Below are 144,179 nucleotides of genomic sequence, written 5' to 3'. Positions count from 1 at the left end.
GGCTTCCCTCAAGGGACTTTTTCCTGAACTGCTGTCACAGAACAAAAAAATGATTTGGTATCAGAGTTGCATGGTGAGGCCATCCACGTTTCTGGATGACAATGAATTATTCAGGATGTTGAAAGCAGAATATGAAGAACTCCAAAAGGATCTATCCAAACTGGGTGAATGGATAACAAGACGGCACAGGAGATTCACAGTGGGATCCTGAACATCTTGACTCAGAAGTAAGCCCCATTGAGTGCAATGATACTTACTACCAGGAATGTGTGAGTACCGGTAAGTTTAGAGTGAAGCAAATTTTAAGTACAAAGAGATGCGCTTTGGAACAAATATATCCCTCAGTTTCACATAAATACTGTTGGGATCTGAACTGGGGGTGAGTCCCAGGAAAATAGATCTTGAGGATCTATCAATGAAAGCCTCCACACAGTGTGCAAAAGTGATGGAAAAAGCAATTCTGTGCCGAGGTTTATTAGGGAAGGAACTGAAAATAAAACCTCCAGTATCATTCTCCCTTTTTATTTATAAAAAACCTGTGATGTAGCACCTGTCCGCATTGTGTGAAACACTATGTCACCCTTCTCCAAAAAGGATACTGTAGAGCTAAAAAGGTGAAGAAATGGGTAACCCAAATTATCAAGGGGATGGAACAGATTTTGCAGGAAGAAAGGCCAAAAGCATTTCAAACATTTTTCTTTAGGAAAGAAACACAAAACTCAAGTGAGGACATTAGAGGGATTTATAAAGAATACACAGTGTGGAAAAATATCACAGTTTAGTGGTAGGATATATGATTTGCATACAAAACTTTAAAGTACCACTACCAGTCAGCATAGATCAGTTTTCCATAACTGGATTTTCTCCAGAACATGTTCTTCTGTCAGGGGAAGAGTTATTTTGATAGAGGAAGACGATTTTGGAATCAAACCACCTACCATGTTAAGGTGGGTTGCTGTAGTTTCTGTGTGATGTGAAAGCACTCTACACATGCTCTGGAACATTTGCATCTGAGAGCTCAGCCCAGGCTGAGGGTCCAGAATGTAATGCTCCTAGGCTTCTGCCTTGAGATGAGCTCTAAAACATCAGTGCTCAAATGAAGCTCTGACTGCTGATGGAAAATAATGTATTCTCAGCTGAGATTTCTTTCTGCCTAAAATTAGAGAGTACAACTTTCATGCCAAAAATACCCTAGAAATAGCTATTTATATAATCAAATCTTCTTCCTCTCTATTTTTTTAAATAGAAAAACATGCTCTATTCTTCCAGTATTAGAACACTGCTGATTAAAAAAACAAATCCTTACATTAATATTATTTTGTGGTCCATAGATCATAATAACCTTCTGTTAGTTGCTTCTCAGTGCCAGGAAGGTTGTGAGGAGGAAGCAAAAACAGTGGATGATGACAGCTGTCATCCGATGACTGAATCACTTTTGAAATTGGAGAACAATCTTGTGTTTTGCCCCTTTAGCTGAGGATCCGAATGCTTTGACACTGGGCTACAGTTCTGTGTCGGCAATTTTTCTGTATCCCAGCTCCAAATCAGAGGCCAGCTGACTCATAGCATTGAAGCCCACAAAATGCTCAGATACAAACCACCTGCACAGAAACCGCTCACTTTCCGCATCTCTTTTTATTTCTCCCATAATAGCACCATAATAATTTTGCCTTATCCTTCAGAGGTATTTTGCTCACTTTATTATAGTGTTGTCTACTGCAGCTCAGCCTCAGTCATCATTTCTATGACAAACAAATAACCAGCCTTTAAAAATCCATTCAGGGATGAAACCTGGTGTACATAGCCACAGCGTGAAAACAATTTATTGTGCTCCCCCTTCTTTTTAACAGTATGCACTTTGTTTAACTCTGTTGAAGGGTTTTGTTTTGTTTTTAAAAGAAAGCTATAGCAGGATTTCTTTCTTGCTTTTTTTCCAAATAAGAGGTTTCCTGAAACAGAGGCCTATAATTTTTGTACTCCAGCAGATCCTCCGGCAAGGTATTATTCTGAATGCACACATTTGCAAAATGATAAAATTGAATGCGGGGATGAATTATATTATAGTGTCCTTTTATTCAGACCAGTCTGATGTTGAAAAATAGAGACAAATTGGAAGGACTTCAGAGAAGGGTTGGTGGTGTGGAAAACACATCCTATGATGAAAGGGTGAAAGAGCAGGAAGATTGAGAAGCCGGTAGCCTCTCAAATTCTCGAACCTTTATTGGCATATCTACAAGATTCCAGTAGGGTAAATCTTCATGTCACATGACAAACCACTTTTTAATTAAGAACACTTAAGAAGAAAAAGAGTTTGTGTTGTGGCAAAGAGGGGTGGTATTTAAAGAAAAGGAATCAAATCCCTCCTCTTGGGCATGTCTGAGGTGGCTTTTTGGCTCCAAGGCAAAGTCTGATGCCCACATTATTTCCTTGCCGGTTCTGAATGATGAAGATGTACCAAGTTCCAAAATTTACTTATTTACATAATTTACGTATCCATCATTTACATCCTTAAAAGTGTGTATTACGAAAACTGATTGCAATGATTTAGTGCAGAACTAAGTAGTACACCATGCTAGCAATTAGCTATACCTCCATTTATTTGATACATTATGATGATTTAAGGCTCTTCATGTTGCATTTAGCAATCTCATATGCATGTCGGGGTGCAAGCCCATACATGCACCTGCCATATAAAGCAACGTTTATGCAGCTACGGCAGACATAACAGTATATTCAGGGCAGGGGGTGTCTGTATCCGAAGGAATTGCTGTCGAACTGTGTGATGGCCCTCAGAAAACAAGCAATTTCTGTGTGTCTGATTAGTCGACAATCCATAGACTATGACAGATTAAAGGTACTGCCGAGATTTGTTGGCTTTGTCGGTTGTGTAGCTTGAGCTCACAAAAAAAAATCTTTAGGGCTCAAAGGAAAATCAAAGGATAATGGCTCTTAGGGGAACGTTGAATTGCATGGCTTCCCAACCCCAAATTATAAAGTTGTAGCTCTTCAGCTGCATCCCTGCCTGCCACTGAGCAAACAGACATTTCCAAGGAGAAAAGGCAATCATACCCACCCCCTTTTTTAAAGATACTGAGACATCAGGGCTCACTCAAACAAGTCAAGCCAAATTTATTACTAGCTCATTTGCATAGCCTCATCCTATTGGCTGACATATTCCACAGGTGTGTTTGTGTGGGGGAAGCTATCAGTGTTTAGCTTCTCCTAGTGACAGGGGTACATTGTTGGGGAAGCTTGTGTCTCAAAGTTGCCAGATTCCAGGTGCCAGGGCCAGCGCAGGCTGTCTCAAATACTCTGGGAAGGGACCTGAGCGAAGCCTACCTGCTCTGTCAGGCCCACCCCAAGGGAGGCCCTGCTTGCAATCCTGCCTGCCTTTGGCCAATCTTGCAGGCAGGCTTGGAACCATTTTCCCGACTGGCAAGGAGAGCAACAAGGCCCCTTGCCAGCCGGGCAGATCCTAGCAATGATGGCCCACATTGGATCCTGGTAAAAGGAGGCATCACCGGACCGCAATGTCGCTGTACCAGGTCTTCCAGTATTGGCAGGAGTACATTGTTGGGGAATCCCATGTCTCTGAGTTGCCAGGTTCTATCTTGTAGGCATCACTCTCTGCCCAACTTTTTTCAGCAGGGGGAAATATGTAGCTGTGTTCTGTTTCCCAAGGCCTGCTTGATGTGCAAACAGGTGGCTCCCCAAGGACCAACTGGTTCTGCAAGTACAAGGCACTCAGCCTGGTATTTGTATTCGATGTTACAAGAAAAGGACCGATACCCCGCCAACTCGAAGGAAGAAGCACCTCCTTATTTCCATCACAGGCAGTGAGAAATTCTCTCATTATCATGCATAACTATACCAGTTCTGCATACTTGAAATGAACGAATCGATTGTGCATCTCACAAAGTGGACCTGGATTTCGAAATAACCAGCGCATGCAGAATCCACTGCCCCCCCAAGCCTCTGAATATCATGTTATTTGTGCATTTCAGTGATTGTTAGTTATTCATCTTCGCTCACATCGTCAGCAGGCATATGGGGGAAGTCTATACAGAAGCCAGCAGAGAGGAAGAAGCAACTAAAATAAACAGATGGGTGGACAGGGAGGAAACAATATTAAGTAGTTAAATAGACAATATAATGTCTAGAGAGAAAAATAAAGGGGCTAAGAGGGAATGAAGGGCTCTGATAGTAACCTTCCCTATGTTTCCCCCCTTCTCTCCCCCCCCCCAATTCACACAGTGAAACTAGGAAGGGTAGCTTCTCAGGAAAATTACGAGGCGTCTGTAAACAAATGCAAAGATCAGAAACATGAAGATACAAGGGTGTATGGGAGCCAAGAAACTCTGTGTCTCTGGTATGAAATGCTTTACCTTTAATGGCATCCTGCCCATTTTCTATTGACATAACTGATAGCAGAATATCTGATAGCCAAGTGAGGATTGCCGAGTTTAACCAAAACAAAGTGAAGCAGTGGGACTCCGCGGAAGCTCAAATGCGAACGACTATAAAATGCCAGCTGGTTGAATAATGAAAAACAGATTAATGATCTGACTCAGAACTGATTTGTTGCTAGAAATGGACTGCGGTATTGTGGTTCCAGATTCATTCTCCCTTCCCTTTTCAACCATTCAGAAAGTGGTCAAGAATGTGCCAGCATCTGCAAATAAAGGGTAGTGAAGTTGCTGGTTCTTGTGACGATATCGTGATGCTTATGATAGCTGAGGATTTCCTTAAAGCAGGATGGCTAACCTGTTCCATTTCAATAATCCCTATCCATTGGTCAATTGGACTGGAGCTAATGGAAACAGGAATGAATGGGAGATGTACAGGGGAGCAAAGGGCTTTCTACTTTCCGAAGGGCCACTCCCCATGTGACTTTTCCTTACGCTAGTGCGCAAAACCTGTGGGGAAGCCAACAGAAAAAGTCTGAACGGCATCCTTGTTTTCAAGCACGAGAGTAGCCAAACGAGAGTTCAAGACACGCATTTGGCAACACTCTTCAGATCCATTCCGTTCGGTTTGTTCATTTTATGTATCGTGTCACACTGCCAAAAAGAGCCCTGAAGCAATTTGCAGGGACAATAACCTACAAAATATACAATTAAAAAATCCATTAAATTGAAAGAAATCTACTAAAAGTGCTCAAAACTGGTACACTCCCAGTACGTTTCCGAGCATGATTCAAAGTGTTGGTGCTGACCTTTAAAGCCCTAAACGGCCTTGGTCCAGTATACCTGAAGGAGCATCTTCACCCCCATCGTTCAGCCTGGACACTGAGGTCCAGCACCGAGGGCCTTCTGGCGGTTCCCTCATTGCGAGAAGCAAAGCTACAGGGAACCAGGCAGAGGGCCTTCTCAGTAGTGGCACCCGCCCTGTGGAACGCCCTCCCATCAGATGTCAAAGAGATAAACAATTACCTGACATTCAGAAGACATCTTAAGGCAGCCCTGTTCAGGGAAGTTTTTAATATGTAACGCTGTACTGTTTTTAAGACTTGATTGGGAGCCGCCCAGAGAGGCTGGGGAAACTCAGCCAGATGGGCGGGGTATAAATAATAATTTATTATTATTATTATTATTATTATTATTATTATTATTATTATTACACCAAATGCATCACTGGCATTGTGGGAAAGGAGGCCGAGAAGCCTTTGCTGCGGGTGCTTGAAGGTGACATCTCATGCCACTCGGGGTGAGGACCTGGGTGGGCTGGAGAGCAGGGATGAACGATGCCAAACTGCTTATAAGCCCCAGAGTTGGCACAGAGTGGAACCTCTTTGGACAAGGGACAGAAGGGCAGTGAGTGGGGTGCCCTAGGTTGGAGATGAGGCAGGAGCTGCTGCTAAAACCGCTTGGCTGTTTTAGTTGGCTGGCTGTCCTGTTTTCTTTAACTAGGTATTTGGTTAAATTGGAAAATCTAATAATTGTCTTTACTGCTGCTCAGTGTGCAGTTGTACCTCAGGTTACAGATGCTTCAGGTTGTGTTTTTTCGGGTTACGGACCCACCGAAACCCAGAAGTACTGAACGGGTTACTTCCAGGTTTCAGCGGTCATGCATGCGCAGAAGCACTAAATCTTGCTTTGCGCATGCACAGAAGCGCCGAATCGCAATCTGTGCGTGTGCAGATGCGCCGCTGCGAGCTGTGAATGCTGCAGGTTGGAACGTTTATCCTGCACGGATCACGTTCACAACCCGAGCATCCACTGTATTTGTTCTGTGGTGAGCTTGCTAATCTGCTTATGTTATTTATCTGACTTGTTTTTACAGATTCTGGAAGTTTTGGGTGGCACGCAACTAAATGAATGCACTAGCGTGATGGTTAGCACTAATGCGATGGGCCTTCCCTGCCCCCATCTCCCCCCAATGGAGTACCTTGGGCTCTCAAATTTCAGTAGTGCCCTGTGCAATGCCAGAATTCAACCCCCCTCCACCTCTTGCACTCCATTCTAAACCATAGTTGTGGCATCCCCTACGGTGCCCCCAAGATCCGGTGCCCAGTGCAACCAAACCAGTTGTGCTTCCCTCAATCTACCTCTGCTTCCACCATCCCCAAATCCAGAGATTGAGAGAATCCCCATAACAGATTTCGGATGTGCACAGGGGGAGGAAAGCGAGAGAACATTATGTGGGGCTAGGAGAAATCCTAGCGCTGATGGAGCAATTTGGTTGCAACAATAAATTATACGATTATAAAACAAATGCAACCATTAAATGAGACATTGTGTTGTATGCAACTCAAAGGAGACCCATTGGGATGAATGCACAAGCTTATCTTGTGCCCATTAATTTTAATGGGTCTACTCTGTGTAAAACTAGGCTGGATAAAACCCTCGAGTAAAAGTTCTTGCAGAATAGGAGCTTGTTTTATCATTATAGGGCAGGAATAGGGAACCTATGGCCTTCCAGTTGTTGTTGGAGTACATGTTCCACCTTCTCTAACCATTGACCATGCTTGGTGGGACTAATGAGGATTGGAGTTTATTCCACAACACGTTCTGATAGACATCAGCTACCAATCCAATACAGATTTAGATGTGGTTTTAAGCCTATTGAAATCAATATAATGGATGAAATCTGTACACAGAGATATCTGTGCATAGAGAAATCTGTACACAGCAATATCTGGAAAGTTGTGTTTCCCCATCAGCACGGAAAGGTTTAATGCACTAATCTCTGCGTGCAGATTTCATCAAATATCTTGATTCCAATAGGTTTAAAACCACACCTAAATCTGTATTGGATTGGTAGCTAATGTCTATCAGAACGTCTTGTGGAATAAATCCAGTTTTTGATGTGCACACATCACCAGTGCCTCCCTCACTGTATGTTTAGCAAAACATGAGGGTAGGGCTTGACTGATTTTCATCATTATTAGAGAAAAAGGCATTAGTGTTTTCTTACAGATGGTCACCTATGCTGGAAGCACATGAAGAGAATCCTAAATTGTGGAAAGATTATTCTAAATTTAGGGAAGCATTAACTCCCTAATGCTAAAGGTGGAGCCATGCTGCTAAACATATTAGTATTTCCTAATTCAAACACCTGTTCTGCCCAAAAGATACATAAAAAGCTCTTATTTATTGCTCGCATCTCCATTTCAGATTTAATTTCACTATAAATTCATCTCATGTTAATTTATGTACAAACAAAGGCACACACATTTTAAATATCCAAAATGCTGGAAATAAACTTATTTTTTAATTTTGTGCTTGTTTTCCATTTGTCAACCAGCACATGAAAGGACGGAATAAATCAGTCTCTAATTGCCAGCGGTGCTAAATTTAGTGTGAGATCTGGAATCCTTTTGATCAAAACCGCTGAATATGAAATCGTCCTCAGCTCTCTAGGCAACTTTATCCGCCTTTCTATTCTCCATCTGTCAGTCACCTGGGAATTTGTGAACTATTCCATATGTCAGGCTTGTCAATCACAATGGAATGTGGGAACTATCTGCCTACTGCATAGGAATTCTTGTTAAAAATTAATCGACATTAAGCTCGGAGTTCTATATTTTGTGTACCATACCATTTAGGGTTCCCATAATATTTTTCCTATAAAGAGAGGCTAAATAGATATGACATAACTATTCTAATAACTTCAGTGGCTATATATAGGCCATATAGAAGCACATCTTTCTCCCTCCCTCCCTCTATATCTTTACAGACCAAGATAGCTCTAGTTAAAGTTGGTTTCTGTATTCCATTTTCAGTTGCTAACTTCATCCATCCATTCCTCAGGGGCTAAATTTTTACATTTCTTATCTCAACCCGAAAGGTGACTTAAGAAAGAGAAGGAAAGAGTACAAGTAAACTTGACTTAGACATTTTTAATAAGTGAGAAGGAAAGAAATATCCTTCTCTCTATTACATCTAGAAACTTCTCGCTGAACTTTTATCCAATAGCTGTTGTTCTTTGGCTGGGCAGGATGCAAGCAACTGCAGGCATTTGTCTTAACCACATTAAGAAGCAGTGTGTTGTAGTGACTACGTATAAGGATGAGCTTCTCAGTTGGAGAATCACTGAGTTGTAAGACACTAATGTTGCAAAGGCAGAAGACCTTCTTGGTAGTGGTACCAGTCCTGTGGAACACCCTCCCATCAGATGTCAAGGAAATAAACAGCTATCTGACATTTAGAAGACATTTGAAGGCAGCCCTGTTTGGGGAAGTTTTTAATGTTTGATGTTTTATCGTGTTTCTAATATTCTGTTGGGAGCAGCCCAGAGTGGCTGGTCAGGCACCTTATCCAAAAATTCCTATAATCTTGTAGGTCCTAAATCACCACTTGGTGGCTTGCTGATACTTGTATTGAGTAATTTTGCTCCTAGCCCAACATATGAATATGGGTGCTCACGTCTTTGACATCCCAGGTGGCTATAGGTCAAGAAAGATCTCTTCGTGAGAACCTACTGAAAGCATATTCAAACAATGGATACATCTTCCACACAGTTCCAAATATTGTTCAACTGCATTTTCAGTTGATCATGGAATCAGTGCTTCATTAATTCCCACAATTAGCTGAACCACCTGATTACAGTAAAGAAAGTAATAGTATTGAAACTATCTACTTGATAGTTGAAGTCATCTGAAGACTGATGCTCCCCTTATCTCCTAAAGGAGGGAAAGGGGACCTGCGGCTCTTTGGATAGTGTTGGACTCCATCTCCCATTAGCCCCAGCTACCAGAGCCAATGGTCAAGGAGAATGGGAGTTATAGTCCAACCACAACTGGAAAGCCATGCCCACCCTCATTTTACAGGTTGCCTACAAGTGAAAGGTTGTCATGCTGAACACATTAGACAGCTGCTTGTGTTTCAAGAAACACATTCAAGCTCTTTCAGACCAAGAAAGTAACTTCAAGAGATGACATGGCAGATCGCATTTCTTCTTATGATGCAAGATGTGCCTACAGTGGTACCTCGGGTTACATACGCTTCAGGTTACATACGCTTCAGGTTAGAGACTCCGCCAACCCAGAAATAGTGCTTCAGGTTAAGAACTTTTCTTCAGGATGAGAACAGAAATCGTGCTCCAGCGGAGCTGCAGCAGCAGCAGGAGGCCCCATTAGCTAAAGTGGTGCTTCAGGTTAAGAACAGTTTCAGGTTAAGTACAGACCTCTGGAACGAATTAAGTATTTAACCTGAGGTACCACAGTATTGAGAAGCCACACCAAGTTCAAAGGGACATGATGCCACATAAATAGGTATAAAATTACACCCCTGAGGGGCATTTGTGGTGCCCATGAGTCAAATGTGTCTCCTCTAACACAGTTCTACCCATTCTGCATGCGGAGCCTGGAGCATATACTGCTGATGTCATTCCTTCTTTTTAATGGTGATCCATCCAACCATTCCAAAATGGTGCCATGCTTGAAAGAAATGTGAGTCATTATTTTCAAATTATACACAGCCTGGATGTTGCAAACATGTTTCAGTGAGTGTGGTTGTTCTAATATGTTGCCGAGCTCTTTGTGGTGCGCTTTGATTTACGCCCTCTATCAGCCCCCTTATTCTATTCAAACATTTATCACATCGTTGAAATTCCTTATTTGCCCAGTTGTTCTGCTGTGAGGTTTGTCTGTTTACCCTGCACAGCACAGTTCAAGAGGGATGTTGACAAGTTGGAAAGGATTCAAAGGAGAATTGCAAAGATGATAAGGGGTCTGGAAGGTAAATCTTGTAAAGGACAGGCCGAAACAATGCGACTATGCTAAGCTGAGACAAAAGAGACCAAAAGGGGGCTTTAAACAATCCTTAGAAACATGAAAGAAAGAAGATATTACTTACTGGATTAAGACTTCAATCCTATATTAATTTGGGAAGAAAACCCATTAAATTCAGTGGAACTTTCTTCTGAGCAGACATGTACAGGATTGTACTGTAAGAGGCATGTATTTTAAAGGGTCTCAGAAGATGGAGAATAATCCTTTACACCAGAGGTGGGGAACTTCAGGCCCTCCACCACTTTTTAATCTGGTCCCAGTGACCAGGGACACTGACTTGCCCCCCCACATTGAGAGGGTGCAGTCATGTGATGTGTCATGTGACATGGATGCCACTCGGCATGCGCCAGGGGGTAGCTGGGCTACAGCTGAGATGAGCAAAGCAAAATTTGCCCACACTGGTCCCAGTCATATGGAGGCTGGGATGAGTGCAGGCGATCATTGCTTCACTCGTCCCAGCCTCAGCTTGGCTCCTGGGCTGCTGGGCAGAGGTTGCGGCTGGGGCCCCCTGCCAAACAATACTGGGGAAGCTGAAGTCCCCTCTGCTCCATATACCTGGCATTGCTGCCAGTGACTCTGTTCTCACCACAGCCTTTCCTCAGCCGGATCACTTTTCACCAGCTCTGATTTTTACCCTTCTTGAGTATTTTTGCTTGGCTGGAATGTGTCCTTGAGTACTGATAAGGCCTCTTGCTTCCTTGAAGAGACAGGGATGTGTGAGTGTGTGTAGAAACTAGACTACTGTACTATATACCATATACTATGCATAATATCAATAGGTTTGGCATATGTCCAGCAGTTGGCAGCAGTGTCCGGGCAGGAATAGGGGAAGTGTTTGGGAAAATCCGACCTAGTGCTGTTTTTGCCGTTTTCCCATAAAAATACCTCAGAAATGGTTTTTGTGTGTGCGTGTTTGTTCGCTCAGAAAGCTCAACAACTTTTCCGTCCAGATTTTCACTGTTTGAAATATGGCAACGCTGATCTCCAAGTCAAGTCACTTTATCGTGCATAGTGTGAAGAATGCTGCTTGCCATCATGTCCTGACTGCAGAGAGGGTTGTCAGGTATATTGCATGACAGTAGGGATGATGGGGAAGAAAGTCGTTTGGTCCTCCTTTTGCAATGGACAGACCCAGCCTGACACTCCTGAACTTGCTTGTGGATCAGAATGCAACAGTCAGTCAGATGACACACTTCTTCGGATATTGCAGTGCAGATTAAGTGTGCAAAAAGTGCACCCATGGTAAGTGTTGTACATAAAAAACAAGTATTTTACATTTAAAAAACCCCATTATACATAAAAAGGAGTGTTTTGCATTTACAAATGTATACAATGTGCATAATTTATGGGGAAAGGCATTGAGAATTGCATGTTTTACATAAATAGTGAGTACACTTTAAATGCAGGCTTTGTGTGTGTTCTTTCAACAATTTTGCAGAATGAAACGGCTCAACATGAGCATGAGAGAAACTGCAGTGGGGTGGAATTAGCCTTCTTGCTCCATCCCTAATTTTACCTTTGGCTGGCTGTAATGGAAAACAAAACACAATCATTCAATGCAACATTAATAAGCAATAGGAAGGGGTATTTTGTCAGTCCAAGGTGACTTTTACTTGACTCAGCTCCAGGTGCCACCTATAATTGTGGCAGCATTTCATCTAGAGGGTTGGGGTGGCATCAAAGCTCGATACCTGTTTCTCTACCAGATCTGGCTTGACAGTAGAAAGCAAGAAGCCCCAAAACAAGGCTGGAAAGAAATAGCACTCTCCCATTAGTACTCTCCAGCAACAGCTATGCTGGTGATTTCTCCAGACCTTATGCATCCACAGAACAGAGCAGTTGTCCATGAAATTTATTTAAGCCATTTATATTTACAGTGGTACCTTGGGTTACAGACACTTCAGGTTACAGACTCCACTAACCCAGAAATAGTACCTTGGGTTAAGAACTTTGCTTCAGGATAAGAACAGAAATTGAGCGGGGGTGGCGGGGCAGTGGCAGTGGGAAGCCCCATTAGCTAAAGTGGTACCTCAGGTTAAGAACAGTTTCAGGTTAAGAACGGACCTCCAGAACGAATTAATTTCTTAACCTACTGTATATGCCTGGTTTTCAGCTAAACTAGGACAAAACTGGATGTAATGTAAGTCATGTCAATAGCCCTTGTAAAATTATTGAAAAACAAACAAATTGTGTGTATATGTGTGTGTGTCCAAATTGGAACTGTGGCATTAAGGAGGGACATTAGCCCTCGGCCCTCACCACGGTTCTAATCCAAATCACCCCCCAACTCTCATTTGCATTCCCTCCCAGGGTAAAATAGTAGATTAGGACCATGGCAGGGCGAAAGGTCAAAGCTCCTCCTCATATCATGGTCTCCATTTAGTCCTCCATTCCTCCTGCTACATCTATTTATTTTTCAAAATAATCACGCAAGAGGGTGATGATGTGCTTAACGCCACATCCAGTTTGGCCTTTGTTAATGGGACTTCACTTTTTAAGGCAAAATTATCCAACTTAATTGGTTTACTTATCTTGCTGATAACCTGGAACCCGATTATAATCAATTTCAAAGGAATGAAATAGATGTGTCGAACTATATCGCCAGTAGGGTGTACGTACGGCTGTTCTGCATTCTGTTGCAAATATCACTTTGTGAATGCCAATAATAATAAGAAAGCACACATACCGCAAGGCTAGTTCACGTGTTTGGGAACTCTAAGACAATACTTTGAACAATGTGACTGTATAAACAACACATCTGAGAGCATAATACAGGTTTGTGTGTGTGTGTGTGTTTTATCACACAGCAGTTCCAACAAATCTATGATAGATTCATGCTGCTACCAGATACATTGGGGGGAAAACAAGTCAACAAGAGTGTTTCTTGGGAAAACCAGCCAATTTACTTGTGTGAGACTCAATGCCAAACCATCACATCTTTGCACAAATCTTTATTCTCTAGCAAACAGCAGTTCTGGTGCAAACTATTTTCCCCCTTTGGTGTCATCACAGGCTCTTTTGTAACATAGCAGACCTTGTTCTGATGAGTCCAGGAAAAAAAGACTTGCTACCATGATTTTAACTGGAAGGAGACATGAAAAACAAATAAATCCAGATCTTGTGAGATGGCAGGGGAGCAAGGAAGAGATTTTTTTTTTCCTTTTGAGACAGCATCCAGGGAATGAATCTAGAAATAACAATTAGGGGCACCTCTCTAAAAAATGGGTTTTGAACATACAACGCATCCTTGCAATTTGATATTAGCAAGCTGTGTCCCAAGTTTTAATTAAAAAAAAAATGCTATGAGAAATCTCAACAGTGATGACATAATTTCACATCCCATCTTTGACAGTCACTTTTTAGTCTGTAACCATTATTCATTTACTTTATTCATTTACTTTAGCCACTGCTAAAACTTTGGCTTCATTATACAAGGCCAATTAAAAGAGGAAGACTGCTGAGGAAACATAATAGCACTTCCTTCAATTTATTACTCACGGTAGATGGCTTACAAAAAGAGAGAGAGGGGGGAAAAGGGGGGGAGAAGTCTCCGGGAAAAAAACACCCTTGTTCTGTTCGCAAGGCTGATGCATAGCTGCTTATGCTATAGATAATTAAGTGTTTTGGTGGGAAATTTGTTCATGAGACGGTTATATAATTAGACAAATTTGTTCACCTATCTTGGTTCATTGAAGTCTCCATGAGCTTCCTTTGCTTGGCTATGGGTCCTGATCCTAGAAGCTTTTATGCCTGATTAATTGTCAATATTAGGCAGGGGTTTGCTCATTAGCTTCGTGCAGGGCACATTGCCACTTGCAACAAGCCCCATTTGGAGAGATGATATGTTAACTGTTAATAAACTGCAGTGTGCTGGTTGTTTATAAAACCGCAGCGCGCTAAAGGCAAGGCACATTCTGATACATTTCCGAGGGAAACAGCATAAATACATTCCCCCCCCTGTCCCTTGTATAAGCAGCAGAGCCAGTCAGGAATCTTATTGCATTCTGAACTCCCCAGTGATACACACACACACACACACACACACACAGACACACAAATTTACTGTGTATTATTCAGGCAACATTTCAGGGGTTTTCCATCTGTCATGTCAACTACTTTAAATCACACATACCCTGGTTTTAAACAAGAAGGAAGGAAATTAAAGTTCATATATTTCTACCAGACGCATTATTGGGTTGGGATATTTGTTGTCAGGGACTCAGCTCTGAATCTGAAGTTTGGTAGAGAAATTTGCATCCTGTTGAATTCAGCTCTTCCAAATCTGCTTTCTGACTAATTAGGCCCAAGGCTAGGCAGTTCGTTCTTCCTAGCCTCCCCCATTAGAAAGTCTGAAGTGTGCTGTCTATCTCAAACTACTGCTCGCCTTATTGACAGGCAGTTGGGTCTCCTCCAGAATATTCCTAACTATTTCGTGTGTGTGTGTGTTAAGACTTGCAGTTAGAAGCCATCTTTCTGCAGGGCTGTGCTCAGGCCTATAGGTGTCATTAGTGCTTGTGCCAATGAGGACTCTAGAGTCTTCTACTCTTCCTTGCCCCTAACAACTTTAATATTTTCTTTTAAGCCTCGGTTCCGGAGGAAACATGTTGTATAAGACCACCACACAGTTAGATTTTTTACAAAACCAAAAAAGTCAAAGAATTGGGAAAAGGGCTATTTCCAAACCCCAAGCACTATGCAAATATGGTCATCTTCCAGGCACTGCTGCTCTCTGCAGTGGGAAAAGGCTGCCTCCATATTCTCCAGCATTGCAACTGCGTTTCGTGAAAGGTGACTGACAGAGGCTCAAAACTCAGAGGTCTTCTGTGCTCTCAGAAACTAAAGAGATGGTGCCAAAAGGCTCCCGACTCTAGAGAGGGCTTTTCAGAGGCTTATGGCTGTGTAGAAGACAGCACAATCAGCAATTCAGGCCAGCACAGAGATGAATACAGGAGAAGAAAATGCCACCAAGAAAATAGGGTGGAAGTATTTATGGGTTCGCAGCTCCCCGTGCTCCTGTTAGGACAATCAGCCTCCAGTCATGGAGAGCTGGAGCTACTTTGAGTAAATGTATGTGGGGTTTGAGGCCATGTGTACAAGCCTGGGATGCGGGATGGTAGGGCCTGACCTTCTCCGCTGTCTCAATTTCTCATTGTTTAACTCTTAAATTTGCCTCTCTCTGCATTTCTGTAGCAATTCACAACTTTTTTAAAAAAATAATGCATTCTTATGAAAATTCTTCAGAACAAATTTCTTCTAACAAGCAGTTTTGACTAATGGACATATATTTGCAAGCAATTTCTCCTAATGCTATGCATTTTTTCTGAATAATAATAATAATAATAATAATAATAATAATAATGTATTTATACCCAACCCATCCAACAGAATATTAAAATACAATAGTCAGTTAAACATTAAAAGCTTCCCTAAATAGGGCTGCCTTCAGATGTCTTCTAAAAGTCTGGTAGTTATTTTCTTCAATATCTTCATTTCTATGCAAACATTCTTTTTTCTTTTTTCTTTTGGTAAATATTGCTTGGTTGGAGAAGCTCATCCCAAAATTCAGATCCATGTGAATTTCAAAGAATGTCTGTGTTTTGGTTCTCATATTGTTTTTCGAAAGTGCAGAACTGGAAGATTCACCTTTAAATATCACCTGAATCCAGTTCCTCCCCCATCCTGAGTTGGGAGTAAGTCGCACTGAACACAGTGGGTCTTCTGAGTAAACTTGAACAGAATTGTGCTGTACATCTCAGGGTAAAATAAATATAACAGTTTCCTTCTGTTACATTTGGTAAAGAGCCCCACCTGTAAGCAAGTGTCTGCAATATTGTGAATGAAAAAAGTGTGAGTGCATATGCATCTCTACGTGGCTGTGTAAGAGAATGGAAGCGTCTGTTTTGATGGGATCGCCTGCTGTTCATTTTAAAATTGGCAGTATACATTTCAGAAGAGATCAAAAGTGGTTTTGTTTAGATATCCTCATCCCAGATTCCTGCTTTGATGATCTCTAGGTGCAGCCCAATATCGTTATCGGTGCCTCGACTTGTGCCACGCAAAGTGTAGTTTGAAAATTAAGTGCTTTTCTTCTGCTATACCTGAGACAAGTTCAAAGTTCAAAATGAGCAGGACACTCCCCATCCCCAGACTGCTCCATAATTATCCAGGAAAACTGGCTTACATACAATTTGGCTTAGGCTATTCATCTAAAACAGGAATGGAGAACCTGTAGCCCTCTAGCAGTTTTTGGACTACACCTTTCATCATCCTTTACATTGGCTATGATGGCTGCTGTCATGGCCTGGCTGGATCTTTTGTCTCTAAAGAGCCTGGGAAGATAAAAAGAGTGTTTTGCCTAGTGCCAAAAGAACATAAAAGACGTTCCTCTTGTGGGAGAACATTGGGGCAATGTAGAAACTTTCCTATTGCATTCCAGCACACAAAATGCAGTTGGAGAATGGGTGGAGAGCCCACAATTGGTCTCAGGGGTGTTAAACAAACAAAAGCAAGCAAGCAAGCAAACAAACAAATGTCAAGAGCCACCTCATTGACTGATCATCAGTGCTTTCTGGAACTCAAAGCAATGGGCTTCTCAAGACCCAATCTTCGGCACTGAGTTTTGCAGGCTGTGTTGATCAGCAGGGCCTGAATTGTGCCTCTTGGCTCCACTGTTTTTACCTATCCCACCACTGACATCATTCATCATATACACTGGTCTTGAAATACCTACATTGGCTCCCAGTATGTTTCCGAGCACAATTCAAAGCGTTGGTGGTGACCTTGAAAGTCCTAAATGGCCTCGGCCCAGTATACCTGAAGGAGCATCTCCACCCCCATCATTCTGCCCAGACACTGAAGTCCAGCTCCAAGGGCCTTGTGGCAGTTCCCTCACTGTGAGAAGTGAGGTTACATAGAACCAGGCAGAGGGCCTTCTCGGTGGTGGCACCCGCCCTGTGGAATGCCCTCCCATCAGATGTCAAGGAAATAAGCAACTATCTCATTTTTAGAAGACATCTGAAGGCAACCCTGTTTAGGGAAGTTTTTAATGTTTGGTGTTTTTATCGTGTTTTTAATATTCTATTTAGGGCAGGTGGGTAGGGCTTTGCTGAAATAGCCTCTCAGACTCAAAGGGGGTGCCCGGTGAGTTTAATTTGGCACCTAGCTGGAGATTTCCCACTGCTGGACTAAAACAAAAGTAAATAAAAGCCCTTCAAATGAATGAACTTGCTTTTCTAAAAACTACCAAAATCTCCCCCTTTTGTGGGGCATGAATGCACCGGTGGGAGAATTTTGGACCACCTTAATGCTGGTCCCTCAACTGTGAAATCCTTCAGTCTGGTTCTGATCAGAGACCGTTCTCTCTTGTGTCTCCAAACAGTCCTAGGTGCTCCAGAACCTGTCTTGGACCTTACCCCTGTTTCCTGCTTGATATCTAGAAGTTTGCTCTTATTTTAGTGTTGGGATCCAACCTTTCTTATCTGGTGACCGTAGTTACTTGTTAGGTGAGCATTGCCCAGGCCACCTGTCCATCTTCCCTACTGGTTCAGACCTGCATGGACTGAGCAACAAGCATTCGACAATATAGCTGGATAAGAATCATATTCAATTTTTCCTCTGAACACCTTCTGCACCTCAAACTGTAGTTTGCTCCAATCTTTAACTTGAGGTCAAGGACTGCTGTATCTGCTGTTTGTTAACAGACACATTGATGGTCACAATTTTACAAGATCCACAGGTGTGCTTGAAGTCACCCGTGCTTGACTGCGTAACTGAGTCCATGAAAACACTCATGATTCCTGCTTACTAGGCAATCTCCTTGTAAGGGTTGAGAAGAGCTATACAACAGGTTTTGTAGACAGAATTCCACTATAGCTGCCAGAGGACCCTAAAATGCAGCAGGAATGCATAAAAATAAAAAACTCCTCCAAGCTGTTGCCCAGAATCCAAAATTACCTAAATATACCACTGCAAATATGCCATGGTATTCTGACACCTGATAAATATCTTCTGGTAGAATATTTAACACCATCATCATATCTCCATTAAGATATGGTAGCAGCTCAATTTCATGCCACAATTTCCCCCTGAGAAAGCTGCTTTTTGAGGGGCACAACGCTCAAAAACACATGTTTTGGGGCATCACATGAGATTGCAAGAAATCACATGAGATCATGGCCCCCCAAATGGTCACTGTTCTCTTGAGAAAAAATGTGATGTCCTGGTTCTGGGATACTTGTGGGGTATGCTATATGGCTTTGGCCCAGACTACCAGAAATATTGTATCTCCCTATACAAACCTGCCCAGGTGCTAAGACCTCCCATCAGCATCAGAAGCATGGTTGGTGCTGACCAGAGAGAGATAGCCTTTTCTGTGGCTATTCCCATATTGTGGAATTCTCTCCCAAGAAAGGTTAGATTCACTCCCTCTTTGTTATCTCACCACCAACAGGCTAATACCTTCATGTTAAGACAGGCCTTTGAAAACCCAGATGCAGATTATTCTGATCACTGGGCTGATGTTGGAGCAAACTATATTTCGCTCTGCATTTTGCTGGTTCTAAATGCATGCTGATGTGTTTCAAACTGTTGCTTTTGACTAGTTTGCTTTTTATTTTATGGCACTGCTTTGAAATGTTGGAAGCCGGCTTGAATCTCAACTTGGGAGAAAGATGAGATACAAAGACATTAAGTAAACAAATAAGCAAAATCCCAAAGAAACAAGCATACTCACTTGTGCTTCCTGTACAGGATAAGTTAACAAGTCTTTAGTTAAGCCAGATTTCATTGTCTGGAGGTCCACCCCTCCCTTGAAACACACAGGGGCAGCAGCGGTGGGGGGGGGGGACAAATCAGACTTTTTCGGATAAAGAATGCCTGTAGCTTTGTGCTTTTCCTTGTAGCCGCAAACAATAGCAATGGTAAGATAACTCAGCCTTTGCAACTTGCAGAGAAAGCTGAATCTGTCTCATTTTCAGCATTAAGCAATACATGAAACCCACTTGGGGATCCTGGGAAAAACTCGCTCGGCACTCACGTTATGCTTCGTTTTGTTTTTCTCCTCCCCTTGCTAGGCCTACATGAACTCTGAAGGGGTATCTAATTCCCCCTGGCTTCCTCACCTGTAATGAAATATACAGGAGCAAATGTCCCATTAGATGAACTCAGTTACAAGTGCTTCCTTAATTCATCGTTGCGGAAGAGTCATAACAACTGGTTCTGAATCTCATACGGTATGTTGTAGGAAAACCACGGGAGCAGTCAGAGAAATGTTCTATACATTGTGTGTCACAGTCACAAATGCTGCTGATTCCAAAATGTTGACTAGCTGGAGAATGAGCAGACTGGCACTTCTTTCCATATGTGAGAACCTGCTTCAAACACATTTAGTTAAAATGAGTGAGGATTATGCAAGAGCATTATTCTAATGGGTCATGTGCAGGAGATCTTCCTTGTATGTCATGCCTCCCCCCCATTGTCTTCACATGGCCAAATGTAGTACTTACAAAACACACACAAGACCTGATACATACTGATATCAGTGTAGAGATGACAGGAGACACTTCCTATGACTTTTTAAAAAATAAATAAAAAATGATGGGGTTGGGGAGGATGAAACCAGCTTCTATGTATTCAGTGTGCAGGTGAACTTCACTATAAATACAAAGTTTCATGAGCAGGTCTATGCGAATCATTAACTTTTCAAAAGGCACCAGTTCCCTTCTGTCACTAATGACATGCGTAACAGTTTAATGTAACACTACTTTTAATTATCAGAGCCCTTTCTTTTAAATATCAAATTTCCCCTTTCTAAATTGTCCTGAGTTCTCTTTACAGTCTCATCTGTCACTGTAAATGTCATCATTTTATTCCTCCTTTGGACGCAATGACAGGCCCTCTCTTATCCCTAACTTTATCTCTTTTTCCATCCTTTATTGTACTACAAAGATCCCTTTTTCGCCGTTTACAGCTGTATCCGCTTTCCACACGTGGCAAATGATTGCCTCAGTAAAGGTATTTTCTGTTTCAATCTCGCATTTTCCCAAGGGAGGACAAAAAGGGGACGAGCTCTCTGGAGTTGGTTTCACTGAGAAAATTGTTTAGAATTGCCTCATTCCTCAACAGATTAACAAACGCATACAATCCCGGCTTAAGTGCTATTGTACGGCACAATTTATCCATTATACTTTGTCCTTTCCATTTAGAAAACCCCTCTCACCAATTAAAGTAATACAGCCTTCCCATACCTGCCCCCAATTAAATCCAAGCTGTATTACCTGCCTTGATGCAGCTGGTCACACATTCCTACCACTTACCAGCATTCATTAAGGCCTTTTCATTATAAAAAAGGGCTGGTGGCAGGAATTCAAGCTCCTGCCTCTATTTAGAGCCCACCTAAATGATCAGCTTTCAGCACAAGGTCCCCGTAAGAGCAGGATTAAGTGAATGGAGGGGGAATTCGTACAGTAGCAAAATATCATTGTTTCCACTTTGATTGTGTCTTCTTAACCTTGCTGTAGCCAAAAAGCAACAAACCACACTGTCCATGTACAAGGTGGGGGGGGGGAGAGAGAGACAGCTGGTCATGATTGAAATATAAGAAAAATGTCATGTGCTCCCAATTTTATTTCTTTATATCCCTAGGCTCCCAAGCCCCTTCCACCGAGAGGAAACAATAGCCGCTATACAAAATGATTCCCCTTTACAGATGTGCTTTGTCATTAACTACTAAGGCTTCGCTTGCTGCAGGCTGGCTTGGCGCTGCTTAGGAGCCGTTTTACTTACTGAGCTTAAATAAACTCAGGGAGAGGGGGAGGGAAGAGTTTGCCAAAGGAAAAAGAGAGAGAGAAGTTAAAATTGGATTTAAAGCCACCGCAAAGATTTTGATTCACCATGCGCAGTCCGGGGCTGTTCTGCATAGCAGAGTTATATGCAAAATCTCTTGTAGTTAATGCAGCCGCAGATTTAAACAGGAGTTTAAAACACAGGAGGAGAATAGATAGCTACTGCTAGCAGTCAGAGTTAAGGCACACATCTTCCATTAATTGTAATCTGTGAGTGGGGCTGCATTGAAGCATGGCCCATATGCTTACGGCAGATTCTTCATCCTACTGCCGGAATCCTTTTCAGCTGTGCATTTTCAGACATGCTGGTTTTCTTCTCTCCTGACATTATTGCACTTGGGGCTATGCCAAGATACTGTATATCCCTTCATATCATGAGGTTAGTTTTGTGGGGGCTAGTGGGGAGATGAGGTTTGCTTGCTGGTTTGCTTGCTTGCTGGGGAGATGGGTCATACAGTTCTTTTTTTTGGGGGGGGGGACATTGCATGTGAACCATGACCCTTCATTTGTTGCTGGACTCCATTTCCCATCAGCCCCAGCCAGCCAGTCAAAGGTCAAGGATGATGGGAATTGTAGTCCTGTGTCATTCAGAGAGCCACAGGTCCTACAGCCAATTCATAGACGAACAGCAAACCCTTTCTGAGTGTGGACCTTTGTGTAGCCAAAACAGCACCACCCACCCACAAGAGGGAGGTTCAGGGTATTCAACAAAATATCTGGGGGAAGGGAAGGAATCACAAGATGGGGGCAAAACAGCCCCACAAATACTAAGGCATGGCATCTCCTTGCCCCTTTGTTATTATTGCATGTGTCAACATGGTCAGCGAAAGTCAGACACAAGTTGAAGTCCAGATGAGGGATGGGTATGGAATCTGTTTGGTTCACGTTGTGCGGTGGACCAACCTGATCTCGTGCTCTCGGGCTTGCTTGTGGAACGGAACACAACTCCTAGACAAATTACACACTTCTCTGGCAATGCATTCTTGCTGCACAAAAGTGCACAGAAATAGACATACACACTTTACATAAAAGATATGTGCAAAAGGCTTATTTCACAAGCGAATGCATTGAAACATATTATACATAAAAAACCCCACATCGTACACAAAAAGTGCACATAAAATGTGTACAACTGGATGAGGCACAGCAGGAGGCCAGCAGATGAAGCAGAATGGGATAGATAGACTTACAATTGAGTACCAAGAAGACTGAAATGCTCAGACCATCCCTAGTGCAGCTGAAGTAGGTCAGAAAAATAGCACAGTTAAAAGTATAAGCTTTTCATGATTTCCACAGAGGGGAAATCCAATGAGAGTAGTAGAACAGGAGTGGGTAACCCCCACATTCTCTTCACCTACATTCTGTGTGGTGGTGGTGGGTCTACATGGGTGAGGTCAAAGGCAAAATTGAACAGAGCAATGGATGTAACATATACCTTTATTGGCTAGTTTCTTCCATACCCCTCAACTGTCCCAGAAAAACTGGGACATCTGTTTTTTTCACACAAGAGCATGGCAGTCATTTTGAGTGTTGTGATCTCACCCCCAAAAAACATTTTTGGGGGGCTGTGGTCTTGCACAGTAGTGTGGCCCCAGAATATAGCATCTCAGTTTTTTTGCCTTGGAAAGTGTGGCTTTCTACACACACACACACACACACACACACACACACACCTCTTTATCCTTTAGCCACTATCACTATTACAGTGGTACCTTGGGTTAAGAACTTAATTCATTCTGGAGGTCCGTTCTTAACCTGAAACTGTTCTTAACCTGAGGTACCTCCTGCTGCTGCCGCACCGCCGCGTGATTTCTGTTCCCATTCTGAAGCAAAGTTCTTAACCTGAGGTACTATTTCTGGGTTAGCGGAGTCTGTAACCTGAAGCATCTGTAACCTGAGGTACCACTGTATTTCAACCCAGGCAAATTCAAGGAGACCATGGAGAAGGGCTGGAGAGGGTATGGACTTGGGAGATCCCAAGGGCCAGACAGAGTTGTAGCTGAGGCCTTGCCGTTGAGGAGAGAGAAAATCTGCTTTTAAATGGGCATTACTTAGTTTATGGATGGTCCCCAAGTAATAAATTTAAGTAGACATGTAGGGAGCCTGGTGATGAAAAGTTCATGTTGCCCTGCAAGGCTGATCTCTCTCTCTAAATATCACTGGCTTGGAGACCAAGGGCTGCGAGGAGGTTGCTGCTCCTGCTTCCCAAAAAGAATATCATGACAAGGGAGAGACAAATCTGTCCCCTTCCTTTGGATGTTGGGAGAAGAGCTGCCCTGATGTTAGCTTTCCTCTCCCTTCCTCATGTTTTTTTTTCCTTTTATACATCACCTATTAGATTGCGAGTCCTTGGGCACAGAAGGATCTTATATTTTAATATCTGTACACAGCTTAGATTTTGTAAAAGTTTTTTTTTACAAGTGTAGTAGAAATAACAACAACAACAGCAACATGCTTCAATTAGTTGCATGGACCACGAAATAATTCATATCAACCTGTGTGTGTGGCAATCATGCAATTAAATGTTGAATTTCAGCTCTTCCCCTGTTTGTTGTTCTTTTCTAAACAGACGGCCATGATATATTTATGGAAGAGGAGATTGTTCAGTAGAGTGGTAATAAGGGAAGCTAAAGAAATGTGAAAAGGGAACGATAATGCAAATGGCTCCAGTTTGGTATTTCTCAAAGGGTTTGTTCCATTTTGGGATCAGTTTCATGATGATTCTTGATGGCCCGCCTCTGCTCTTATCAAGGATCAACAACGCACACCTTAGCCATTGCATTTCCCCCTCCCTTTTTGGTGGCAGAGGATGTATATTAGTGTTTTCCTCTCAATTAACTCCTAGGCAATTTCCCCAGCTAAATACATAACATCTCTGGCAAAGTGCCAAGCAAAACCTTAAGAACCAGTGCTAAATTCTGCACTTATACAGGCAGCTTAGATTTTCATGTGGTGAACTGGACGTGTGCCAGCAACTCCCACCATAATGCCAACAGTAGGAATGTTACACATACATATACCTATACAGTTGTACCTCTACTTACGTATCCCTCTGGATATGGAATCTCTGGGTTACAGCCACGACAAACCCAGAAGTGTATACTTCCGGGTTTTGCCGCGCATGCATGTGCAGAAGCGCTCTGTGTGCCTTGCACATGTGCAGAAGTGCTCGACCACGGCACATGCATGTGCAGAAGCACACTTCTATTTACGTAATTTTTGGGGTGTGAACAGACCCCCGGAACGAATTAAGTTCCTATCCAGAGGGTCCACTGTACATAATTAAGAAGTTTCCCCTTAGATTTCCAAGGCCACTTGTAGTCTGCAAGAATCTAAAAGTTCTGCACCCCAAAGTGAAAGAAATAATTATCCTGCAATTAAATCAATCCGATGATGATGATTTGGTAGGCTCACACTTCTGATGGTGTTGCATCAAAGATACCAACAGAACAATCCTTTACTCCCAGTTCACTGGTGGCGGAGGGTGGGAGGAAAGAAAGAAAGAGAGAGAGAGAGAGAGAGAGAGAGAGAGAGAGAGAGAGATGCTGCCATTTTGTCAGCAGGATGGTAGCTGTATCCTATGCTTGCTCATTCCAGGATGGGAAGAGAAAATATGCCATTCAATGACAAGATCTCCAAAGACTCATCAGACAGAGGCTGGGCTGATGATGACAGCCATAGGTGGAGGGAGTTTAGGAAGAATCCAAGCTCTATGGTACAGCATCTGCTTTTCATGCAGAAGGTTCCTGGTTCAATCCCAAGCAAGGTCAAGTAAGGCTGAGAGAGACCCCTGACTGAGACCATGGAGAGATGCTGCCACTCACTGCAAATCTTACTGAGCTAGATGGACTAATGGCCTGACTCCATATAAAGCAGGCTCCTGTGTTCCAATCAACTCATGACAAGACATCCATCCATGGCCATCTGTCATGGATGCTTTAGCTGGAATTCCTGTATTGAAAGAGCTGGGACTAGATGACCCTTGGGGTCCCTTAAAACTCTACAATTCTATGATTCTAGGCTCACAACCCCCTTCATGGATCACTGCCTTGCCGTGGCGAAGGGGCTTGAAGAACTCAGAGAAGCTATGAACTACGCCGAGCAGGGCACACAAGATGAACAGGTCATAGTGGAGAGTTTTGTCCAAACGTGATCCACCTGGAGTAGGAATCGGCAAGCCACTCCAGTATCCCTGCCAAGAAAACTCCATGGACAAAGACAACAGGCATATAAAAGTTATGACACTGGAAGATGAGCCCCTCAGGTCGGAAGGTGTCCAACATGCTACTGGGGAAGAGCGGAGGACAAATACAAGTAGATCCAGAGCTGATGAAGCGGCTGGGCCAAAGCCGAAAGGACGCTCAGTTGTGGATATGCATGGAAGCGAAAGGAAAGTCCAATGCTGTAAAGAAAAATATTGCATAGGAACCTGGAATGTAAGAACCATGAACCTGGGTAAGTTGGATGTGGTCAAAAATGAGATGGCAAGAATAAATATTGACATCCTGGGCATCAGTGAGCTAAAATGGACGGGAATGGGCGAATTCAGTTCGGATGACTACCATATCTACTACTGTGGGCAAGAAACCCGTAAGAGAAATGGAGTGGCCCTCATAGTCAACAAAAGAGTGGCGAAAGCGGTACTGGGATGCAGTCTCAAAAATGATAGAATGATCTCGATACGAATCCAAGGCAGACCTTTTAACATCACAGTAATCCAAGTTTATGCACCAACTACTGGTGCTGAAGAAACTGAAATTGACCAGTTCTATGAAGACTTACAAAACCTTATCGAAGTGACACCAAAGAAGGATGTTCTGCTCATTATAGGGGATTGGAATGCTAAAGTAGGGAATCAAGAGATAAAAGGAACAACTGGCAAGTTTGGCCTTGGAGATCAAAACGAAGCAGGGCAAAGGCTAATAGAGTTCTGTCAAGAGAACAAGCTGGTCATCACAAACACGCTTTTCCAACAACACAAGAGACGACTCTACACATGGACATCCCCAGATGGGCAACATCGAAATCAGATTGATTATATTCTCTGCAGCCAAAGATGGAGAAGCTCTATACAGTCAGCAAAAACAAGACCTGGAGCTGACTGTGGCTCAGATCATCAGCTCCTTATAGCAAAATTCAAGCTTAAACTGAAGAAAGTAGGAAAAACCACTGGACAGGTAAGATACAATCTAAACCAAATCCCTTATGAATACACAGTGGAAGTGAGGAACAGGTTTAAGGATTTAGATTTGCTGGACAGAGTGCCTGAAGAACTATGGATGGAGGCTCGCAACATTATACAGGAGGCAGCAACTAAAACCATCCCAATGAAAAAGAAATGCAAGAAAGCAAAGTGGCTGTCCAACGAGGCCTTACAAATAGCGGAGGAGAGAAGGCAAGCAAAATGCGAGGGAGATAGTGAAAGATACAGGAAATTGAATGCAGATTTCCAAAGAACAGCAAGGAGAGACAAGAAGGCCTTCTTAAACGAGCAATGCAAAGAAATAGAGGAAAGCAACAGAATGGGAAGAACCAGAGATCTGTTCAAGAAAATCGGAAATATGAAAGGAACATTTCGTACAAAGATTACCATAATAAAGGACAAAAGTGGTAAAGATCTAACTGAAGCAGAAGACATCAAGAAGAGGTGGCAAGAATACACAGAGGAATTATACCAGAAAGATATGGATGTCTCGTACACCCCAGGTAGTGTGGTTGCTGACCTTGAGCCAGACATCCTGGAGAGTGAAGTCAAATGGGCCTTAGAAAGCACTGCAAATAACAAGGCCAGCGGAAGTGATGGTATTCCAGCTGAACTGTTTAAAATTTTAAAAGATGATGCTGTTAAGGTGCTACACTCAATATGCCAGCAAGTTTGGAAAACTCAGCAGTGGCCAGAGGATTGGAGAAGATCAGTCTACATTCCAATCCCAAAGAAAGGCAGTGCCAAAGAATGCTCCAACTACCGCACAATTTCACTCATTTCACATGCTAGCAAGGTTATGCTTAAAATTCTACAAGGAAGGCTCAAGCAGTATGTGGACCGAGAACTCCCAGAAGTGCAAGCTGGATTTAGAAGAGGCAGAGGAACCAGAGACCAAATTGCAAACATGCGCTGGATTATGGAGAAAGCCAGAGAGTTCCAGAAAGACATCTACTTCTGCTTCATTGACTATGCAAAAGCCTTTGACTGTGTTGACCACAGCAAACTATGGCAAGTTCTTAAAGAAATGGGAGTGCCTGATCACCTCATCTGTCTCCTGCGAAATCTCTATGTGGGACAAGAAGCTACAGTTAGAACTGGATATGGAACAACTGACTGGTTCCAAATTGGGAAAGGAGTACGGCAAGGCTGTATATTGTCTCCCTGCTTATTTAACTTATATGCAGAATTCATCATGCGAAAGGCTGGGCTGGATGAATCCCAAGCCGGAATTAAGATTGCCGGAAGAAATATCAACAACCTCAGATATGCAGATGACACAACCTTGATGGCAGAAAGTGAAGAGGAATTAAAGAACCTTTTAATGAGGGTGAAAGAGGAGAGCGCAAAATATGGTCTGAAGCTCAACATCAAAAAAACGAAGATCATGGCCACTGGGCCCATCACCTCCTGGCAAATAGATGGGGAAGAAATGGAGGCAGTGAGAGATTTTACTTTCTTGGGCTCCATGATCACTGCAGATGGTGACAGCAGTTACGAAATTAAAAGACGCCTGCTCCTTGGGAGAAAGGCGATGGCAAACCTAGACAACATCTTAAAAAGCAGAGACATCACCTTGCCAACAAAGGTCCGTATAGTAAAAGCCATGGTTTTCCCAGTAGTGATGTATGGAAGTGAGAGCTGGACCATAAAGAAGGCTGATCGCCGAAGAATTGATGCTTTTGAATTATGGTGCTGGAGGAGACTCTTGAGAGTCCCATGGACTGCAAGAAGATCAAACCTCTCCATTCTGAAGGAAATCAGCCCTGAGTGCTCACTGGAAGGACAGATCGTGAAGCTGAGGCTCCAATACTTTGGCCACCTCATGAGAAGAGAGGACTCCCTGGAAAAGACCCTGATGTTGGGAAAGATGGAGGGCACAAGGAGAAGGGGACGACAGAGAATGAGATGGTTGGATGGTGTTCTTGAAGCTACTAGCATGAGTTTGATCAAACTGCGGGAGGCAGTGGAGGACAGAAGTGCCTGGCGTGCTCTGGTCCATGGGGTCACGAAGAGTCGGACACGACTAAACGACTAAACAACAACAGGCTCACAACACACAAATGCAGCACATGTCTCAGTGACACAGTCAATCTCTCTTAAGGCAGGGGATTAAGTCCCCGCTAGGCTGTTCCAGCAGAATGGCTGGAAGTTTTGGACCCAAGATGCTGTTGGTCCCATTGCCTGCCAATCTCTCTCATCCCAAGTCTATTCAAATCCTTCATGTATGTGCAAACTATTTTTCTAGCTACCCCTAATGTGCCATTTGCCACTGTTTATCTCATTTCCTTGAGAACAGACCTGATTGAACAGACTATAGGTCCATCAAAATGCTGAGCATCTGATTTCTCACAGAGGAGAACAAGATGCCTCAAAAATCCCACAGATCTTGTCACTATTGAATTTTCTGAGAGACTCCTAGTGCCTTTAGCAATGTCCAATGGGCAGAAAACCAGTACATTCAATACAGAATGTAGCAATGGGGGAAAAGCTCTGTTGGATTTCAGCCATCATGGATATATTCAAGAAAGAAGCTCGGTGGCTGTTTTTTGACCTACTTGATAACATTTGTATAGCTTCATAATGATCAAGTGAGCATTGGCTTTGTGACTTGACTTCGTGAAAAACCTCAGCATTACAAATTAACAGTAATAAATGAAGGAAACGGTCACCAATTTGCCGTGTCCTTCATGGACCTCAATAGCAACATCATTCATCTGAACTTCTAAATTATCTGAACATTTTTGAATATTCCCCAATCCATTCAGATGGAGGACACTATGCTGTGCATGTTAAATAAATACCAGCTCTATCACCAAATAGGGCTGCATTCAGTTTAAAGGACAGCTCTCAGTGGAAAGAATTTTGACATTCAGATAAAGCTATAAAGTGGTCTTTTCAATCTGAAATCCTCTTTTTGAGCTGGACAATTAAAAATATGAATACAAGGGGAAAGGCAATAAAAAGTAACTATTAAAAGGACCACAGGAACCATACTTTAAGACACGCAAAACTCCAGCCCATGATGGCACTGCAAAATGGTGTTTTGAACTTCCCATGAGTAAGTCAAGCATCTCAATGGGGCAATCAGACCTTATCTTTTCATTCTTTCCCATCTAAGGTGAATGCAGGATTGAAGTTGAAGACTGCATATGGTAGTATGTTGAGCAAGATAAGATATATGGAAAATACAGGGGGTTGGGAATTGCCTTGCTTTCTTAAACCACAGAGCCTAGGACTTGCCGATCAGAAGGTCAGCGGTTCAAAACCCTGTGACGGGGTGAGCTCCCATTGCTCGGTCCCTGCTCCTGCCAACCTAGCAGTTTGATAGCTATGTGGCGTTTGCCCTCCTAGGTGGGTCATAAGGAAAGGGTTAAATGAGTGTGAAGTGATTGGCCAGTGGGAACCCAAGGGGAGGAGTTAGAGTTAGAGTTGGAGTTGTCTGGAGGTCAGTTGGGAGTTGGAGAAGGAAGAGGGAGGATAAGTCTGTGGGTTGGTTGAGTTGTGTTGTGAGAGAGTGAGAGAAACTGATAGGAGTCGTCAGATAGACAGTTGGGATAATCAGTTAGGAGTTATTAGGAAGGTATAGGCCGGTATAGAAACTAAGGATAAGAAACTGACAAGAAAAATTATCTGAAACCATAAACTTGTTCATGCTCATAAAATAAACTTGATTATTTGCTTTAATGTTAAAAACTGTCTGGACTCAGTGTGTACCCGAGAGAAGCGGGTTGGTGGCAGTGGGGAAGTGATCATAGTGGTGGCACAGGGATCAATAGACCGTCAAACGTCTGGGGAACCCCACAAGCACGTCAAAGTGCAAGTAGATAAATAGGTACCACTCCTGCGGGAAGGTAAATGGCATTTCCATGCACTGCTCTGGTTTGCCAGAAGTGGCTTAGTCATGCTGGCCACATGACCCGGAAGCTGTACGCCAGCTCCCTCGGCCAATAAAGCGAGATGAGCGCCACAACTCCAGAGTCGGCCACGACTGGACCTAATGGTCAGGGGTGCCTTTACCTTTACCTTTTTATGCATGGCTACCAGTCGTTTCCTCTTTTTTGTAAGCCAACTAGAATTCAAGGAACAAGGATCACTGAGGACCTGGGTTCTTATGCACAGGCTGCAGCTGCAAGAAATAAACAGGAGGAATCAAGTACACATGTGGCATTAAGAAATAGGAGACTCCAAGGCCCCTTCCTAAGCTTCTGCTATAAATCCTCTTACCTGTATTTTATTTGGCACAAGTCTTTTCCAGCTTATGAACTGTTCCATTTTTCAAAGCAGTCAACTGCAATTTTGAACCCAGAAATCTATAGAAGGGCGATGGTGTCATCACCTTGCTTCTTCATGCCCAGTTCATCTCAACACTAACAAGAGGAATTTTATTTGTAAGTCATTTTGATCATTTTGGAGCAGAGCTGGAGAGCTGCTTTATGTCAGTAGCAAGGAACTCTGAGAAAAGTGGTGCTCATGTAGATCTGTTAAGAACAAGAAGATTTGGGATTGCTGAAATCAGCCATGTTTAATCCTTTCTGCATGCAGATTCCATTTGCAATCCTTGCAATAATGACAATCCCTGGCTATCCTTATTCCAACACAGAATTAAAGGCGGGCTGCTTTAAACTGATTGGGCTGCTTTAAGCAAAGGTTGTCAAGGTTTTTTGGGTGTGTTTTTTTAAGATTGGTCCTTCAGTGGCCCATGTAGGCATGTTAGCTTTCTCTCTCCAAGCTGGCCAGATATGCATGACTAAGTCTCCTGCTTTCAGCCATGTTAGCTAAGAAGATTACCAAATTTTATTTTCCAGAAACTTTTCTGCACACTTGTTGTTGTTGTTTAGTCGTTTAGTCGTGTCCTACTCTTCATGATCCCATGGACCAGAGCATGCCAGGCACTCCTGTCTTCCACTGCCTCCCGCAGTTTAGTGAAACTCATGCTGGTAACTTCGAGAACACTATCCAACCATCTCATTCTCTGTCGTCCCCTTCTCCTTGTGCCCTCCATCTTTCCCAACATCAGGGTCTTCTCTTCACCAGGGAGTCTTCTCATGAGGTGGCCAAAGTACTGGAGTCTCAGCTTCAGGATCTGTCCTTCCAGTGAGCACTCAGGGCTGATTTCCTTCAGAATGGATAGGTTTGATTTTCTTGCAGTCCATGGGACTCTCAGGAGTCTCCTCCAGCACCATAATTCAAAAGCATCAATTCTTCGGCGATCAGCCTTCTTTATGGTCCAGCTCTCACTTCCATACATCAGTACTGCACTCTGCACTCTGCACACTACTTTGCTGTATTTGCTGCCTCCATTGAAACACTCTGGTGGATTGGGCAAACGAGTCCAATAGTGGGTCCAGTGGTAAAGAACGTGATTAATGCACATGTGGCAGAGGGAAATGAGGAGCAGATAGTGTTCATCAACCATCAAAGGTAGCCCATCTAGGAGAAGGAAAACTCTGATCCTAAACTTCTGCTGCCTTGTAGGATATCTTTGGGAAAAGATCAGGCTAAGGAGTGAACCAGGCTTCATCAACCTTGGTCCTCCAGATGTTCTGAGACTACAACTCCCATTATCCCTGAGCAGTGGTCCTGCTAGCTAGGGATCATGGGTATTGTAGGCCAAAAACATCTGGAGAACCAAGGTTGAAGAAGCCTGGAGTAAACCCTACAGATATCTGGAGATTGGATGTGCCTTGTATGCCTCCTTCCAGCAACTCCTGCAACCAAGCTGGTGCCAAAAATATTGCTCTGCTTTCTTTTGGGCCACATCAACTAGGTCAAGAGGGGGTCTTGTCATCTGGGCAGCCCAGAACATACACATTGCTTCAGCCCTGGATAGGTCACTTGGATGCTGCTAATGCAGCAAAAACAGCACACATTTGGAGAAAACGGCAACATCTTGGTGGGTGATTTTTGGCACAAAACAGAATGGGGAAGAAGGGTTTAAAAACCCCCTCTGCTGGTGCCATGATCTTGATTTCTGATCAGCCTCTGCTGCTTTTTATGAAAGAAAGATGGTGGATGGTTGTAAGCATGTGTTTTAAAAGCATGGCAATGTGTGGTTTGAATCAAAAACAAAACATGCCATGTGTCTGTGGCAGTAGAGGCAGTCTATATTTTAAAATGTTGTCCATTTTAACTCACCCACTGTTTTAAGATTAAAGTGGACATGCAAAGCCCAAAACCAAACAATTACAATTCCATTTGCATTCCAAGTATGTCAAGAGTTTATTATTAATATAGTGAAACAATCCACATTAAGGAAAAGGCTTTAGCATTTCATGGTGTAATATGCATAGGCAATAGAGCAAGTTGTAACTTTTTCAGCACATTTTTTGGGGGTGGGAAATCAAATTCTCATTTTATATTAATATTCAGTATTCATATTGTATGTGGACACTATGCAAACATGAATGTTCACATTGTCACATTGTTATGACATTAAAGATCACTGTTAAAAACTTTCATAAATTATCTATGAAGCTGTAAACTGACTTTATCACTGGCATCGTACTTTTCAGAAGTGTATTAAATATTTTTGTATAGAGTGTATCAACATAAAGGAACAAAGGGAATATATAATAGCATTTGATTTCTTTATGTTATATTTATGTGCATAAATTTAGTAAATGGCATGGTTTAGGATCATGTAGTGAGATTTTCTGGGATATGCTGAGAAGATAAGAAAGCTGTTGTAAGTTCCAGTGAATTAATTACGCAGGCAAAATCTTGGCTTGGAAGAATCATGGGGTCAGATTCTGTGTCATTAAGCAAGGCTGCTCCCAAGAGCTTTGCTCAGAGAGCAACATTTGAAGCTGAAATGCATTTATGGGAATCATAGCAAAGGCTACGAGTTCCATAAGCCTAAATCGCAGAGGAAGATGCTGTGTTTGATATGTTTCACACTCTGTTCTAGGGCTGGGCAAATATATCTTTCAGTTCCATGTCACTTTTGCACATTTTTACCCATAGTTCTGTTCAGTTTCTGCATGGATTCATGAATTTTAAAGTTTTGAGAATTTCTCTCTCTCTCCACAAGTTTAATACATATTTAAATGTGCATTTTTTATCAAAATGCACACCTGTGTGTGTGTGTGTGGTTTTTTTGCAAATAGATGTCTATCTAAATATATGTCCTCTTTAAAAATACATATTTGAAAACATTCTCATGTTCTGAAACTGATGAGAACTGTTTCTCAACATTCAGAGAAGTGTGAAATCCCAGTGGATAGCTAAGTTTCAGTCCACACATTAGTCAGTGATTTCATAGGGGAATTTGTAAAGATTGAATGAATCCCTTAAGAACCTTCCTCCGTACTTATCTCCTTCACATCAGTCTTTGCTAGGGTTGGACGAGTCTGTCAGTTTTGGATTCTCTCAGTTTCTCATATTGCTGATCTTCAAGTTCAGTTTGTCCTGCTTCAGTATATGTACTCCATCTCTCCGGTCATACTTATGCAGTCAAAAGTCATTTGAATGTTTGCATAATAACATAGTATATACACATGTATATAAGGAGGAATTCAGCTAGACTGGTGACTGGGAGTAGCTGCTGAGACCATATAACATCAGTCCTGAAAGACCTACATTGGCTCCCAGCATGTTTCCCAGCACAATTCATGGGCTTGGCATGTTGGTCCTGACCTTTAAAGCCCTAAACACCCTCGCCCAGTGCACCTGAAGGAGCTGAACACTGAGGTCCAGTGCCGAGGGCCTTCTGACAGTTCCCACACTGAGAGAAGTGAAGCTACAGGGAACCAGGCAGAGAGCCTTCTCGGTAGTGGCACCCTCCCTGTGGAATGCCCTCCCACCAAATGTCAAAGAGAAGAACAACTACCAGACTTTTAGAAGACATCTGAAGGCAGCCCTGTGGAATGCCCTCCCACCAGATCTCAAGGAAATCAACAACTGAGTTTTAGAAGACATCTGAAGGCAGCCCTGTTTAGGGAAGTTTTTAATGTTTGATGTTTTGTCGCTTTATTATTATTATTAATATTCTGTTGGAAGCTGCCCAGAGTGGCTGGGGAAGCCCAGCCAGATGGGTGGGGTATAAATAATAAATTATTATTATTATTCAGTGTCATGCTAAGGTGATCATTCCACCACAGCAAGCATTTCAGCTTGCCAGACTGAACAATCCTTCCTCTCCCCATGTGCTGTTCCAAAGCTTCTCCCAATCCCCTCCACCAGCCAATTTCAGGGGAAGGAGGAGGAGAGGGAGAGAAAGCCCCATTGTAGAAGTGGAAGTTCTTGTAAGGGGCTTCCATTGAGGGGGCTCATTGGATTAATCTTTCCCATATTTTCTCTCTCTCTCTGTGTGAATGTGTGTGTTTTGGAGGAGGTGATCTGGGATGCCTCTGAAGGATCTGGGGTTTATCCAATCAAAGCAGGATCTTTACAATGCTGGATGAGTTGAATCAAGGACCACTGAAGTGGTTCATGGTGACCCAGACATTTTTTTTTAAAAAAAATGCTGCAGGCAAGCATGTAGAAAAAGTGAAACAATGTGTCCTACCTTTCAGTGTAAGGAAATCACCAGGGTTGCTCGTGGTAAAGGATTTTCCCTCCCATCATGAACAAGTGCCAGGAAAACTAAGCCAGTTGATGTGAAGCTGTTAATGTTTTTTAAAAAAAATGGAACAAGCAAGAATACTTTGTTGTTTTAAGGTAAGAAAGAGCAACAGAGAAGCCCCCACTTTCTCCCATAAAATGTGAAACTTACATGGATTTTGGAATTTTAGTTGGGCTAATAGTTGCCCAAATCTGGATAATGGAGGAAACTTCCTCACAACAGCCCGTGGCAGTGGCGTAGTGTGGGGGGTGCAGGGGGGGCCGGCTGCACCAGGCGCAACATCTGGGGGGAGCGCGCTCGCACTCACAGCTCTCTGCCCCTACCTGGCTCACTCACTTTCTCTCACTGCAGTGCTGGCTGTGCGAATCCGATCTGAGCCGCTGGGTCGCCGCCCACTGTGGAGGGGGTGGGTGCCAGGCGTGCAGTGCGGAGAGAGAGTGAGGGACTATCTGGGGGAGGGACAGTGCAGCGGCCGCCCAGCGCAACGCTGAGCGCGGGAGAGAACCACACCAGACCAGACCAGGCAGCAGAAAGAAGAAGCTGGCAGCGGCGGCAGGTTAGGGGTTAGGGTGCGCAAATTACTTGCCTTGCCCCAGGTTAGGGGGCACAAATTACTTGCCTTGCCCCGTGTTAGGGGGCACAAATTACTTGCCTTGCCCCGGGTGCTGAAAACCCACGCTACGCCACTGGCCCGTGGACCTGCAATTCAGACACTTCATACACTCTAGAGCAGGGGTCAGTAAACCTTTTCAGCAGGGGGCCGGTCCACTGTCCCTCAGACCTTGTGGAGTGTCTGACTATATTTTTTGTGGGGAAATGAACGAATTCCTATGCCCCACAAATAACCCAGAGATGCATTTTAAATAAAAGCACACATTCAACTCATGTAAAAAACATGCTGACTCCTGGACTGTCCACAGGCTGGATTTAGAAGGCGATTGGGCCGGATCCGGCCCCCGGGCCTTAGTTTTCCTACCCATGCTCTAGAGGTTTAAGTTTCAATTTTGCAAAGCTGGCCATTCTTCCTTGTGCTTTCCTTACTTGGCAAGTTTCCTTACTTGACATAGTTTCATTTTTACTAGATATTTGTTTGCAGTAGTGTGTGATTTATTAACTACCCTAACCTTTAGCAAAACATTTCTGATCATGAGAGATGGGTGAATTTCTCCATTTTGTTTTCCCCAGTTTCTCATTTTCTTTTTCTAATCTTGAATTCAGTTCTCCATATTTCCAAACCAGTTTGCAGGGTTTTGTATTTTTTAAGTCCTACTGGAAATCCATCAGCATTTAGTACAAATTTTTCCTAATACACATTTTTTTTTTGTATGCAATATTGCCTAATATGCACATTTTTGCAAAGCACTTTCCCTAATATATTTTAGTTTCACTAACATATTTATATGCACACTTTCCCCCTGTATATGCTGTATATACATTTTTCTACATATCACTGGGTTGGAGAACCACATCACAAAATTCAGAGGAGTGCGAATTTTGGAAGTTGGCTGTGTTTCATACATTGCTTTGCAAAGTGCAAATTAGATAAGTTTGTCTTCAAATGGAAGCAGAATTGAATCTGTCCCTCATCAGTACTGGTTCCTCACAACCATTTATCCTTTTGTCTATGAGCAGCTCCTGAAAACTCTTTAAATAACCCACCAGGAAGTTTTCCAGTGAAAACGCCACTGAAATGAATGAAAATTTAATGAATGGAAGCGTGAATAGGTGTCAACTGTGTTCTAAATAAATATTCAGTGCAAAAATATAAACTTGACTAGTAAAGACTGAAAAATAAAAAAAGAAACAGTGAAATATATAAACCTGAAAGTAATTTAGACTCACAGGTTTCAGCTGTGAATTTTCTTCATGGCTTCATATCACCAAGTAGTCAGTTTTGTCAGAAGGCATTATTATTTTAAACCAAATAATTTTCTTGGTGAAGCTCAAACTCACCAAGGTGAAACTGCATGGCTTTATAATGTTTTGACTCACTTTGAAATTAATGTTGACTGAAGTTTTGTGTTCAAGCTGGGGAAAGCGACACAAATAGAATGAGCCTAAAAGCTACAGCCATCTTGCAACTGTACACTGCAGTCTCCTAAACTGATACTATACAGAGAGCCAAAATATTAACTCTAACACAAACATATTACATTTCATACCTTGGATAGGTCAGTTTACATATTCCCCTCTCTCTTTTTCCTTTAAAAAATAATAATTGCTGCTGTGATGTTTTAGATATATTTCCTTACACCTTGCCTCCCCCTGCTGGTTGTGCAAGAAGGAATTTATAAATAAAAGCAGCCAAATTAACAAATGGCCGTGGTTCACCTTAAGAAACTCAGAACTGGCTCATTTAGTGCTCCTTAGTTGTCTCCTGCCTAGTGAAGAACTGGGTGGAAGAAGCAGTTCCTGGCCCAGAAAATTGTCTTCTCCTCAGCTTCAGATCTGAAGGTAGAGGAGAAGGAGGTGAATCCAGGGATGAGATGCTATCTGCCAGGCCCATGACACTTTGTGTCATCTGTGCTATGCACTTAAAGCACTCTTTAACACTTGAAACAGTCATGTTTCATAATCCTGAGAACTGTAGTTTTCTTAACGGCACCAAGAGTTCTTAGGAGACTCCTGTTCCCTTCACAGAACTCCAGTTCCCATAAATCACTGGGAAGAGGAATTGATTGCTAAACTACTCAGGGAATTGTATCTCTGCGAGGGAAAAGACGGGGTTGGGGTCTCCTAACATCTTCAAAACCCTTAACAAACTACATGTCATAGGATTGTTTGGAGGAAACCATGACTTAATATTTATTTGTACATACATACATACATAACATACCCCACAAGACTCAAGGCAGAAACAAGACTCGCTTACAACACAGAAAAGGCAATCTTTTTGAAAAACCAATTGAACATTCATAGAATTAAAATTATATACATATTGAAAATCTGTCTATAACATACAAAAAATTACATTGGAGACAGCAGTGTTTAAAGTGGTATATATTGATTGGCAGGTGTGGTCAACGTTCACATAGCTGTCTATCTTCAGCTTGATCTGGTTTGGGGATCAAGGTGGGAGCTGTACACGCACACACACTGTTTTCTGAGTATATTAACAATTATCTTCCCTCAATCCATTGATATTAATGGCACTTCTCATGGACTCAGGTGTGTTGCATTCATGGATAAATGCACAGACATCCCAATGTAGTACAAATTTACTATGAAGCATTATTTATTTTAATATTTATAAATGAACTTAAAATATACCAAGGACAGCTATAAAACATAAAAACATAATGCCACAATGACAACAGTAAAAGGATCAGTACCATATCACGTCTTTGACTGTCTCCAAAAATTATAGATTGTGGGTGACTGTCATATCTCAACAGAAATGTCCCACATGGAAAGCGCTGCTCCGATTTACTATGGAGCAGTTGTCTGATATCTGTGGAACTTGCAGGAAAAGCTCTCCTGCAGATTGCAGTGTCTTCTGGGTATATAAAGGATAATAAGGTGGTTCTCAGTTGCATATTGCCATATATGATAGTACCAAAACCTTGAATTTGACCAGCCAGTGCAAATCTCTCAAGCAGGATGTTATATGTTGACGGTAGTTTACCTCCTCAGGATTATGGAATGTCATATTGAGCACAGTTTTTGAAAAGGCAACCCAAATATTCAGTACATTCAGTCAATGCATATGTCTGAAAGACTGCCTCCTTCCATGCAGAGGGAACCCTCTTGGTCGTTCCACCACCTACAGCCTACAGAAATTTGTGGGTGGGGATGGCTCAGCAGAGGCCATGCTCTGTGGCAGCCCCTAAGTTGTGAAACTCCCTCCTCACAGAGTTCCTCTGGCACCTTGGCTGTGTATAGTCATTGTTTTATGCTGAAAACAAACTTCTGCGCCACTTTAAGTGTATATTTTAAGGACCCACTCTAGTCTTGTGATGTTATTGTTGTATTTCAAATTGCTGTGACCTGCCGTGGGATTTTAGGGCATAATATGGATAATAAATCAGATAACAACAACAACAACTTTTCCAAGAAAATGTGGAGGGGAGCCTTGCACACTGGACCTGCCTCCTTCATGTCCCCCATTGGCACCCCAGGTAGTCAGGCATTCTTCTTCTTTGGCGATCACCCATAGCCGAGTAATATTGTCTTCCATGAACACGGTCTTAACAGTGAGTCCATAAGTGACTGTGGAGGCCAGTTCTGGATCGACACATCCTTCCACAGCAGGGACATTGGTTACTGGGCAGGAGTTAATCACGGTGTGGATTTGCCAAGCAGACCTTCAAGCATATAGGGTACCCCACACGGTCAGGAGACCTGTGGATTGGAGTTCCTACATGGAAGTTATCGTGAATGCACATGGGCTCCCCTTTCAGACCTTCCACTTGTCACATTCCAAACTAGTGGCAATGGGGACACTGGGTGGGGATCAAGTGTGTGTGACCCTGCTCTCCTCAGCATACATTCTTTGGGGTGAACCTACAAAGTGAACATGCAGATCTTTCAGATATGGGAGTCCTTCAAATACCAGTATACCAGAAACACGTGTGACAAAAGAAAAATTTCAATTGCATACAAAAGTATGTATTCCAGGAGTAATCTCACCCTAGGCGTTCTCACCATAGATGTAAGTCGGATGGTAAAATGCAGATGTGCAGCTTTGCAGGAATGAAAATATCCTACAGATCTGCAGGAATGCAAACGAAAGCAGCATCTGTAATGCTTGTAGAGGAACCTATACCCACAACTGTAGAAATCTTTGCATAAGGCATATATGAACCCCATGATGTATAATTTTCTGCGTGGCACCAAGATGGGTGGCAATTTACATTAAATTGCTATGTTTTGGTTAAATGGCACCTTAGCTACCAAGCAACTCTTTGAATACTTGTTTCTTTAATTATTATTTAATTTTGTGGTTATGACTGGCTTTCAGTTAAAGAGGGTACTACTGACAAATTCAATTAAATGAAAATAGAGGACTTAATGGTCCATGCTAATGATTCATTTCATACATAATATTTTATCATTTTTCCATGAAAATCTGTAATGAGTGCTTAGCATGTATTAATAAATGCTTACGTGGAAACTACATTCCCATGCGGTAATTAAAATGGCTTGCTAATAGTATTTGTTTATAAGTGGCTTTAAAAAAAAGAAGAAAAACAATTTAAGTTTTCTCTCTGACGTTATCATAGCACAAAGTTGGCCCAAGAATAGATTTAAAATAAAAATAAATAAATCAGAAGCAGAAAATCTCAACCGAAAACATGCAATATTTTGCAATACCAACAGGTTGGCTCAGGAAAAAAGTACTTCTGCCCACACCTATATCTAGGTTATAATATATTTTACATGGTTGTTTATTTGTATATTTTTTTGGTTGTTTTTTTTAAATTATATGGATGTTTTATGGTGGCCTATACTTATAATGCCTAATAAAGGTTTGGCAAAGTAAGTAAGTAAATATAAGTACATTCAAGTGCTGTGGGTTCCTTCCACCTGCTCCAGCCCTCTGCACTGTATGATATTCTGTTCCACAGTATTTTCCCTCCTGCCAATCCTTAGGAGGAATTTATGGAGGGCAGGGAGAAGAGGGTAGTGAGAGAATGGTGAAAATTGTGTTCTGACTTGTGCAAATGGAAGCGACTCCCATTTATGCTAAGGCAAAGCCACCACAGAAGACAACCCAATCAAGATCTTTATCTAGTTGTCATTTAAGAAATAACCTGAAGCATGTCACTTCTGTACTTCTGACCTATGCTCTTCTCAATTCCCCTCCTATTTAAATGCATGGTGAGGGTCTGTGCATTCGTTTTGGCACAAATGGGGAACTGCCCCAAACGGGGCCCAATTTGCATCCGTACCAAAAATGAAGGAGTGGAGGACAAGGATGGGCAGGAATAAAAATCCCATTTGGAGCTTTCACTCACTTCTGTTTGTTCTATTTGGGGATGGGGGCTGCTCACATCTGTCTGCCAAATTAAATGAACCAACCTCGCAGGGTTGCTGTGGGCATAAAATGGGGTGTATGCTGCCCTGAGCCATTGGGCAGAATGCTGGGGTGCACATTTCGTGAGCAGAGTTCTCCAGTTGTGGGCAAAATAATATAAAATAAAATAAAATAAAGGTTAGGTTGGCAAAGCAAGGGGAAAGAAGGGGAAATAGGGGCTGCTGACCAAATAATGGTACAAGAACGCCCCCTTCTTTCCCAGGCACAAGCTGGAGCTTTGCCTTTATTTTTTCTCTGCAATAGTTCCCACTGCTGAATAGGCAAACAGCTTTTTTAAAAAAACGGAACAGCAGCATGTCTGTTTGGGAGTAGGAAGGAACTGCTGCTGCAAGGCAGAGTGAAAGTCAAATTCCAGCTGTGCAGAGGGGGAAAGAAGCCTCCATTCATCAGATCCTGCCCAAGGTCAAATGCCACGAGGGATTTATTCCCCGTAGTACATAAACTTAGGCTATTCGTTTTAATTTGGACAATGTCTTGATTTTCTTTTTTGTGAATTCACTGGGTCAAGCGCCCATGCCTTGGCACGGGGGCATAATTTGAAGGATGTTGCCAGCGCAAATGTTCAAAGATGACTTGGATTTTCCATTTGCAAATGCAAAACTTGGAGTTTTGATCGGCCATGATATTAAAACCTGGTACACTCGTGGGTAAAATCCTCTATGTGTGGGGACTGTTCAAAAAGTGGCAAGAGGGTTCACAGAGCTCTGTATGCATGTACTATGCCACTCCAATCTCCAAGTGGTGCGAGATTCCAGGATTTCCCGGCTCTTTCTTAGGGTTTGTCTATCCTTTGGAATGAGGCACAGCAGAGACTGTGGGTTGCTGTCAGCTAATGGTAGCACTGCCTACAGAGCCTCTTCTAATACAAATGGACGAGTCTATTACAGGGTCAGGTATTCCTTCAGATATCTAGGCCAAAGGTTTAAATATCAGCAAGAGTACCTAGTATATAGTTTAGTAGCAAACTGGAGGTTAGTGCAGCTCCTTCAAAATTGGCAAAATGAGTGACTACTAAGTTGTCTACCCACCAGATTCTGTAATAGCTGCCACTTCCGAAACAGCTTTAAGGGCAGCCCCACATATAGCACATTATAGCAATCTAGTCTTGAGGTTACCAAAGCATGGGTCACTGATGCCTGGCTCTGTCATCGCTGGTAAAAGTCATGTACAGGCTGAGGTGTGTGATGTATTACCCTGAGGCATTCACAATTAGCTCTAAACACTCAATTTACCCCATAACTTACATTTCCCCAAATGACTTTTGATCCCATCCTGTTTTGCCCTGGGAAGATTCCACCCAGTGTATGTTCCATGTGCCCCTGCCCTCCTTGCCACCCCTTCTGAAGCCTCACTTACCCGGCTATGGCTTCTGGCAACATCGACTTGCAAAATTGCAAAATCGTGCAAGATTTCGCCAGAACCCGGAAGCTGATGCAACTTTCAGTGTGGTGTAGTGGTTAAGAGTGGCAGACTCGTAATCTGGTGAACCGGGTTCGCGTCTCCGCTCCTCCACATGCAGCTGCTGGGTGATCTTGGGCTAGTCACATTTCTCTGAAGTCTCTCAGCCCCACTCACCTCACAGAGTGTTTGTTGTGGGGGAGGAAGGAGATTGTTAGCTGCTTTGGGACTCCTTTAGGTAGTGATAAAGCAGGATATCAAATCCAAACTACTACTACTACTACTACTACTACTCTTCTTCTTCTTCTTCTTCTTCTTCTTCTTCTTCTTCTTCTTCTTCTTCGTTCTCCAGTGGCAGCAGCAGCAGGAGGACACCCAAGGTGGTGCCTATTGGATTCTGCCACTTGAGGCAGCTGTCTCAGTCTGCCTAATGAATGGGACAGCCCTGCTTACCACTAACTATATTCTGCAATTCCTTATTCCCACACAAGAAAAGAAAACTCCCCATAAGGAAGAGGAGGTGCTTGAATCTTAAACACAGGACCAGTCTACTTTCAAGACACAACAACAGAGATCAGGTGCGGATTTTATTTCCGAAAGCTACTCAGAGTGCATGGTGTCAAACTGCACCTCAGCACCAAGGAAATATATGTAACAAAAGTGATCTGATTGCCTGCCTTTCTCCCCTCCGCCTCCCCTCACTCTAGGCTTTACATCCCGAATTTCTACTCCAGTGACTCTGTAGCCAGATACGAACACAATAACGCTTGTCGAGAACTGTGCCTCTCTGTGCTGGCCACCTATAGAGGAGGCTCCCCTCTTCTCCGAGTCCCGGCTCTGCAGTCTGAGCCAGTCCCTTTCTGCATGGCTTGTGCTGGACAATGTTGTACAATCAGGTTCAAAACCTGAGGCCGCCCGGCGCTGTCGCACATGTGCAACCTCAAAGGGCGAAGAGAAAATGGGACAAGGCAGGGGTCAGTGACAAGTGGCCGTGCACGGCCTGCACAGGGATGAAGTGGGGTGGAACAAGAGCAATAGAAACGATGGGGTTTTTTGTTTTCCCAGGCTCCGACGGGAGCTCCTGGAAAGGTGCTCCTTCTCTGTCACTCAAAGAGACCGCAATGCACGCTGCCTTTTGGTGAAAGGGAAGACAGGGCCTGTCATAAAAGCCTGAGTGCAGCTCAGTAACAGACCCGAGGGCAACATGTGCTCAACAACAGAGGATATCAGAAACACTAAATTTGCTAGTTAATGTTTCAGGCATCCATACATTATGGGGTGGTTGAGGGTTGCTGTTTTTTTTTAACCACTACCGAAGGACGACTTCCCCCCACCCGCCCTTTTGACAGATTTACGGCACAATCCTATGCATGTTTACTTAGATTAAAGTCCTGTGTTCCACAGGGCTTGCTCCTTTGTAAGTGGGCTTAGGATTGCAGCTTCAATATAGGGAAGAATGCTATTCAGTTCAGTAGGATGACAAAGGATCATCACAATACACATGTCTGTGTATTGAAGGCTGTGAGTTAATGCATGCGTACATGGGAGTCAGAACAGGGGAGAAATTAGGTTTCGGTTCACACTTCACAAGATAATACACAAACTGAAATTCAGCTGTTCTTCAACATTTGCATCCCCACCCCCCAAATTTTGCAGTTCTCTGACCAAACAAGAGCATACAAACTAATAGGGGGAAATGTTCATAAAACGCCTGCATATCTGTCAGCGTACAAAAATGCATTGAATCTGGGGAATTGCTTGCAAAAATGTGTTTATTAAGAGAAATGTATACTAAAATGGTGGTGAATTTTTGTGAGGATTTTTTTAAAAATGCAAACTGATGTGGAAATGTAGCAAATAAGAGTGGAAAAAATGAAAGGCACCCAAACCCTGAAAGTCTTACATTTCCTTCTTAGGAGTAAGACCTATTGAACTTAGCAAGGCTTAATCCTGAGTAAACATGCACAGACTCAGGTGCACATATTGAAATATTCTTTGGAGAAAATATTTCTGAAGGTATTCATTTATGCTAATGAACACATGTGAAATGCAAGCAAGTATCAGAAATAAATGGACTAAGTACAAGTGAAGAAGATTCATAAAACACATTTCAATCAGTCTTTGAATCTATTTTTCTCTGCTCTGTTACAAATTGCATACTTTTTCATTTGGTTTTGTTCTTTAAGCATGAACAAAGAGCAGATTACAAGCCAGGTGAATTACATGTCTGTTTACAGTTGTGTTGCACAAACCCTATGTACCATTTGTTAAACTATTCCCCAAAGAAATATGTAGAAAACTTTTTTTTAATAGATAAACCAAATAGATCTGATGAAAATCTGTTGGCATTTTTTTATTTCTTTCAGATGTTGAAGGACATTTCATCTGCTTTCTTTAGATTCATTTTTTTAAAAAACAAAACAAAACTGCAGCTATAGCTTTCTCATCACAATCCATTTGTTTTCTTTTGTACTTTATTGCTTTAATGCTCATCAACTATATTATTTGATTTGATGATATCATTGCAATTAAGAGAAACACAATCCTAATATATTTGAACTGATTTTTGTTTGAACAGATCTTTTTTAAATGGCTCTGGAAGCATTTTCCGAGAGGCTGATCAAATAAAAAGTTTAAAATTGTAGTTAAAAATCTCACATTCTTTTAGTGTGTGTTTATATAGAGATGCTTTCAGTGATCAACGTATATAAGGCTCAAGTGCCACAAAGCCGGTATATTGGAAGCTACATTTAATGCCTTAGCAGACCCATGACTGGTAATGATGTTGTGCAATGTCACAAATTGTGCTTTTCAATTCGCCCTCCATGCATCCGCACTTGTCCTTGATTGTTCAAGCCCAAATCCAGATGTAGAGCATGGAGTGCCTGGGGCCAACATATATTCCCCACATTGTCCTGGTCCTGTTTTGCCTTATGATTCAGCAGCCGAGGTTGCAGTGTGAGGTGTTGCCCCCACAGTCAGTTTCTCAGGTTTCCAAATGTTCCCAGAGATGCTGGTGGCCTCTCATCTAAACACTGACATATGGGATGAGGAGGAGTTGCAGTGTAGAAGGGGCTACATTTGCAGCTATAGACTGAGGTCTCCCCCAACAGTTTCTCAGGTTTCCAAATGTCCCCATGGGTCTCCAAAGATTGAGGAGCCTTCTTCCAGCCAGTGAAGATCCTAGTTTGGGCACCACATGACAGTCTGCTGAAATGAAGGGCAGAGCCACAGATTCCCCAGACGACATACCTAAAACCATGGTCATCTAAGGCAAAAGCCAGTTTCATGGAATACTACACATGTACTGCAATTCAGATCTTGATAAGCTCTTCAACATAGCTTCATTGCTATCTGGCCAATGGGGATATAAAAGAACCAAGTCACAACAGTCTTGTGCCACTGCAGCTGATATTAGTGTAAGTTATTTATTTGCTCTAAATTAACCCCTCTGTAGTCTTTCAGCAAACCCGTCCCATACAAATTAAGTACTCGTGTCACTTCAAATTCATAATCCACACTGCAGGAAAGAAGAAGGAATGGCAGGGGTGACAGTTCAGGCATCTGTGATCAAAACTAGAACAGGGTCAAGATGTTTTTCTGAGAAAAGTTCTGAGATTTTTCTTTTTCCTCAAACCCTTAGAAGAAGGCCTCTTTGCAGACTTTTCTCCAAATATTTTATTGTACTTCATCATTAAGATCATGTGCAATCTGCCCTCTGCTTCAGTGTCTCAGGGCAGGAAATACAGATACATGAAAAATAGCAATATGAAAATGGATAAAAAGACAGGTGGAAAAATATAAATCACAATAAAATTAAATCACAGTGATAAAACCAAAAAGCAGCAACAGCAAATGCAGATTACTCTCAGCATCCAGTGCACCTCAGGGCTCCCCAAAGGCCTGGACAAACAGATGTGTCTTCACCTAACAATAAAAGAAAGAAAATAAAAGTGTTGAAGTTAGAGACACCTGAAACAACCAGCCCATTACTCCCCCGCAGACATTGGTTTGGCACCTCCTCTGCTTCTCCTGATTCAGATAGTAAGGTAAAGGTAAAGGGACCCCTGACCATTAGGTCCAGTCATGGCCGACTCTGCGGTTGCGGGGCTCATCTCGCTTTACTGGCCGAGGGAGCCGGAGTACAGCTTCCAGGTCATGTGGCCAGTATGACTAAGCCGCTTCTGGCAAACCAGAGCAGCGCACGGAAACACCGTTTACCTTCCCACCGGAGCTGTACCTATTTATCTACTTGCACTTTGACGTGCTTTCAAACTGCTAGGTTGGCAGGAGCAGGAACCGAGGAATGGGAGCTCACCCCGTCACAGGGATTCGAACCGCCAACTTTCTGATTGGCAAGTCCTAGGCTCTATGGTTTAACCTACAGCACCACTTGCGTCCCATGATTCAGATAGTAGAGAAAGACAAAAATATATGTGCCAGACCCGCCAAGTGTCCCTATTTTCTAGGGGTGCCCCTGATTTGATCCCAGAATGTCCCACTTTTCCTTAGAATGTCCCTATTTTCATTGGAGAAATGTTGGAGGGTATGGAGTTAACCAAGCCCTGAACCATCTGAAGGCAATCCTATATGTTTAATGTTTTATTATGTTTTTATATATGTTAGAAGCTGCCCAGAGTGCTGGGGCAACCCAATAAGATGTGTGGGGTATAAATAGTAAAATTTTCATTGTGGAATGGGACGTCCCTATTTTTACTGGAGAAATGTCAGAGGGCATGATATCCACCATCTTTTGTGATGACCACCATCTCCATTCCAATACTGCAGAACAACATTAAGTCTTGGGCATTGGGGAGGATGCAAAATGATGGCTACACTTCCAACACATTTGCTGCTGTTGCCACTTATAGACTTAGGCGCCAAATATATGAAAGAGTGCCTCCTTCCCTAGAGACCCCCCTTAGGTGTTAAGATAGCAGATGGTTCACCACCCTCAAAAGTGTGCGTGGAAGTGGCAGCCCAGGACAGAGCTTTATCTATGGCAGCTCCTAGGTTGGGTAATTCCCTCCCCACAGAAGTGTGTCTGACACCTGAATTTCTGTCATATTCTGAAGACACGCCTATTAGCAGGATAATTTCTCTTCCCCCTGCACAAATCTGGACAAATGGTTGTCTCATTCCAGTGTCCACAGATTTTGTGCACAGTACTAACTGGAATATGCCGAGATTTCTAAAACTTTTCTGTACCCATTTATTTTTACATTAAAGGTTTTCAGGTGATAAAAGTGCTTTAAAAAACAACAACTGGAGGTTGTTTTTATCCCTTGCACAAGTAGTTCAATAGAAATAAATCCTAGAACACAGAGCCGGCGGTACTTTAAAGACGAGCTCTCCCTTTATTTAACTTGGGAAAGTCTTGCGTTTGTCTTTCTAAACAACTCTGTGGAAGTGATTCCCTGAAGACGGTGGACTTCAAGACTTGCACTAGACTAGCATCTGAGAATGCTCAGCCATTCTACGTTTGCCCGTTTTAAACAATAAATTACCTGTAGAGCAAAAACTACAAACAGTACATACATTATGCATATACTGTGAGAAACGTGCCCCATGAAAGGTAATTATATCTTTGCATTGTTACATGTAAAAATAAGTTTCACTGGGGATGTTTATAGCCAAAAGAAATAGACTAGTAATGTTAGAGGATGTAAGCTGACTGGAGCAGCATGTAATACCCACTTACGCAGCTAATTAATCATCATGATTAATTGGAGCAAAAAGAGGGATAGAATACCTGAGTAAACCAAAATTGCTTGGTCATAGCAGAAAGGTCTGCAAGATGTGTGTTTGTGTGTTTATGTATATTACAAGGATCACTGCGGCTGTGGAGGGTTGTGAAGCTTGAGAAAAGTAGCAGTTGCCCAGCAAAAAAACGCTTTTGGCAACTATTGACCTTTGAGTTCCTAACCTAAAGGATATATAAACACCACAATGTTTTTTGGCAGGTTTTCCCTGATAACCTGCTGGAAGAAGCAGAGAATATCCCGAAGCCATTTTACATGCACAATTTAACAATTATGCGGTCAGGGCAGGGACGAAACTGTTAAGCTGCTGGGCTCTGACTGCAGATGTTTGGAACCTTTTACTCGCTGACAAAAGGAATGTAAATCCTTACCCTGCGTGATGAATATCGCAACTAACCTGTTCCAGCACCACCACCACCTCCCAACCACCCAAATATAAAGCTAAATTAGGGGAAAGGCAGAAAGATTCACAGAGATGGGAGATACTGAAGGAATTAGAATAAAAGCTATTCAGCTCAAAGGATTAACCTGTGTTCTTTGCCTTCACGCACCACCACAATAAATTGGTAGCTCCTGGGTGCATGACCAAGGATATCAAGGTCTATGCTTAATGCAGAGGTGGTCAATATAGCGCCCTCCAGATATGGCTGGTCGACAACTCTACTTCTAGCTCAGTGGCTGCACCAGGAAATATCTCAGGTACCGGTAATTAGTGTTGCATGGAATCAAGACCTCCCAGTACCTGAAAGGATCATTCCTTAGCACAGGCACCCCCAAACTCGGACCTCCGGCTGTTTGAGGACTACAACTCCCATCATCCCTAGCTAACAGGACCAATGGTCAGAGATGATGGGAATTGTAGTCACTAAACAGCTGGAGGGCCGAGTTTGGGGGTGCCTGCCTTAGCAAATAAGAGAACAGAGCTTCTTCAAGCACATCAGGATCCTCCAGAGTTATGAATCGCACCTTAGTGGTTGTAGTAATGCAGACATTCACACGGAGATGAATTCAATTGGCTAGACACCAGGGAAAGTTGGAGCCACTCAAGAACAACTGAAATAATAAAAAAGATACACTTTCATTAGCTTCTAATGAGATACAGCTTCACAGGGGCCAATTTTTTAAAAAAAGACTTCTTCTTTTTGCCTTTATTGGGTATTTTATAAAACTGAACACTTCCGACATGATTCCTGCAAGCTGTGCTCTAATGGGAACCAAGAGTGCGGCAAGGTTCTCCTCTTCAGATTCAGACTCTACCATAAATGGGATTTTGAGATGAAATCCCTTGTTGACCCCATGAAATGACACACTATGTCAAGGCGCGTTGTGATTATTTTTTATACATGTAGTGTACATTTCTGTTAAAAATGTTGCTGCAACTTAATTGTTCTTTATCAAATGTTAGCTTTTTTGTGTAGAACTAAGATTTGCTCTCTTCCAAGAGGAGCAGCTTCCAACAGGGGAAGCGTATTTAGTACTGAAGTACAATTATGGGTTGAACTTCACCTGATGACTATTTTTGTATTATTACTTGTGTATTGTCCTGATTTATTTTGAAGTACAGACTTCAACACAGCAGCCTGTAACATTATTGATGCTCCTTCTATCTATCATCTATCTATCATCTATCTATCTATCTATCTATCTATCTATCTATCTATCTATCTATCATCTATCTATCATCTATCTATCTATTGCCAAGGATAAAATGTTAATAAACTAAAAAGTTCATCTGTTCATTTTTTTTTTTGTCAAAAGGACTTTCCTCACTTTCCTGACCATTTTAGTCGCCCTTTTCCAGCTGTACTATACAACACACAGTATTCCAAGTGCAGCTGCATCATAGTATTTTCAGTATTATGATATTTTCAGTTTCATTTTCAACCCCTTTCCTAGTCATCCCTAACAGGAATTTTCCTCTTATCCCTTTGGCCACATCTTCATCCATCACCTACCCACTATGATCCTGATGTCACCTTCCAGTCAGTCACCACCAGTTCAGACACCATGAGTGTAAATATGAAATTGGGGGGGGACAGGATTTAGCCCCCACGTGCATCATTTTATACTTACTGAATTGCATTAGTCATTTTAATGCCTTTTCACCCAGTTTGGAAATATACTTTTGGAATTCCTGATAATCCCCTTTTGTTCAGCCTGTACAATTTGCTATCACAAGCAAGCTTGGCCACCTCACTGCTTGCAATTACATATGTACAGGATTGCAGCCTAAATCCTCCTACTTTGATAGAAATCCTAAAATTGTAGAAAAGAAGCTCCTCATGCTGGATATTGCCAGTGAAATCAAGACATTGTTAGCCCTAAAAGGGCCCATTCTGCATTAAAATAATTAAATTAAATTAAATTTTTAAAAAATAAAAAATAGATACACTGGAGATCTTATGTGTGTTTACACTGAGTATAATAGGCATGGGCTTCAAAAGACATGCATAAATCTAGCATGTAAGTGGTTGCCTTAATGTTCTTATCTGTGAGGCTGGAGAGCTCTTTTTTCCTGCACATGTAAATATTTCTCTAAACCGAAAGACAATAGCAAAACCCAGTAAGTGTTCCCTGCAGACTGAAAAGTAATACAGTAATACAGTAAAAGGCACTTTCCCGTTTCCGTCCTTCTTGAAACCACCTTGGTGGGAAGGCTCAAAGGATAAATATGACAGAATTCAATTATCTGTGTTAAGGAAGCACTTTCCAATGTATGTGTGTGTACACACAGAGAGACATGGGGAGGAGAAGGGACTTTGCCCCTCTGGTCCAGCTGCCAACCCCTGCCACCCCCCACCGTGGGATTTCCCTAGATTTCCCCCTTCCCAGCTCATGGCCTACTAAGCCCATTTTCCCCCTTCCCAAACCTATTTCTGTAGCTGCTGCTTCTATTCTGCAGCACCACTCAGTTGCGTGGTGAGTTCCCTGCCCCCCCCAGTGGAAATAAAGACACATGACACAATTATTAAGGTTAATGGGCTAAATAAGGCCACAACTTTATTGGTCACAGGGGATGAGCGGTATTGGCTTAGGCATTGGTACTAACCGACTATATCCAAATTCAACCCATCCGCTTGAAGTCCGGGAAGGGTTAACCACCATTGGGTGAGTCCTGCTGACTCATATCAACTAGAAACTTTCCCGGGGGGCGTGCCTTAGGCCCTCACCTCCCTAGGCTTCGGACAGGGCCACACACCCCGGAATCCTTTATCGGGCTACCCTTCAATATGTGGGGCAAGTGATGGTGCTTCCTCCCCTCTTCCATCTACAGAACAGTCGCTGGTAGGCGGCAAAAGAGGGAGATCCCCGGCCGCGCCTGCCTTAAATAGGAATGGATTAAACAAAAAACACAACTTATGGAATATGCAGAAATGGCAAAACTTACTGGAAGAATAAGAAATCAAGATTACAATTTTTTAAATAAAAGAATGGAAATGGTTTATTAAATATGTACAGATAAATTGTAAACAGATAAAAACATTGGCAGGATTCCTGTAATAACCTGCAGTTTCATAAGAGTATATCTTTAAAGAAGATGAGTAAGTGAGCAAATTAAGTTCATTTGGATATGCAGAAGGTAGTAAAAATAAATTTAAGGAGCCGCAGAAAGAGGAGGAAGGAAGTCAAGTTTTGAAATATCGAAATGGTTGTAAAATTAGTGAAATACAACTTGAAAGGGATGAGGGTGACACTGTGGGTTAAACCACTGAGCCTCTTGGGTTTGCTGATCAGAAGGTTGGCAGTTCGAATCTCCGTGACGGGGTGAGCTCCCATTGCTCGGTCCCTGCTTCTGCCAACCTAGCAGTTTGAAAGCATGAAGTGCAAGTAGATAAATAGGTACCGCTCCGGTGGGAAAGTAAATGGCGTTTCCGTGCGCTGCTCTGGTTCACTAGAAGCGGCTAAGTCATGCTGGCCACATGACCCAGAGCTGTACGCCGGCTCCCTCAGCCAATAAAACGAGATGAGCGCCACAACCCCAGAGTCATTCACGGCTGGACCTTTACCTTTACCTTTTTATAAACTTGAAAAGTATATATATAAATAAATTATTTTAAAAAATAAAAAATAAAATAGTTGTTATATTGTAGGTTGCCTGGTTCACAGGTAGGAAGCCTCAATCGGTAGCAGCTAGTGGGGCAATGTCGCTCACCTGGCTTCCTAACACAGAAGTTGCTGCCAGTAACTGAGAGGGGCAAGAGTGAGGTGAAAGGGAGGGGTGGTCTGTGAAGTGCAGGGCACAGCCAATCCTTCCCTCCCAATGCTGTGTTTGCACTTTGCTGACCTCCCTGCCACCTCCCTCTGTCAGTTGCCAGCAGCAATCTCCATGTTGGGAATCCAAGAAGTCCACACTTCAAGGATGCCAGCCAGCCATGCCTTTTCTTAGATACTCCAGCTCCCTTCCCGCTCTGTTATTCCATCTTGCACGACCCTCATTGGACTGCTTTTTTGGGGGGGTGGGCATCCCCTCCCCTCCCCTCCAAGGGATTCTGCCTAAAATGTGTACTTGGAGTTCCCCGATTCAGCTTATATCTTCCTCTTGTGCATGAATCGTGCCAGCACTTAAAATGTTCATATACATAAGGATTGACACTTGGAGAAAGAATTTGCTGTGAGTCTGTAGGATTACTTAGGAATGCATGTAATGCTTGGATTGCGAGTAGAAAGACAAATCAGGCAGGGCATGGGTTAGCAAACCTTTCCGGCATCCAAATCCTTTGATTCCCAATTCCTGCACTCCGCCAAAGCTCTCTTGGGTTCCTTCATATGTGCCTCCTTGCCATCTGTGTTGCATCTTTGCCATGCCTTCATTTTGCATCTTGCTTGAAGCAAGCTTGCTAGATGCCTTCATATATTCTCAGCCATGCTGCTACCATTAAGGGAAAGCAATGCTTTTGAACCTGATTTCCTAAGAAGCAATACCAGCACTGCCTTCTCTGAGCTATAAAGCAGCTTTCTCCAAAACACAGCAACTAGGATTTCTTTCCTGGGTTCGTGGTTGTTTTTTCCTCCCCTGTTTTTGGCCAGGAATCTATTTGCTGATCCATATTTACAGTAGCTTTATTTGTCATCCAACAGATGTTTGGACAGTTAAAGTCCCCTCTGGGAAAGTGCTGTGTGGTTTTGAACAACTCAGTTGTTGCTCAATGAATATTTTTTTGTATTGTCCTGGGGGGGTCTGCAACAGCTGCTGATTGAATTTTTCTCTTCACTTTGTTTTTGGTTTTGATCATCTAGTCTCACCCAGATTGCTCTGAGGCTACACTTGATCTTGTCACATATTACCATTCTGGACTGTATACATTTTCAAAACAATACATATCCTCCCTCTTCTATCTTTCACCTCCTATGAGCACATATATTAGAAATGGATGTGAAACCACATTTTCTTTTAGTGGTTGTTCACATCTGCAACACAAATGTAGATCCTAACCGTGAGTTTTGGATCTTCTGCAGTCCGATGCCAAAGCATCATAATATGGGGGCATATGTGAAACTTTTCAATTTCTCTCTCTTCAAATTTCCAACTTTCTTAATGATGCCCTTGCATCTTTCCTCAAACATGGGTTGGTTTTGGCATGCCTGGGATATTCATAATTTGCCATCCTTGTTTCACTTTGCATACACATACTAAAAAGTATCTTGTTCAGTGCAAGAGCTTCCTTAAGGCAGGTGACACAGAGATGTTTGGATTTCAGATAGTAAGGAAATTAGCAGGTAGTTTTCTTATAAAATGCATAGAAGGGCATAATGTAATTTTTTTAAATGCTTAAATTGCTTTGGTATTGGACTGTATGCTCCCCTGGGCTCCATTGGGAGGAATGGCAAGCTAGAAATTTAATAAATAAATATGAATTAATTTTTAACTTTAAAAAAATAATAATCAAAATGTTGCAAAACTGCATGGGAATGTACATGATTACCCATTCAAAAACACCAAATTAGTTTTTGCACTAGGTTCCCCAGTCAAAAACAGTCACTAGGATTTATTGTATATTGTTCCCTGATTAAATGCCCAGACCGCAATGTGAATCAAATGTTGTTAATTAGTACAATATCTTGCACAATGAATCACTGATTGTTTTCTCCCCCACTGTTAAAACTGATCACAAGCCTATTGACCGTGCTAGATATTTATCTAGAGTGGGAAATAGTGAATATTTGCAGCATGCAACCCCTCATACTTGACATAGACGTTCATCACTTACAGAGAAATAGACATAGGAAGGACTCATCATTTCTTATTCCTCACTCACGGGAGTTGCAAGAATGTACTTGCAATAATATAGTTGCAATCCATTTGAACAATCCAGCTGTATGAATAAGCCCATCAGTCCATATTTAGAATTCATATTTATTGATGAGAATCACAGAACTGAGCTGAGCCAAAAGAAAATTCCTGAAGACTTCTTTTTGAGAAAATATATGGACCCCCCTCCCCACCTTAGGAAAAAAAAAGGCTACTTTGCAGATTTTCTTTGAAGGTTTCCTACCATATTGTGTTTGTTAGTGGCTGTTCTTCCCCTCCCTTCCTCTTCCCTGCTAGGTCCAGGGCATTGTGAGGAATACAAAATTCTAGCCAGCTGCCCCTGTAGCCACTACTGCTTTCACTTGCAGAGGCAGCAAAAAAAGAAAAGCAAACTACAAAAAAGAAGCTATGCTATTGCCACTGTTCCTGTTGAGCACCACCCTGAAACAACTCTCGGAGAATTTCGCCTTCCTTGGCGAAATTAATTGAAATGGTCATATTAGGACTCACCCACACAGCTGGAAACAAAAAAATTTAACTGTCTTGTAAAGTGAAATATAGAAATGTGACACTAGGTGGCGACAGTGAGCTATGCAAAATTCAACGTATTTTTCAAAACTTTTTAAAAAGGCATTTTCACAGCATTTTTTAAAAAAAATATGTGTGTAGATTCCACTCCAGTTTCTGTGCCCGGAAAGAGGGGTGAAGACTGTTGAGAAAACATTTCCACACAGTTCTGAAGGACAGGTCTCTCTGTCTGCTCATAGTTGTCTAATGTAGAGAATTCAGTCACAACTTTTTCTATCGCTATATCAACAAGCAAGATGGTGCATTTCTAAGCACAGTTGAGGAAGAGAACATAAAAAACTAAAGTCCTGCAGGATCATACAAAAGGCCCATCTAATTTAGCATCACATTCTCGAAGTGGCCAATCAGACATCACTTAGAAGCTCCCTAGCAGGACATCGTGCAGGCATTGTGTGGCAGCTTGGCCTTCATGGCCAGCAGTTCCTCTCCTGCCGCTGCTATGGCCCTAGGCCTGCTTCCCCTCCACAGCAGAAAGAGAAGGAGGAGCCACCATGTTCCTGGCTCATGCAACTGTCTTATGCCTAGCTGTCCTGGGCAAGACTGTGATGCCCAGATGAATAATAATAATAATAATAATTTATTATCTATACACCACCCATTTGTCTGGGTTTCCCCAGCTACTCTGGGCGGCTTCCAACAGAACACAATAACCTATTAAACATTAAAAGCTTCCCTAAACAGGGCTGCCTTCAGATGTCTTCTAAAAGTCTGGTAGTTGTTTTTCTCTTTGACATCTGGTGGGAGGGCATTTCACAGGGCGGGTGCCACTACTGAGAAGGCCCTCTGCCTGGTTCCCTGTAGTTTTGCTTCTCGCAGTGAGGGAACCGCCAGAAGGCCCTCAGCGCTAGACCTCCATGTCCGGGCAGAATGATGAGGGTGGAGACACTCCTTCATTGCGGGGGCCACACTAACAAAGGGGTTCAGCCCCTAGCAGTTGACGCCCCTGATAGTAAACAGTGGAACAATTGTAAATGAATTGCGGTGCATCTGAAACAAATAACTGGGTGCACAGCATCCCATTTTAATTTCTGACATCTGCACATCCACGAGTCCTGCTTAGGTTGCAATATAAATAATATATTGATAACAGGAGGTGGCATCTGATTGAATTTTAGTCCCTTCAATGTATTTCTAAACTTGGGGTGTTTCAACTATGCTCAACTACATCTCCAGTCCCGCCAAGAGCATTGTCTGCTTCATAAAATAGACTACAGGAGGTCGCAAAGATAAGCAGATATATTTGATTAAGTCCTATTGAGTTCAGTGGGACTTTCTCCTCTACAAGTGTATACAGATGTATAGTATTACAACAGGATGGGTTGTATTCAACATTCGTCATACTTTGAGCATCAATGGACGTGACTCAGTTAGGTCTATTAAGTCCAAAGGGTCTACTTTGATGAGAACTTAGTTGGATCCAATGCCCACAATCTTATGCCTAAATTTAAAAGAGATAAATACACGAGAAGTATAAACTCAGCAACACCTTGGATTAAGTGGATTATATTGCCTCAAAAATACTCCTGCTGCTGGAGTCATGGCTTCAAATGTGGCACTAAATGATCTACACAATTACCTCAAATTCTCTCTCGTTTGAAAGCAATCTGTAGCTTAAACCTATTCAGCTTAAAAAAAATAAAGTAGCCACATTGAGAAATCAAACACATGTCTCCAGGAATTAGTTCGCAAACCAGATTACACAGCTAAATTGGAAGGCACATATAAATAAATGCACAGCTATAGAGTTTGAAATAATGGTAAATATCAATTATGCACAGTTATCAGAGTCTGCAAAAGGGTTCTGCAGAACGGATCTCTGTGGATCACAGACAGGATGAAGAAATAGAGTCAAAATGAATTTTATTGAAAAGCCATTATTTTTGTTTTCCGCACATTCAGTCACAGTCCCCCGACCTATCTTGCAAAACCAGCAAAAAACAACAACTGAAAACAGCATTAAACTTTTATATGGAAAGGAAACAAGACATGAATATCTTCAGTGCTTTTATTCTAGGAAAAATGGTGCCGGTACTCACCATGAAGCAGCAAACTTTCTACCTCCCTCCTGCCAACACATCAACTTTCCCCCCTGTCAGTTCTCCTCACCCTCTACACCACTCTACCCAATTCCTTCCACATATTCCTGACGTATTCTGCACTATTTTCCCTGTGTATGCCAAAACATAGAGTCTTTCTCTCCCAATGGGCCACCATAAAACCCTACACTTGCTACAAGTTGGGAGAATTATATTCTCAGAAGACATCTTGCAGCAAAGGCGGCCGAGTGACTAGTGTCGTCCTCTTTGTAGCCTCTCTCCCCCATGAATCCTGGGAACTGTAGTGATTTCTCTATTATTATTATTATTATTATTATTATTATTATTATTATCGTCGTTGACTGTGGTGTGGTGGTGTCTGGCATGAAGTGTACATCTCCATGGTACATAGGGATAGAAAGAGATTAGAAGAGCAGAACATGCTACTAACTTCTGATACTCAAGGTTGTGCTCCTAAGGTTGCTTACCTAGGGGGGAGCAACATGGCAGGATGTGTGTGTGGAGTTGCTGGTATCATTGAGAACCACCAGAAAAAAGCACTGAATATCTTGAACCACATTGTGGAATCCAGTTGGGTATTCCTAACGCAATGATCACGCTGCCAATTTGGCAGCTACTGTGCATCAATATAATATCAATAAGACAGTCTTACTGGAACAATTGTCATGCAAAATGCCTTTAAGACATGTTCTTTAGTACTGGGATAACAAATTGCAGAAAGAGATACGTAAAGATACTCAGGTATCAGACATTTTAAAAACATGGAAGTATTTTGACAGAAGCAATCTCCTGGACTAACTTCCTTACCATCACTTGATTATAAGGGCATGGTAAAGGAAAACGATATAGGCTATATGTCACATTAATAACTTGATCAACAATTGGCAATTTACTCCTGAGCTATTAGGAGATCTTTGTAGAAATGAGGAGCTAGCTATCATCTTCCACTCTATGAATAGCTTCAATTAACGCATTCTGGTTGTGATCCCTATATATACCGCAATATGTTTCATGCTGCCATGTTACTCCCAGTGCTTTTCTTTTCCTGGGGGGATGCAGGGGTACACATACCCCTAAACATTTTGTGAATCTAAGTTTGGCCTCATTAAGGGGCAGTATTTCAATATGAGTAGGAAAATGAGAGTACCCCTAAACATTTTTTTAAAAAGAAAAAAAGCACTGGTTACTCCTATGCTTCATTGAAACAAGCCTCATTAAACACAATAGCATTTACTTCTGAGTAAACATGCATGAATAGCCTGTGTGATGCTCTATAGATGTTTCAGACTCCAACTTCCATCAGCCAGCATGGCCAGCGGTCAGGCATGTTAGGAATCGTAATCCAACAACATTGGCCCAAACTGTTAGACATTCTAGATAGAAAGCAATAACACTTAAGGGGGGGAAACACCATAAGTGATAAGTAACAGCACTAGTTAGGGTTTTTTTTGGGGGGGGTGTGTTATATGTCACTAGATCTGAAAAAGCTCAAGTCAAAGCAATTTTTTTCAAGAAAAGTGGTACAAAGATTTGAACAATATTACTATCCTCAATGCAGCAAGACTATGATTTGGAATAAACTACTTTGTTATATGCTTTGTTAGTATTGTTAAAGGGACAAACGTCCAATGCCAACGGTACCTAACCCCTATGTAAGGAAAATAAAGGAACAGCGTAATAGTTGAATTTGTTGAAAACTGAGCATTTGAATGAGTGATATCACGACAAAGTGAAATGCCTTTTCTGTTTCTTTGGTCCAGTGGCAGTCACATATATGCTGAAGGTATATTACTGTATTTTAGATTTTCTCTCCCTCTAAAATAAGCAGCAGCAGCAATTAATTCCGAGTCTCACTCTAGGCCAACTCTTGACCACTAGGTCAAATCTTAGGTACATAATACATTTTAAAGACAGAAGGCAACAAACAGAATAGTATTCCCACGACACTTGCAGCCAATTCTCAAGTTAAATCTCCCATGTGTGAGTATAGTGGAAACACTTTTGAATGCTGTCCTATTGCGCTGTGAGGATGCGGAATTATATACAGTGCCAAGTAGATCTTATGGAGGATATACATTCTAGCTCCATTGGCTAGTTGGAATGAACTGGACCTCTGCACATGGTAAACAAATGTAAAAATAAAACTTACGGCACTATAATGCTCTGATGCAAATTTTTGTTGCGGCCATATTTGGAATGCTCTGCAGAGTTTAGGTAACCTCACTTCACAAAAGATATTGTAGATTGGGAATCAGTGTAGAAAAGAGCAACCAACATGATCAAGGGGCTAGAGGAGGTGTAGCCAATGTAGTGCCTTCCATATGTTTTGGATTATAGCACATAGCAGCGCAGCCAGCATAAGCAACGGTCAGGAATGGTGGCAGTTGTAGTCCACAACATTTGAAGGGCATCTCATTGACTACTCATATTGACTAAACCAGGCATAGGCAAACTCGGCCCTCCAGATGTTTTGAGACTACAATCCCCATCATCCCTGACCACTGGTCCTGTTAGCTAGGGATGATGGGAGTTGTAGTCCCAAAACATCTGGAGGGCCGAGTTTGCCTATGCCTGGACTAAACCAACTACCCTATTATCATTACTATTTATCTGTTGCTTTTTCACAAAAGTCTCCCTAAGCAACCTGAAACATAAAAACAAAGCATTATAACCAAGTATAGTAGCAATAATAAAATAGGAACCTAAACTGCTTATCCATAAATATATATAGAAGAGCAGACCCAACCCACCTGACTAAATTAATGAACACAAAAGAGGAAGAAAAGGTGTGTGTGCTAAAATACCCTCCAAATCAAGGAACCAAAGCCCTTAAAATGTTTTTGTCTGCCTAAATTCAGGTGATAACGACATCCAGAGTGCCTCCCTGGGGAGAGCACACCACAAACAAGGAGTCACCACCGAGAAGGCCTGTTCTTGCATTGGCAGCCTCCACACCTCCCTCAAAAGGGACATGGAGAAGGTCCTCTGATGACAAATGCAAGGTTTGGGTTGATTTATATGGGAAAAGACAGTCCTTGAGTTATTAGGGTCTTAGCCCCCTAAGGCTTTATAGCTCAACACTGGTAGCCAACGCAGTCATGCCAATATTAGTGTTTCATGCTCAGATTGCCTTGTTCTTGTCAGCAATCTGGCCAATGAATTTGGAACCAGATGGAGCTTCCAAAACACATTGAAAGGTCATCCTACATATGACACATTGCAGCAATCTAACCTAGAGGTTACCAGTGCATAGACAACAGAAGGTAGACTATTCCTATCCTTTGAAGAAATGTTGTAATGTTTGGGGCTTCTTAGCTGAGGAACAATATGCCTTAAGAGGGAATATGACAGAAGTTTCTGAAATTATGGATAGGTTGGTGAATGCAGATGGGGAGAGCGTTACTCAGTCTTGCATAATGTTGGAACTTGGGCTATTCAGTGAAATTGACGGGAAGTAGATTCAAATGAAGCAAAAGGGAAAAAATCCAAAATTCCAGGATTCAGATGGGCTACATATAGTCTAGTTTGCTCACTTGCCATTTTAATGTAATAATACAACGTTTCTTATCCTGCAACCTTATTGTGGTTCATCAGGCCAGAATTGAATGCAACTGACAGAAAACATAAGGATACCATCATTTCCACTCTCTCCTTTAGAACAGATTTGTGATCACGGATAGTCATGACTTAAGACTTTTTTTTTTAAGTACAAAAGTCACTTATTAATTAGAAACTTGTCTGAAGCAAATTCAAGGACAATTTGATTTTCAAATTGAGGTTGTTGCTGAACTTCACCAGTGAAGCTGCTGTGTTTGGTGCATATGCTTAAAAAAAAATCCTGTGTACTTGCTATTTATGGCTATTGAAGAATGACCATCTTCTTCTTGGTATAGAGGGAACACACGTTTTGATTAATTGGTCACGAAACAATAGCAACAACACTGATTTGGTTCGTATTTCAATTTCCACGATGCCGAGCAAGGAAGAGGTACAAACTGCTTTGACACTGTAGTACATTTTCCGATGCCAAAATTTAGGACTGTAGTGGAAAATGAGGAGGCAGACAATGCTATCTATTTATAGTGCATATCTGCTTGAATCCCCTCTTTTGTACTCAACAGCCATGGTCTTTCATGCAGAACCACTGTAGATGGACAGCTGTGTTTCTAAACATCTGTGATGAACAGAACTCAGATGGGAGCTTTAAAAAAAAAATAGGAGAGAGGGGGAGAGGGAGAAAGGCATCAACATATTCATAAGTTGGTATGGGAACAATGAAAGCACATATTGTAGGTCTGAAGGAAAAAGGCAGTGTCAGCTTGCAAAAAAAAAAAATTCTCTATGAAATTCTTTTTGCAGATGTCAGCATCAGTTTGCTGCATGAGTAAGTACCACTCTAAACTCGGGGAAAAGACAATAATGAAAGCCTTGACCATCTCCACTTTGCTGAGGACCAAAGTTATAACCAGAATATGCTCCAGTTCTGAAGATGTCTTGAACCGGGATGCACACCTCTGTAAAATTATTAGCTCTGTTTTAGAGGGGTTGCACTGAGGGGAAATTTTATGATGCTGAAGAACGGAATTTGAATTTAACACTATATGATAAAATATGGTGGATATGTTGGGGGGTCTCCATCAGCTCTGTGTGACCCTGAATGACAAGGCGAATTGGGGTCATGATCTCACATCCCTGAACTGGATCCCACCATTAGCAAGAGAGATCAAGGACTCCGAACTTCCAAGTTACCTAATGGTTTCAGGTTTTCCCAAAAAGCTAAATGATCTTTATTCCACCCCCTTTATTTTCTGAGAAATGAAACCAAGCTGGCTGAAAAAACACCCAGAGCTTGAGAGATGAAGGGGTAAAGAGCAGAGAGGAGGGGTGTAGAGGGGAGAGGACTAAGGTGGAGGGAGAATCATTTTGACAGACATATCTAGCTTTCAATCACAGTGAATTGTGTCTGAGGGAACTTCTATCACAGTGATTTTGGGGTGGGGATGGTGGAGTAAATAAAACAGGAGTTTTTCTTCCTGTGGGTTGTCATTGTCCTCTGAGTTATCTCTGTTAGGGTAGGGCAAAAGTGGCAGAATAAGACTATTGGTGTGGCTTGCTTCTCTCCCATCATTCTTTTTCCTAACAAACAATTTAAAATCATCTCTATCTCTTTTCTTCACAGAGGGTGGGAGAGATAGTGAAGAAAAAACCTATGACTTTCTCAGGTATTTATAATGAGGGTAAAAATCACCTCACATGATATCCCATGGACTGATTTCTTTGAATTTTTGGAAGGTTTCTTAGCCATGCCACCAGTTTTCAAAATGATGGCTAACGATAAAATTATTAATAACAGAAACCAGGAGAAGAAATGAGATTTCTGGTTTCCCACCCCAAAATGGTGAGATCTGCCCTTGCATGAGAACAGAGCTTTGGATTTAACAGTTCAGCTTTGTACCCAAATAGTGAATTGAATTGCACAGTACAGAGTAGATCCAAACTAGACTGGGCTACTTTCAAATGCTACAGATACAAGGTCTCAACATTAGGTTGCCATTGCTGTTTTCTGTGTATGTGATATCACTAGCTTTCTTAAGTGGCTAGCTTGCAGTGCTGAATTTCAGTGTATTGATTCTAAGAAGATGAAAAGGTTTGGTTCAGAGCTGAGTTCTCAATAGCACCTTGTAAAACACATATGTCTTCCAGAGTTGTTGGACTCCAGTTGTCATCATTCCCAACCACTGGCTGGGGGTGACTGAGGTTTGGGATCCAACAATGTCCAGAAGGCAATAGGTTCCCCATCTCTGATGCAAGGATTTCACTTTTGGAAAGTCCTTGTTAAGTCCAATTGTTAAGTCTTTGTTAAGTCCAAAATTTCTGCATCCTAAGGTCATGCAAAATAAGAAACTCATGATGTAAGCGCCAAGAGTCCTGTAGCACCTCAAATGCATAAGAAATTCCTTGTGTCATAACCTTTCATAGGGTCCATAAGGTAGAAAATCACCTCCCATGCTTCCGTCCTTAGGAATTCATGTATTTCCTCTTAGTACACTTATCAAAAATAAACAAGGAGGAAAACGACAAATGTTTAAATAAATGCAAATATTTTGTTCTACCAATTAACATTTAAAGATGCAGTACCACATATCAGGGCAAACAGAGGTAAGTACTACTGACTAAAGGAAAGGGGGGGGGAATGGCTTCAGTTCATTAGCCTGATTGCATGAGGATGAAGTCCCACTGAAACAAGACTAGCATGCATATTCAATATACACAAGAGGTTAGAAAGCTGCTCCTTCTCTAAGGCAGTGTTGCACAATGGTTAATGTGCTAGGTAGGATTGAGCTCACTGGGTGATTTTGGACTACTTAGTCCTACCTACCTCACAAAATTGTTGTGGGATAAAATGTGGAGACAAGGAGTCATGTATGTCACTTTGAGTTTCTTGTTGGAAAGGTGGCATAGTAATGCAATAGTAATTGGGAATATACATAAAAAGTACTCTGAAGGGGTAGTGTGTGAAGTATTTATTCATTCTGCACTGCTATGCAGCATGTAACCTGATTCATAAGGAATAGTCACTACCAAAGGACTTTTATCTGTCATAGTTGAATCTTCTGGATAGGGACATAAATGGTGAAATATATTTAACATGTCCTGGAAAATTACAGAAAACTAAACTTTTCCAAGATAGGCTAAATATGGATCTTGTGATGTGGGAGAATTCATTTAATCACCCATGCAGAAGTGACAAAAACTCCAAGCTTGCTGCAAGCAGCTTTTTACATGGTGAGTAAGAATTGGCTTCAGGCAAGCACATAAGGAAGCTATTGTGAAGTGGAAAATATTCCCAGGCTATTGAAGAAAGTGCCACAAATGTCTGGCAACCAATATTTGTGAATAGGCAATCTAGTAAATGTTTTGTGGCTAGGAACATCTGCGGACTCCCGTGCCAGTGTGCAGTACGCCATCTCAAAGAAATTAATGTGAGAAGGATGTTTAAGTACTCCAAGTCTTTTCTCCATCAAATATTGCTACCACAGCTTCTCTGCTCAGGAGAAACAGCGTAACATTCAGTTTGACTTGGGGATTTATTTCGTATAGGTTGGAGTCTTAACAAAAATAGCTGCTAACACAGTACTACAAATGTTTGGGCAGCAGCTGGCACAAGATGTGAGGCTGCAGAATATTAGACGATGTAGTTTCTAGAGCAGTTCCCAGCTTCTGCTTGTGCGTGAGGCTTGGCAAGTTCTTTTTCAAGTGGAAGAACGTCTTTGGATTTAGAGTTTCACGCTATATGAGCATCAGATGCCTTCTGGCTGTGGAAGCTTTGTGTGCAACCCAATTATAGATACAGTGGTGCCTCGCAAGACGAAAAGAATCCGTTCTGTGATTCTCTTCGTCTAGCGGTTTTTTCGTCTTGCGAAGCAAGCCCATTGACGGATTAGCGGATTAGCGCTATTAGCGGCTTTTAGCGGCTTATCTGCTGATTGGATCAGCTGATAAGCGGCTTAGCAGCTTAGAAAAGGGGGGGAGGGAAAAAAACCAGCAGGAACTCGCAAGACATTGTCATCTTGCGAAGCAAGCCCATAGGAGATTCGTTTTGCGAAGCACCTCCAAAACGGAAAACTCTTTCGTCTAGCGAGTTTTCCGTCTTGCGAGGCATTCGTCTTGCGGGGCACCACTGTATTATCAGTGCTATTTTTCTAGGGAAAAAGGGGTGCCAGAACTCACCATGAGTGCCTGCCTTGTTCTCTTATAATGGCACTGGTGTCCACCTGAGAGAGGCCCGAACTGAGTTTCAAAGACTTCTGGCTGAAAAAAAGCCAGTGGTTTCTTGCTGGAAAGGTGGCATAGTAATGCAATAGTAATTGGGAATATACATAAAAAGTACTCTGAAGGGGTAGTGGGTGAAGTATTTATTCATTCTGCACTTTTATGTAGCATGTAAACTGATTCATAAGGAATAGTCACTACCAAAGTGAGTATCAGTGGTTGTCAAAGTAGGGCCTGTCTGCAAGAATGAATGAAGAACGAAAAGCATAGGGGGATTTAAGGCAGTTTGGATTTGAAGAAGAAGAGTTTGGATTTGATATCCCGCCTTTCACTCCCCTTCAGGAGTCTCAAAGCGGCTAACAATCTCCTTTCCCTTCCTCCCCCACAACAAACACTCTGTGAGGTGAGTGGGGCTGAGAGACTTCACAGAAGTGTGACTGGCCCAAGGTCACCCAGCAGCTGCATGTGGAGGAGCGGAGACGCGAACCCGGTTACCCAGATTACGTGACTACCGCTCTTAACCACTACACCTCACTGGCTGTGCTTGACTGGCATGGGGAAGGAGGCACAAAAAGGCTCTGACAGGGCCCTAGAATTCTCTCACCTCTTTCCTAAAACTGGGGAAGTGCTTGCTGAGCTTTGGGAAGGAGGTAGAAGGGCTCTAGGATAGTTTGGGAAGGGCATCAAATGTTGGCCTCATACAGGGCAGCATATTACCAAGGTCTGCCCCTGCGAAAAGATCCTGTATGGAATAAGGATTTGACCACAAAATGTGACTTGGTTGTCCAGTACAATTCCACAATGGTCAAACCTAATATTTTTTTTGGAAAGTCTTCCATGACATTCATCCCATGGGAAGAGAAAAGGAGTTGAGTAGGCAGTCAGACAACATCATTTCCTGCCTCTGCTTGACTACCTCTACCACCAACATCCCCAAATTTACATTCTATACCATTTCTTTGTTTTAGCATTAAATTTGTAAAGCACCTCGGATGCCTTGGGAGAAAGGCAGGATATAAATGTAATAAATAAATAAGATAAATCCAGGCATGGCCCACGATGCACCTGTGAATTTGCGGTTGAAGACAGCAGGGCAGCAGATCTATATCGTTCAATATTTTTACTGGTTTTTAATTGCCTTCTTGCTTCTTTTGTGTTTTTTATTGTATTTTAGTATATTAGAATTTGAATGGAATAAAGTACAATATGTAAGAAATGCTGGAAGCAATTAAAATGCAATTAAAAATTGCATCTAGCACAGTGCATTACAATGGCTACAACAGGTAGAAAAATCATTAAGTGATATGCTAAGACCCTTAACAATTTTCAAGTGGTTAGGAACCACAATTTTCAAGTTGATAGGAACCACAGTATTACTGCTGCTCATACTACTATCATAAGCATTATTATCATAGTCACTGATAGTATTAGTAGCCTGATTATTATATTGTTTCTTCATCACAGTGTACTTCTTGAAGCATGCAGTTCTTGAATACAAGAAAGTTGAACAAACTTAGCATTTATATCTGAAACAAAGCAAAGCCACAACTTTTGATTGATTGTGTGTTTGGTGTGGTGTTTTGTTTTTTTAAACAAAACAAAACCCAAGGCATTTCAGGTCTTCTGAAATCTCTAGGATATAAGAGAAACCTGGATATATGATTACTTTATGTAAAATAAATGTCTAATGAATAAAAGCTAAAAAGCAACATGCCATATGTATTACAAAAGCTATCTATAATGTTGATATATTGAAGAAGCAGTCTGAAATATAATAAATGAACATTCCATTACTCATGTGCTAGAGCTCTGAATTAACAAATGAAGCTATTGACATAGGGAACCAAGGCAGAAGCTGGTTTTGGAGGTGATTTCAAGGTCTGCATACTGGTTCTGGCAACGTGATGTAAGATAGATTTTTCTTATTGTTCCATCAGAGTTACAGAAAACAACAAGGCAGCAGCTAGGTGTGTTTCAGAGATGCATTTCACAAGAACAGAAATACCAAAATGTTCCCAAAGTGGCAAAGCATTTTTTTCCTCTTTAGAAATGTGAGTACATTTTTTAACATATTCACACTAGGCACAATCCACCAAGAATTTCCACAGTGCAAAGCCCACTCATTTCAATGGAATTGGATGAGAACACTTAACTGCATTCTGCCCAATAACTTTCGCACCATAGTTGTGAACAACTCACTAATGGGGTTGGTTTGGGGTTTTCTCACCTGCAGTACAAATGCTGAAAATATTTCATTTTTCACTGCATTTACCAGGCATCTGATGCACCTTTTATTCCAAATCATTACAACTAAATAATATTTTAAAAATTCAATAAATAAAGGCAGACCATATTTTTTGTTCTGCTTGAATTCAGTATTTGCATGGCTATGGTTGATAAATGCTATTGTTAGCCCAGTTTGAGATTGCTGCAAAAAACACATTCTTCTATATTTTTCAGCATGTTGTCGATGCATGACACAGGTTGCTCTGACATCATCTTCAAAAATAATTTCATCTTCTTAGAAACTTTTCTAAGAAATTTTTTCTTAGAAAATTCTCAATTTTTTATCATATGGGAATACCCGGAAGCTGTGCTATTCTTTTTACAAAGACTGCAACACACACACACACACACACTTAAGGAATAGGAAAACATTATATCCACCATATCATTTATAAATTAGACACATTTCTGTTTAGCATGGTTTGAATGAAAAATACCTACTTTACATTCTACATTAACAGTGATGTATTAAAGTCAAAACGGGCACTCTTAACGTCACTTACGAAAACACCCTCAAAGTTAGAGGCAATGTGCTGCGTAAATTTGCATATCATCACATTCAGTAAACATGCAAATATCTAAAATCCTTCTAGAGATGGCAAACACATACAAGAAAGATTAGTAGTAGCATCCCCTCCACACTCCAAAGTTAATGTTTGAATTAATCCAAGTTCGTGTACTGCAGGTGAAGAAACAGATTTCAGGAAGTATTTTTTTGGAAATTCTAGCACAATCCCATACATGTCTACTCAAAAGCTAGTCTAATTAAGTTCAGTGGTGCTTACTTCCACATAAGACTTTAACCTTAGTCACTAAACATGACACTAAACACAAACAAACTAAAACAACCAACACATTGCTGATTATTTTTGCTATAGTGTAACCCATCTTCCAATCTTGTAACCTTGGCAATTCCCATTATTTTAGGGGCCTTTGAGTGCTGAAAAGTTTGAGAGTCAAAATGAAGGTCAGCCAGGGGTAGGAATCCTTAGTGTTCGAAATTCAGTCAAAACTGGACGTCAGAACAAATAAATATACATCTTGTGCCATATGTAGCCAAAATGTAAAGTAAAATATCCATTTCAATTTGAAATACAATGCACTAAAACTATCCTGAAAAGGCTTCATTCGGATCACTGATGCCACAACCCTGTAAGCACTTGTCCTAGAGTAAGTCCTAATAGAAACTAAGGGGCTTATATATGAGTAGATACACATAGGTTTGCACTAGAAAAATGTTTCAGTTAGGAAGGCCATACTGCTGTTCTGGATGACATGGAAGCTATTCCATTGAATAAGCCACACACAAAATAAAATCTTCCTAGTTCTCTCGGGTGTGGCTAAAACTAGGCACTATCGTTAAAGGTAACCATAAAATCTTTATCAACTGCAACTAGCTAGCAGTATGAGTCTTGTCCATTTTTCCATTTGGAAGGTGCACCACATTTATGATGTACAGAATAGAAACCATGGAGGCCAGTATTAATACAGTAGACACAAGGAACTCTGAAATGTATGGAGGGAATGGGGGAAAATTTCTGCTCAGGCCAGAATTGTACTGGTGATTTTAGACAGGTCGGCTCACACTGAAGCAGTAAATTAGAAATTTAAAGCATATTAAAGTGGCCTATATAAACCACAAATAATAATAAAGGCAGTCTTCCTAAACCAAGTTAATGTGGCTTTAAACCAACACTACATCCTGCTTCCCCTTGCCCATATCCTATAAATGAGTGAGGATATCTAACCAGTTCAAGTGTCCCCAACCCACTAAACACTAGACTTTAAAAGCAGCCAATCCCAAGCTCAGACTCTCTGTCTCTATTTTCCAGGGACTGTCCCAGATTTAGAGAAGCCCTCCCAGCTTCTGACTTGATCCTGGAATGTCCCGCTTTTCCTTAGGATGACACTATTTGCATCAGAGAAACGTTGGAGGGTATGGAGTTATGTTGCCCCTGAGCCAAGAAGATAAGTAACTATACAAGCTTTAGAAGACATCTAAAGGCAGTTCTGTAACAGGAAGTTTTTTAATGCTTAAGTTTTTATTGTGTTTACTGGAAGCCAGAATATCCAAGATGGGTGGAATATTATTATCATGATTATTATTATTATCATTATTTGACATCCCTATTTTCATCAGAGAAATGTTGGAGGACATGCAAGCTACACTAGCCTGTGGGACTGCACCTCCCTAGGAACAATGTTCTTCAAACTTGGGTCCCCAGATTTTGTTGGACTATAGCTCTGAGCCCTTCTGACCACTGGATAAGCTGGTTGAGAAGGATAGGTCTTGTAGTCCAGTGGCATCTGGGGACCAAGCTTGAAGAACACTGCCCTAGGAGATGCCTTAGGATGCTTGCCAACCTTTTCCCTTTCAAGACCTGCCTCTGCCAAAGGTTGTGACAAGTACCTCAAAGATTATACAAATCCCAACTGTCAATTACGGTTTCCCCTTAACTCCCCCTTCATCCCAGGATTTGGCCTACATGTTGAGATCATGACAAATAAAGCAAGCAGGGGGAAAAGAAAGTGCAAGGCCTCCAGCTAATCTGGAAGCCCACAGGAAAACGATGAAGGTTCTTTTTTTTTTTTAAGAGGTGAAAGGAAAAAGACGAGAGGTGGCAATGGCAAAGATGTGGACCTCAGCAGGATTCATGCCCCAACACGGACTAGCGCATGACACCTTAGCACATGTACAGACCCTGATTAATTAGCTGTCACTTTTATTTGTTGACTAGTGAATTATTTATACTCGTAAAATGGTTTAATAATTTAGAGCTGATATCTTAACAAATGACAGCGGAAAGTGACAAGGAGAAGGTGGCACAAAACAACTCTCAACTTAAGTTGAGATCGATGCTATTGTGCTCAGGGCATTTGAGAAGACAATTTCTGCTGACTGTTTGCAGGGGGGAAGGAGGGGGAAGTACGTTGATTTTGTATTACGTGTTAAACAGAGAGAACTGCATATCTCAGTAATCAAAGGAGAAAAGTTCCTTTAAACCAAAAAGAACATGAAATTACTCTGAAGAAATCTACATTTCCATATGAAATGAAAATCATTGTCTTTCTTTTAAAAAGACTAAATAAAAGCTAATTGCAGTGTTTGTTTTAATTTTTTTTTTGTCTCAAAGCAGTTCTTCCATCTTTTGTTGCCACAAAGGCTTTCGGATACATATTGATTTTGACCTGTGTGTCACATTTTTTTTTTTGACAAATTCCTTTTTTAAAAATAAAGTAAAGCAAAATGACAAAGCCATCCTCGTATGACGAGGTTACTTTATGTGGGATCGGGGATGGAGCAAAAATTACCATTCCATGCCTCCGTGCGATCTAAACGTGGAGGGAAAGAAATATAATTTGATCCTTAGCTAAATCCAAATTCTCACCAAGGGAAATGCTGGAGGAAGTGAAATAATTGAATACAAAATCCCTGCAAAGTCTTCTGTGGCTGTAGACAGCACCTCACTCCTGCATTTTCTGTCCCTGAAGTCTGTAAGTGGATGCATAAACAAACAATAACTTGATTTATAACTTGAAATAATGAAAGAAAATACTTAAAGGAGATCTTTCATGGATTCAGTAGGCCTCCTTGCTAGATCTTTTTTTATGCCAACAGGTCTATTCAGGTGTTTAATTTTCTTAAGATAAGCCATTCATATAAATGTTTGAGGGAAATGGGAAGTCAAAGTTTAAAGAGAAAGGTATAATAAATTCGAAATCTGGAATTTATATGTAGAGATTTTAAAATTTAATAAAAATTCGAGCCATTGTTTTTATGCTGTTTTGTGTTTAATTCATTTGTATCTGTACACTGCATTGATACGAGTGCACATGTCAGGGTGCTGATGGTTACAAATATTCTTAATAAATAATAATATCCCTCAATTTCCTGTTCCACAGCCAGGAAATGTGGGGCCTGGTCTACCACTGTCCGAATAATATTTTTAATGCACAAATGATAAAAGCCATATCTTAAAATCAAGATTTCCTTCAAGTAATCAATGCCGAACCAGCCAGTGAATTACCTCCTGTTATAAGCAGCTTCAGGCGAGGGCAAAAAGTACTCAGACAACACCGATTCCTTTTTTACAAAGCTATTCACTCTCTGACCTGGCTCTTATTTATTTTTCTCTACAACAAACAACACTGTAGATATTATGAAGCATGGTTTGAGCTGTTCTGTATTGATCAAGTTCTCCAGTGGTTCTTGACCTTATTTTCAGTCAGTGGCACCGTATTTCACAGCACAATATTCCTGAAAGGGGTTTCCCACCTTGCAGTTCTCTTCTCCTGAACAGTTTGGAAATGTAGGGAGATTTAAGGCCAAATAAAAATATGTCACTGCTCTTCCTTTCCACATTCCCGGTATCACAATGAGGTACAAAGACCCAACTTGGAATACAGTGGTACTTCAGGTGAAGTACTTAATTCGTTCCGGAGGCCCGTTCTTAACCTGAAACTGTTCTTAACCTGAAGCACCACTTTAGCTAATGGGGCCTCCTGGTGCTGCTGCGCTGCTGGAGCCCGATTTCTGTTCTCATCCCGAAGCAAAGTTCTTAACCTGAAGCACTATTTCTGGGTTAGTGGAGTGTGTAACCTGAAGTGTATGTAACCTGAGATACCACTGTACTAGAGAATGCAGCATCCTGACTGGGAAAGGGTGAGTTCTAAAATGAGTGAGTTCTAAAATGGTTCAGTACCTCCTCTCACCACATGTTGTAGCACAGAAGCAATCCCTCCTGGAAGAGAGACCATGGCTCCCTGGTGGGTCATACATGTTTCCCACAGAAATCTCTAGATGCAATCCCAGCCATCTCCAGCTATGGTGAGGGGGAAAGGTTCAGGCAGCAGTAGATGATAAGGATTCTCTGCATGAAGCCCTCTGAGGCCCCTCAGTCAGAGTAGACAATAGCAGATTAGATGGTAGAGCTGTGTCCAGAGCCCCTGACCAAATTAGGGGCCTGATCTAGTTATTTGAGGCTCCAATCTGACTCAGGATGATCCAGGAGTAAACCCAACCCAGATCCGGACCCAAACCTAGTTTAAGAAGGTGGGGGGGGGAGAGACACACCGGATCCCTGCACATCTTCTTCCCTTCTTCCTTGCTGTTAGGTCACCCCCTCCCACCTTTGGAAAGGCCCCAGATTGCTCTAGGTGGACCCGATCCAATGTGCCTCAATCCAATCCAGGCAAATCTCAGAGTCACCCAAATTAGCCCAGTTTGGTTCGGGATCCAGGATTCAGCTGGATCTGGTCCATTGCCCTACAATACAGAGATAGTCGAATATGATATAATGCGACTCCCCAGCACAGATCTTTATTGTGCCTCTACATATATATTATGGGCGTGATAGAAGGAGAAGACTTCAACAAATAATGGAAGGCAATAGTTCTTCAGCTGTTCCTCTCTGGTCTCTAGGCAAAGAAGCTTCCCACATTACAAAACCTGTTTCTACTGTGGCCACAATAGAAATGGGAATGAAAATATGTTTACCAAGGACAACAAAGGCATTGTTATACCGCTTTCAGTCTACCAAAAGATAGTGGCTCTGTTCAGAAGATCCTCCATGGTCTGGAGGCTAGGGGACATGTTCTGTACTTCCCCTTGTCTCTACCTCTCAAACAGCTTAACTAATTACTTCCAGGGTTTAAGCAAACCATAGCTTGCCCACATACTGGGATCACAAACCGCTGAAGTGGGAAGGGAAAGAGGTTGCCGGCAGGTGCAAGCTGCTCATCATCTAAACCCTTTATGGTGGCTTGGTTGAAAGAAGCCATTGTCACAGGCCTATTTCTTGATCTTCCTTTTCTTCTGCAAGCAGCTCTGTCTTCTCTCGGTCAGTCTCTTTATGGAGGAGATGACCCTTTTATAATCGTTTTGAAAGTACTAGTCCATGCTTTAAAACGGCATGTTGGGATCAAGAATAGAAATATGATACATTTCACTACATGGATGGGATATGATCTAAAAGGAAAGTGAAATGTAATCTGATGGTGAAAGTGGGGGAGGCAGGGTTCTACTATAACTTGACAGGGATCAGAACATTTTCTAAATATCAAAACCAAAGTATTGCTTTTAATAGTGAATGTTGGCAATAGTCCCTATACAAAAATGGTTCATTGGAATACTAGATTCCAGTCCTATCCCCATATTTCTTCTTTCCATTTTGCTTGTAATAACATTTGGTGCAAACATATAAAAAAATCCTGAGGTCATTATTGTTCCTACATAGAAAAAAAGTCAGTATCTAAAAAGAAAAACCAAAAGCCTGATAAAAATTCTCATCTCTGAATTCTAATGTCAATTCAAGATATCAATAATGGATAGAAATTAAACACACAAAAAATCATGTCTACTCAGAAGTAAGTCCTATTGATTTCATTGGGACTTGCTCTCAGGCAGGCATGTTTAGAATTGCAGTGTGAAAAGAAAGTAAGAATCCAATTAAAATGAAATCCCAGCTTGTTATTTTCATGATGAAATTCAGTTGGGTCCACACAATAGTTGCTAAGGATCTTCATCCCAGAATTAAAATACCTTATTAGTGGATAATTTCATCATTTAGGAGAGAAGAATGTTTAATATATATTTATTTTAATGATTGTGTCCCACCCCCCACCCCCCACAATAGCTATTTCTATTTTATCTGTAAGCCGCCTTAAGTCCCTGTCAGGGGAGAAGGTGGAATATAAATATGATGCTGATGATAGACTATAAACCCAGAAAAAGAGAAAAGCTTTTTTAAAAAATCCGTGTCTGAACTTCAACTCTGTGCTATACTGTCATATGCTCAGTTTCAATGTTGCTACACCTTCCTTTTTCAAGGAATTTATTGGTGTTAACATTTGCTTTTAATTTGTCTCTAAAACTAAATACACAAGTCCCTTGGGTTGCCATTTGCAACATTGCTTCTGTTTACCAGATAATCAAGTTTTGCAAAATTAAACAATGTTTCCAAAAACATATATGTTCTCGTTCTCTCTCTCTCTCTCTCTCTCTCTCTCTCTCTCTCTCTCTCTCTCTGAATGCATGCCAAAAATGTGCTCTTCAATATAGATTGTTTTCCTGACCCATAGTACTATCTAGCATGCATTCTTTTCCAAACATGCAACATGCAAATTTACCTTGTCTTTGCTACAAAAATTAGACACAGATGTCAAAATACCGTAGTCTATGAAATATACTGAAGCAGATGTTTAGAACATACTACTTCCTCATTTGCTGTCAAGGATATGAAACTTCTCTAAAATGATTGGAGCATGCATGCAACACTCAAGGTGTAGGGGTGAATCTCCATTCACATCATTTTGACAGTTTAACGGAGTTAGCCCTGATTTACATGGGCATGAATGAAAGAAGGAGTTATCACTCAAGGTCAGAGTTAAGGTTACGCATAACATCATGACTTGGAATTTACTGGCTTAGAAATACATTTGCCTTACAATTATTAAGCGAGTACTTTAAATTAATTGGTAACCTTAGATCTAATTGCCCTTTTGCTTCAAAATAAGCTAACTTAATGAGTGGTGCCTGTGTTCCAGTAATAATAAAAGGTGCTTTTCTTTGCAAAGCTGATCAACAACCATGCAAAATGTGTCAGAAATACATCCTGCACCAGAATCAGCTCACTAGGTGGGTTGGAGTCACTATGCTAGCCTTTGGAAGATGGGTTGCTGTTGTTTACTGGGAGGGAGAGATAACATGAGGTAGCAGGAAGAATGGTGCGGTGCAAAATACATTGGCAGTAGTGCCAGATTGGCTCCGCCAGTGTGTTTGCACCATGCCAACCTCCCCACCACCTCACCCTTCTTCTTCCTCCTCTAAGTAGGCAATAACAACCCATCTGCTGGGAAGCAAACACAGCTCTGCTTCTCCTAGCAAGCCATTTCTGGTGGTGTGCAGAAGATAGACTGTGATCTGCTAATAGATCTCTGGAGGATTTACTGTAGATTGGCAAAGTTTCCCTGATTCTTAGTGTCTAACAATAGCAGCAACTAAAAAGGCTTTCCTTCTCACCCTAAATGTAGTTACTAAAAAAAAAAAAAATGCGGAGAGGGGGGAGGAATTTTTGTATGAAAGGATATGTGAACCCTGTTCCTTAATTCTTAATGGAAGTCCACTCGGCTGAATCACAATTTTGCACTTGGCTCTGGTTGGCGGACCTGAGGGCTCTAGAAAAATGAACAAACTACAAGCACTACCCTAGATTCTGTCCACCATGCCCTAAACTAATATGTACAGTTAAGATCTAATTAGGGTTTGGGGAATAATTTTGTCCAGGTCACATTTTCATGCAATGCTACCTAGCTCGCAAAATGAAAATACAGCAGTCCTTCAAAAATTGCACTTTTCTGAATTTTATGATACAGTTCTCCAAGCACATTAGAGGAAAGCATGTATAAAACTAGAGGACAATAAAATGTAGACATACACTACAGCAGGCAAAATTGCATGCAAAATTGTGATTTTTCTTGAGGTTTTCTTTTGCAAACCTATGTGGAAACCCGAATTGACAGATTTAACCATCCCTAGTTGGGTTAGTTCAGATATATTAGCCAAAATGTTTTTGAGGTCTTGTCTATATAAACATTGCAGCGTTATACTCTGGCTGTCTTGAAAACCATAGCAATTGCAGGGCTCAGACAGATACTACAAATACAGAAGCATTTTAGCCATAGCAAGCTAGTTGTACATTCCACTCCCACAACTAGAGGAATAGTCTCTTCTTCAATAAGTACTTCCAGTAGAGTCCCCTATGGTTTCCATCTGCAGCTTCAGAACCCATTTGGATGCTCACGTCAACCCCTTGTGCTCTCTGCCCTCAGATGCATAGCACAAATGCCCTTGCATAACCACATTGTGCCTCACATAAAAGATGAGCAAATTATGAATGCTCTCATTGGGTTTTAATCAACAGTGGCATGTGAGAGAGTGCAGTGGCAGATAGGGATGGAGCAAGGTGGCAATGAGGTCAGAGGAATCTGAGTTGACTGTGTCGTCATTTCATAAGTGCACACCCACCCATGCACTTGTAAGACACTACTGGATCAACCCTAAGGCTCCCAGAACCTCACTGCTACCTCACATCATCACAGCAAACACAGCCCTGCCACAGAGCAGAAGTCACTGCTGTGTTGCCCTGTCTCATGTGCCACTGCTGGTTTCAATGCCAAGAGCTATGGTGAGGTGCTAGAGTCTGGCTTTACATACGTGAATGTTCAGCACCAGAAAGAAGTCAGAATAAATCTTGATTTAATAAATCTTGATTTATTAAAACCTTTCACATATTGAAATATATTATATATTTTCTTCTCTTCCAGTACATATTAGCAGAGGGGTGGTACAAACCTCTGTTAATAATAATAATAATAATAATAATATTTATATCCTGTCCTCCCCAGCCAAAGCCAGGCTCAGAGCGGCTAACAACAATAAAAGTAACACAGCATTCTAAAATCAATTCATTTTAAAATCAATTCAAAATCAAATTAATGGCAACCATTGGGCTAGAGTTCTGTGAGGATTACCAAAGGATGGGGTCAGACTGTACCTTGGCCAAAGGCCTGGTGGAACAGCTCTGTCTTGCAGGCCCTGCGGAAAGATGTCAAGTCCCGCAGGGCCCTAGTCTCTTGTGACAGAGCGTTCCACCAGATTGGGGCCACTGCTGAAAAAGCTCTGGCTCTGCTTGAGGCCAGCCTAACCTCCCTGTGGCCCGGGGCCTCCAAGATGTTTTTGTTTGAAGACCGTAAGGTCCTCTGTGGGACATACCAGGAGAGGTGGTCCCATAGGTACGAGGGTCCTAGGTCACCCCAGAAGCGGCAGGTATTCTTCCCCCCTCATACATGAAAAGGAATGCTAAAATCTGTTGAATAGTTTTTCATCTTCGGCAGGAAGGAAAGCATTTTGGGGACGAACATTTTCTTGAATGGACTATTTAGTTGCATTCACCAGTGAAAACAACATGATGGACACTGCAATCCTATACATATTGCCCCACTGAACTGAAATAGACCTGCATAGGTTTAAGCTTAAAAGGCATCTTAGAAAGATCTGTGAACCACCAGACCAACCCAGTCTGCCAGCCACATCAGCAGATTCTTGGTACTCTTGATGCTTTTACTTTCTGCATTGAATGGCAGAAACAAGGGGCTTGTCATTTAACATAGAAAGCCCCACAAAAGGGTCTGGTAGCCTGCATTGACCTTGGCCTTGTCAAGCCATTTTATTTAGGCTGGCACATCAGTACAGTGTAAGGGCAATTAAAAATATAATATTTTGCTTTGCTGCTGTTATTAGAGTTTCCACAACAGTTGAGAAATTTCTAGAGTTAGCATTAGGTTTTGAGATCAAAATTTGATGTTTGCTTCTGCAGACCCTCCAAGTGTCCCTATCTCCCAGGCAAGGGCGCCAACTATAGGGGGTTCTGGGTGCAGAGCACCCACAAAAAAATGTTGTGGGTGCTCAGCACGCACACAGCAGGCCCTCAACACAACATTCGGTGCCTTGGGAAGCACTGGAAGTCATGTCCGAGGCTTCACGAGACTTCAGAGATGTTGTCTGAGGCCTTGCAAGACCTCAGAACCAGACTTCCAGTGGCACTGGATGTCAGGTTCAGAGGCCAGGCGGTGTGCATGATGTCATGTCGCAACGTGATGTCATAATGTCACATAAAGGGGCACCCATAGCTTGGAGCCAATTGGCTCCCCTGTCTCTAGGGATAGTCTCAGATTAGCAGAAGCTGTAAATTTTCATTGGAAAAATATTGCAGGGTATGGAGTTATGCGACCCCTGAGCCAAGGAGAAAAGCAACTATACAACTTTTATAAGGCATCTGAAGGCAACCCTGTATAGGGAAGTTTTTTTAAAATTTCAATGCTTTCTTATGCTTTTATATATGTTGGAAAACACCAACATACATGGCTAGGGCAACCCAGTGAAATGGGTGGGGTATAAATAATAAAATGATTATTATTATGGAATAGGAGGTCCCTATTATCATTGGAGAAATGTTGGAGGGTATACATCTCTATTTCCAAATTCTATGTACACAAGCCTTCTGTAGTTCCCTGTATAATGCTATACCATTATACACAGAGCTTCTGTTTCACCAGCCCAGATGAAAGGGCCACTCTTGGGTCCCAAAAAGGGATTTAAAGTTTAAAATGAGTCAAAGGATCACTGGACTTTAAGAATCATCATCACCATAATTTATTATTTATACCCCACCCATCAGGCTAGGTTTCCCTAGCCACTCTGGGCAGCTTCCAACAAAAGATTAAAAATACATTAAAACATCAGCCATTAAAAACTCCCCTAAAAACTTCAGGTGTCTTCTAAATGTAAGATAGTTGTTTATCTCTTTGACATCTGATGGGAGGGCGTTCCACAGGGCGGGCGCCACTACTGAGAAGGCCCTCTGCCTGATTCCCTGTAATTTCGCTTCTCACAGTGAGGGAACCGCCAGAAGGCCCTCGGAGCTGGACCTCAGTGTCCGGGTTGAAACTTTTAAATATATAAATACTCTGCCAGCTCTTTTATATAGATTAGATAACATGATTACATTATCAGTTTATTTCCTCTACCTAAACATCCCCAATAGATTAACCAAAAATAATAGCCTTGATTCAAAGATTCCCCATCATGAGGAAAGTGAATTGGGTCACACATGGGTCAGGTCACAGAATTTCTCTGCAGTTTCAGCCACAGTTTCCCTCAAAAACCACTCCAGGGACTTTGGTACCCCTTAGAGTGGCGTTAGATGTGTCATAGGAGTTGCAAGTGATGTATTAATAAAGCCCATCCTACAGTCTGCACATAGAGCTAAATATTTAGAATTCCACAAATTGTTGATTTTTACCACAGAAAGTCAAGACAAGCATTACTCGGCACTGACCAGAATTCCACTATGTAACTTCTTCAAGTTAAGTGTTTTTTGTCATGTAAAAAAATGGCCAACAGTATCTAGTAGGTATTGTGGATTTTTCTGCGGCTTCTTCCTCCCCAACAGACTACAGGCATCAATCTCCCTCTCTAGCAAAATATAATTAAAGTAAAACAAAAAAGTAATATAAATGTAACATTACAAGTTACTTATCCCTCCTTTCTTTTTTGAAACAGGAGTTTAAAAGACTCCAAAGTAGCACATAGTCTGTAATCAGCCTCTTCCTGAATGCTGTAGTAAACAATTTTCATTTCTCTCTCTCACAAAAACACTGCTACAAGAGTAGTTTGCTGTTGTTGTTTTCATAGATGACAGAGATTTTCTCCATGCTATAACTCATCTTGTTTTGTTCACATCTTCTACTTTGGTTGAATTGAAATACAATTTTCAAAAAAAAAAAACCCCACAAAAAAGAAACTACTACTTTCTAACTTAAAAGAATATAGGCTGTTGGGCTTTGAAGTTAAAGAACTGCACTGACACACAGCCATCAAAATTTGAAACTTTTAAATATATGAGTTCATTTTTAAAATCATTTTAACTGGAGGTATGAGTAGCTAATAGAAAATTATTTTTCAGAAGTATAATATAAGCCTTTAAAAGTAAGTACTTCCTATTTCAAACCTTGCGCCTCGTTTATGAAACAATGAAGAATTTGGCACTGGAATGAGGAAACTGAGATATTACTTGAATAATTCTGAAATATTAATGGTGACTGGCTATGAATAAAGCTGCAAGTTCCTTATGGGCTTTCAAGCTTTTGCCATGTTTTCTTATGGTGTTTTTATTTTTGAAAAGGGAAAAGAACAATAGCATTCCTTTAAAATTTATAGCCCACGCCCCATGTGGAAGGCTCACGGTGGGTAACAGTAGATTAAAAACAATTACTACAGCCCATTAAAATGGAAGTTAAGATCCAATTAAACAGTTAAGAACATCATAAATATTAAACCGCAGCCCTCTGGCAGCTTAACCAAAGCCTCCCCAAATCAGCCCAAAATATTATTTGAAAGCAAATTTAATGAAGGCAAGGGAGACATGACCAAAGCTTATCTCCCCCCATCCCTCCAAATTGTGACTCTTTTAATATGCAGATATGAAATAATATGAAGCAGAATGCACAACCAAGTAAAATAAATAGCTAAACAAAAAGAAAGAAACCACGGTCCTATCAAATCTAAAGAGATGTCATATTGTTAATATTCCATCTGAGGCGTTCACTCCTATCAAATGTAATGCAACAGGAAACCCTCTACTGCAGTATTTTCTCATGCAGGCCTGTGCACTAATTATAACGCTCAGCGCTTGCAGCTACATGATAGCTTCCATTTGAAGGTGGCTTGCAGTTTTTCCTACAGAAATATCTCCAAGCCTGCATGGAAATAAGGCTGTAGCCACTGCAGGAGAAATGTATTGCTTTCAAAATTAAAAAATAAAGATGTGAATGCAAGCCAGAAACAGAAGGAGAGCAACGGGTAGCTTGTAGGCGCCCCTTTTCAAACGCATTAGTAGGTCAAGGCTCAATATCCCTCTGCTCTTTCAGTCTGTCCATGATCATCCCTGAATCCTTGCTTTACATGTTCCGGCTATTCCTGAAGCAGCTAAAAGTATGAGAACAGTCCACTTTGTAGGCCTCTGTCTCACAGATACATGGGACCTCTCCCCCCCCCCACTTCTTTTCACCACACATCTGAACTTGATGCATAGAAAATCCTCCTTACAAACTTGGCCAGAAATTACGGAGAAGCAGTTTACCATAGGAATACGTGCAGACTCTTGCTAATTTGCCTCTTGTTAAAAGAAAGTTCACCTCTAACAACTCTGGTTATCTTTCTGCCACACACTTAGAAGAATTTGACGCATCCTGTGTTGAATGTGCAAAAAACAGCAACAACACCCTGTTGGTTAAAGCGGTCACCAATATTCGAAAAAGGAGCACCTAATTTCTTTATAAACCAAAACAAATACGTTTTGTTAAAAGAGAGAAGGAAACAGTGGTTGTATATATATATTACTTCTTAAAATGTAGCTAAATCATTCTTCTTCTCAAATTGGATCGAAGCTGGTATGGGGGAAATGCATCAAAATGTCATATTTCATAAGAAACAACAGGCTAAAGACAGAAAAGATAGGGAATACAGCTCACCAGCAGTGGAAGCACACTGCAGAGTAAATGGGACACAGCTTGTTTTTCCCCCCTTCTAAATATGACACTTATTTAAGAAGTGAAAATGCCCACTTCCCTGGTCGTCTGCTACCAGGAAGCTTACACCATTTAAATTATTATTCAGATCATCTGAAAGTATAAATAGTGCATACCAAATTCACATGCTACTCACATGTAAGGCATAAGCATGTAAATGAAAGAGTCACAGACCCTCCAAGTGTCCCTATTTTCCAGGGACATCCCTGATTTAGAGAAGCCGTACCGGTTTCTGATTTCATCCGGGAGTGCCCAATTTTCCTTAGGATGTCCCTAATTTCACTGGAGAAATGTTGGAGGGTACTGCATTATCTAACCCCCAAGCCATCTGAAGGCAATCCTGTATAGGGAAGTGGTTTTTTAAATATAATGTTTAATGTTTAATGTTTTATTATGTTTTTTATATATGTTGGAAGCTGCCCTGAGAGGCTAGGGCAACCCAGTAAGATGTGTGGGGTATAAACAGTAAAATTATCATTATGGAATGGGGCCTCACTATTTTCATCAGATAAATGTTGGAGGATATGGAAGTGGGACTGTCCTTTTAGCCCTACCCCAGAAGTCACTTAGAAACAGCAACAACTATGCATTGTGTGCTGTTCTTTGAGCAGATAGTTCAATACATGAGCTCCTGCTGATTAGGGGCTCTGCGCAGTAATGGCGCATGGTCGTTTAGGTGCCCTGATCATGTTGAGTTGCTACTTGGAATCAGGAGCTTGTGCCTTGGGCTTTCAGCTCCCCAAACTGTGCCCAACCCTTGGTTACTGGGAAAGATGGATGGGATGGCACCACTCTTTGTGGTACAGGTCTCCGCGCCGCAGCTAAGCAATGTGGGCTGCAATGTCCTTCCGGAAAATTGAAAGCTGCCTTATACTGAATAATAAAAAAATTAGTCCCTCTGGCGCAGGACTGTTGACACCAGCTGGCAGGTACGAGACATTCCCAGTTCTGTGTGGAGATGCTGGAGATTGAACCAGAGAACATCTATCTGCATGCAGAGCAGATGATCTCTCAATATGTGAAGAGTCTTCCACCCATTCCTGCATTATACCCCAATGACATCAGAACCTGGTACAGCATCACAACTTCCCATACTGCTAGACTAGGGAGGTCTTGTTTTAGAAAGGTCATGTCATTTTACAAAGGACAGTTGTCTGTTTGAAGGTGCCCTCTGTTTCAAGGGCTGTCCAGTCCAAGTCTGGTTTAATCAAAAGGAACTACAAGAATGGAGAAAGTGACCATCAACAGCACTTGGGCAGCAGACAGAGCAGACCCCCAGGTCACCTCACAACCAGGTCTTCACCCATTGCAATGAGATGCACTGCATTCCTACTTAGCTTGTAGTCAATTATGTAGAAATTTGCATCTCCCTATATATCCATTCATCTATATAATTTTCTAAATTCATTTTTATTTGATTTTACAAAAATGAATTTATAACAGTGCCAAATGCATATCCGTATAAAGAGATTTCTCTGAATCTCTCAACCATCCATTCCATGTGTCCTAATGTGAACATTTTCAGCTACATATTATTTCCTAATCTATATTTTATATTCATCCATATTATCCATAATACCTGTTACATTACAAGTTGTATGAAAATCCTGCTAATGTTTTTATCTGCTTACAGTGGTCTCCTAAGTAAATTATATTTTTTCCCATTCTTTTTTAAAGTTTTTGTCCTCTTGGTTCCTGAGCTTTCTAGTCAGCTTTGCCATTTCAGCTTAGCCCATCAGCTTAGTTTGCTATTCCTCTCTGGTAGGGACTCTTTCTTCTTTCCACCTCTGGGAACATCTATATAAATTAAATTTCTGTCTTCTTTTATCCTCTTTCTGCTGATGCACTCTGTTGATGTGGGAAGCCATGGGCAGTATGAGAAGAGCTCATGCTTCTCTTTTCAGTACCAGCCATTACCCCAGTTTCTAGAGAGCTGGTGGTAGTATGGGGCAAAGGAAAAGTGCCCCAGAAAGACAAATGAGAATCTTCTCCCATGGTCCAGGGTTTTTCATGTTAACTAGGAGATTCAGGAAGCAGGAGCACTGCAATGCCCCCAGTGGTACCAGAGTCCAAAGGAATCTGCTCCAAGGACTGCATTTCCTCAGACTGGATTCAGATGGACAACAGATCTGGAATGTGCTGGGTATCATTCAAGAAGGAAAATAATGCTAAAACATGGGGAGACATGCATCCAGTCACTGATGTGGATGAAATGTGAGGACGGAAAAGACCAAAGAGGTGCTATCATGTGGTTTGTTTGCAAACTGCCCCATGGTGCTAGGAGCATGTAGCAGTGGCCCAATTACAAGTATGTATTATTTTGATCCAGTGTTGTTGCATGCATATAGAAAGAGCTACCTGCAATGCTCACGCATGCATGTGTTTGCTTCTCCACCAAAACAACTTCAGACTCCTGCTGCAAAAATGCATCATAACTCATCATAAGTCAATTGCACACACGAAAAGCGATTTAGAAAAATACATAGGGCATGCCACTCTTACCAGACTCAGTAACACCTTGGAAGACCACATAAGCCATAAAATGTGCCTTTTCTTGCCACAACACCAAACATATGACAGTTACAACATGTCAGTACGATATGTGAATGAAAGCCCACATCAGTAGTAGGATTTGGACACGGAAGAAGACCACATCTGGTAACATTTTTGCAATGATAGACAGGGAATGCAACCACACACACACACACACACACACACACACACACACACACTCCAACACCAACATACCATGCCAGAAACATAATGTCTGAATCAAGAAATAGACAGGCACTTTAAAAAAAAGAACAAAAGTGATTCCGCACCACACACACACACAAAAAGGCAGAGAAAAATAGCTGTAGAAATATTAAGCAATGCAGAATGCAAAGTTGGTTACTTATGGGAAGATTGCCACAGAGCAAACAAGGAAAACAGACCCATACTTTATTTATTACTTAAATAAATAGTTTGTACAGCTTGCATTTTTGTGCTCAGTTTTCTGACAATATAAATCCGGTTCCCCATCACTCCCTAATATCTATATTGTTTAAGGCTTTATATACTGCATGATTAGTTGGCAATGGTACTGTTCAATCTGTACTAATCTGTATGCATTTATATTGTCTGAGCAGTTCCCTAATTGGTTTCCATCCAAGTAATACCACAGAGAATAAGGTTACATGCTGAAAAGGGCCGAGGTGAGAGAGTGGTTAAAAGGGGAGTGCAAACTCTATTCCTGTTCCTATTAAGAATGCATTGCACATCTGCATTTTTCAAAACATTTCTAAAACTGCCTCTCTCTGAATAAATGGGAATTGTATACCAGCATGGGGAGTTTGTGTGTGTGGAGGGATGGAGGGAGAGGATCATTTGGGACAGCTCCACCCACTTTGCTTTCATTCATGGCTTGATACTGTACATATGGATTCTTTATGGGAAATGTTCTGAAAAATGAGCAATTTTCACACAAGGTGCATGGCATTTTATCTATAAAAGTGTGTGAAAATTGGGAGATGGAGGAGAGGTGAAAGCTCATTTTGACCATGGTGTTGCCACAATACAAATGACCAATTTTGCTTTCATGGCCAGATTTTTCAGACATCAACAAATGACAGTACAAAATGGAAAGGACAAAGTATTCAAGTCTACGCTGTCAGTTACAATTTCACCCAGATCGAGAGGAGAAAACGATGATCTAACGGGCCCACTTAGACTCAGTGTCTGTCTAATGGTCTTCCAGGTTCTTTAGATCCCTTAAATGATATCTACCATTCCATAATACAAAAGAGCTGCAACTCAGATTCTTGCTTGTTTGAAATCAATATAATTTTTTTCCATTGATGCCAAAAAGGAATAGAGTTACACCCGCTGAAATAAAATATGAACTCAACATTTTCTGAGTTTATTTAGACAAACAGGATCCAGACACAAACGTGTTTGGGGTCTGTGGAACAGATACACAACTACCAGAGAGAGTGGGGGAAAGGAAGCATTGGCTGTATATGTGTTTTCCGTCTGTTAAGAAAGTAAACGAAAAGCTCACATCCCTGTCAGACATACTGACGTATATTCTTGAAGACACACATGGAAGCTTATTTTAAAATCCAGAAAGAATAAAAGATTTATTTTCAGTGAATGATGCTGTGATTAATTTTGGTTTTTCATCATCATCATCGACCTTTTATTCGACCGTCAGTCAGAAAAAAAGTACATTTGTCAATACACAGTTAAAAGCTCCAGGAAGATTTTAGAACTTAGCCAACACTAAAATGGGCTAAACAGATAGCCCCATAAATTTTGGTTTTTGTGTTTTGCAAAATTGGGCAATATTGTAAAAATTACATCATCTCAGATATATTTTTAAGAGCATCCTCTGTTTTAGGCAACACAAGGATGTGAGTCTCAAGTGCACTAAATTCACCACTGCTGAGGATGGAAATTTATGAGAATTCATTTTGAAAGGAGAGCGTATGGGATTTCCATTCTGGAAAGAATGGGGGAAGGGAAGTACTCAGAATGCATTTCTGGTTAGTCAAACATGGAATACATTAGAAGAAATTTTTGAATTAAATATTAATGATCATGTGGACCATTAATCCAGTTTGGGTTTCGTTTTAGAGGCTTATAATGCAGTGACCCTCTAAGCTTAAGGAATGACATGCAGGTACATCCTGTTGAGGCCACTGGAAATTATTGCTCTGTAAGCATAGCCAGGTTGGCATCCTAATATGTTTTCTTTTTTTCCTGTGAGACTGTTGCCAAGTCTCATGAAGGTATAGATATATGACCCTTTTACAACACCAAATCTTTTCTGTTCTTTTTAAACACACGAGCCTATTTCTCTTCAGGTGCTCAATTCTAAAAGTCCCCCCAATGATTAAGAAAAGTAAAATTCTCCTTGTGTTTTCTTTTAAAGGTAAGTTACGTTAACAATGAACTTTATCCTGTAAAAGATTAGTCTTCTGTAAACCGTTAGGTCTGCAAGAAAACCATTAACATTCATTTTAAAAGTTGTTTTTGAAAATCTAGTAAGTACATGAATCACAAGATGGACTATATATATATATATATATATATATATATATTGACCCCTTTCTGATTTGATCACAGGAAACCAATTCCTTGCAGAAACGTCACTGCAACTTAATGTAAGCAAAACATTCCATTTATTTGTAGACATTATCTGTGCAAACCCTTCCTTCTTTGTGCAGCCTATTTTGCTTTATTTAATCTTTGGCTTAAGAAATCTGGGTGCAAAACTTGAGACTCTTTTGGGTCTCATTAAAAGTGGAGAAACTAATGTTATTTCATGTCTTCAGAAAAGTGCAATATCAAGTGGGGTCCAACATCTTTCATAAATGATCTGGATATTATAGAAAGATGGGGTGGGGAAAATCAATGAATATACTTGCATAGATAATAAATATGATCTTTCTGCATCACTGTAGCATTATAGAAATGCATTTTTCTTTTAAAAAAACACTTACCAATTTCCATTCACTTTTATTTCATGTCACTCGAGTTAAATAAATTAATAGACTCAACTGGTGCTTCACATTCTTCAGGTGATACTTAGGATTGTACTTTCAAGCTTTTTTATAAAGTTACCAAAATACATATAAAGATGGCTTGGATATTGATCATAGCAAATCATTGTGACCATAATCTCTCTGAGGGTTGACATTCATACAAATAAATTCCTTCCTATCATTTTTTTTTGGGGGGGGAATCAATAGATTTTCTATATGTACTTAAAAGGATAACTCTAAGTTTCCTTTGCAGTCATGTGATTCCAGGAAAGTGTGTCAGGCATCACTCACAATCTCACAACCTTAAATCTTGTTACGCAGGATGAATGTAATGTCTTCATTTACAATGCATTCCTATGCATGTCTACTCAGAAGTAAGCTTCCAGTCAATCAAATAGCCTTTTGGTATAAATTATTGTGAGGCAGTAAAGGTTTCAACCCTCAGCTATGCTGTAACATAGAATCTATGAGAGAAAGAGAAAGAGATAGAGAGAAGGAGATCACCACAGGGCAAAGGATAGCTAATCAATACTGGCAACTTTTTTCTACATGCCTCTGGAATCTTCCTAGGCCTGGCCCGATCTCAAAACCACCTCAGCAAAGGCTTAAAAAGGAGAATAAATGTACACAGAGGAGGATCTTGTCCTGCAAAAAAAAATATCTCTCAAGCTCAAGGGTTGTTTAACGTAACCACAGTTACTTAGTTGATCTTGCATTTGAGAGAACTTCTCATTTAACTCGCCCGCCTATAATAGGCAACTTTTCCCAACACAGAGTGAAAGGTCACTATTATATGTAAGGAAAATTAAGCCGATGTTCTCGGTTGCCTTACAGTTCTCCTAGTTCAACTACTCCAATAAATGAACATGTACTACAAGCCGAAGGGCTTTTTATTACAAATTTAATTCATTTCTCTAGACAACTGTGAAATTTGCCATTGACATTAGTCATTACCCCAAGGCGAACTAAAAGATGATCTCAGTTAATAAATGATCCTTAACAAGGAACACTCCCTATCTTCTCTGATATTGGCAGAGGCACATTTTATTAATGCAAGGCTTGCTTCCTGCCAGAACACTAGCATTCACGACTATTTGGTATACTTGTTTCCTCTTCCTGCTCCTGATATTAATAATTATGCAACGGGATAATTAACAACACAAAGAGACAGTACTCTGAGCTTGCAGCTAGATTTTCAGCATGTTAACCTTCTGGGAAATAAAGAACAGAAGCAAAGAGTCTAGCCAAATAAACCAATGCAGGTTGATTTCACAGTGTGTAAAAGGCTAATTATCTGTGAAAAGTCTGACCTCCAGTAACAAAATCACACAAATGTGCAGGAATTTTATTTTAAACAAAACTCAAGAGTCTTTTTTTTTTTTTTAGAGTATCAAGAATTCTCGTTAACTAGCTTGCGGAAGGATTTGCATATACATATATGTGTGGCAATGCATGCACACACACACACATATACACACACTGAGAGAGAAGTCCTCAACGATTTTATTTCATTAAAGAATTGTACTTATTAAGTGTGCACTCACACATAATAGCATCATGTAATAAATGGTAACTAGCTATTCACAACACCTGTGAAAGTATGGTAAAATAAACTCCCCCCCCCATACAGACACACTCTGCCACTACAATATAAACAAGATAAACCTAACATGTGACAGAAGTGGCTTAAGTGCATATTGTTTACTGGAGACAGGCTGCAATAAAATACAGGAAATATTATCACTTCTTTACAGATTCTATATGTAATTCATTCTGATATAAGAATATTTATCCACTAGCAGTAATAACAAAGCTACGTGGGGTGTTTGGTTTTCCCCCCCTCTTCATTCCAAGAAAAAAATAAATTGTATTTGCAAAAAGCAAACACATTACGGAGTGTGTAAAAATGCAATATTCCCATTTTCTAGTCAGAGTTCCAATTTATTGAAGTAACAGAGCAGAAAATGCACTGACAGCTGTTACATTTTATTGCGAATTAGTATATACGTTTTATATCCAGTGAGCAAATGCATGATACATTGTATTCCAGTAATTGCCACTGGCTTTCCAAATGGAAACTGAATGATCTTAGTGCAATTACACTCAGGAGAGTAAATGTAACAAGCCACAGTTCTACATTATAGCTCTTTAACAATGCGACGAATAGCATTCTTCTTTTTCACAAATAAACACATAAAAGGTCAAACCGCCGATCAATTATCTATAAGCATGAGGCAAAGACAAAATTAAGAGTACTGCATTAGAGAGGTCTTGTGTATCACAGGGTAGAAGATTAATAAGGATCCTGAGAAAGGCAGTGAAGTTTTCACCAGGCTGAAGTAGTTATTACTTCTACACAGCTTCAAAACTCCCCCCCCTCCTCTGGGTGAAGGGAAGTGAGGCTATAACTGAACAGTTGGGAAAGAGTTCTCATTTCCTATCAAATTCCAAACATTACAGCCTGTTAAGCAACTCTTCAGTTTAATCTTTTATATGTGCGAAGAAACAAACAAACATGGACGCATTGAAATATCTCTTTCTATATTTAAAGCATTTTCTCGCAGAGAGCATTTTTCATGACTGGAGATGTTGCTTCTCTAGGTTAGGAGATATTTTAAAAGATCCTATGTTAAGAGAAAGGAATAACTGCACATGCTAAGGAAAAAAACACCTTTTTTCTGTACTAACCTTCATCCCACCATCTTTTAAAAGCTTTTTCTTGGGCAACCGGTTCTGTGACAGCTTCTTCACCTTCATGCTCTACGGTGGAAACGCTTGGGGAAAGCCAGCAGTCTCCTCCCCTCTAGTGGCTACCGGCTCTATTTGCAACAACACAGAAAATGAAAGGCCTACAGCAGACCACCTCTGGGGCATTTGTGTAATTTCTAAGCTTACAAGAGAAAGAGAGAGAGAGAGAGAGAGAGAGAGAGAGAGAGAGAGAGAGAATAGACCAGGCAGCCTATCGCAGCAGCAAATAAAAATTATCAGTCATTTAAAACAATATGTTAGTGAGGACTACAACTTAATCAACACCAACCTGCTGACATAGATTTGCAATTTGAGCAGGTTATTAGTGATCGAATTAGCAACGTGTCACAACTTGTATCTGATTTATTAGAAGAACTGACTAATGCAAGAGGACTATAAAACAACACAGAAGACCATTTTCCCCCTCCAAAGCTCACTGGCTGTAACAGCATACAGCTCCTGAGAAAACGTAGAGGGAAATGCCAGGCGGCCTTACTGTGAATGCATTTATTTTGCATATGCATTTATGCTGCAATGCTTAAAATAAATAAATAAAAAGTCAAGGCCTGGTCACTGGACTAATGTGGCTAAATTTTCACAAGTAACAGAGCTGTTGTCTCCAAACTGATAGAATAAAACAAAGTCAAACTATTATCTATTTTTTGTTTTAGTGGTTGGAAAGGCAGGGGAGAGAATCACAAACTCACTTAAACTCTTTTAAATAATGTGGCTCCACAGAGGAAAAATGGACTGTTAATGACAATTCAGCGTTGTTTCCAGGTTGCATAAATACCAGGCCGTGTTGCATTTTAGCAGATAGCAACTATGTTCATGTAACATGTGACAGTGCTAGATGGGAATAAAGATATCTCTGGCGCAAGCACTTGTTTGATAGTTAAGTGACTAAGCATCATTCCTAACATCAAAGTAGCTATCAGCATCTATCAGCATCAAAGTACGGTAGCTTTCAGCATCTAGCATTACAACCTAGATGTTTCAGTGTCCCATATCATGGACATTTGCTTCCAGACAATTCCAAATGAAATCTGAGCTCTGAAAACTTCGCTTGGACAGAAAATTCATGCATGCAAGGAGTGTCTTAAGCATTCAGATTTGAACCTATCCACTTTCACCACCAACGATTGTTTCCAATCATTTTTGGACTATATGTCCATCTGTTCCAAGCAATATGAAATTAATACCAGACCTGTCCACAGTGTCAGATCAGCAAGGCAACCCCTTTGGTGAAAGAGGAAGGTGCAATTCTAGGGGCAGCTGAAAATGTTCCGTACTCCAAAAAAGCTTGCTTAGCTACTCAGAACAATTATTTAAATTTCCCAAATAGCTACAAAAACAGAGCCAAATTGGAAAAGCCCTGCACAACACAAGCCTCAAATTCACAAGTCAGTCGGACTGTCAATTTTGGAAAAGAGGCAACTGCACTTTCAGTTTTGAGGGCTTGCTGCAAGCATGCCTTCATCTGAACTCTTAGGACTTAATTTCAGTAAAATGTGTTTGCCATTAAGGGTGGACAGATTTCCATCTTTCTCTTCTGTCTGTGTTTTCAAGTCAAATTCTGTTGCTACAGAGCAGATTGTCATGAACTGTCTGCATATAAGTTCGCTAAAATACATAGTTTTGTGAATATGCAATACGATTAACACATTCTTCTGCATGCATGTTTTCATATTTTTGAATTCTGGTAGCTCTTCACAGTCCAAGTTTGCTTCCCCATTACTTATCAAGCATCCCCATTTGCTATGTTCCCTATATGAGTTGAGCAGTCACACAGTTTTGCTAGTTGCTTGTAGAACATGCTTTGAAAACTCCAAGGCAAGAGCGCAGCAGATACCCCAATCTAAAAGTAAATGAAACAAAACATAGTGGAATTGAAGTTGTGATATGCAACAAGAAAGAGGCTTCATAGGTCTGGCATGACCCTGGCACTGATTCTGAGATTCTCTGCCTTTTACTGAGAAGGTGCTGTCTTCCTTCCTCAAATCCTTGAATTTTTCAAGAACATCTGTAACTTAAAACATCAGCTGCAACAGATTTTTATTATTATTATTCTAATGTAGACCTGGGCTCAGAAGTCACTTATTCTGGATCAATTTGCCAGTAAGGGCAGCTTCAGCACAAAATCACACAAATGTTCTCTGCCTTTTAGCTACTGCACACTTCCCCGAGTTATATCCTGCTCAGTCGTACTCAGAGTAGACCCCATGAAATAAATGGATTTAATTTCCTTAAGACCACAAGGACTAAAATGAGCCCTGCTGGATCAGACCAAGGGCTCATCCAGTCCAGAATAAGCAGGTGCTTTTGGGAACACCGCAAACAGAACTTGAATGCAACAGCAGGCACCGCAACTGTGATTCACAATAACTGGTATGCAAAGGCACACTGCTTTAGACTGGAGAAGTAGAATGTAGCCATCATCACTGTTGTTGTTGTTGTTGTTGTTGTTGTTGTTGTTGTTGTTGTTGTTGTTTAGTTGCTGTTCTTAAAAAACAACCCAAATTGATTTACACTGAAATCGGTTAGAAACAGCAATAAAAATCTCAAAAAACAGCAATACAAAAAAGCAGCCATTGGTTCCCCCTGGGTCTGCTCCAAGCATGTTATCATTGCATATCACCCCCTGTTTCTACATGTTTTTTTCTCCTTTCCCAGTTTCTCTTTCCTTAATTCATTACGTTGTAGATATAGTACTTTTTTCTACTATTTGTATCTTTGCCTGCTTAATCCTTTGTGGTGAGGGTTCCTTTGGGGAGCTAAAACTTTCAATGTAATATGCCAGGGACTGAAGCTGGAGCCTAATTCAAAGGATGTGCTCTCAGCCACAGTCCTGCTGCGCAAATGCCTTAAGTCCAATGTAGCTTCCTACAAGTTCCTTGGCATTTGTTGCTTTTTCCAGTTTGAGCTCAGGTACCCTCTGATATGTGACTGGGGGAGGCAGAACTGTGTTCAATGATCCCTCAAAATTACACTCATGTGGACGCCTGCAGATCAGAGATCCTTTCTAGATTGCTATTTCCATTCCCGTGCTATTCTGATACATTACCATGAGACTTGGCTGTTCACCACAGGGGAAAAGGCAGCAGCAAGAGCAACAAAAACTCCGTAATAAGCAACATATTGTCATTGGCACACTGGCCTATTTTTGAGCATTAATTTTCTTCTGGCATGACCTTTTTAATTCTAACGATTAGTGTTACTTAAGGTGTTAACGCTGAAATATTCATATCTCCTTCTCAATCATCTTCTAAAGGTTTTAGAATATATTTAATAGCTTGAGCCGACTCTGTGCTTTCCTTCTACATCTCAGCTTGAGGTTATTCCAGGAAAGTTCACTGAGGGTTCCTTTCCTGCATATGACCCAGCTGAGGAAAAGAATTTGTGGAATTTATGAAGAATGGCTTGTGAAGAAGATCTGTTACCAAGTGTTTGGTGCAGAGTTATTTCGAAAATAGTCTCTGCTTTTCTGTGTATTTGAGGGGAAGGATTATGGGTTGGTGGTAGAGATGGTCAAGTCTCTTAATTTCAGCTTCTCATATATCCCCCCCCCATCTTCAGTTCATCATTAGTTTGCATTTTTTAATTAAACAAACTAACATATGTGTTTTCATACACACAACTTGGTTGGAGAACTGCGTCACAAAAATCAGAGATGTGCAAATTTTGAAGGATAGATATGTTTCAGTCTGTGTATTGTTTGGGGGAAGTGTGAATTAGATATTCTCCCCCATTCCTAGTTGGTGGTTATTGTGAAGAAATGGCCTTCTCTTTCAGGGTCCATTTTACATGACAGCAAAGGTTTGGTTGTGCCATTTCACACTTCCCTATCCTTCATGGACTGCAAGCTTCATGAACCTCTTTCAGTTTTCCGATGGGACTCCACTAACTGATACTCTGAGCAGACACAATGAAATTAATGAATATGACCGAGTCAGATCCAGTAATTTTAATGGGTCTACTTTGAGTAAAAGTTAGTGGAGCACCACCCTTGGTTTTTCCCAGTTTTTCATTTTTCCATTATTCAGTTCTCCACATCAGTTTGTGATTTTTTTTTTTGTTTAAAGTGTGAATTAGGTAGATTCAAATTTAAATGCTAACTGAAACAAATTTCTCCCCCATCTCTGCTTTTAAGTCTTTCAGGCACAGGCAGGGAGCTTCCTCTGTACTTCTGTCTTCCCAGAGTTAAGGAGGACATGAGGGGGTGGCCACTGAAGTCATGATGTCTCAAAATGACTGTGAACTGATAGCAACTGGGGAGGGGGTTATTGCTATTGTTTGTTAATATGCTATGTATTTTTGTGTTTTAATATTGTAAAACACCCTGTGATCCTTGGATGGATGGCTGTATAGAAATTTAATAAAATAAATAAAAATAAACTCCACAGTCATCACGCCTGAATGCTAACGGAGTTAGGATATACTTCAGCCCATGACAATTTACACTTACTTGTATTTAATTACCTCAGCAAGATAGAAATAAATATGGCCGCAAAAGAGAAAAGTGTGTGTGCCCCAGAAATACAGATGCAAAACAACATGCACAGAAGAGAATGGTACTTTATCACTATGAACAATGAATATTGAAGTGTTTACCTATAAGATTTACATGTCCAACGCTGCAGGATTTGGGCTTCTCATTGGCCTGGCATAAGCTTCACATTAAATATACCAGTTGTGAAAACAACGTAATTTTCCTCATAGTTTTCCTGAGAAGATGCCAGCTATACTATGAAGCTTCCAATTCACCTTTCTGTAAAAGTAAAAATACAAACAACATAATGGGTTTGGGAACAAAGAAGAGGGGAGGATGTTATTTAGTATCTATTTTAGATTAAGCTTGTTTCAGGGAAGTCTTTGACACTGACTGGGGAACACTAATTGGCTAACCTGGTGCAATATTCCAATTCCTGAACATCCCAAACTGTCTGCTGTGGGATGGAGGGATATCACTGGAAGATCATGAACAAAGGCTGGAAATTGAGACAAGAGGGGTTCTGAGAAAAATCTAATATCAAACCAGGGATACATGTCAACATTAAGGGCTTGCGTGCTATGAAGAAGGTGGCCTCAGAAGCCAGGCTGAAGTATGGTTGGCAAAGGAAGTGGGACAAAGAAGACGCCTGGCTAAAAACTGAGAAAACTGATGGAGATGAAAGCAACTATCACCTCAGATCAGAGCACTGAAATGAAAAAGTCCGCTCCCTGGCTTAATGCTCCAGATTTTGCATTATAAGGAGCTCCTATACAATGGCATGCAGTGGACATGACATGACATGACATGACATGGAAGTGGAATATTTTCATGGCCAAACTTTGAACACATGGGTTTGTGACACTATCACAGGAGATGCAAGCATGGAAATAAAACTTCTAGGCTAGTCTGAGTGACTTGACTCTGGGTTTCATTACAGGAAGTAATTTGGTTCCAGTCAACTACCACCTTCCTCCCATCAACAGCAATATGCATTCAAGTTGCTTAAAAAAACAAAACAAAACAAACAAACAAGACTGGACAGCCCCTGATAGTACCCAGGTTGCAAATCCTAGCACCTCAGTATCCAGTGGATTGCATGTTATTGTTGCTTCATCTGTATAAATAGGTGACAACCCTCTCAGCTATGTGAACGATTATGGCCCCTTTCATAGGGTTGCTGTCATGCTAAGGAGATATGGCTTTCAAAGCCCTTCACACAGTTTTTTAAAAGTACAATAGAGAAGTTTTATTTTATTTTCAAGTAAATTTTTATTATTTTCTTTAAATATTCTTTTTCCAACAGTCCTTATTATCACAATATATTCCCTTTGACTCTGCTGAGTCTTGACTTCCCTCCCTCCCTACAGTTGGTATATTTATCACATTCTTATCGTGTATATTATTCTTGTATCTCTACTATTTTACATTGAAGGTATTATTCCAGTCCTGCTAGTGTCTTTAAGTTTTTACGGTTCTCCTTTAAGTATTGTTCTTGTATCTCTGGTTTTCCTGGTCCCGGATCCTACCGGTCAATTTGGCAAGTTCCACAAAATCTGTCATCTTCACCTGCCACTCCTAAATGGTTGGTATATCTTGTGTTTTCCATTTTTGAGCCAGTAGGTTTCTTGCGGCGGCTGTGGCATACATAAACAAATTCTGATCTTTTGTTTTAATCTCCTTTCCCATTAGACCTAGCAAAAAAGCTTCTGGTCTTTTGGGAAAGGTGTACCTAAATATCTTTTTAAGTTCATTGTAGATTGATTCCCAATTTTTTTTAACCTTGTCACAGGTCCACCACATATGGAAATAATCACCATCTACTTCTTTACATTTCCAACATCTTCTATCTCTCTTTCTATACATTTTAGTCAGTTTTGTTGGTGTTAAATGCCATCTATACATCATTTTTAATACATTCTCATACATCCAGTAAATCTCAAACCCTCCTTCCATAATTTTATCCATGCTTCCAACTCAATATTATGCCCAATAGAGAAGTTTTAAAGTTTTTATAGAAATAAAGAAACACCAGTAGAGTGTCTGTTATACGGTTAATATGTGGGGGATAAGTGAGAACAGACAGATATAAGTCCCTGTTGTTTTGTAGCGGGCTACCCAAAGAGGGGACAGATGGCGCTGTGGGTTAAACCACAGAGCCTAGGACTTGCCGATCAGAAGGTCGGCGGTTCGAATCCCTGCGACGGGTAGAGCTCCCATTGCTCGGTCCCTGCTCCTGCCAACCTAGCAGTTCGAAAGCACGTCAAAGTGCAAGTAGATAAATAGGTACCGCTCCGTCGGGAAGGTAAACGGCATTTCCGTGCGCTGCTCTGGTTCACCAGAAGCAGCTTAGTCATGCTGGCCACTTGACCCAGAAGCTGTACGCCAGCTCCCTCGGCCAATAAAGCAAGATGTGTGCCGCAACCCCAGAATCAGTCACGACTGGACCTAATGGTCAGGGGCCCCTTTACTTTTACCCAAAGAGGTCATCACTTTTGCAGAAGAAGATGGTCAGTGGCAAAGTTTCAGCAGATGCTGGCAAGCGAGAGTCTTAAGGCATTCAAAAACAGTTACAAGCAGCACAAGGCAGAGAAGAACATACAGTGTGCAGCGTGGGTGTTACTGCTCAAATGCTGCAAATGAGAAAGGCACATATTTGAAATTGGCGTTGCTGACAAAGAAGTGGCGCTAAAGTTACAGATGGAGTCAGAACTGATGCTGGAACAAGCAGCCTAAATAGCTTGTCACTCTGAGCTCATTAAGAAGTAAAATGCAGATCAGGGAACAGCTGAGCAGCTGGGTCAGGTTGTTCATTGGCTAATTTAGCCTAAACAAGAAAGAGGGAAGGAATGAAACATATTCCAGAAGAGTAAAAAGAAAGCAAGAAGCTGGCAGAAGGGGAGATGTCACCCACTTGCTGTAGTGACAAACAAAAATTGGAAGGAAGCTGACGATTTAAGGGCACCAAGAGAAGAAAAGGAAATGCCACAAAAGAGGTGTTGGGAATAGCATTTTTCAAAAGAAAAAAAGAATAACCACGTAACAGCCAGTTCCAGTGTACAAACTGTACCAGGACATTCAGAGATCATGTGTTGGGATCTATATAAGCGTGATCCCCTTCTCTGGAACATATGTTGACCCCTGTCCCATTTCACTTATCTTTTAGAGGTCTTTGAGAACTCTGCAAGCGGATGGGCAGGGGCTTTTTTTGGTAGACACTTGGATTTCCAAACAGCTTTTGACAAAGTTCTGCACTAAAGCCTCCTGAAAAAACCTTAGCATTCATGGGATGAGGGGAGAGGGCCTCTTACAGATCAGTAACTGGCTAAAGAACAGAAAGCAAAGAGCAGAAATATGTGGGCAATTTTCAAAATGGAGGCGTGTGAGAACTTGACAGTCCCTCAGGGACCAGTGCAATGAATGCTTCCGGGGGGGGGGGCTGTGTGTGAAAATGTGTCATACTGAGATGAATTTATTGACCTATCTTGCCCAGGTCATTTAAACTGGAAATACTAGGGATTGGACCTGGAAAAAAATGGTATGCAAAGCTTATGCTTCATTACTGAGCTGTGCTCTCCTACTCATAAGAAGTTCTGAAAGGTGCGCAAAGACGCTCAGATATCTCCCTCATGGGGTTGCCAGGTTGGATGCTAGAAGCCAAGGCTGGCGGAAGGCATTTTGCTCTCTCAGGCAACTGTTAGTGTCCCCTTCCTACGTTCCACATACTGAAGCTGACTGGACTGGCAGTCAAATCTTGGTTCAACACTGACAAATGGGACCACACCCTCCACTATACCAGAGGGCAGGAGGCTCATTTAAGGAGTGCATATCAGGCCACATGGCAGATCCACCTCTTTCCCCTGATGCCTCACCACCGCTTCCCAACATCTGCTTCCCTGTAGCTGCCTCATATTAGGGCCAGCCCTGCCTATAGCCATGGCAGGAACTTCAGCCATAAGCCTTTACTTGCCCTAAGGTATTTTTCCAGGGAAGGAGGATTGATGGTGGGAGCAAGGGTTTTGTGTTTTTTCCCTTGGAGTATACACAGTCTCAAAGGCTTTCAGGGCATCCCTACTTCTCAGATTGTCTACTCAGATGTAAGAGCTATTGCATCAAATGGGGTTTCTCTCCAGCAGGGATGGGAGAATCCGTTTATTTTGGTTTATCTCAGCTTCTCATTCTTCCACTCCTAAGTTCAGTTCTCCACATTCTATAGAGTTTGCATTATTATTATTTTTTGTAAAAGAAGTCCTCATGAAAATGTAGTGCTGATTTCTCCTAATATACATTGTTTTGTTTGCAATTTTAACTAATATATACATTTTTTGCAAAGCAATTTCCTCTAATATGCTACTCTTATTATATATGAATTCCTATGCACATTTTACCCCAATTATATGCATTTTTGTGCACATTGCTTGGCTGAAGAAGCACATTGCAAAATGTGGAGCATAGGATTTCCAAGAATGGCTGTGGCTGTGTTTCCGTTCTTGTATCGGTGCAATGGCTGTGTTTCCGTTCTTGTATCGGTGCAGAAAGGCAGCTTTGTCTTTATAGGGAAACAGACAAATTTCTCTTCCATCTCAGCTCCCAGGTAACTGAGGTTAGGACTGCAGCCTTGATCAACTCAGATCAGCTGGCTGGGTGGGGACAGGACAGACACACCAGCATATCTCTATTGGAGCTGAGGATGAGAGAGGGAAGCCGGTGTAGCCAGAGATCCACTGGATCCCTAACACCACTCAGATCTGGCTGTAGGCTTGCTCTCTTAAGGGCTGAAAATGTAACTCTTATTTTTCACATTTTTAATTGATTTTATCTATCGATACATACAAAGAAGATCACTTAAAACATAAATAAAATTCAGTCCCAGAGACTAACAGGCAGAGCGGAAATTGTGCAAGAATTGCTCTCTACAAAGTATGCTATAAATATAACAAGTGTCACCATTATTCCCACTGTTACAACAGAATAAACAAACAGCTAAGAGTTTTCACATTTTTATATATGCGTTGTTGGTGTTTGTTTGTTTTTTTTAAATGAAAGCATGCCTTTCAAGTAGATGACTTAGGTGTTTAGACCTCTTGTGATTAGTAGTTTCTAAGATATGGTTCAAAAGATAGCGTTAGGTCCAGAGATTAAAAGAGCAACCGTATTTCCCACAGCAGAAAGAAGTCTCTCTACAATGTTCCATGAGGGGTTTTTCAAACAAATATACATCCCCTCTCACTTCTTCTCCACAGGCTTTTTGGTTGCATAACCACTTTGTATTGAATAAATAGGCTGATATTTCTAGAGAGGTAAAATGATATTTAGATTTGACAGAAGCAGGAGTTAAAAGCAGAGAGCTTTCTCCTGTGTGGGAACTGCTATAATGTTCTATTATCCCTGCAGGGATGGAGAGAAATTCTTGTAAATATTACTTATTTAACAGAACATTCTTCAGCAACCTATCAAACTACTTAGCAGTATCATAGGAACAAATCATGAGAGACTGGTGCGTTAAAATGATTAAGGCTGGCTTAATTTCACTCCATCAGAACATTTCCTCAACAACTGAAATCAGATTTCTAGATTATAGATTTCTCAAATAACTTGATCCAACAAATACTATTTGCATTATTGCATTATGGTTAGTTCTTTTCCTTTTTTTTTACATTCAGTTTGTGTTAATGAACTAAATGAAAAGTATCTGATATTTGATATGCCAGCTTTCTTCCCTCACGGAAGTCACGGCAACATATGTGGCGTTTTTCGGCAGTCTCCCATTTAGGCGTTTCCTGTATAGACCTAAACCTGCTCAGCTTCAGTAAGATGACTGCACCCTGTGTCCTCAGGCTAGGCACTATCAGATATTTTGTTTTGTGAGCTTGTAATGTTGATATGCATTATAACATGGCCTGCTGTTATAAGGAGGCAGGCTGCATGGCAAAGGGGATAATTGTGGGTGATTCCAGCAGCTCAAGTTCATAGTTTAAAGATCCTTTTCATCCAAGCATGAACTCCCTTTATGCCTGAGGCAGAAAGGTAGCACCGGTCCTCACAAATTACAGGGTGTACCTTTTATCTGATACTGATCTCATTGTTGTAAGAAGAAGAAGAAATACGGGGGGAACCCACAATGGAAGGCGTGTGTGGGAAATGAAAGGCCTCCAAGCTGTGGGAATCCGGTGCAATAGCAATTCTAGCTGAAATATTTTTTTTATGCTCTGTATATACAGTGGTACCTCGGGTTAAGTACTTAATTCGTTCCAGAGGTCCGTTCTTAACCTGAAACTGTTCTTAACCTGAAGACCACTTTAGCTAATGGGGCCTCCTGCCGCTGCACCACCAGAGCATGATTTCTGTTCTCATCCTGAAGCAAAGTTCTTAACCTGAAGCACTATTTCTGGGTTAGCGGAGTCTGTAACCTGAAGCATATGTAACCCAAAGCGTATGTAACCCGAGGTACCACTGTAAATGTCATATCCTGCCCTTCAAGTACAAATTGTAAAAAACAATTACACCAATCCATTTGAAAATGTGTTGGCATTCCACACTAAAGCCATTCCCCAATGATGAGGCTGATAAACATAGCAAATACATAACCACCAGATAGATGAATCCTATGTACTCACATTATGCCAGGGAGGGGAGATCTGCCACTGTTACACTGGCAGAATGGCTGCCATATCCAATGCATGTTCAACCAACCCAGGTTTCCCACCCCACCCCCCTTTCTGTTGTTTTTGTGGGAAAAGTGGTTGGGAGGTTTTTTGCTACGGATGCTTGCCAAGAGGTGAGAGCTTGAGTAAGTTGGATAGCAGGGTGGTGGTGAAACATGTTAGGTTGCCCTTGTTACGTGAGAGAAAGAAGTTGAGATAGTGGGCTGCCTCAGGTGAGCGATGAGGGTCAGGAAATGTTGTTAAGGCCATCTGGTTGTTTTGGTCAGTTGATACCCTCTTTTCTCTACACAGGTATTTGGTTAAATTGGGAATTCTAATTGTCCTTACCGTCATTTGTTTTTGTTTATTTTTCTGACGAAGCAGTTAATTTGTTTATATTTTGGACCTGCTTATAATGAATTCTGTCACTTTTGTATATTATCTTTTGGGGGGGATGAAGGGCATTTTTTATTTTCTTTCATAGATACACCAGCACAGCCAATCCTGTGCTGCCACTGGTGCATCATCGCAGTCCCAACGTTCCCACATCGCTTGCATTTCACTGCCATCTAGGTAAGCTGCTACAGTGATGCCTCTGTGAGGAGCTCTGCCTCACCACACTGGCCACTCTTGCCTCCATTCAATCCAGCAAGGATTTTCAGTAGCTCGTCATAAAATTAATATTACACTGGAGCAATTTGTCCCCCCCCACACACACACTTCCTTTTTTAAATTATTTTTTACTTCCTTGCATTGTTAGGACCCAAACAGAACCAACATCTTGCACTGAAAAGGATTTCAACTTAAAAAAGAAAGCAAAAAGACGGTTATCCGCTGTTAGGTTGCAGCTCAGTGCAGAACAAATATCAATGGAATCATTACACAGCATGGTGAATGAAAAAAATGAAAAAATAAAGTCAACTGAGCTTCAAACAACTTCTTGGAGAACTGGAATGCTAAATGCTGCACGGGAAATGATTATTATTATAATATTACAAGTGGGACCTACAACAAAATGTTACAGGGTAGAATGCTCTTGAGCCATGCTTTTGTTCAGAATACAGTGGTACCTCAGGTTAAGAACTTAACTTGTTCTGGAGGTCCGTTCTTAACCTAAAACTGTTCTTAACCTGAGGTACCACTTCAGCTAATGGGGCCTCCCGCTGCCGCCGCGCTGCCGGAGCCTGATTTCTGTTCTCATCCTGAAGCAAAGTTCTTAACCCGAAGTACTATTTCTGCGTTAGTGGAGTCTGTAATGTGAAGCGTCTGTAACCTGAGGTACCACTGTACTCTGTTCCAGTGAGGGCTGATCCATTTGAGCAAGTGGGGCTCTGCCCCACCAACCTCAGCCTACCCTTACCTGTCAGCCTTCTTACCTGCAACCAGTCGAGGAAGTGGCGCTATCTTACAGCTTTTTCTTCCTCATTGTCAGTGTTGCCTGTGTAGAACTCAGTAGGAGAGAGGATGGAGACCAAACCAGAATTAGTTGGCTCTGCCAGTTATTGGCTCAGGCTCCGCCTACTGTATGGGCTCCCTGCATTCTGACTCACCCATCTTGGTGGACACCAGCCACTGCTTCTCTATTCCATTAACCCCCCCGTCATGGCTTTCTGTCCCGTCCCCCCACAGCAATCTTAGGTATGCCCACTATTTCGGGATTTCTCTCACCTCTGGGTTTTTTGAGTGCAATTTCCCTTGGTATAAGCATTTTTGCAGAGAAATGTTACATAATATAATGCATGTAAGTTATTTTCACTAATAAATGCATTTTAATGCATGCTTTAGTATGCAATTTCGCCAGAAGCAGCTTAGTCATGCTGGCCACATGACCCGGAAGCTGTACACCGGCTCCCTCGGCCAATAAAGCAAGATGAGCGGCGCAACCCCAGAGTCGGCCATGACTGGACCTAATGGTCAGGGTCCCTTTACCTACAATTTCCAATCCAATTTCCAATTTCACCCCAGAGGTGAGCTAGATCCATTCATTCAGCAGAAGATCAGAAGCAGGAGGGGTTTCTGTCACTCTGCCTCTGATCTTCCTGGGCTGCCAGCATAATTCACACATGTTCACAGGCAGAACCTAGAATAATGTGTGCAGGATCTTTCTTTCTTTTTTGTCCCTAGCCTCACCAACATATCATGTTCTCTTATTGGCTCTGGCAATACATGTGACTTTAGTTAACAATATCATGGTGCTTTATTGATGATGATGATGATGATGATAGAATTATGAAGACTTGTGAACAAAGAGATATGGGCCATTGTATCCACCCAGATTGAATGCCAGTGTGGGCACATGTGACCAAGGCTGCAATGGAAAAGAAGGAGGGAATGGAAAAGACAACAAACGGCATTGAAACAATGGGTGGTATTCAACTGAGTAGACCCACTGAACTGAAAGGACCTAAAATAGTCACATTCATTCATTTCAATGGGTCTACCCTGAGTAAAATTGAGTTGGATACCATCCATTGTGAGCATTTGGGGGGGGTAATATGCTTAATTCCATTTAATGTGCTACTTTCGAAGTGAATATCAACATGAGAGAGTATTTGCCAGAGCCCTAAGATATGCATGTATATAAATGACATCTTCCTTGACATTACTGAAGTTTTGCATCCCTAATCCAAAGCCCACATGAGCTGAAGCCAAAGAAAGTTTCACTAAACCCCTTGTGAACTGAATCTGCCAAGTTCTGCCCAGCACTACTTAAGACTCACATATGTGATCACTGACTTTGAACAAGCTACAATCGCAGCAACCAAGGAATTTGCACCAGTTTAGAACAAAGCTTGTTCCTTTCACTTGAGCCAAAGCTATTGGCAAAGGATACAAAGAGCTGGATTGGCAACTCAGCATGGATTAAATCCAGAATTCAATTTGAAGCTCCATTACCTGCAAGCCTTAGCCTTCCTACCAATTGAGGAAATGCCTACTGCTTTTGATAATAAAAGGGAGCAAATCCCAGTGGATGCACATAATGTACAGTAGTTCAGGTACAGCTATGTTTCTGGTGGTGTCTCGCATGCTTTCAGTAATGAATCTACAAGCAGGAAAACTCCTATTTCCTTCCCCAAAGCTCTGATCAATAATCTCCAAGGGCCATTCTCAAAATGTAGAAAGCTGACACCGGCGCTTAGGAAGGTTATTCAGTTGGGTTCCCTTTGGATTTTATTTATTTATTTATTTTTAAAGCAATGCAAAACAGAACAGAAGCACAAAAAAACCCCAGACAAATAAACCTTATGATATATATATATTTCTGGAGGAACACTTCTGTTCCGTAAGACAACAATCGCTTAATAGAAATGGAATAAAAATTGTGTGAGTTCTTGCTGCAAGCAATATTTGGAAAAATATCAACATTTTGTTGAACGTATTAGCATATGTCGAATTTAAACATATGCTATCTTACATTTTGCATAGCAATCAGGGCTTCGTATTATTCTTGTTGAGTTTCTTGCAGCTTAGATTTGATGCTTAAATGCTCACCGTCAAAACATGATAGAGCCAGTTTCTAAATTGGACCTTTTGGACTTTATGAGAGTCAGAAAGGCAAGTAAAATACTTGCAGAGAGAAGCACTGTTCTTACAGTAACAATTTCTTTTCCTTATTGCAACATCCCTCCATAAGCAACAAATGATTTTGGCCAGATTCTGTCAACAGATTCTGAACTTTATACAAGACTGATGAGTTTCCCTTCCCACTTTTATTCATGTCACTGTTTTTAACCCTGTCCATAGAGATGCTCAAAGGAGCACTCCTAAATTTGTATGTCACTGCAAAACCAGGGTCCAGGGTCCAGGCACAGCAGCCTTTTAAAGAACATTCGAGAAGAGGTTTAACTGATTTGAACCCCATGAATGGAATCGAAAAAGGACAAACGTGTTAGTAGTAAGAAAAGCACTTTTAGGAATTCAAAGTCAGGTACTTTCACAAGTAGGCAGGTGACTTCGTCTTGATCTGATGTGCAAGCAAGTTACACCTGGGATGGGGAACCTGCAACCCTTCAGATGTTGTTGGATTCAGCTCCCATCATCCTCAACCAGCAGTTGATCTGGCTGAGGCTAATGGGCACTGAGTTTCAACAATGCATAGAAGACCACAGGTTCCTCATTCCTGAGCAACACAAGGTATAATTTGCATTGTTCTAGGAGTGTGAGCATAGAAATCTCATCCTGGTGGTAGCATAGGAATGAAAGGGTTTAGTTCATGAGTCCTACCCATGTGGCTCCTTCATACACACATTCCAGGAAAATTGTGGAATTGTACCACATGAACGGGACGCGGGTGGCGCTGTGGGTTAAACCACAGAGCCTAGGACTTGCCGATCAGAAGGTTGGCGGTTCGAATCCCCGTGATGGGGTGAGATCCCGTTGCTCAGTCCCTGCTCCTGCCAATCTAGCAGTTCGAAAGCACGTCAAAGTGCAAGTAGATAAATAGGTACCGCTCCAGCGGGAAGGTAAACAGCATTTCCGTGCGCTGCTCTGGTTCGCCAGAAGCAGCTTAGTCATGCTGGCCACATGACCTGGAAGCTGTACGCCGGCTCCCTCAGCCAATAAAGTGAGATGAGCGCCACAACCCCAGAGTCAGTCACGACTGGACCTAATGGTCAGGGATCCCTTTCCCTTTACTTTGCCACATGAACATTCTTCCCACTCTACTACAGGTAATGCGGCTCATTTTTAAAAAGATAGTTTTTATTAAACTTTTTCTTGTGCTACAAAACAAACAAAGTACATCTTTCAGCTCCACTTTCACTGTCCCCTGTGCTCTCCTCCCTCCAGTCCCTCTGTGCCCCCACCCAGTTTGGCTCAGGGGGGTCAGGAGACCCACTAGAATAATGCACAAGGGGAGGAGAGGAGGGGGTGGTTCGGTCTGGCAAGATTGGGCACCCCCAAACTCGGCCCTCCAGATGTTTTGGGACTACAATTCCCATCATCCCTGACCACTGGTCCTGTTAGCTAGGGATGATGGGAGTTATAGTCCCAAAACATCTGGAGGGCCGAGTTTGTGGATGCCCAGGCAAGATTAAATGCTTGCACTGACAGAATGGTTGTCATAGTGCTACATTGCGGTCTCCCCAAAACATCACATTTATGTATTTTAAAAGACTGTAGGCATGTTTTCCAAACTTCTCTCCCCCCTCCCCAAGTGATCAGACTAAAATCTATTAGACTCTTCCATTATAAAAAGGGGGAAATGACTACGTATGAAAGGGGTGTCTGCTCAATGTTCTCACAACATTCAGGAGGCACGAATTCAATCTCTGCAAATTCCAGTATCAGCTGATCCTGCTCTGCACTTCTCGGATGAATGTGTGGATCAGAATTTAGTTATCCACTCGATTTCACACTTCCAGAATGTTCTGGTGCAGTTAGTGGCTTAAAATGCATTTAAACAGGACGAGGCTGGGTGAACTTACGGGTGAACAGATGCGAGAGGTGACACAGGCTGCAAATAGACTGTGGCTGCAAGCCTATGCATGCTTTCCTAGAAGTCAGCCTCACTGAACACAACTAGGCTTTACTTCTGAAGAAACATGAACAGGATCGTGCAGTCGACCTCAAAAGTTTCCCCACTCTCCTTTCCCAGTGTATAAAAATCAAATGTGTTTTATCATCTGACAAATTCTAGGTAGTCAGGCTTTGAATGAATGAAATTGCTTACAATTTTGAGCATGTCAAAAGAGTGTACCCACATAAAATACATCGCATTACTATACTTGTAAACACGTTTATTTTGCTCTTTCTATCTCCTCCTGTTACTGTAGAGATTTCCCCACTACTGAAAAGTTGCTCTGTTGTTTCCAGCCTTGGAAACCTAGAACCTATTTTTACATCCGCTGTTTGCACTTGAGTTTCACATTTATTTTTTTTAACTCTATGTTATAGTGCCACAAGATAGGTTTGGGGCCTATATCTTACACATATGAATAAATAATGTTAAAGCTAATAAGATCTCTGAGAGAAAATGATGATTGTCTTTAATCACTAACCTTAAGCAGCAGCAAACCATATTATCAAACACCTTCATTTCTTATAAAACTATCTATCACACACAATATAGACCTGATGAAAAGGAAGGTGGAAGTAATCAGGACAGAATGCCAATTACCTCATTACTTGTCATAGCACATTGTAACTGGAAATTGCTTCTTTCAGGTTCTGTTTGCTCAGGCAATTACAATAAACTCTCTGCTTGACATGTTGTTTGCACAGATGTAGAGCATTAATAAACATGAGGGCTAATCTGAATTATTGAACCAGCCGCAATAATTCCAACAAAGGATTTATAATAAGTCCAAGAAAGCTGAGGTATCACTGGAATTCCCTGTAAGCAACACTGACATACTTTATCACATGTAAAATCCTCAAATTTAATGTACAGTACTGGAATATGTCCCATAGGTATTTTATATTTTCTAGTACTCTAAGCCCTCAGCAACTTCTATTATGAAAGAGACTCAAGACTGTTAAGGGAAATGGCAATATCGCAGACTCACAGGGAAATTACTTTATTTGCCATATGCTTTGCACACCTTTCAGACCCTTATTACCCTGATTTTACTAAAAAGGAAAAATGTTCTATATTGAAACATGAGTAGTACCACATTAAAAGCTCCAAAGTGGGTCTAATTTTCATTTATGCTAAGACAACGTGACACCACTTTGGCAATGGGAAAGTGCCTTAAAGTGGGTACAAATTGCATTTATTCTCACCTCGGGGCCCTTTTACATTGCCAGAACAGGTTAATGCAGCTTCCCAGTTAATGAGAATTAGACCCAGGGACTATACAGGAGTGAGGTCTGTTTATTCATTCTTGATAAACTTTGGCCTGAGAAAACTTTGTTGTTAATATACCAGAGGAGAGTGCGGAAGAGGGGAGGGGCGGAAAAAACATATCACAGAATATAGCTGCCTGAGTGAAAATGAGATTACACAGCACTGAGAGTGTTATTTATTTATTTTAAAGGTAGGCTACCTACTTACAGTTCTTTTGAAGGGACGGATGAATCCCATCTAGCTGAATGATATGAATACAAGGCAACTTCCAGCATTTTGTTTTTTAAGGCACAAAATGTGAGGACAGGTGTATTTAACATAATTTAGAGTAGCGCTCTTTTGCAAAGCTTTCTTATTTTAAAAATGCAAACAGATCTTTCCCACTTCTTCTTTTTTTAAGCAAACCACTGCTGGTTTCTGAAGTAAAGTGTTCCTGTTTCAAGGCAAACTTTTGGGACCGTGTATGTGTGGTTTAGTAGGTTAGTGTGGTGGACTAGGGCTTGATGAACCAAAATTCAAATCCTTACTCAGCCATGAGGCTCGCTGTGTGATTTGGGGCCAGTCACTGCCTCTCAACCTAAACTACCTCCCAGGGTCGCTGTGAGGAAGAATTGGGAGGCGGAGAAGCACACTGAGTTCATCATTTTTATCAGGTGATGACTGAATTTCTGTGGTTAGCTAGCTGAGATAAGCATTTTTGGAAATGGTGAAGTTATGGCACAGCCCTTTACTAAAACTCAGTAATAGGCTTTCTCAAAGGTATGTATCGGATTGCTACATCAGCTCCTTATTATTTTTTATTGATTATAAAAAAATAATTGTTTATAAAAATATTTATATACCACTAGTCTTTTTTTTTTTGTTAAAAAAAAATCAAAGTGGTTTACAACATTAGAACATAAAACCATACTACTGTTGGAAACTGTACCTCATCTGTTACCATTGATAACTTCTTTTTATCACTTTCAAGTCAAATTCCCTCTGTAGCTAATAGTTTTGAGCAATTTAAGCCAGGAAACAGGGTGGGGACCAAAGTTAAAATCCTCTCCCCAACCCCACCTCCCAGTGTTGGGGTCCTTATTCAAACTGGACCAAAAAGACATCAGGAGATATTAATAGATAATGTGTAAAACATGCAGGGGTAAGCAAGGAAATAATAAAAGAATCAATTGAATAATTATTAAACAACAACAACAACAACATTTTATTTATATCCAGCCCTCCCCAGCCGAAGCTGGGCTCAGAACAGCTAACAACAGTAAAATAATACAGCATTCTAAAATCAATTCATTATAAAATCAGTTCAAATCAAATTGATGGCAACCATTGGGCTAGAGTTCTGTGAAGAATTACCAAAGGCGGGGTCAGGCTGTGCCTTGGCCAAAGGCTCTGTCCTGCAGACCCTGCGGAAAGATGTCAAGTCCCGCAGGGCCCTAGTCTCTTGTGACAGAGCGTTCCACCAGATCGGAGCCACAGCCGAAAAAACCCTGGCCCTAGTTGAGGCCAGCCTAACCTCTCTGTGGCCCATGACCTCCAGGACATTTTTGTTTGAAGACTGTAAGGTCCTCCATGGGACATGGGAGAGGTAGTCTTGTAGGTACAAGGGTCCTAGGCCGTATAGAGCTTTAAAGGTTAAAACCAGCACCTTGAACCTGATCCTGTACTCCACCGGGAGCCAGTGCAGCTGGTATAGCACTGTGTGAATGTGATCCCGCAGCGAGGAGCCCGTAAGGAGTCTCCCTGCGGCATTCTGCACCCGCTGGAGTTTCTGGGTCAGTCTCAAGGGCAGCCCCACGTAGAGCGAGTTACAATAATCCAGTATCGAGGTGACCGTCGTGTGGATCACAGTGGCTAGGTCAGGGTGAGAGATGTAAGAGGCCAACTGCTTAGCTTGGCGGAGATGAAAAAATGCCGCCTTTGTTATAGCTGCAATCTGCGCCTCCATGGAAAGGGAGGTGTCGAAGATTACACCCAAACTCTTAACGGACAGTGCTGGCACTAATTGCGCCCCCGCAAGCGATGGGAGTTGCCTCCCCATCCAATATCGTCCCGACCCAGCCAAAGGACCTCTGTCTTCGAAGGATTTAACTTCAACCAGCTCCCACGTAACAACACAACAAGATGGAAGAAGTAAAAAAATATTGAGATCACACATGGGTGAAGGGGAGTGGGGGGTTTAGGGGAATTTATAAAAAATTCTAATATAATATTTCTAATTGCATTGCATTGATATATAGCAAAGGGGAGTCTATAGCAAATAGGTATATTTTAATCTAGTCAACTATCAGGAGAACTGGTAGTAGACCTCCCCTTTCACATGCTGTTTAGCTCTAAGCAACAGGTGTTGTTTCCTCCCACAGTGTGTGTCTTTTTGCTTCACTTCCTGGATATCCATGCCTCCTCCAACCCAGCTTGTCTCTGCATCTCCAACAGTTCTTCCCATGTTCCTTTGAGTCAGACTCTTTTCCACAGACTGAATTTCTGCCTTTGGCTTGACTCCGAGTTTGGCACCTGGATCCTCCTTCCAGCTGACCTTCCAGATTTTTCTGAAGAGGACTCACTTCCCAAATGGGATCCTATGCTTGGCTTCAGAATCCACCATGTAACAGCTTGTTCAGCATTGAAGAAGAAGAAGAGTTTGGAGTTGTTATCCTGCTTTATCACTACCCTTTGTTGTTGTTGTTTAGTCGTTTAGTCGTGTCCGACTCTTCGTGACCCCATGGACCAGAGCACGCCAGGCACTTCTGTCCTCCACTGCCTCCCGCAGTTTGATCAAACTCATGCTAGTGGCTTCAAGAACACCATCCAACCATCTCATTCTCTGTCGTCCCCTTCTCCTTGTGCCCTCCATCTTTCCCAACATCAGGGTCTTTTCCAGGGAGTCCTCTCTTCTCATGAGGTGGCCAAAGTATTGGAGCCTCAGCTTCACGATCTGTCCTTCCAGTGAGCACTCAGGGCTGATTTCCTTCAGAATGGAGAGGTTTGATCTTCTTGCAGTCCATGGGACTCTCAAGAGTCTCCTCCAGCACCATAATTCAAAAGCATCAATTCTTCGGCGATCAGCCTTCTTTATGGTCCAGCTCTCACTTCCATACATCACTACTGGGAAAACCATGGCTTTTACTATACGGACCTTTGTTGGCAAGGTGATGTCTCTGCTTTTTAAGATGTTGTCTAGGCTTGCCATCGCCTTTCTCCCAAGGAGCAGGCGTCTTTTAATTTCGTGACTGCTGTCACCATCTGCACTGATCATGGAGCCCAAGAAAGTAAAATCTCTCACTGCCTCCATTTCTTCCCCATCTATTTGCCAGGAGGTGATGGGCCCAGTGGCCATGATCTTCGTTTTTTTGATGTTGAGCTTCAGACCATATTTTGCGCTCTCCTCTTTCACCCTCATTAAAAGGTTCTTTAATTCCTCTTCACTTTCTGCCATCAAGGTTGTGTCATCTGCATATCTGAGGTTGTTGATATTTCTTCCGGCAATCTTAATTCCGGCTTGGGATTCATCCAGCCCAGCCTTTCGCATGATGAATTCTGCATATAAGTTAAATAAGCAGGGAGACAATATACAGCCTTGCCGTACTCCTTTCCCAATTTGGAACCAATCAGTTGTTCCATATCCAGTTCTAACTGTAGCTTCTTGTCCCACATAGAGATTTCGCAGGAGACAGATGAGGTGATCAGGCACTCCCATTTCTTTAAGAACTTGCCATAGTTTGCTGTGGTCAACACAGTCAAAGGCTTTTGCATAGTCAATGAAGCAGAAGTAGATGTCTTTCTGGAACTCTCTAGCTTTCTCCATAATCCAGCGCATGTTTGCAATTTGGTCTCTGGTTCCTCTGCCTCTTCTAAATCCAGCTTGCACTTCTGGGAGTTCTCGGTCCACATACTGCTTGAGCCTTCCTTGTAGAATTTTAAGCATAACCTTGCTAGCATGTGAAATGAGTGAAATTGTGCGGTAGTTGGAGCATTCTTTGGCACTGCCTTTCTTTGGGATTGGAATGTAGACTGATCTTCTCCAATCCTCTGGCCACTGCTGAGTTTTCCAAACTTGCTGGCATATTGAGTGTAGCACCTTAACAGCATCATCTTTTAAAATTTTAAACAGTTCAGCTGGAATACCATCACTTCCACTGGCCTTGTTATTTGCAGTGCTTTCTAAGGCCCCTTTGACTTCACTCTCCAGGATGTCTGGCTCAAGGTCAGCAACCACACTACCTGGGGTGTACGAGACATCCATATCTTTCTGGTATAATTCCTCTGTGTATTCTTGCCACCTCTTCTTGATGTCTTCTGCTTCAGTTAGATCTTTACCACTTTTGTCCTTTATTATGGTAATCTTTGTACGAAATGTTCCTTTCATATTTCCGATTTTCTTGAACAGATCTCTGGTTCTTCCCATTCTGTTGCTTTCCTCTATTTCTTTGCATTGCTCGTTTAAGAAGGCCTTCTTGTCTCTCCTTGCTGTTCTTTGGAAATCTGCATTCAATTTCCTATATCTTTCACTATCTCCCTCGCATTTTGCTTGCCTTCTCTCCCCCGCTATTTGTAAGGCCTCGTTGGACAGCCACTTTGCTTTCTTGCATTTCTTTTTCATTGGGATGGTTTTAGTTGCTGCCTCCTGTATAATGTTGCGAGCCTCCATCCATAGTTCTTCAGGCACTCTGTCCAGCAAATCTAAATCCTTAAACCTGTTCCTCACTTCCACTGTGTATTCATAAGGGATTTGGTTTAGATTGTATCTTACCTGTCCAGTGGTTTTTCCTACTTTCTTCAGTTTAAGCTTGAATTTTGCTATAAGGAGCTGATGATCTGAGCCACAGTCAGCTCCAGGTCTTGTTTTTGCTGACTGTATAGAGCTTCTCCATCTTTGGCTGCAGAGAATATAATCAATCTGATTTCGATGTTGCCCATCTGGGGATGTCCATGTGTAGAGTCGTCTCTTGTGTTGTTGGAAAAGCGTGTTTGTGGTGACCAGCTTGTTCTCTTGACAGAACTCTATTAGCCTTTGCCCTGCTTCGTTTTGATCTCCAAGGCCAAACTTGCCAGTTGTTCCTTTTATCTCTTGATTCCCTACTTTAGCATTCCAATCCCCTATAATGAGCAGAACATCCTTCTTTGGTGTCACTTCGATAAGGTTTTGTAAGTCTTCATAGAACTGGTCAATTTCAGTTTCTTCAGCACCAGTAGTTGGTGCATAAACTTGGATTACTGTGATGTTAAAAGGTCTGCCTTGGATTCGTATCGAGATCATTCTATCATTTTTGAGACTGCATCCCAGTACAGCTTTCGCCACTCTTTTGTTGACTATGAGGGCCACTCCATTTCTCTTACGGGTTTCTTGCCCACAGTAGTAGATATGGTAGTCATCCGAACTGAATTCGCCCATTCCCGTCCATTTTAGCTCACTGATGCCCAGGATGTCAATATTTATTCTTGCCATCTCATTTTTGACCACATCCAACTTACCCAGGTTCATGGTTCTTACATTCCAGGTTCCTATGCAATATTTTTCTTTACAGCATTGGACTTTCCTTTCGCTTCCATGCATATCCACAACTGAGCGTCCTTTCGGCTTTGGCCCAGCCGCTTCATCAGCTCTGGATCTACTTGTACTTGTCCTCCGCTCTTCCCCAGTAGCATGTTGGACACCTTCCGACCTGAGGGGCTCATCTTCCAGTGTCATAACTTTTATATGCCTGTTGTCTTTGTCCATGGAGTTTTCTTGGCAGGGATACTGGAGTGGCTTGCCGATTCCTACTCCAGGTGGATCACGTTTGGTCAAAGCTCTCCACTATGACCTGTTCATCTTGGGTGCCCTGCTCGGCGTAGTTCATAGCTTCTCTGAGTTCTTCAAGCCCCTTCGCCACGGCAAGGCAGTGATCCATGAAGGGGTATCACTACCCTAAGGAGTCTCAAAGCGGCTAACAATCTCCTTTCCCTTCCTCCCCCACAACAAACACTCTGTGAGGTGAGTGAGGCTGAGAGACTTCAGAGAAGTGTGACTAGCCCAAGGTCACCCAGCAGCTGCATCTGGAGGAGCAGAGATGCGAACCTGGTTCACCAGATTACGAGTCCACCGCTCTTAACCACTACACCACACTTGATCATGTGGTAAAGGTAGGGAACCAGTGAACGTCTGGATGTTGTTGGGACTCCAACTCCCATAATCCTGGAGTGGCAGTGCTGTCTGGGGCTAATGGGGGTTGCAGTCCAACAATATCTGGAAGGCCAAAAGTTTGCAGGGTGGGGAGTTGGTGCAGGCATTTTGGGGGCAGAAATATCCTTGCATCTTTCCTATTGCTACTGATGAGTCCTCTTCTTAGGTGCCAGGGGGAAAAAAATATTTATTTTCAAATTAGAAATGCGCAGATATGACAACTGCTATTTTACTCCACATGATATCAGAAAGCAGCGCTTTCTTCCTAAGAGAGCAGCAATTCAAATGCAAATCAAAGAGCAAGTCACTTTCAGTCCTTCCTATCTTTTAAGTTCTTGAAAACTTCAAGTTCCTTCAGATCGATGGTCTTTCATGTATTTATCCAGGAGTAACTGAGCATGTGGTGGAATGGATAAAGGACGGGGAAACAACAGGACATTCTTCCCTCCCACCCAACCCTTTTTTAAAAAGACAGTTTAGAGAAATATAAGAACTTAACAGCCGTTCCATCAGTTAGCTGGAATAGTCTATTATATGTAATACTGTATGATTCTGTGAATATTCCTTTGTCATTGTTTTGAAGTCCACTTACTCACAGAAAGGAAACATGGTAACAAAAAAGAGAAAGAGAGCAGTGAAGCATAGATCTCTTGATAATGCGCCTTTTCAGATCAGTCTGGCAGAAGTGTATTCTGTAACCTATGTCCTGTTATGTGCTTACTGTAGGACTGTCTTCAGATAATTCTCTCTCTCTCTCTCTCTCTCTCTCTCTCTCTCTCATTTGTTTAAACAAAGAAATGCAACTTAAGAAGATAGGAGGAACCCTGCTCAATCAGGCCAGTGGCCCTTTTAGTCCAGCAACCTGTTCTCACAAAGACCAACCAGATGTCTGTGGAATCAGATGCAAACAGGAACTGAGAACAGCAACATTTTCCCCCTCCTGCTGTTTCCAGCAACTTGCCTTCCGAGTGGAGGTAGAGCATAGCCGTCAGAATTAGCAGCCATTGATAACTTTATCCTCTATTAAAATCACCCAAGTAGGTGACTATCACTTTTCCTTATCGGAACACCCACATCCACCCAGTTTCGATTTTTAAATCAGCCACCAAATTTCCTCATTTCAACAGTATCGATTTGCCCATCAACATACACACTTTTGGGGTCAGTTGGGAAATGAAATATGCCTATTTAATTTATTTATTTTTCAGATAAAAAAACCAGCAAGTGTTTTTCAAAGGGTTGAGTCCTGTCATTGTCCCTGTGCCTTTCTGGTGCACCAAACACTGCGACACAAAAAAACCCCATGCTTTATCTTTTTAAAGGTAGGGAGGTAAATTCATGTTTGAAGCCACCCTGTGAAAGTGCTTTGGTAGTTAACTCAATGATGTTTGATGGCAGGAATTATTCTGACAGATCCAGCTGGTTTCCAGTCAGTTTTGACTGCTTGCAAATATACCTCGCTAACTAGGTGTCAAAGTTTGCAGCTTTCCACCCTGAACTTGGAAAAGTTTGATGACAGACTGTTGCCACTCACAGCTATTTTTATATTAAAAGCTGGTGGTAAATATTGAAGTTTTTGAGGAACCACTCTCTGGATCTCCTCAGGAAGGGGGGTGGGGGTGGGAAACATGCTTGGAGTGATGCAACTGCAAGCTTTAAGTTCTATCGCAGATTTCTTCCACAGTTTGTCTTACTCTGCACTTTGTTTATGTCATAGTTTTAACAACATTGCTCATCACTTTCTCACAAACTTGGCACATCTCTCTTATGCTTAAGGCTGCAGCCTTAAAACCTTAGCTTTCATACTGCTCTCGAACACAAAGTGCTGTTCATGGATTGCTCCCCATAGAAAGGACAATGGCCCAGACATCCAGGTGGGATGACGCAATTCTAGGGGTGCTTGTGCTATTCCTAAAACCAGGGATGAGCAAACCAGACTATTCCCAGTTCATATCACTTCTGCATGTGTTCACTCCATTCTGTCCCATTTCCACAAGTGCATAAGAAAAGCCTAGTTGAATCAGACCAAAGACCCACCTATTCCAGCTTTCTGTCTGCACAGTTAACAACCGGGTGCCTATGGGAAGCAGGACCTGGACATATGAGCCACGCTGGGCCAACAGACCTTATTTCCACCTTGCATAGGAAATAATTATAGAGGTTGCATATGGAATGAATGATCCAATTCAGGGTAGGACTCGAACCAAATGGCTTCAAGTTACAAGAAAGGAGAGTCCAACTAAAGATCAGGAAGAACTTGCTGATGGTAAGAGCGGTTCAACAGTGGAACGGATTCTCTCGGGAGGTTGTGGACTCTCCTACCTTGGGAGGTTGAAGCAGAGGTCTTGGCTGCTTCAGTTGAGATTCCTGCATTGCAGGGGGTTGGATTAGATGTCCCTTGGGGTCCCTACCAACTCTACACTTCTGTGATTCTATGAAATCCAGAGCCCACTGAAGTCAGGGGTGGCCCCATTGTTGGTTTCAGTGGCTCCAGTTTTGCACACAGGAGGCTGATATGCTCTCTTGGTGCACTCATGCATGCAGCCCCTAGTGACACTGAACCAAACACGGGAACTGCCTCCAGGGAAACAAACTGACACCAGGCAATATCAGTCACTTTCTATAGTGACTGATCTGCATTGATGCTGATGACAAGAGTAGAACAACATAGTGCTTATCATAGATGGGTTATATTCTGTTTATTTACCTTTCAGTGTGTGTGCGTACACACAAAAACTTGACAAATACATTTGGGCCTTTAATTTGGGGGGGTGTATTAATAATATTCTTGAGTGTATTAGTAATACTCTTGAGAGTCCCATGGACTGCAAGAAGATCAAATCAACATAGGACTGAGGTAGTCTACATGGACCATAAAGAAGGCTGATCACTGGAGAACTGATGCTTTTGAATTATGGTGCTGGAGGAGACTCTTGAGAGTCCCATGGACTGCAAGAAGATCATACCTATCCATTCTGAAGGAAATCAGCCCTGAGTGCTCACTGGAAGGACAGATCCTGAAGCTGAGGCTCCAAGACTTTGGCCACCTCCTGAGAAGAGAAGACTCCCTGGAAAAGACCCTGATGTTGGGAAAGATTGAGGGCACAAGAAGAAGGGGACGACAGAGGACGAGATGGTTGGACAGTGTTCTCGAAGCTACAAACATGAGTCTGACCAAACTGCGGGAGGCAGTGGAAGACAGGCGTGCCTGGCGTGCTCTGGTCCATGGGGTCACGAAGAGTCGGACACGACTAAACGACTAAACAACAACAACTAGTAATATTCAGTCAAAAGAGTTGTTTGGCCAGATTTAAAATTTCCTCCCAGCCCCTTTAATTCCCTCATCATCTTCTGTTTATATTCCACTGAAAAGATTCTACTTTCATTGCTGACTCTCTTGAGAATTAGCAGACCTCAGAAACACTTTTATATGCTTAACAAACCACTCTATGAACACCATTTTTTTTATACAGTGGCTCTTGTATTTTTCCTTTTTTTCAAAAAAATAAAATAAAATAAATCTCCATTTTATAATGCATTGCCACTTGAGCAAGATCAGCAATCTTAGAGAGAATATTCTCTTCAGATTTCACTGTTTCCTTAGACTACAGTCAGTCTCCTACCTCTGTAATTTCTGGCTTTGTGGAAAGTCACAACCTCAACCTTCAACACAGTGTTTTGTGTTAATTGCGAGCATTTAATAGTATGTGCAGAGAAGGGGGGGGGGACAGGCCAAGCACAGTAGCAGTCACTTCTACAACTGCTCTTTTGTAGATTTGCCTGCTTTTTATCAGCTCCCCTTGTCTTCTAAATTAACTCTCTATTTTTGGTGCTGAAACTGTTGCTGATACGACTAATCCTTCTTGGATGAACTGTGGGGTTGGAGCCCATGACATTCAGTGCTGAGGTCCCAGTTCAGCAAAACACTTTTCACCTCAGGTCTTTAGCTGCTGACAAAGATAAGTCCCTAGTCTCTGGGAGGAAGGTGCCGTCTGTTACAGCATCACAGCCTTTGCCTCTCTCTTCTTTTTCCGGAGGTATGCATGGTGGTTGACAATAGCGGTTTTATAAAAAGGAACCCATCCTTCAATGAACTTTTTATAGTGGAGAGATTTGAAAATGAGAGAGAGAGAGAGAGAGAGAGAGAGAGAGAGAGAGGGAAATATTTGAAGGATTAATTGGTTAAAAGAGCACCCTAATCTCCTTCCTGTTCTGGCAATGTGATAGGAATATCCTGCTTTGGAGAACAAGCGGGCAAGGAGCCCATCATGGATAAAAAGAGTGGGGAAGCGAATGGCTTTTGAAAAGTGGCTCATCTCCAGTTGTTAGCTACTCTGATGGCAGAAGACATGCCCGAATGAACAGCCACACACACTTTGTGAGAAAACTTGGCAGAAGGTCTCAAGGTTTATTAAATCAATAGCTAAGTGTGTAAACCGATTATAGCACCCTTTAGTCAGCAAGTAATCCTTACAGAGCAAAACTTCCAAAGGTTCCATTCTGTACCACAGAGCCAGAGCTTTAGGCCTGCAAGATGGAGCCAACAAAGAAGTTGTTTATTAAAAGAAGAAGTCAGGGACAGTTCACAGATGATGGCTCTCCTGAAAAAAAAAAGTATCTTTAGAGGAAGGGCACCTCTTCATGGGGCTATATAACTTGGAAATGGCTTTGAATAGGGGGTCCTATGGCCTCCACTCCATAGGATCTGAGCCTGCCAGAGGAACTGGAGAAGGTTCCAGAAGTCTGAGGCTTTTGTTGTTTGTTGGGTCAGGTGCCTGATTAAAACTCTAAGGTGAAACAGTTGCCAGAAAGGCAGGTTCCCCCCCCCCAAAAAAAAGACAATTCCAGGAAGGCAAGGAAAGTGTGGAAAGAGAAGTGAACAGCAAAACTGGTGGAACCAAGAAACCAGGAACAGGTTTACATTATAGCATCAGGAAATGAAAACTGAGACAAGAAAGGACCAGACCATGGAGGGGAGACTGTAAGTTTCATGCAGTAGCCACTTTCCTACACAGCCTGCTATTGGTGAGTAAAGTATATGAAGGACAAGAAAAGGTGGATGATCTGTTACGCTGGGGAACACTAGAGCAAGGTAAAGAATCAATGTGTCATGGCTAGAGTGTCTTAACTAGGACTAAGGGGATCTAGGCTTGAAGCTCTACTTAGCCATGAACATACTAAGAACAAAACTCCATCGGACACAGTGTATAATGAGGAAACATCTTGTTTTTCATGGGGATGCAGTGGCTCAAGGAAAAAGATTCCCAGCTAGCTCCTGTGCTTCAAGTCCACCATGGCTCTGACATCTCAGTTTAATTATGTTATGAGGATTTATGCTAACTCCATGCTTTCCTGATGGCCCCAGTATGAAGAATTTTCATGTTTGCCTGATTCATTTGATGAGCACCTTTCTGATATGAAGTCTGGTACAGAGTCAGTTTGGCCTGACTGCCTTCTGTCTCCTATTTCCAGAGCTCACAGTTGCAGAGCCGTGAGCATAGAGGCAGCCCCTCGACGTCCACTCTCAGATAAGCAAAATGTTTGATTTCAATCCCATTGAAAATAATAGTTATTCCAATGAGACTTCTGCAAAATACATTCTCGGCTGATCATGCTCAAAGGGTTTTGCTTATTGCTGATATGCAGTGTGGTGGAAAGAAATAAATCAAATTTATTTAATTGTTAATAGGAAGACCCTGCAAGGCATCTTTTAAAAGTGAATTGTGAATTATTGAAATCAATGCGTTCAACCTGTCCAATAAAGGGGTTAAATCGTTTGATAAGTCTCCCAGGAGTTGTCATTTTGCCATTTATAACAGAAATTCAGATGAACTAGACAAACAGTGTATCCCACAAGTTCCTCACTATTGTCCCCTAAGCAGGGCTAGGGAATCTGAAAGATCAAAATAATATTTCTAAGTGAATTTCAATTCTAGGTCTCCTAAAACAGCTGCTCAGTAGCCAGATAAGATGGGAATCAAGTTTTTCTAGTTGTTATAAAGTTTCTCAAATCTCTGTTATTTTTGAAGCAAGAGTCCAGTGCTTTTGGAATGAAATACTATTATTCAGTGATGGTTAGTTTCAGGTTTCAGAAATGTTGCTCAGTCTAGCATTTTAGGATCCCTCTATCTGCTGGAGCTAAAGAAATGTATTGTGATTGCTTTAGCATGCAGATGACTGCATTAGTTATCTGTAAGTCAATATATTGATTTTTGAATTGTTTGCTTATAAGAGTGTAAAGGAATTGCCTGCAGACAAGTTTACATCTCTATATGCCCTTTTCTTTCATGGTCAGCCACAGCATGAAAACAAACCAACATGTGCCACCCACAGCCACCATTGGTGGAAGAACATGGAGGTGCCTACATGCTCATCTGAAAAATCTGAAATACATTTTTAGGGAGAGCACAACTTACATGCTCTGTGCTGTTGAGAAATGTATTTGGGCCCAAGGTTATTCTTTTTCACCAAAATGTGTAGATTTCTTAAGATTTTGCTTTATCCCATCTGTTGAATGGGGGTGGGGCTCTTACTTTAAGCAGATAGGTCCCTTGCGACTGAATGTTCTAAACATCAATAAAAGTAATCAGGGTTAATGCTTCAATGAGTATTAAACTGAAGATTAAACCAGAAAAGCAATCTGAAAAATAAGTACTCTTAAACCTCAATGGCAAAGTAAAAAATGAAGAAGCTCACCACAGTCAAGAAATGAGCTGAACCTGCCAGTTGTGAAAGCACTGTGCTATTTTGAAATGAGCAAAGCATAATATTGATTGTGGATACCAGGTGTGTGTTTTTTCGTTTTCTTAAAAAAATAGAAATTGTATTATCAACATTTCATTTCATTTTGTGGAATGTATAATCACAGAGATAGTAAAGTTATGAGTGGTGCTAGCATCATAGTCCCTTGAGGTGCCTCGTAGGGACAGACTTTTATCTAGCACTTGAAGTTCTCATGAAATAGATTATCTCATGGAAACAGTGCAGCCAGGGACACAAATAATTCACATGCCTTCTTCTAAACTCTCCAGGTGTCAAACATATGGAGAGACCTAGACTGCCCAAAATGCCACTCAATGTTTTTGATAATGAATTGGTCATCTGAGGGGGGTATGAACCGTATCCAGATGACTTCCATCCAGGCTGGCATTATCAGATAAGTCACAACTTCTGCTGCCTCCTGAAGCTTTCCTGTGATCTCTGTCTCTGCTTGCCCTTTGCCAATATCTAACAGGCTAATGTGGATCAATGATGCCAGTAGTGACTTCAGTGGTTGGTGTAGTAGCAGTACTCTGGCCAGAGACCTCTTCCTTCCTTCCTTCCCTCCTTCCTTCCTTCCTTCCTTCCTTCCTTCCTTCCTTCCTTCCTTCCTGTAGTGCCTCTGCATGGGTTCTAATAGAAGGTGGAGCTCCATAAAAGGTGGCGCTCCATAAAAGGTGGCGCTCCATAAAAAGCAAAGATGACAACAACAACAACAGGTTGAAAAACCTTCCAGAATGGCATTGGAGATGGTGGGGCGGGGGTCAGTGAGCTGGGCTGCAGTAAGAAGAGGGAAATGGGCAAAATTACCTCCTCACCTCTTTCATAAGTGAGGTGGACCTCCAGATTTCCACATCCGATTTGATAAAAAAGAGTCCTCATGGAAATTAATCCACGTTTTAGTGCACAGATCCCCTAATATACCCCTTTTTGCATGCAATTTGCCTATTATAAACCCTTTGCAAAGCAATTTATTGAATTTAATATACATTGTTTTCACTAATATTTGCATTTTCATGCAAGCCATACCCTAGTGTATGCATTTTTCTACATATTGTTTGCAAAAATGCATTGCAAAATTGAGAGAGGTGTGAATTTTGAAGGATCACCGTGTTCCAAGTCCTGTATTTTTGTGCCAGTTCAGTGGGGGTTTCGCCTTTAAATGCAAACTGGACCAAATTTCTCCCACACCTGGGAGCAGGCCTCATCAAACAGCGGGAATACCTTCTATGTAAACATGCATAGGAGCCCATCGGTTGTCTTGAAACACATTCCAAGAAGACCCTTGTACTTCTTGGCTTCAGTGTACACACAGAGAGCCTGCCTCCCTGACAATTTCGATTTGACTAACTGGAATCAAATATCTGATTTCCATGCCTCCACAGGCCAGTGCTTAACTCCTGCTATAAATCAGAAAAACTGAAAAAAAGGATGACACTTAGCAGCGTCTTTGGAAATCTGCGCATCACAAGACAATTCGTGATTCATGCCTCTGTATAACATTTGTTTTGTTACTCTCCAAATCCTTGCAATGGTGACAGGTTTGGCCTCTCAATAGGACAGAGTCTTAGTAATTACAAGAGCCTGCTACTACTCTTCCTGAAAAAGTAACACTCACTTTACTTAATAAAAGTGTCACTGGCACAGCAGTTTATAAAATGTCTTAGCTATACCGAACTCATATAATGATGCCACAAGATGTCTAATGGTAAGTGCATTGTTATGAATAAATGATGGGAGTCAAAGTGAGCGCTAAATGAAGGCACTGGGAAAAGCCATGAAGGAACGTCTCTGGGGCAGGCAGGTGAAAATACCCCACTAGTTGGGGTTGGGTACAATGGAGAAAAGAGGTGCAATCCGAACTACAGTGGTACCTCGGGTCACATACGCTTCAGGTTACGTACGCTTCAGGTTACAGACTCCACTAACCCAGAAATATTACCTCAGGTCAAGAACTTTGCTTCAGGATGAGAACAGAAATCGTGCTTCGGTGGTGCGGCAGCAGCGGGAGGCCCCATTAGCTAAAGTGGTGCTTCAGGTTAAGAACAGTTTCAGGTTAAGAACGGACCTCTGGAACGAATAAAGTACTTAACCTGAGATACCACTGTATACTCATCTGTCCATAGATTTTCTGCAGTTTCTGCTTTCATCATCATTGCTGGCACAGGCACATAATGGGTTGTTTGTGTCCTTGCGGGTCTCCCGTAGGCCTTACAACTGTCCAAAATGTTGCCGATGGAGGCCTTATAACTGTCCAAAATGTTGCCGATGGAGCTGTGGTGATCTCGGCATTCTGCTGCTCTTGTGAAAACAGAATAGTGTAAGTGTTTTTAAAAGAATTTTTTTTAAAAAACAAACAAACCCGAAAACCTTGTGTTTTAAAACAATCCAGAGCTCTCCAGTGCTCCACAGAAAATATTTCTGACATTCCTGCTAAACAGGACGAAGAGCAGCCCTCCCAGAGAAATAGTGCAAGAAAATGGAATGGAGAAGTTAGTTTCTGCAATTTTGCAGCAAGTGGGGTTACAAGATCCTAACCCTACTTTTTTCCCCACTGCAGCAGCTCACAGAATCAGGCCACAAGTCACAGGAAATGGAGCGTGGGTAGCCATCGCTGGCAACATTACTTGTCCCTGGCAAGGAAAGTGATTTGCAGCAATCATTGTCCAGTCAGTTTACACAAGTTCCTTGCTATGTTGTTATTACTTCTGTCCTTTTTATAATGAAGCAAACATTAAAGTAATATTATTTCAGTTGAGGGTTGGTATCTATAGCTTATACCTTGTGATGTTAATTAAAAACATAATTTTTATGTACTTATCACAAAGGAAATATCATTTCATTAAAATCCAATTAGATTCAGACAATATCTGTAAAGACTACTGAATAACTGCTGTTTGAACATGGTCTGCTTTGTTCTATTTTCATCACCCGAATAAAAGCAACCACAACAAACAAACCAAAGAAAGAGAATATTTTTTATATTATTAATCTCTGAGGTTACAGATCCACTCGCATTTTAGAACAGTGGTTTATGTGAGTAACATACCAAAGATTTCATGTTTCACCAACTGCAGCAGAAGTGACCTTTCTTAAAAGACCATTCTTATCCACCACCCCTACTATTTTCATACAATAAAAAAAATAAATTATTTTAGCGGCAGAGATTTCTTTGTAGAGAAAATTTGGCTCTGCTACAATAGTTCAGCACTTTTCTATGTGATCCAAGAAAAAAGCTATGAAGTGTAATGAATTAGTGCCCTTTACACAGCGAAATCCTGTGAGGAAAAGGTACTGTTACAGAAACTGTGTGTGTGTGTGTGTGTGTGTGTGTGTGTACGCGCAGACACACACACACACACACACACGGCAATTCACAACATTGATGAAGTGCAGGTGCTGCATTTCAATTCAGAGACAGCTACAATATTTACAAGTGGGGCTTAAAACAAAACACTGCACTATAGCCTCACCTCTAAACAGAAGTGTTCTTGTTCATCGTCACCATCACCATCATTTATTACTCCTACCCCACCCATCTGGCTGGGTTTCCCCAGCCGCTCTGCGCAGCTCCCAGCAGAACACTAAAAACAGAATAAAACATTAAACATTAAAAACTTCCCTAAACAGGGCTGCCTTCAGATGTCTTCTAAAAGTCAGATACCTGTTTATTTCCTTGACGTCTGGTGGGAGAGCATTCCACAGGGCAGGCGCCACTACCGAAAAGGCCCTCTGCCTGGTTCCCTGTAACCTCACTTCTCACAGGGAGGAAACTGCCAGAAGGCCCTCTGTGCTGGACCTCAGTGTCTGGGCAGAATGATGGGGGTGGAGATACTCCTTCAGGTATACTGGGCCGAGGCCATTTAGGGCTTTAAAGGTCAGCGCCAACACTTTGAATTGTGCTCAGAATTGTTCAGGGTTCCAGCCAGTCATGCCTTACTCCAAGATATGCCCCACAACCCAGTTTCCTGTTTTACTCAACATTCCAACTGTTACTCAGGGTTCTGTGGACACTGACCGTGATCAATCCTCCTTGGATACTGTGTGTTTTCAGCAGGGGTTGCTCTATTAGATTTTTAACATGTGTGTGCATGTTGTACTTCTGCAAACCTCTGTCTTATTTCTTAGTAATAGTAAATTGGCAAAAGGTCCCTTGTTCAAGCCCCAGTATTTTGTAGTAGGGGTGGGGGAAAGGTCTGTCTGAAATCTAAACACCACTGGAAAGGCTGCCATACATCTGGTATTTCCCAGACGTATCTGGCATTTGCCTGTCAGAAATAATGTCCTGGTGGAACTTCTGAAAATCGGTAAAATTGTCCGGGAAAACCTGGGTGTATGGCAACCCATGTCGGAAATGTTGATTTTTTGGGGTGATTTTCCTTAAAAATAAGTCAAAAACTTGATTTGTCTTGGGGAGGGTTAGGGTTATATCTTCATCTCAAAATATTTCTTAAGGACTGTATTGCAACATTCAGAGAAGTATGAAAATCTAATGGACAACGACGTTCCGAATCTGCACAACAGCCTAGGAGAAGCAGATCAGGTCTGTTTGTGCTGGGATTCAGAAAGATTCCTCAAGCATCCCTATTTTCCCCAGTTGGAACACAAAAGTGCCTTGTAAGGCAGAGAGCAGAAGTAATGAAAAATACATGGCAGCAAAGCTGGGGATCAATTTTAGATGACCCACGGAGCCTTGTGAGTTATGTAAAATGAGCATCTAGCTTGACCAAACTTGCAGCTGGACTGAGCAGGGCTGCTGTTTGTTGCCCTCTGCCTGTCTTTCTGACAGCTGCTGTCCAGCTGTTCCTCTCTACTCGGGTACTTAAGGGCGGGGATGCAGGAATGAAGTGGAAGAGCATGGAAGCCTCTGTTTGTCCAAGTCTGCTGGAAATGCAGTACCTTCTGGTACAGAGTACCTTCTTTGGTCCTGCTCTTAGTGGAACATCTCCCTGCCCCATGGGTGCAGCGTTGGCCATGGAAAATCCTGCCACTATGTTATATTGTTTGGATTGATCATTTTCTGTATTGCACTTTTATTCTGTATTTATAGAATAACATGCATTCATGTTCTCTGCCACTTTGGGAGTTTTTTAGGCTAGAATATGGCTACTAAATAAACGACACAATGCCAAACCATACAACTCCCCACTCCCTTTACTCCTGATCTCTACCTTACAAGCGACTTCTATGTTCACTTTCTGGAGTTTATCCCAGGCATGGAAACATAGCAAAGTGGGTGAGAGACTCTTCAAAAAAGATCCATGATCAGTGTCCACATGACACACACTCTCTCTCTCTCTCTCTCTCTCTCTCTCTCTCTCTCTCTCACACACACACACACACACACACTGACTTGCTGCAAACTTGCCTCAAGCACACAAGTTGATTTAAATACTAAGTGGGGAGATTTCAGTGTTGAATCTATTTGTGAGTAAATGCTTGCCATTTCTGGCTTCCTGACTCTATTGACTTGCATGAAGTTAAAGAAAATCTACTGCCTCAAAGGGGTGGGCGCATCACCTCTCTCTTTTCCTCACTACAGGACAAACACTCCCCCAGATTGCTGTAAATGGACCCAATACAACCTGGAGTGATCTGAGTCTGCCTCAATCCAATCTGGCTAAATCCCAGGTCAACCACAATCAGCCAGATTTGGTTCTTTATCTAGGATTTTCCCAGATCTGCTGCCCAGCCCTACTTTATATTCCTTACCCCCCAGAAGAAATCAATGCCCAACTTGACTGAGTTGAACCAGGCTAGATCTGGAAGACTTTCCCCTGAGAGGCTACAATTACAATGTGACCATGTTACAGGTAGGTAGCCGTGTTGGTCTGCCATAGTCAAAATAAAAAAAGAAGTGAAGAAGTGTGCATGCACACGAAAGCTCATACCAAGAACTAACTTAGTTGGTCTTTAAGGTGCTACTGGAAGGAATTTTTTAATGTGACCATGGTTTCTGACATGCACTTGGAGTTTTCTGAAGTCATGTAATTCTGGTTTGCATTGATGCGTTGCCATATGGACACAACAGGGGACCTGCAGGCTGCAACGAGTACACTTGGGTCCATGGTCCCTGCTGTCTGTGGATGTAACACACATCGTGATGTGTGTGTACACAGAGATCCTCCATGTGAAAGTCACATTGCATAGTGAGGCATCAGGCACTGCAACATAGCAAAGCAGATTTGCAGAACCATGGACAGCTCCCTAGTGAGCAACTTGCTCAGGCAAGGTCTGCACTGTGAAGCCTTTTCCTGGTCCAGGGACAGATCACCCATTCCAGGTTCTACTTCTTTTCCTTGCTCTACCAGAGTCACCTCTTCCATCAAGGATCTCTGTACTTGTGGGTATGTACATAGCCTCTTCTCAAGTGTACCAAACATAAAGATGCGGGCAAGTTTTACCTCCAGGAAGCAATAGCAGGCCCAGATACTAGGAATAACATCTTGTCACTTGGTGTGAGGGAGGTGTTGTCCACATGTTCAAAGAATGTGTAAGGCATATATGAAGGTGATTCCTGCTATCACACTCAGCAGCCACGACTTCACCACCTGCTCATTTAGTGCACATCAGGAACTCTACACACCTTTGAAGACTTGTACAGACTGATGTGGTTCTCTACACGTATGTTCATATGTCTGAGCCTCTTCTCGCATGTGCCATACGCATTTATTATGGGAGAGGGCATGGCTAAGGGATGTGATAGACTTAACCTTCAGAGTTCTGTGGGCCTCCATGCATTCCTTGGGAGATAACTGGTCTCCCCCAATACAATAAGGTAAAGGTAAAGGGACCCCTGACCATTAGGTCTAGTCATGGCCGACTCTGGGGTTGCGGCACTCATCTCACTTTATTGGCCGAGGGAGCCAGTGTGCAGCTTCCGGGTCATGTGGCCAGCATGACTAAGCCACTTCTGGCAAACCAGAGCAGCGCACAGAAACACCGTTTACCTTCCTGCTGGAGCGGTACCTATTTATCTACTTGCACTTTGTGCTTTTGAACTTCTAGGTTGGCAGGAGCAGGGACCAAGCAATGGGAGCTCATCCCGTCGTGGGGATTCGAACCGCCGACCTTCTGATCAGCAAGTCCTAGGCTCTGTGGTTTAACCCACAGCGTCACCCGCGTCCCTATACAAGGTATTCTTGGCATATTTCCATAATTATTTATTTTTGACCCTGAACTTGGAAAGTGCCATTTCACCAAGAAACTCTCTCCTTTATTTAACACAATATATTGTACGATGTGGATAAGATTCACTTCCTTATAGGACCTGTGAAAGAAGTTCTTTGGGAGTGGAGGTCCAGTGGTGAGGTCTGAACTGTTTGTGTCATAAGGCAAGATCCTCTGATTCAGCATTAAGGAATGAGTGGCACAGGAAATAAGATGTCCACATGGGAATAGCAGTCACAGTCCTCCTGTCAGGGGGATCTGTAATCACTGAGGCAGAAGTGCTGATTCAAGAGCTTTTGCAAAGAAAGGTACTGATGTTGATAAGAACTAAAAAAATAAAAATAAAAATAAGATGGTTTTGTTTGTACTAAGTAACTGACATTACATCCAAATAAAAGTCTGGAAGAAAATCTAGAGAGATCAATATTGATGTTGTAGAGTTTGCAGACAACTAATGAAATATTTGTTTAATATTTTTCCTTATCTGCTCCAGATGATAAAAAAAACCTACCAAAACCTCCTAGGTTTTTGTTTAACAATAAATTGTATTTCTATGATCACAGTTCAGCAGGGAGAAAGAAACATTTGCTGTAGCAGGACTGGAGGAGGAGGAGGTGGAGCGTATTTGGAGGATGAGGGGAAATGTCTCAGAAATCTCTCATTCTGCACTTGTCGTTCCCCAGGTGATTGAGACTATGAACTCTGAAAATACACTTCATAGTGATGTGCAGTGCCTCAGTGGACAATAATGAAACCTGGTCATGTGACCCATGCTGCTAAGTCTGTTTTAAAAAATAAATAAATCTAAGGGTCTCCAAACAGGAAGTGATTGCTCCCCACAACCTAATCAGGATCTTTCCACAACTCCCCAGAGGGACCTTGAGGCTGTTTTGACCATGTCCTACACCTGATACAATATACAATCTCAGACGTGGTCCAAGGAAAGATGTGGCTGGGTCAAACACTTTACAGATGTCGGCCACCAGCTGATTGCAACGCTCAATGCCAGACCTGGGGCTGCACCAAGGCAGAGGGAAGCAATAAGCAAAGGAGCCAGAGATAGGTTGTGGGTGGGATGGAGGTCAAGCACCACATCAGGAGAACCAGCAACCAAGGCAGAAGGTGGGGGCACAGGCAGGCTGGGATCAAGCAGGCAAGGCAATACAAAGTGTTGTGAGTCAAAGTTAGGGGTCTGCATTGCTAACTTAGTCAACTGAGTTCAGTAGTGGCTGGTGGAGCACTCTTGCTATCTTGGCTTCTCCACACAGCAGGTCACTGGTGCTTTCTGAGAGGGAGAGAGGAGGAGGAGTAGAAGAAGAAGAGTTTGGATTTAATATCCTGCCTTTCGCTCCCTTTAAGGAGTCTCAAAGCGGCTAACATTCTCCTTTCCCTTCCTCCCCCACAACAAACACTCTGTGAGGTGAGTGGAGCTGAGAGACTTCAAAGAAGTGTGACTGGCCAAGGTCACCCAGCAGCTGCATGTGGAGGAGCAGAGACACGAACCCGGTTCCCCAGATTACGAGACTACCGCTCTTAACCACTACACCACACTGGTGTGGGGAGCACGATGTGGTGTGGTACAGCACAGTAGAGCCAATCTGATGCTCCTGTCACCACGTACTACATCAGGCCAATAATAATAATAATAAATTTTATTTATATCCCGCCCTCCCCAGCCGAAGCCGGGCTCAGGGCGGCTAACAACACTAAAATAGTGCAACATTATAAAAACATCAAAGAATTAATTAAAATCAAAATTGATGGCAACCATAAACTAAAGTATTGTAAAGATTGCCAAAGGAGGGAGTCAGGCTGCGCCCTGACCAAAGGCCTGGTGGAACAGCTCTGTCTTGTAGGCCCTGCGGAAAGATGTAAAGTCCTGGAGGGCCCTTGTCTCTTGTGACAGAGCGTTCCACCAGGTTGGAGCCACAGCCGAATAAGCCCTGGCTCTAGTTGAGGCCAGCCTAACCTCTCTGAGGCCTGGGACCTTCAAGATGTTTTTATTTGAAGACCGTAAGTTCCTCTGTGGGGCATACCAGGAGAGACGGTCCCGTAGATACGAGGGTCCTAGGCCGTATAGGGCTTTGAAGGTTAAAACCAGCACCTTAAACCTGATCCTGTACTCCACTGGGAGCCAGTGCAGCTGGTATAGCACCGGATGAATGTGATCCCGCAGCGAAGACCCCGTAAGGAGTCTCGCTGCGGCATTCTGCACCCGCTGGAGTTTCTGGGTCAGTCTCAGGGGCAGCCCCACGTAGAGCGAGTTACAATAATCCAGTCTGGAGGTGACCGTCGCGTGGATCACAGTGGCTAGGTCAGGGCGAGAGAGGTAAGGAGCCAACTGCTTAGCTTGGTGGAGATGAAAGATGCCGCCTTTGTTATAGCTGCAATCTGCGCCTCCATGGAGAGGGAGGTATCGAAGATTACACCCAAACTCTTAACGGACGGTGCTGGCACTAATTGCACCCCCGCAAGAGATGGGAGTTGCCCCCTCAATCCCATATCGTCCCGTCCCAGCCAGAGGACCTCTGTCTTCGAAGGATTTAACTTCAACCGGCTCCCAAGTAACCATCCAGCCACAGCTTCCAAGCATCTGATCAGTGTGTCTGGGGCCGAGTCAGGATGGCCATCCATCAACAGATAGAGTTGGGTGTCATCAGCATACTGATGGCAGCCCAGCCCAAAACTCCGGACAAGCTGGGCGAGGGGGCACATAAAGATGTTAAAAAGCATCGGGCAGAGTATTGCACCCTGGGGCACTCCACACACCAAGGAGTGGCGGGATGACAGTTCCCCCCCAAGCGCCACCCTCTGTCCCCGACCGGAGAGAAACGAGCGCAGCCATTGAAGGACTGTGCCCTGGATCCCCACGTCGGCAAGGTGGTGGTCCAGGAGTTCGTGATCGACCATGTCGAAGGCTGCTGACAGGTCTAGAAGAATCAGCAGCCCCGACCCGCCTCGATCCAGCTGCCTGTGGAGATCATCTGTTAGGGCAACCAGAGCCGTCTCGGTCCCATGACCAGCGCGGAAGCCAGACTGGACTGGATCCAGAGCCGATGTTTCATCCAGAAACCTACCAAGCTGTTCAGCAACCACTCTCTCAATCACCTTACCCAGGAATGGAAGATTCGAAACTGGGCAGTAATTGGATAGATCTAAGGGATCTAATGATGTTTTCTTTAAGAGCGGACGCACTACTGCCTCCTTCAGTTCCCCTGGGAATGTCCCGGTGCCAAGGGACAGATTGATGATATCCCCCAGGGGGGCCCGCACCTCGTCTGGACACGCTCTAATCAGCCAAGACGGGCACGGGTCGAGAGGACAAGTGGTGGGCTTTCCAGCTCGGAGGAGTCTGTCCACATCGGCTGGGGATATCCGGCCAAGCTCCCCCCCCTCTCTCTCAGTAAGCCACAGTGACCCACTGTGTTGGGAAGCTGTGAGAGTAATGCTGCTTTACCCATGCTGCCTCCCTGTCCACTACTGAATGAATGGCCGAGACTGAGGAGCTGGTTTGGCTGGGCAGCTTAAAATAATTCTGTGGAGCTTAGTGTGTCTTCACTGGCTTGTGAGACCAGCTGGCAGGACTCGGGCCAGGACTGACGGTCACTAAAGTGCCTATCAGGCTGCTTCCTAATTTCCTCAGGGATCAGAGTGCTGTGTAAGAAGCTGGGCAGGGGAGGTAAGGAACTGGCCCAGGGGCTTGATCCAGTTCCCCACATCTCCCTTACAATCAAAATTATCCACTGCAAATGTAAAGGACTGCCAGTTGTATTTCCTCCTTTTTATTTATTACATGTTATTGAATAATAAGGTATTTATTTTCTACCTAGCTATCTGTCTAACAGGTTACTGAGTTATATGCTTTCCTATCTATCATCTCTCTCTCTCTCTCGTCTACCTATCTATCATCTATCTATCTATCTATCTATCATCTATCATCTATCATCTATCTATCTATCTATCTATCTATCTATCTATCTATCTATCTATCTATCTATCATCTATCATCTATCTATCATTTATCTATCATCTATCTATCTATCTATCTATCTATCTATCTATCTATCTATCTATCATCTATCTATCTATCTATCTATCTATCATCTATCTATCATCTATCTATCTATCTATCTATCTATCTATCTATCTATCATCTATCTATCTATCTATCATCTATCTCATCTATATCATCACTTCTGTACTATCTGCATTATTTCAGATTAGACTGAATTTAATGGAAAAGTCTAGGTTCTTCTATCAGCCTAAGATTTAACATGTGAGATTTTCATTGCTTGCCCATTGCTGAAAAATAGCACAGTCATCAATGTAAACCATAACAAAATTTTGATTTTTGAAATCATAAACCAACACACACCTTTGCTGGCCAATGCATGTGTGCTTTTCTCCTATGAAACTGGAAAACGGGGATTGTAGGAATCCTCGTGCAAAAGAAAAGAGTTCTTTGCTTAGCTTCACTTTTTGCCAGCACATGGATAATTCCATACAATTCTTTAAAAATATGTATTAAAGGAGGAGATTTTTTGAGCAATTATTTTGTTCTCTTCTAATGTATCTGCTAATAATGATTATTTACAGTCAATGTGAATGGTGCTATTGAATTAGTGAAGTAGAGAATTAATGAATTGATGAGTTATAAATCAAGTAATACAAGATAAAAAAAAAGGTTAATCTTTGGGGAAAATGTGCTCTTCAATTTTGAAGTGTAAAAGTTTTAACGAATTAAGGCTGCAATTCTATGCACATTTCCCTGGGAGTAAGACACACTGAACTCAATAGGACTTATTTCTGAGTAGACATGTACATTGGTTTTCTATTTATGAATATTTATGAATATTTGTATATATGTATATCTGGCTGTTGTTGTTGTTGTTTGTTGGAAACTGATTTACCTCCTCTGAGTGATACTATAGAAAATCTCTTGTATTTTACAGATTAGAAATCTTATTAAGGAGAAATGTGAAGTTTCTTAAGTTGAGATATTTCTAATTAGCATATGACTAATTTGATCAGGGCAGCCTCGGACTCATTTGACTGGCCAACAAGGATAAGCTTTTTTGTCATATTATTGACCTTTCCGTCAGAGCAAAATGGTGGCTATGCAATACAGCCTAATACCTGTCTGTTATTGAACTTTGGTCTTTACAACGATTTCTAGAAGAGCTTTTCTTGCTCTTTGTGAAGTGAGAAACAGCAACCTTCTTACAGGGGGAGGGGGAATGGAACCATCTGAAAAAGTTGACAGCTCAATGTAACATTATGTCAGGTACCGGGGAAAGTAAACTACACAGAAATGCTGACTAGATGGTCCAACTACATCATAAGCAAATAAAGCCCTTGGTATTATTGATTGCTGGGGAAACTGATACCACCAAAATAGGTCTTTGGGACATGCTCAGAACAAAATTGCCACATTTCCCTGAGACGTTTTTGATGTGGAGTCTGATGGGGCGTTGAGTCCAATAATACCTGGAGTGCTGCAGGTTCCCTGCCTATGGCCTGGCATGCTTTTCCTGTACCTGTACCAATACATTTCACGAGTTCTCCAACATGTATCCTGATTGATCCCAACCAAATATTCATTTTTTAAAGAAAAATCTTACCCATTCATTCACTGATGCTATACTACTAAGCCTTCACGGACTCAAGGGGTGGATCCTGGCACAGCTGGGTGATGGATTTGGATTGCACCAAAAACAGGACTAATAGGAAAACTCATCTGTTTCCTTCTGGGGCTCATACTGGCAGATGTCCTTAGCTTCTAGTGTGCAGCAACAGTGGAGTTGCACAGAGAGGTGGACTTACGCCTTCCTCCATGCAGTTCTGCATATCCTTCCTCTTGTCACTGAGAAATGGGCAAAAAAAATGGGAAAATGAGAAATGTTTCTGCTCCTTTCATTCACTGCCCCTGTTACTCGAACAGGACAGACGATGTTGGCGACAGCACCATATTTTTCATTCTATCTCCATTGGTAATTAATTTGTATGGCATGCAAATTGCAATGGGAAAATGTATGATATGGCAAGCTCGAGAAAATGCAAAATAAGTTTTGTTTAAACCGTTATGTGTTATTGTGGGTGGGAAAAAGCCAGAGGAAGATATCCAGGGACTGCTCAGTGTCTCTCAGCCTCAGGGCACACAGTAACCTTATTTCCTCTGCATAATGCCAGCTCTTGTCAGTCTGGGATGCAGACCGTGGTCCTCAAGCTTTCAAGTGTCTTGCGACCAAGTCAAATGGTGCAAGTGATGGAGCACGGTTGCCTGGAGTCCGAAAAGTGCCTCCACCTCCATGAGGCCTCCACCGCCCAGCCTCCTAATTAGATGACGATTCCCTTCCATATGTTCAGCAGCTCATTTTTGCAGGCAGCACTGACCTACATTTTCAAGGGTGTTGGGTACCCACAGTTCTCCCTGACAGCAGCCATATGTCTTATCAAGAAAATGACCCGCTCCAGTGTGTATATTCCTGTACTACAGACTATCAGCCAAGGATGGTGGCTGACAAGGGGGAGTAGAAGCGAAGTTAAATTATGGCATCCCAGTTCTAGTTACAGTATATCACAACAAAATTCCTCGGTGCAAGAGGAACTTTGGGCCTGCTTAATTGAAGATGACCAAGAGATGGGTGCTTGCCAAGATTTATAGAGCATCCTTTTACCATGCGAGGTGTTTATATGCTAAAGTTTTCATCTGGCATGAATTTTGTATGACTGATTTCTAAACCCCGGGAAATGGGATGGTGTAGCAGAGGAGCTCTGCTTGCCCTCTTATCACCAGTACGGTACCAGGTGCCAGTCTAATAATCCCTGCTTCTATAGCTGGCGTCTACTTTTTATACCCTATAGAAGTGGTAAATAATATTGGGACAAAATGAGTTAGGATACTTAGGATTCACTGTAGCAAAGAGAATCAGAACAACAAAGGCACTCTCGCTGATGAAATTGGAAATGTTTTTTTTTAATTAACACTTCTAATTAGAATTTAACATCTCACTAGCTTCGTATGGGATTTTTCGCTTCCTTAACCTCACGGAAACCTATCTATTGGTTCTAAATAGGCAGTCACTTACCACGCACCACTTGAGGATTTCAATTAATCCCAAATCCTCTAACTTTGGTGTTTGAACTTGCGTTTGTCTCTGCAGGCCATTCCCTTCCTCCGAGCACTTTCATTTAAAAAAATAAAAAAATAAAAAATTGGAACCTGCTCAGAAACTTTCCTCCTCCTTCTCGTCCCTCTCTTTTCTTCTTACTTTCTTTCCTTTCTCTTTTGGAAGAGAAACCCACCCCCTCCACCACCGCCTCCATGAAAGAGCAATGCAACATATGTGAGCAAATAACATGTTCTGCTAAATTTATTGTCTGCCAAACCATACAGATGCTGCTCAGTTCTTTGTTACCCAGTAGGCCTCAAGTTAAACTAAACTCTTATCTATAAGAAGGAATTTGTACTAAGGGAGATTAGCTGGAGACGGGTGGGAGATGCTCAATTAAAATGAACTGCATATCTTTTTTAAAAACAAAACCAGACATTGATTTTCATTTCTACTTCCCCAGCTAAAAAGAGCGTTCTTAAGCTCAGGGTTTCCCAAACATGGGTCTCCAGCTGTTTTGGACTACAACTCCCATTATCCCTTACCACTTACCTAGGGATGATGGGAGTTGTAGTCCAAAAACAGCTGGAGGTCCAAGTTTGGGAAATCCTGCTCTAGCTACTTGCCATGCTAGCTATGCTCTGCTTTCCATGGTCAGAGGTAGTAATACTTCCAAATTCAGAGGTATACTGGGCTGGCTTTTCTAACTTAGGTGAAGACTTGCATATGGCATGCACAAGAGATAATTGCATAAGTATCTGAAGCTTTGAATCACACACAGACAGGCACAAATCTTTACTGAGCTATCCAGGCTGTCAGTGTTGGAGACATCACACCTGAGGTCAGCCGGCTCTCTTAGAGGCCAAAGGAGAGGCTGTGCACCATTTGAATCTCGGAGCTCACCAAAATTATTTACAAGTCTCTACAGGCTGAACTGCCGCTCTTTTGAAACGCTCATCAAATTGAGTTGTCATGGGAAGCAATTTGGGAAGGAAAATAAAATGCACCTGCAGTAAAATATATCTACATAAAACAGAGCAGGTATATGGCTAGGGATGTGTCATCTCCCCCACCCTCCCAAAATGTGGAGACACCGCAGATAGTTTGCTGCATAACAGTATCCTGCAAAGCTGAACTGCAGAAGGAAACCTACAGTTTGTGGACATTTGTGTTCTCCGTAGCCTCTCACAGAGAGTATGGGCAATCAGCTTTCAACTGATTTGGAAAAGTAAGTATTCTCCATAACGGAAGTAGGTTTTAAACATTTCAACAGTGTCGGAAGGCATATAAAAAGATCCTTCAAGTCATCTACTTGTGAAATTCTTCTTCTCTGTAATTTTAATAAAATGATTCAGAACCTTTCTCTGTATGCTGCTAAAAATATGTAAATATATTTTAACAGCTTTTATATTCAAATCTGTGTGTGATCCATCTGCCTGAAAGCAGCTTTATACCAGAAATTAGCTGTCTTGATTTTCATTGTTTTAAAAGCAAGCTTCTAAACCCCCATAGTGACCTAGAAATAAGCAAAAATACTATAGGCTGTTCCTGCAGAACACATAGGATGCTGCAAATGAACAAGGCTTCCATTGACCCTCATGTAGCTCTCTAACTAGGCTTGCAAACCTACATCAGTTGTGTTAAAGGTCTTCATGGCTTGGAAACTGGATCACCAAAGCCCTCACCAACAGGTGAGGTGCAACTGGTAATTACCAGGAAAATTGCCTTTTTTAAAAAAAAACACAAAAAAACCTGTGATGTCCCAATACTAGGATGGCCTCCCTAGAGACAGTCACCTGACCAACCCTTTCCTTGATTTTTATTTTGGGATCCCTTTTAGTATGTCTTCACTTCAGATAGGTTCAGTCTACACATTATACCGTAATTCTGAGGCTGTGTTTGTGTTTCATATCACATATTGTATTTTATATATCTTTATTTTGTGTTCAGCTTCATTAGCTACCCTGAGAACTCATTGCAAGGTGGCTATAAAAAAGGTAAAAGTAAAGGACTCCTGACAGTTAAGTCCAGTCGCGGATGACTCTGGGGTTGCGGCGCTCATCTCGCTTTACAGGCCGAGGGAGCCGACATTTCTCTGCAGACAGTTTTTCCAGGTCATGTGGCCAGCATGACTAAGCCGCTTCTGGCAAAACCAGAGCAGTGCATGGAAATGCCATTTACCTTCCCGCCAGAGCGGTACCTATTTATCTACTTGCACTTTGACGTGTTTTTGAATGGCAATAAATAACGCATATATATACAAATGGTGGGTTTTCGTTGCAGCACTCTCAGCATAGTGAAAACATTTATTTACAGTGTTTGCCAGCTCTCCCATGCACTCTGTGAGGAACGTGCCAAATGCCTAGCAGCCCAGTGGCTCCGGGTGGTTAGAGGAGAAACCATGGCTTTCCCAGTTGGCTCTCACAAGATCCTGTGGGAGGATGTGGGGTCTCTCAAGAGTTCCAGGTGGGTTGGGTGGCTGACAGCATAATAGCTGCTAGCCAAATGGAACTTACATTTTCAATTGCAAGATACTTTGACATATCAAGAGAAACTTATGGGACAACATTGCTGCTTTCATGCCTTGCTTTCATGCCTCTCAGAGGTTATTAGCTAACCAGAAGTGGAAACAGAATGCTGGACTGGCTGCTAGATGGTGGAATCCAGAAAGTCCCTACATTATTTTCACTGCACTTTTGGGGGAAAAAAAGATTAGATGCATTTTCAGTTTTAGGCACGACCAATATGTGCGTGATCACGCATGCATGCACAGCACTGAAAATGGAAGTGACCCAGAAATGTCAGGGGGAAAGTTACTAAAAGGGCAGAATGGGGACTGGTCAAATCAGAGCAGAGCAGGGGCAGTGTGGGGCAGAACGGGAGTGGAACGGGATGTTTCAATTTCACATGATTTCACACGAGTGCACAATGACCTGGGACACAGTCCCCACACAAATCGTGGGTAGTAGACTTACTCAATCAAATTATTCGCAACAGCACCAGACTCATTGGTGACTGGACCAATAACTTTCTTGGCTGCATAGATAAACATACATGCATTTTTCATAAACACTAGGAACAGTGTAGAAAAGTATCTGAGATCACTCCCCCCCCCATGACTGCTCAAAATAAATAAACAGAACCAGAATTGGACCTATCTCAGAAGGCTTAGAGTTCCGGATTGCCTGAGGTTGTAACTCCGAAGAAGAAGCATTTGCTACAGTTCTGTTTAGCAGGTGATTTACAGAACTGCAGTTTTCTCAATGACTTTCCTAAAACACCCAGGGCAAAGTAATGTTTATCGCACACAGTGATGCATAATAGCAGAGGTTGACTAAGCTGTAATTGTGTCACCAAAAAATCTCACCAATCTATCAGGCCTTAGTGCTGGGACACATCTGTCCACTGTGGATACTAAAATAATATTTATAGGATGCTCTTGGAAAGGGAGCGTGAAGAATGTCCAAACATTCAGATGAAAACTACTCCAGTACCTTGTGTTGCTATGCAGCTGTTTGATTAGAGGCTTAACTTCATTTCGGGGGGGGGAGATTGTGAAAAGGTCTTCCGACGAGCACATGTTCACTGCAACATATCCAAGAATTTAAAGAAGGCTGTGGAAGACCCAATACCATGTGAAAACAGCAAGCTGCCCAGGTCAGTCTTCCCAGCCTGGTGTCCTCTAGCTGGTTTAGACTACAACTCCCATCATTCCCAGGCAGCAGCGTCAGGCTGGGGGAGTTGGTCTAGGGCAGGCATGGCCAAACTTGGTCCTCCAGCTGTTTTGGGACTACAATTCCCATCATCCCTGACCACTGGTCCTGCTAGCTAGGGATGATGGGAGATGTAGTCCCCAAACAGCTGGAGGCCCAAGTTTGCCCATGCCTGGTCTAGAGGTTTGTGTTCAACAGGCATGAACAACATGTGCTTGCAAAAACACGTGCCAAATAATTCTGCATGGTTCAGGTTTTTCCATGTTGGTATTTCCTTGGGCCATATCTGTTTTGGTGGGAATGGAGAAGGCGTTGGTTAAGGGTGCTGAGAGTTGTTAGGAGGCCCCTATTCCCCTTCCAGAGCTAAAATTCCCATAGTTCCATGGGAATAGAGATTGGATGTTAAACCTCTCTGGGAATTGTATCTCTGAGAGGAGAATTGGAACCCTTGACAACTACATCTCCCAGAATTCTTTGGAAGAAGCCATGGCTGTTTAAAGTTGTATCATGTATGCTGTGAATGTGACTTTAAACTCTGATTCATTGGTTCTTCCAATACCAGGGTGCTTAAAAAAAACCACTAAAATGAAACAAAACAAAATCTCCCGATAAATAGGTACCATGCCAACTCAAAGCTACAAAACTCTGCTTTTGTCGCAAAGCCCTTTAACAATTTTGAATGCTGGTGTGATTCACAAACCAGTCAACCTGGCACAACCTAGAACTTCATCCAACTTGGATACATTAGCTAATGTTGTCGAAAGCACCACCTGAACACCTCTTGGATACCCTGTATTAGACAACAATCTCTTCATGAAATCTGTTTTGTGTTGGTGGTAACAATGACAGTGTAATCATGAAAGGCAGCACTTAGCATTAATTATTTCTGTACTTTCAAAGTATCTCAAATTAGTATATTTCTATTATCAGTGCTTAAAATCGAATAGATGATGTGGAAGCAGGTGTGTGAATATGGGAATGAATAAAGGACACTGAAAGGCAAAGATACATTCATTTGGAATTCAGAGGGCATCCTCAATCCCATAAGTGTGCATGTATGTTTGTATATGTGAATGTGTGCAACCCCAGTGAAATCAATTAAGTCTGGAATACACTAGAGTTCACTCAGCCAGGGATTTTGCTATGCCTAGAAAACGTGAAGATGGTGTTAAGCAGTAGTAAACACACAAATTCTATACCATACAGGTATTCTACTGACATTTATGAAACACCATTTAACAAAGCTCCACTGGGTGATTATATAACTCTGGCCCTTAATTGGACACAAAGTCAAGCTGGAGAATAAAGTTTGCCAAACACATCTGCATCTATTTTAGTTACATGTGAAATTCTCACAGTGGCCCAGAATTCCAGAAAAGGAAGATATATATCCAATATAGAAATGCAAACTAGCCTAGCAAACAACAGTGTACTAATGGAATGGTGTCCAAACACCCAAACTCTTGCAAATTCAGAAGACAAAAATGGAAGAAATGCCCACCTCCCTTGATTTTTGTTGCTGTTGTTTTACTGTTGTCAAAAAGTAAAGTTTACATAGTTTCATTGTGTGCATGCACACGAAAGCTCATTCCAAGAACTAACTTAGTTGGTCTTTAAGGTGCTACTGGAAGGAATTTTTTTATTTTGACTATGGCAGACCAACACGGCTACCTATCTGTACATAGTTTCATTGTGTTTTTCATATGTGTGTCCTTGGACCTTCAGGTGAATATATCTCACATATATATATATATATATATATATATATATATATATATATATATATCAGATAACTAAACAACCAGGCAGATGCATTGACCAACTGACCATATGCTGCCGAGGTAGAACATAATGGACAGTTATATGTATGGGTTTATTTACCGAACTGGACATGATCCAGGCTCAAATTGATCCAAACTTAAATTTCTCCAAGTAAATAAATGGCACTTCAAAATGATTTGCAGTGCAAGCCTATGCATGTCTACTCTACTCAGTTGTAAATTCCATTGACTCCAGTGGGTTTTGCTCCCAGGTAAGGAGATACAGGACTGCAGCCATAAACCCAGTTTGGTTGGGCTGGCCTGGCTGGCCAATACGATCACATGACAGCATGCCTCTCAGGTGCCTGAGCTCTTTCACTGAACGAGGAAGCAGCAAAATCAGAAAGCTTATCAAGTATTTGATGGCTTACTTCCCACTGGGCTGGGAAGTTCCAAATGGCTTAGTGCAGTGGTGGCTAAACTTGGCCCTCCAGCTGTTTTGGGACTACAATTCCCATCATCCCTGGCCACTGGTCCTGTTAGGTAGGGATGATGGGAGTTGTAGTCCAAAAACAGCTAAGGGCCAAGTTTGGCCACCACTGGCTTAGTGGGTCAAAAGTTACATGGGCCTCAACTAAGTATACACACACACATGTTTTAAAAGTGCGGTTAAGCATGCTCTCAGACAAATTGTGAAGTCTGGTAAAATGGCAAATTTCATCTACTGTCGGCAACACCAGAGATATGAAGACTTTCTGGAGGAGCCTGACTTTACGTTTAGCAGCTGTGACTGATATAATCAGATTTGGCTGTATGAGCCAATATGGAGCAATAGAGCTGATCTGCATATAAAGCAGAATCACATGATATAGTTGACAAGAGGGGAAGTGCTGCAGCTCAGTAGCAGAACACTCTCTTTGCATGTAGAAAAGTCCCAGGTTCCATTCCTGGTCTCCAGAGGCAGGGCTGGGAGAGACTCCTGTCTGAAGCTGTTGCCACTCAGTGCAGCAAGTACTGGACTAGATGGACTCAGCATGAAGCTGCTTCCTGTCTTGCAAGGGCCATCCCTCTTATCTTATTTAAACATTTAGGCTTGCTTGTTTGTTTGATGTATTTGTGAGGACCGGGAGAGGAGAAGGGGGGGAAATCCCTTTAGAGGCTCCAGCCCCTTATGTCTAATAGAATATACGATAAATTAGCATGCACTGTTGAGTAGTATTGAGATTTGCAATTCCATTACCAATTTGGCTAGAGCTTCGGAGCTGAGTGCCCCTAGGTGCTTGATGTCATACGAGCAGCCTGTCCATCTTTAGCAAGACACAACAGTTCACTCTGTTCTTGGCCGGGCCCTTTGAAGCAGAGGCTCCTGTCATCAGTTCTAGACAGTTTATATAGAGTTACAGCTCCTCCTTGGACCATTTCTCCCCATTTGAAAAATTGCCACTGTGATCTCCCCAGCCTGCCAAGTTGGCAGACTCTATTACGAAATCTGGAGATGAGCCAGGAATCACGACGGCATTCCAAACCACTGATCTGAGTCAGCCTTCAACTTGATTCAGAACTCCCACTTGGATAGACAGAAAAACTTCCTGCTAATATGTTGCAAGTGGGCAGGGTATCTTGGACTTTTTTAAAAAAAAAAAATTTAAGAATTAGATTCTTTTAAGCAGTGCGCATTCCAAAGGGCAGGCATGTGTTTGTACAATGAAACCTAACCTCTGGGTGGATTTTCGAAGGAATTGGAAGCCCAGAGGGATTTTTGAAACAGAGGGATTTTTGGGAAGTATCTGATCAACGTACTGGTTGTTTCTGGTTTCCTTGAGATTAATAGGAAAGATCTCATGAATGTCCACTTCCTGCTGTTGCTTATAGGCAGGGCTTTTTTTCAGCTGGAACTTGCCGGAACTCAGTTCTGGCACCTCTCAGGTTGGTGCTGTTGCCATTCTAAGAGAATGCTTGTGATTCCCAGCAATTCAAATACAGTGGTACCTCGAGTTACATACGCTTCAGGTTACATACGCTTCAGGTTACAGACTCTGCTAACCCAGAAATAGTACCTCAGGTTAAGAACTTTGCTTTAGGATGAGAACAGAAATCGTGCTCTGGTGGCGCGGCAGCACCAGGAGGCCCCCATTAGCTAAAGTGGTACCTCAGGTTAAGAACAGTTTCAGGTTAAGAACGGACCTCCAGAACGAATTAAGTTCTTAACCCAAGGTACCACTGTAGTGGAGACAAAGCCCAGCTACTGTGGCTGGTGACTGTTGAAATTGAGCTAAAGTAGGACACATGCCATACTAGTGGTAGTGGTGGTTAATATATGCTCTATTTATAAATTTGTGGGTAAAACCTCAGCGCCTAGGACTTGCTGATTGCATGGTCGGCGGTTCGAATCCCCGCGGCGGGGTGAGCTCCCATCGTTCGGTCCCAGCTCCTGCCCGCCTAGCAGTTCGAAAGCACCCTTAAGTGCAAGTAGATAAATAGGTACCGCTTTATAGCGGGAAGGTAAACAGCATTTCCATGTGCTGCTCTGGTGCCGGTTCGCCAGAGCAGCTTCGTCACGCTAGCCATGTGACCCGGAAGTGTCTTCGGACAGCGCTGGCTCCCGGCCTCTATAGTGAGATGAGCGCACAACCCTAGAGTCTGTCAGGACTGGCCCGTATGGGCAGGGGTACCCTTTTATTTATAAATTTACAAGTGGAGAGTGTGAAGATCAGGCGCACCTACAAGACGGAAATTCTGCGATTCCACAAAAGTTCCTCAAAAAGAGAATGAGCCTTACACACAAACACACACACACACAGTGGCAAACTGCTTCTAAGTGCCTTGTGAAAACCATCATGGGCTAGCACCTTGCCTCAACAAGGAAAATGGTCAGCCATGTAACAATATACACATGATTAAATTTCCAAAAAGAAAAAAAACCCACTTTATGATTTTAAAGAGCATTTGTTGGTGATTACTTTTTTAAAGTCTTACAATAATAATCAGAGATGTAAAGTGTTCCTGAAGAATAATCAACCGAGAGATGAAACAAGGTAGGCTATGCTCCCTTCCTCCTTGTTCCTCCTTATGTGTCACTCCTGTTTCACCCTGGAATCAATGGGACTTGATTTTCTCTGGGTTGTGCCCCTTACTTTTTGCCTGTGCAGGGATTCACATCTACCGACCTCTATAATCCACTTCCGTATTCAAAGAATAATTGGACTAGCTGAACACGGATGCTTTGTTTTAGCTAAATGAATCGAAATTAAGCCTGTTGGTTACAGCAAGCATTTGCTAAATGCCATGCAGGAAGTTTGAGACACAGGTAGAAAACACAAAAAGTTGTCTCTCCCTCCTCTGCGTGTCTGTGTGCTTTGTAGTTTTGTGCATGAGGAAGACTTACTTGGTCCCTAGCACATTAGGTTTTCTTTACAGGCTTCCTTTTTCATCACCCCTCCATCTAATCCACTAGTTACATCTGAGACAGAATATTTCTTGTTGCTAAGCCAGTGAATGAGTGTTGGAGTTGTTCAGTTATTTACCAGATTTCTTCCATCATTACTTAGACATTTCCATCTGCTTTTGGGAGCCATCCCACTGTTTCATGCTTGCCAGTAGTGTTCATTGCACAAGGATATTGGCGCCTGAGCCACTGATGACACATAATAAACTTTGGAGAAGAAATCTTCGTTTTTCAGTATGTCTTCCTCCCACCCTTTCCAAGATTTGGATGTCCTCCCATAACATCATCAATACAGTCTGGGCGTGTTGAGGGCAAAGAAAACAAGGATGAAAGTCAGTCAAAGATGCTTTGCAAAGCACACAGAGGGTTTTTTGTGTTTTTTTAAAGCAAAACACAAAATGATAATTGATTTGGAGAGCCCCCAAAACCCAGCTCTGTTAATATGTGTTGGCCACTGTGTGAACAGACAGCCAAACTAGATAGGCCTTTGGTCTTTTCTTACATCCTTATGTGTGAGGGGCTGCATGGCTGTGGATCACTTGGTACCTTGACGCAAACAAACCAATGACTCCCCTATAAGGGGTGAATTCAAGAAGAGAGTGTAGCTGGGCCAACAGGAGAAGCGCAGGAAGTGTCTGCAGGGTTTGAGAAGACACCAAGCAAACTGTCTGCTTTTTACCCCTGACCTGCTTCTGAGTGAAGCCTTGAGTGAAGAAATAAA

At 41.9% G+C, this 144,179-nt stretch overlaps 1 long non-coding RNA gene across 1 annotated transcript; it reads right to left on the bottom strand.

Annotated features, from left to right (window-relative positions):
- Positions 1–45,939: 45,939 nt before the first annotated feature.
- LOC309530214 lies at positions 45,940–89,584 on the bottom strand. Its single transcript, XR_014218687.1, has 3 exons — positions 89,360–89,584; positions 49,008–49,094; positions 45,940–46,206 (listed from the first exon to the last, which is right to left on the bottom strand). It is a non-coding gene; the product is annotated as an uncharacterized lncRNA (long non-coding RNA).
- Between the last annotated feature and the right edge of the window lie 54,595 nt (positions 89,585–144,179).

This window comes from Podarcis vaucheri, assembly GCF_965113315.1.
Source record: "Podarcis vaucheri genome assembly, chromosome: 4".
NCBI classification, from domain to species: domain Eukaryota; kingdom Metazoa; phylum Chordata; class Lepidosauria; order Squamata; family Lacertidae; genus Podarcis; species Podarcis vaucheri.
This window is presented reverse-complemented; position numbering and strand designations above follow the sequence as displayed.